Source organism: Rana temporaria, chromosome 5, assembly GCF_905171775.1.
Source record: "Rana temporaria chromosome 5, aRanTem1.1, whole genome shotgun sequence".
NCBI lineage: Eukaryota > Metazoa > Chordata > Amphibia > Anura > Ranidae > Rana > Rana temporaria.
In genome coordinates, this window is record NC_053493.1 from 428,004,599 (window position 1) to 428,148,342 (window position 143,744).

The 143,744-nt window shown below is 52.7% G+C and overlaps 2 protein-coding genes and 1 long non-coding RNA gene across 11 annotated transcripts in view; 2 read left to right on the forward strand and 1 right to left on the reverse strand.

Annotated features, from left to right (window-relative positions):
• Positions 1-1,677: 1,677 nt before the first annotated feature.
• On the forward strand, positions 1,678-119,962 carry LOC120941766 (arf-GAP with GTPase, ANK repeat and PH domain-containing protein 3-like). Of its 7 annotated transcripts, none has more exons than XM_040355435.1 (20): positions 1,678-2,573; positions 12,150-12,208; positions 22,984-23,071; positions 28,524-28,609; positions 28,688-28,829; positions 37,535-37,669; positions 42,593-42,720; positions 43,234-43,389; positions 52,781-52,873; positions 80,982-81,086; positions 100,536-100,653; positions 107,670-107,819; positions 107,920-108,081; positions 111,785-111,939; positions 112,055-112,145; positions 112,339-112,561; positions 115,260-115,515; positions 115,593-118,338; positions 118,521-119,633; positions 119,678-119,962. In XM_040355435.1, the coding sequence occupies exons 1-18, from the start codon at positions 1,778-1,780 to the stop codon at positions 115,728-115,730; spliced, it is 3,081 nt and encodes a 1,026-aa protein (XP_040211369.1). In that variant the 5' UTR covers positions 1,678-1,777; the 3' UTR covers positions 115,731-118,338; positions 118,521-119,633; positions 119,678-119,962. The 7 variants fall into 7 exon arrangements, with proteins under 7 accessions (XP_040211369.1, XP_040211368.1, XP_040211370.1 ...); XM_040355434.1 differs by having other exon boundaries at positions 118,521-118,685; positions 118,719-119,962; XM_040355436.1 differs by having other exon boundaries at positions 118,521-118,619; positions 118,653-119,962.
• Positions 43,404-48,167, forward strand: LOC120941767. 3 transcript variants are annotated; one of them, XR_005749591.1, is made up of 2 exons: positions 43,404-46,479; positions 46,704-48,167. It is a non-coding gene; the product is annotated as an uncharacterized LOC120941767 (long non-coding RNA). The 3 variants fall into 3 exon arrangements; XR_005749593.1 differs by having other exon boundaries at positions 46,822-48,167; XR_005749592.1 differs by having other exon boundaries at positions 46,880-48,167.
• Positions 119,963-137,841: 17,879 nt separating the features above from the next.
• The window catches only part of GBX1 (gastrulation brain homeobox 1), a 14,878-nt gene continuing 8,975 nt past the window's right edge, over positions 137,842-143,744 (reverse strand). Inside the window, exon 2 of the mRNA XM_040355440.1 lies at positions 137,842-138,710. Within this exon, the coding sequence (XP_040211374.1) occupies positions 138,196-138,710 (515 nt within the window). The 3' untranslated portion in view covers positions 137,842-138,195. The remainder of the gene's footprint in view (positions 138,711-143,744) is intronic.

Consider the following 143,744-nt stretch of genomic DNA (forward strand, 5'->3'; position numbering starts at 1 on the left):
TCTCATTAAGTCTTAGAAGAGTGAGGGGCCCCCGGGGGCCCGACGCCGAGAAACTAGGACACCGCGCTTCTCCGACTCCGCAAACTTCTCCGACAACTTTACAGCGCCCTCAGGAGGGAGAACTCTGCAAATGTTTATCCTCCCTCCACTGTACGGAGATGGCCCCCTCTGCCGGCCTTGATATTTTTACCCCCTGGTGGTGGTATATTGTGTGTGCGATGAGGTTGGAGATTTTACCCCCCCCCCCAGAAGTGGAGGAGATATTTGCCCCCCCCCCGGAGGTAGAGGAGATATTTGCCCCCCCCCCCCCGGAGGTAGAGAAGATATTTGCCACCCCCCCGGAGGTAGAGGAGATATTTGCCCCCCCCCCGGAGGTGGAGGAGATATTTGCCCCCCCCCCCGGAGGTAGAGGAGATATTTGCCACCCCCCCGGAGGTGGAGGAGATATTTGCCCCCCCCGGAGGTGGACGAGATATTTGCCCCTTCCCCTCCGAGGTGGTATATTGTGTACCCCCCCCGGAGGTTGGAGATATTACCCCCCCCCCCCGGAGTTTGGAGATATTACTTCCCCCCCCCCCGGAGGTTGGAGATATTACCCCCCCCCGGAGGTTGGAGATATTACCCCCCCCCCGGAGGTTGGAGATATTACCCCCCCCCCCCCGGAGGTTGGAGATATTACCCCCCCCCCCCCCGGAGGTTGGAGATATTACCCCCCCCCCCCCCCCCCCCGGAGGTTGGAGATATTACCCCCCCCCCGGAGGTTGGAGATATTACCCCCCCCCGGAGGTTGGAGATGTTACCCCCCCCCCCCGGAGGTTGGAGATGTTACCCCCCCGGAGGTTGGAGATATTACCCCCCCCGGAGGTTGGAGATGTTACCCCCCCCGGAGGTTGGAGATATTACCCCCCCCCCCGGAGGTGGAGGAGATATTTGCCCCCCCCGGAGGTGGACGAGATATTTGCCCCTTCCCCTCCGAGGTGGTATATTGTGTACCCCCCCCCGGAGGTTGGAGATATTACTCCCCCCCCCCGGAGGTTGGAGATATTACCCCCCCCCCCGGAGGTTGGAGATATTACCCCCCCCCCGGAGGTTGGAGATATTACCCCCCCCCCCCGGAGGTTGGAGATATTACCCCCCCCCCGTAGGTTGGAGATATTACCCCCCCCCCGGAGGTTGGAGATGTTACCCCCCCCCCGGAGGTTGGAGATGTTACCCCCCCGGAGGTTGGAGATATTACCCCCCCCCGGAGGTTGGAGATGTTACCCCCCCCCCCCGGAGGTTGGAGATGTTCCCCCCCCCCCCCCGGAGGTTGGAGATGTTACCCCCCCGGAGGTTGGAGATGTTACCCCCCCGGAGGTTGGAGATATTACCCCCCCCCCGGAGGTTGGAGATATTCCCCCCCCCCCCGGAGGTTGGAGATGTTACCCCCCCGGAGGTTGGAGATGTTACCCCCCCCGGAGGTTGGAGATGTTACCCCCCCCGGAGGTTGGAGATGTTACCCCCCCCGGAGGTTGGAGATGTTACCCCCCGGAGGTTGGAGATGTTACCCCCCCGGAGATATTTGGGCAGTCTCTGTGTTCTTGATCTTCCTGGCCTCTCCCTGTTGAACTTGTTGTTGTCCTGCGTGTCGGGACTTGCTGTAGTATGGAGGGTGAGGTGCGCCTCCCCTCCCTGTCTCCTCTCCCAGCCCTGCGTTCTCCTCCTCCGTCGTCCTCCGTCCTCTCATGGCTGTGGAGGCCAGCCTCCGGCCTGTGGTGGCCCCCGGCCCCCGGACACGATGAGAAGTGTGGAGCTCAGGCATGTGTGTTCCTTGGACAGTATGGAGCCGTCCATCCAGCCAACAAAGACTGATCAGTCCACCCATCGGGCCGTCCAGGCTGCTGTTAGTGCGGCCAAACATCAGAAACAGAGACCCAAAAGCCTGTGCTCGGTGGGGAACGGACTTACCACCAGCCCCAAGGCCGACCCGGGTCCCAGCTCTCTCGGAGGATTGTTGGACCTCCTGAAGCATCGGTCTGGGCGGAAGTGTGAGCCCCAAGGCCGTCCACCATGCAACGGGACGATGGGTTCCCCTCGGCCTTTTAGTATGAGTGTTCTGGATATAAACCGTCTGAGTGGAGCTCCGGGGGCGTCTTTCTCCAGGAGGGAGTTCAGCCGCAGCTCCGGCTTCCTACGCGGTTCGTCCATCTTCAGCAGCCAGCGATGGAACGTCTTCGGGAACAAAACACCGGAACACAAGAAGAACCTCTCCTCATCTCTGCGCAAAAGTTTCAGCTTCAGACTCCGGCGTTCGTCAGAGACCAGGAAGGAGGGCGATTCCTGCCGATCGCGCTGCCGCAGTGAAGACGACTCGTATTCCTTGCACACCGCGCCGTCACGGAAGGATCTCCGGGTCCCCGACGCTCCGGCCAATGAGAGCAAGGAAAACAGAACCAGTTTTTGGAGGTTACTCACCAGCCCGTTCCGTAAGAAGGAGTACGCCACCAATGATGGCCGACACCGAGGTGATGGGGGCAGGGCGGCCGAGCCGGTGCTGGTGGCACTATCCTGCACTGATAACCAAGGCCTTCTGGGTAAGTTCTGGCTCCGTGGGTGTTGTATGTCTTGTGTGACTGTCTTCTATGACATGGAAGATCCGATTGTCCATCCCCCTCTACCGGCCCCCATCCTGGGTTCCCGGGGGTCTTGTGTGACCGTCTTCTATGACGTGGAAGATCCGATTGTCCATCCCCCTCTACCGGCCCCCATCCTGGGTTCCCGGGGGTCTTGTGTGACCGTCTTCTATGACATGGAAGATCCGATTGTCCATCCCCCATCCTGGGTTCCCAGGGGTCTTGTGTGACCGTCTTCTATAACATGGAAGATCCGATTGTCCATCCCCCATCCTGGGTTCCCGGGGGTCTTGTGTGACCGTCTTCTAGAACATGGAAGATCCGATTGTCCATCCCCCTCTACCTGCCCCCATTAGGGGTTCCCGGGGGTCTTGTGTGACCGTCTTCTACAACATGGAAGATCTTGGCGATTGTCCATCCCCCATCCTGGGTTCCCGGGGGTCTTGTGTGACCGTCTTCTATGACGTGGAAGATCCGATTGTCCATCCCCCTCTACCGGCCCCCATCCTGGGTTCCCGGGGGTCTTGTGTGACCGTCTTCTATAACATGGAAGATCCGATTGTCCATCCCCCATCCTGGGTTCCTGGGGGTCTTGTGTGACAGTCTTCTATAACATGGAAGATCCGATTGTCCATCCCCCATCCTGGGTTCCCGGGGGTCTTGTGTGACCGTCTTCTAGAACATGGAAGATCCGATTGTCCATCCCCCATCCTGGGTTCCCGGGGGTCTTGTGTGACCGTCTTCTAGAACATGGAAGATCCGATTGTCCATCCCCCATCCTGGGTTCCCGGGGGTCTTGTGTGACCGTCTTCTAGAACATGGAAGATCCGATTGTCCATCCCCCATCCTGGATTCCCGGGGGTCTTGTGTGACCGTCTTCTAGAACATGGAAGATCTTGGCGATTGTCCATCCCCCATCCTGGGTTCCCGGGGGTCTTGTGTGACCGTCTTCTGTAACATGGAAGATCCGATTGTCCATCCCCCTCTACCGGCCCCCATCCTGGGTTCCCGGGGGTCTTGTGTGACCGTCTTCTAGAACATGGAAGATCTTGGCGGTTGTCCATCCCCCATCCTGGGTTCCCGGGGGTCTTGTGTGACCGTCTTCTAGAACATGGAAGATCTTGGCGATTGTCCATCCCCCATCCTGGGTTCCCGGGGGTCTTGTGTGACCGTCTTCTGTAACATGGAAGATCTTGGTGATTGTCCATGCCCCTCTACCGGTACCCGGGGTACCCTCTGTGTCGGGGGGGGCAGCATTGTATATCGGATGTTCTGGAAGGTCTTTGTATCGGAGAATGGAGTCTCTCATGGGAAGTCCAGAGATGACCGTTGTCAGTCACATTGCTTGGGTTGGTCCATGGTACGTATGTATGCGCCATGCCTGGAAGCGACACCACTACTACATTACTACTAGAGTGATTGCCACAATCTATGGGTCCCATGCTTGGTTTACATGGGAGGTCACTCTCTTCGCTTTGGGCTCATTCAGGAAACACCTTCCATGCAAAGCTATCTCTGATTGGATGAGGTGGCGATCGTGATGTCACCACTCCATCTTCACCTCATCCAATCAGAGGATGTTTGGCATTCAGAGAGAAATGCCATCACCCTCCTTGTCCGGCCCGTCGCCCTCCTTGTCCTGCCCGTCGTCCTTGTCCTGCCCGTCGTCCTTGTCCTGCCCGTCGTCCTTGTCCTGCCCGTCGTCCTTGTCCTGCCCGTCGTCCTTGTCCTGCCCGTCGCCCTCGTTGTCCGGCCCGTCGCCCTCGTTGTCCGGCCCGTCGCCCTCCTTGTCCGGCCCGTCGCCCTCCTTGTCCGGCCCGTCGTCCTTGTCCTGCCCGTCGCCCTCCTTGTCCGGCCCGTCGCCCTCCTTGTCCGGCCCGTCGCCCTCCTTGTCCGGCCCGTCGTCCTTGTCCTGCCCGTCGCCCTCCTTGTCCGGCCCGTCGTCGTCCTTGTCCGGCCCGTCGTCCTTGTCCGGCCCGTCGCCCTCCTTGTCCTGCCCGTCGTCCTCCTTGTCCTGCCCGTCGTCCTCCTTGTCCTGCCCGTCGCCCTCCTTGTCCGGCCCGTCGCCCTCCTTGTCCGGCCCGTCGCCCTCCTTGTCCTGCCCGTCGCCCTCCTTGTCCTGCCCATCGCCCTCCTTGTCCTGCCCGTCGCCCTCCTTGTCCGGCCCGTCGCCCTCCTTGTCCGGCCCGTCGCCCTCCTTGTCCTGCCCGTCGCCCTCCTTGTCCTGCCCATCGCCCTCCTTGTCCTGCCCGTCGCCCTCCTTGTCCGGCCCGTCGCCCTCCTTGTCCGGCCCGTCGCCCTCCTTGTCCTGCCCGTCGCCCTCCTTGTCCTGCCCGTCGCCCTCCTTGTCCTGCCCGTCGCCCTCCTTGTCCTGCCCGTCGCCCTCCTTGTCCTGCCCGTCGCCCTCCTTGTCCTGCCCGTCGCCCTCATTGTCTGGCCCGTCGTCCTTGTCCTGCCCGTCGTCCTCCTTGTCCTGCCCGTCGTCCTTGTCCTGCCCGTCGTCCTCCTTGTCCTGCCCGTCGTCCTCCTTGTCCTGCCCGTCGTCCTCCTTGTCCTGCCCGTCGTCCTCCTTGTCCTGCCCGTCGTCCTCCTTGTCCTGCCCGTCGTCCTCCTTGTCCTGCCCGTCGTCCTCCTTGTCCTGCCCGTCGTCCTCCTTGTCCTGCCCGTCGCCCTCCTTGTCCGGCCCGTCTTCCTCGTCCGTGTCCGGCCCGTCTTCCTCGTCCTTGTCCGGCCCGTCGCCCTCCTTGTCCGGCCCGTCGCCCTCCTCGTCCGGCCCGTCTTCCTCGTCCTTGTCCTGCCCGTCGCCCTCCTTGTCCTGCCCGTCGCCCTCCTTGTCCTGCCCGTCGCCCTCCTTGTCCTGCCCGTCGCCCTCCTTGTCCTGCCCGTCGCCCTCCTTGTCCTGCCCGTCGCCCTCCTTGTCCGGCCCGTCGCCCTCCTTGTCCGGCCCGTCGCCCTCCTTGTCCTGCCCGTCGTCCTTGTCCTGCCCGTCGCCCTCCTTGTCCTGCCCGTCGCCCTCCTTGTCCTGCCCGTCGCCGTCCTTGTCCTGCCCGTCGCCGTCCTTGTCCTGCCCGTCGCCGTCCTTGTCCTGCCCGTCGCCGTCCTTGTCCTGCCCGTCGCCGTCCTTGTCCTGCCCGTCGCCGTCCTTGTCCGGCCCGTCGCCCTCCTTGTCCGGCCCGTCGCCCTCCTTGTCCGGCCCGTCGTCCTTGTCCTGCCCGTCGCCCTCCTTGTCCGGCCCGTCGTCGTCCTTGTCCGGCCCGTCGTCCTTGTCCGGCCCGTCGCCCTCCTTGTCCTGCCCGTCGTCCTCCTTGTCCTGCCCGTCGTCCTCCTTGTCCTGCCCGTCGCCCTCCTTGTCCGGCCCGTCGCCCTCCTTGTCCGGCCCGTCGCCCTCCTTGTCCTGCCCGTCGCCCTCCTTGTCCTGCCCATCGCCCTCCTTGTCCTGCCCGTCGCCCTCCTTGTCCGGCCCGTCGCCCTCCTTGTCCGGCCCGTCGCCCTCCTTGTCCTGCCCGTCGCCCTCCTTGTCCTGCCCGTCGCCCTCCTTGTCCTGCCCGTCGCCCTCCTTGTCCTGCCCGTCGCCCTCCTTGTCCTGCCCGTCGCCCTCCTTGTCCTGCCCGTCGCCCTCATTGTCTGGCCCGTCGTCCTTGTCCTGCCCGTCGTCCTCCTTGTCCTGCCCGTCGTCCTTGTCCTGCCCGTCGTCCTCCTTGTCCTGCCCGTCGTCCTCCTTGTCCTGCCCGTCGTCCTCCTTGTCCTGCCCGTCGTCCTCCTTGTCCTGCCCGTCGTCCTCCTTGTCCTGCCCGTCGTCCTCCTTGTCCTGCCCGTCGCCCTCCTTGTCCGGCCCGTCTTCCTCGTCCGTGTCCGGCCCGTCTTCCTCGTCCTTGTCCGGCCCGTCGCCCTCCTTGTCCGGCCCGTCGCCCTCCTCGTCCGGCCCGTCTTCCTCGTCCTTGTCCTGCCCGTCGCCCTCCTTGTCCTGCCCGTCGCCCTCCTTGTCCTGCCCGTCGCCCTCCTTGTCCTGCCCGTCGCCCTCCTTGTCCTGCCCGTCGCCCTCCTTGTCCTGCCCGCCGCCCTCCTTGTCCGGCCCGTCGCCCTCCTTGTCCGGCCCGTCGCCCTCCTTGTCCTGCCCGTCGTCCTTGTCCTGCCCGTCGCCCTCCTTGTCCTGCCCGTCGCCCTCCTTGTCCTGCCCGTCGCCGTCCTTGTCCTGCCCGTCGCCGTCCTTGTCCTGCCCGTCGCCGTCCTTGTCCTGCCCGTCGCCGTCCTTGTCCTGCCCGTCGCCGTCCTTGTCCTGCCCGTCGCCGTCCTTGTCCTGCCCGTCGCCGTCCTTGTCCTGCCCGTCGCCGTCCTTGTCCTGCCCGTCGCCCTCCTTGTCCTGCCCGTCGTCCCTGTCCGGCCCATCGCCCTCCTTGTCCTGCCCGTCGTCCTTGTCCTGCCCGTCGTCCTCGTCCTGCCCGTCGTCCTCGTCCTTGTCCGGCCCGTCGCCCTCCTTGTCCTGCCCGTCGCCCTCCTTGTCCTGCCCGTCGTCCTCCTTGTCCTGCCCGTCGTCCTCCTTGTCCTGCCCGTCGTCCTCCTTGTCCTGCCCGTCGTCCTCCTTGTCCTGCCCGTCGTCCTCCTTGTCCTGCCCGTCGCCCTCCTTGTCCGGCCCATCGTTGTTGTCCTTGTCCGGCCCGTCGTCCTCGTCCGTGTCCGGCCCGTCGTCCTTGTCCTGCCCGTCGCCCTCCTCGTCCGGCCCGTCTTCCTCGTCCTTGTCCTGCCCGTCGCCCTCCTCGTCCTGCCCGTCTTCCTCGTCCTTGTCCTGCCCGTCGCCCTCCTTGTCCTGCCCGTCGTCCTTGTCCTGCCCGTCGTCCTTGTCCTGCCCGTCGCCCTCCTCGTCCGGCCCGTCTTCCTCGTCCTTGTCCGGCCCGTCTTCCTCGTCCTTGTCCGGCCCGTCTTCCTCGTCCTTGTCCGGCCCGTCTTCCTCGTCCTTGTCCGGCCCGTCTTCCTCGTCCTTGTCCTGCCCGTCGTCCTTGTCCGGCCCGTCGCCCTCCTTGTCCTGCCCGTCGTCCTTGTCCTGCCCGTCGCCCTCCTCGTCCGGCCCGTCTTCCTCGTCCTTGTCCTGCCCGTCGCCCTCCTTGTCCGGCCCGTCGCCCTCCTTGTCCGGCCCGTCGCCCTCCTTGTCCGGCCCGTCGCCCTCCTTGTCCGGCCCGTCGCCCTCCTTGTCCGGCCCGTCGCCCTCCTTGTCCGGCCCGTCGCCCTCCTTGTCCGGCCCGTCGCCCTCCTTGTCCGGCCCGTCGCCCTCCTTGTCCGGCCCGTCGCCCTCCTTGTCCGGCCCGTCGCCCTCCTTGTCCGGCCCGTCGCCCTCCTTGTCCGGCCCGTCGCCCTCCTCGTCCGGCCCGTCTTCCTCGTCCTTGTCCTGCCCGTCGCCCTCCTTGTCCGGCCCGTCGCCCTCCTTGTCCGGCCCGTCTTCCTCGTCCTTGTCCGGCCCGTCTTCCTCGTCCTTGTCCGGCCCGTCTTCCTCGTCCTTGTCCGGCCCGTCTTCCTCGTCCTTGTCCGGCCCGTCTTCCTCGTCCTTGTCCGGCCCGTCTTCCTCGTCCTTGTCCGGCCCGTCTTCCTCGTCCTTGTCCGGCCCGTCTTCCTCGTCCTTGTCCGGCCCGTCTTCCTCGTCCTTGTCCGGCCCGTCTTCCTCGTCCTTGTCCGGCCCGTCTTCCTCGTCCTTGTCCGGCCCGTCGTCCTTGTCCGGCCCGTCGTCCTTGTCCTGCCCGTCGTCCTTGTCCTGCCCGTCGCCCTCCTCGTCCGGCCCGTCTTCCTCGTCCTTGTCCTGCCCGTCGCCCTCCTCGTCCGGCCCGTCGCCCTCCTTGTCCGGCCCGTCGCCCTCCTTGTCCGGCCCGTCGCCCTCCTTGTCCGGCCCGTCGCCCTCCTTGTCCGGCCCGTCGCCCTCCTTGTCCGGCCCGTCGCCCTCCTTGTCCGGCCCGTCGCCCTCCTTGTCCGGCCCGTCGCCCTCCTTGTCCGGCCCGTCGCCCTCCTTGTCCGGCCCGTCGCCCTCCTTGTCCGGCCCCTCGCCCTCCTTGTCCGACCCGTCGCCCTCCTCGTCCGGCCCGTCTTCCTCGTCCTTGTCCTGCCCGTCGCCCTCCTTGTCCGGCCCGTCGCCCTCCTTGTCCGGCTCGTCTTCCTCGTCCTTGTCCGGCCCGTCTTCCTCGTCCTTGTCCGGCCCGTCTTCCTCGTCCTTGTCCGGCCCGTCTTCCTCGTCCTTGTCCGGCCCGTCTTCCTCGTCCTTGTCCGGCCCGTCTTCCTCGTCCTTGTCCGGCCCGTCTTCCTCGTCCTTGTCCGGCCCGTCTTCCTCGTCCTTGTCCGGCCCGTCTTCCTCGTCCTTGTCCGGCCCGTCTTCCTCGTCCTTGTCCGGCCCGTCTTCCTCGTCCTTGTCCGGCCCGTCTTCCTCGTCCTTGTCCTGCCCGTCGTCCTTGTCCTGCCCGTCGTCCTTGTCCTGCCCGTCGCCCTCCTCGTCCGGCCCGTCTTCCTCGTCCTTGTCCTGCCCGTCGCCCTCCTTGTCCGGCCCGTCGCCCTCCTTGTCCGGCCCGTCGCCCTCCTTGTCCGGCCCGTCGCCCTCCTTGTCCGGCCCGTCGCCCTCCTTGTCCGGCCCGTCGCCCTCCTTGTCCGGCCCCTCGCCCTCCTCGTCCGACCCGTCGCCCTCCTCGTCCGGCCCGTCTTCCTCGTCCTTGTCCTGCCCGTCGCCCTCCTTGTCCGGCCCGTCGCCCTCCTTGTCCGGCCCGTCTTCCTCGTCCTTGTCCGGCCCGTCTTCCTCGTCCTTGTCCGGCCCGTCTTCCTCGTCCTTGTCCGGCCCGTCTTCCTCGTCCTTGTCCGGCCCGTCTTCCTCGTCCTTGTCGGGCCCGTCTTCCTCGTCCTTGTCGGGCCCGTCTTCCTCGTCCTTGTCGGGCCCGTCTTCCTCGTCCTTGTCGGGCCCGTCTTCCTCGTCCTTGTCGGGCCCGTCTTCCTCGTCCTTGTCGGGCCCGTCTTCCTCGTCCTTGTCGGGCCCGTCTTCCTCGTCCTTGTCCGGCCCATCTTTGACCTAAACTCGGCCACCTAGAGGCTGGGAGACGGCAGTACAGAGGACCTACCTTCTTACTCTCCTTCATTCTTACCCCAAATAACAGGGAAGGAAAAGGCAGAAATGGGAGGAAAGAAATTGTGGACAGCCGCACTCCAATAAAAGGTAAAAAGGTGGTGCCTTTCATTCTGGTAAAAAATACTACAAAAGCAAGAAAAAAAGAGCAAACAGCGGGGTAATAGAGCTGACGCGTTTCACATTGATAACAATGCTTAGTCATAGCCTAAGAGCTGTTTGCTGTTTTTTTTACCTTTTATTGGAGTGCGGCTGTCCACAATGTCTTTCCTCCCATTCATGCTCTGTGCATTGCCGGCACCCCCTGGATTTTGGGCTATTTTATTCACCACTGAGGTCCATCATCTGGAGCGGCGGTTCCTTCTTTCTAAAGGCAGCAACTGTGTTTCGGGGGTCCAGGAACTCCCCTTCATCAGATCACTTCACGAAGGTCGGACCCCCTCAGGGATTGGACAGATGTCCTATCCGTGTTCCCACCAGCCTCACACTTTGTGGCCTCGGGAGACCATTGTTCCTGGTGACCCCTTTGTCTTTGGGGGGCTCCCCTCTGTAGAGATTTTTCCTTTTTGGACAAGTTGAGTCCGGGACCTCGCTTCCCCCCCCCCCCCCCCCCCCCTCATTTCTCTAATTACTGACCCCACCATCTGAAATCCCGACTCATCAGACCCGGCAACGTTTTTCCAATCTCCTATTGTCCAATGTCGGTGATCCTGTGCCAATTGTAGCCTCAGTTTCATGTTCTTAGCTGACAGAAGTGGCACCCGGGGGGGTCTTCTGCTGCTGTAGCCCATCTGCTGTAAGGTTGGATGTGTTGTGCGTTTAGAGATGGTATTCTCTGCATACCTTGGGTGTAAGGAGTGGTGATTTGAGTTCCTATCTGGAACCAGTCTGCCCATTCTCCTCTGACCTCAACCAGACATTTCCCTCCACACAACTGCCGCTCACTGGATATTTTCCCCTCCATTCTCTGTAATCCAGAGAGACGGTTGTGTGTGAAAATCCCAGAAATACTCAGACCGGCCCGTCTGCCACCAACAACCAAGTCACGAGATCCCCTTTCTCCCCCATTCACAACGTCTAGATACATAAATGTATTGGGGTTCTGCCCTGTGATTGGCTGATTAGCAACAGAACGGGTGAGGTTCCGGCTGTCGCATGACCCGGCTCTCTCCCAGCCTGTCTGCAGGGAAACATAAGTAGGAGGAGCTTCTCTGCTGCCGCTCACATGATCAGCTTTTGGAATACAGAGAAAATCTTATAAATCGTCCTACAAATATATATTTGAAATCGAATCTTTATTATTATTTTGTGTTAATCACAAGGTGTGGGCGGAGTTCAAAGGCTGTGTCACGCCCCCTCCAGCCTTTGTCTTAGAATAAGAGAGGTGAAGCCTCCATCAATCTACATGTAACATCCCACCCCCATTGTGTTCGGTATGCATGGAGGAGGAGGGAGGGAGTGGCCTGTCATTGTGGTGTACGCCCAAATGTGTGACGCTATAGTCACATGGGCTCCTGAGATGTGATTGGGAACAAAGAAACCCACTGAGCATGTGCAGAGCTCCCCCCCCCCACCACTGCAAAATCCCCAACTGGACAGGAGGGGGAGATGGAGAGCAGTGAGATCATCCAGAAGTGGAATGTCATAGTGATACATCGTTATATGGGGAGGGGAGGGGGGATTAGTGACACTTTATTACAATTGTACCCCCAGATCTTCTTATCGGGGTGTGAGGAATGTGATGAGGGGGGTTGTATGATGAGAGGACATTGGCTGCCATGTACAGAGTGGGAGGTTCCCGTGTGTAGGGAGTGGGAGGTTCCCGTGGGTAGGGAGTGGGAGGTTCCCGTGGGTAGGGAGTGGGAGGTTCCCGTGGGTAGGGAGTGGGAGGTTCCCGTGGGTAGGGAGTGGGAGGTTCCCGTGGGTAGGGAGTGGGAGGTTCCCGTGGGTAGGGAGTGGGAGGTTCCCGTGGGTAGGGAGTGGGAGGTTCCCGTGGGTAGGGAGTGGGAGGTTCCCGTGGGTAGGGAGTGGGAGGTTCCCGTGGGTAGGGAGTGGGAGGTTCCCGTGGGTAGGGAGTGGGAGGTTCCCGTGGGTAGGGAGTGGGAGGTTCCCGTGTGTAGGGAGTGGGAGGTTCCCGTGTGTGGGAGTGGGAGGTTCCCGTGTGTAGGGAGATTCCCGTGTGTGGGAGTGGGAGGTTCCCGTGTGTGGGAGTGGGAGGTTCCTGTGTGTGGGAGGTTCCCGTGGGTAGGAGGGAGTGGGAGGTTCCCGTGGGTAGGGAGTGGGAGGTTCACGTGTGTAGGGAGTGGGAGGTTCCCATAAGAGGAAGTGGGAGGTTCACGTGTGTAGGGAGTGGGAGGTTCCCATAAGAGGAAGTGGGAGGTTCTCGTAAGAGGAAGTGGGAGGTTCCTGTATATACGGAGTGACCAATGAATGGGAAATGTTTTGTCTTTCAGATTCCTTTGTGAACAGTCAGGAATGGACTCTGAGCCGCTCCGTCCCCGAACTCAAAGTGGTAAGTGATTGGATGATGGGGCGGACAATGAAGGGGGTGATTGGATGATGGGGGTGGGGGCGTGGTTTATATTGTTCTGTATATAAGGAAGGGGTGATAGAAATATTGGTGGATTTCTGTTCCCATCGGGTGACGATCGTCATTTACCAAATGTAACAAAAATATCCAGAAAAACACATTTCATAAAAGTTATAATTTGATTTTTATTTAATGAGTGGAATAAGTATGTGAACCCCTCACAGAACATGACTTGGTGATTGGTACAGAATACCTTGTTGGCGATCAGAGGTCAGACGTTTCTTGGAGTTGGCCTCCAGGTTCTCAGATCTCAAGAGGGGTTTTCTCCTCTCCAAGTCATGAAGGTTTCCAGGCTGACGTTTGGTCACTCGAACCTTCGGCTCCCTCCACATATTTTCTATGGTATTAAGGTCTGGAGACCGGCTAGGCCACTCCAGGACCTTAATGTGCTTCTTCTTGAGCCCCTCCTTTGTTGCCTTGGCCGTGTGTTTTGGGTCTTTGTCATGCTGGAAGACCCGTCCATGACCCATCTTTAGTCCTTCCCGGTGTAGTGTGTTACCGATTGTTTTCTTGATGACGATGGTCCCAGCTGAGATCGGTGACAAGATTCTCCCGTGTAGTTCTGGGCGGATTCCTCGCCGTTCTCATGATCATTGAACCTCCACGAGGGGAGATCTTGTATGGAGCCCCAGACTGAGTAGGGTTGTCACCTCATCCCTTTAAATCCGAACGCCTCTTTTTCTTCATTAATGTTTGGTTAATTCAATATCCTCACCTCTTTGGGGACCAAAGAATTGAAGTGGGGGGAGAATTTAGCCAGGAAGTACACAGGTCCTGAGGCTGATTGAGGTGGAGTTTAAACTCACTTGGTGCCTCATCTGCATTAAATCCTCAGAACCCGTGTAATTCATATGTGATCGGGTTTATAGGAATGAGGTGGTGACCCCAAGATCAAGGAGAGTGATCGTTATTTTGTGTTTCTTCCATTTGTGAATAATCCAGCAGCTGTTGTCTCCTCCCACCGGCTGTTGTCTCCTCCCACCAGCTGTTGTCTCCTCCCACCAAGCTGCTTGGCGAGGGTCTTGTAGCCCATTCCAGCCTTGTGTAGATCTCCGATCTTCTCCCCGTCATCCTCCGACAGATCTTTGGTCTTCCCATGGGGGAGAGATCGGAATCTGATTGGTTGCTTCTGTGGACAGGAGTCTTCTATAGAAGTGGAAAGGAGAGAGTGCGGCGCTCAGAAGATAGAAGTGTACAGATCACCTCCGTGTTACACACATAATATGGAAACCATGTGAGGATCTGATGCAATCATTGACCCCAAATAATGAATCCAGAGAATAAAAAACCAATATTCTATAAATAAATACAAAGTGAGGCGCCAAAGATGGAAATAAACCCAAAAAGTTCTGGAGAACAAATGAAAAGTCCAAAATGTATCCACTGTGATAGAAGTGACTCTGTATAGAATTGTCTGCAGGCGATCCACCATGGAGATCCAAGGCTCACCAGACAGGATGGACCCAGCGGGGCCTGAAGGATGGGAGGAGCTTGTTGGTGTGACACACCCAGGGGGAGGTACAGCAATGAGACCAGGTGACCATTTATGGACATCAATGGGTTTAACCCCTTCCAAACCGGGGGGCCTATTCCGGCACTTCTCTCCTACTAGAAAATTACTCAGAACCCCCAAACCCTAGACGTTCTTTTAGCAGACACCCTAGGGAATAAAATGGCGGTCATTGCAACTTTTTATCTCGCACGGTATTTGTGCAATCATTTTTCCATAGCCTTTTTTGGGGGGGGGGGGGGGGGGGGTTCATGAATTAAAAAATAACAAAACCGTAAAGCCCAATTTCTTTGTATAATGTGAAAGATGAAGTCACGCCGAGTAAATACCTAACATGTAACGCTTTAAAACACTCATGGAATGGCGCCAAACTTCAGTACTTAACCACTTAAGCCCCGGACCAATATGCTGGCTAAAGACCCAAGGGGTCTTTACAGTTCGGGACTGCGTCGCTTTAACTGACAATTGCGCGGTGGTGCGACGTGGCTCCCAAACAAAATTGGCGTCCTTTTTTCCCCACAAATAGAGCTTTCTTTTGGTGGTATTTGATCACCTCTGCGGTTTTTAGTTTTTGCTCTATAAACAAAAATAGAGCGACAATTGTGAAAAAAATGCAATATTTTTTACTTTTTGCTGTAATAAATATCCCCCAAAAACATATATAAAAATAATGTTTTTCCTCAGTTTAGGCCGATACGTATTCCTCTACCTATTTTTGGTAAATATTTCGCAATAATCGTTTATCGGTTGGTTTGCGCAAAATTGATAGCGTTTACAAAATAGGGGATAGTTTTTTTGCATTTTTATTTTTTTTACTACTAATGGCGGCGATCAGCGATTTTTTTCGTGACTGCGACATTATGGCGGACACTTCGGACAATTTTGACACATTTTTGGGACCATTGTCATTTTCACAGCAAAAAATGCATTTAAATTGCATTCTTTATTGTGAAAATGACAGTTGCAGTTTGGGAGTTAACCACAGGGGGCGCTGTAGGGGGTTAGGGTTCACCTAGTGTGTGTTTACAACTGTAGGGGGGTGTGGCTGTAGGACTGACATCATCGATCGAGTCTCCCCTATAAAAGGGATCACACGATCGATGCGCCGCCACAGTGAAGCACGGGGAAGCTGTGTTTACATACGGCTCTCCCCGTTCTTCAGCTCCGGGGAGCGATCGCGACGGAGCGGCTATAAACGAATAGCCGCGCCGTCGTCCCGGATTGCTCCCCGAGGGGATCCCACCGCCGCATGTACCGGGGGGGGGGTCCCGATCGGACCCCCCACCCACGTCTAGCAGAGGACGTACATGTACGTTGATGTGCCTGTCTGTGCCATTCTGCCGACGTAAATGTACATGAGGTTGGGAAGTGGTTAAACATCTCCATAGGTTACCAGTTTAGAGTTACAGAGGAGGTCTAGGGCTAGAATTGTTGCTGGCGCTCTAACGCACGCGGCGATACCTCACATGTGTGGTCTGAAAGGCGTTTACATATGTGGGCGGGACTTGCGTGTTCACTTCTGAGCGTGAGCTCCGGGGACAGGGGGCGTTTACATTTTTTTTTTATTATTTTATTTTTACACTTTTTTTTTTTCTCTTTTTTTTTAATCACTTTTATTCGTATTACAAGGAATAGTAACCATCCCTTGTAATAGGAATCAGTGTGACAGGTCCTCTTTATGGAGAGAGGCGGGGTCAATAAGACCTCCCCCTCCCCCCACATCTCTCCTCCAGGCTGGAAAGCATGAGATTGGGGGGGAAAAATCACAGATTTCATGCTTTCAGGTGCGATCGCTCCTCCGACGATCATAGAGATGGACCATCTGGCCACCAGCCATCTCTATGCCTCCCATCCGGCACCGGCAGATCATTACTCCGGAGCCCGGAGAAGCACCGGATGGCGGCAGGAGAGGGGGGAGGGGACGTACCCTCCCACCGCCTATAAGAAGGATCAAGCGGCGGAATGTATGGCAACGACCGCCATTTTATTCTCCAGGGTGTTAGAGTAAAATATATAATGTTTGGGGGTTCTACTTGGAGGGAAGGAGACGGCCGTGACATTGTAATGCCAATGGCCACCACAAGCTGGCGCCAGATGACAGAAGGAAGCTGCGCCCGCCGGTAATTCTGCAGCCCTGAGCTTCCCCAGGTCACAATTGCGATCGGGCGCCCGGGTTTTGCCGAGGCCTGATATACAGAGTCACTTCTATCACAGGGGATACATTTTTTTCATTTGTTCTCCAGAACTTTCTGGGTTTATTTCCATCTTTGTATTTATTTCTATTGGGTATTTATTCTCTGGATTGGATTGGTGGATTTTCATTATTATAGATCCTCACTTTGCAGGGTTTTCATATTCTGTGTGTGTAATACAGAGGAGATCTTCTTTATATTCCGTATATCTGTTGTGCCGGCACAGGAAGTGAGATCTCCACAGTGGGACAGGAAGTGAGATCTCCACAGTGGGACAGGAAGTGAAATCTCCACAGTGGGACAGGAAGTGAGATCTCCACAGTGGGACAGGAAGTGAGATCTCCACAATGGGACAGGAAGTGAGATCTCCACAATGGGACAGGAAGTGAAGGGAAATCTCCACAATGGGACAGGAAGTGAAGGGAAATCTCCACAATGGGACAGGAAGTGAGATCTCCACAATGGGACAGGAAGTGAAGGGAAATCTCCACAATGGGACAGGAAGGGAAATCTCCACAATGGGACAGGAAGTGAGATCTCCACAATGGGACAGGAAGTGAAATCTCTGCAATGGGACAGGAAGTGAAGGGAAATCTCCACAATGGGACAGGAAGTGAAGGGAAATCTCCACAATGGGACAGGAAGTGAAGGGAAATCTCCACAATGGGACAGGAAGTTAAATCTCCACAATGGGACAGGAAGTGAAATCTCCACAATGGGACAGGAAGTGAAGGGAAATCTCCACAATGGGACAGGAAGTGAAATCTCCACAATGGGACAGGAAGTGAAATCTCCACAATGGGACAGGAAGGGAAATCTCCACAATGGGACAGGAAGTGAAGGGAAATCTCCACAATGGGACAGGAAGTGAAATCTCCACAATGGGACAGGAAGTGAAATCTCCACAATGGGACAGGAAGTGAAATCTCCACAATGGGACAGGAAGTGAAATCTCCACAATGGGACAGGAAGTGAAATCTCCACAATGGGACAGGAAGTGAAATCTCCACAATGGGACAGGAAGTGAAATCTCCACAATGGGACAGGAAGTGAGATCTCCGCAATGGGACAGGAAGTGAGATCTCCGCAATGGGACAGGAAGTGAAATCTCTGCAATGGGACAGGAAGTGAGATCTCCGCAATGGGACAGGAAGTGAAATCTCTGCAATGGGACAGGAAGTGAAATCTCCACAATGGGACAGGAAGTGAAATCTCTGCAATGGGACAGGAAGTGAAATCTCTGCAATGGGACAGGAAGTGAAATCTCTGCAATGGGACAGGAAGTGAAATCTCCACAATGGGACAGGAAGTGAAATCTCCACAATGGGACAGGAAGTGAAATCTCCACAATGGGACAGGAAGTGAAATCTCCACAATGGGACAGGAAGTGAAATCTCCACAATGGGACAGGAAGTGAAATCTCCACAATGGGACAGGAAGTGAAATCTCCACAATGGGACAGGAAGTGAAGGGAAATCTCCACAATGGGACAGGAAGTGAGATCTCCACAATGGGACAGGAAGTGAAATCTCCACAATGGGACAGAAAGTGAAGGGAAATCTCCACAATGGAACAGGAAGAAAAATCTCCACAATGGGACAGGAAGGGAAATCTCCACAATGGGACAGGAAGTGAAATCTCCACAATGGGGACAGGAAGTGAAATCTCCACAATGGGGACAGGAAGTGAAATCTCCACAATGGGACAGGAAGGGAAATCTCCACAATGGGACAGGAAGGGAAATCTCCACAATGGGACAGGAAGTGAAATCTCCACAATGGGACAGGAAGTGAAATCTCCACAGTGGGACAGGAAGTGAGATCTCCACAATGGAACAGGAAGGGAAATCTCCACAATGGGACAGGAAGGGAAATCTCCACAATGGGACAGGAAGGGAAATCTCCACAGTGGGACAGGAAGGGAAATCTCCACAGTGGGACAGGAAGTGAAATCTCCACAATGGGACAGGAAGTGAAATCTCCACAATGGGACAGGAAGTGAAATCTCCACAATGGGACAGGAAGTGAAGTGAAATCTCCACAATGGGGCAGGAAGTGAGATCTCCACAATGGGACAGGAAGTGAAATCTCCACAATGGGACAGGAAGTGAAATCTCCACAATGGGACAGGAAGTGAAATCTCCACAATGGGACAGGAAGTGAAATCTCCACAATGGGACAGGAAGGGAAATCTCCACAATGGGACAGGAAGGGAAATCTCCACAATGGGACAGGAAGGGAAATCTCCACAATGGGACAGGAAGGGAAATCTCCACAATGGGACAGGAAGGGAAATCTCCACAATGGGACAGGAAGTGAAATCTCCACAATGGGACAGGAAGTGAAATCTCCACAATGGGACAGGAAGGGAAATCTCCACAATGGGACAGGAAGGGAAATCTCCACAATGGGACAGGAAGTGAAATCTCCACAATGGGACAGGAAGGGAAATCTCCACAATGGGACAGGAAGGGAAATCTCCACAATGGGACAGGAAGGGAAATCTCCACAATGGGACAGGAAGTGAAATCTCCACAATGGGACAGGAAGTGAAATCTCCACAATGGGACAGGAAGTGAAATCTCCACAATGGGACAGGAAGGGAAATCTCCACAATGGGACAGGAAGGGAAATCTCCACAATGGGACAGGAAGTGAAATCTCCACAATGGGACAGGAAGGGAAATCTCCACAGTGGGACAGGAAGTGAGATCTCCACAATGGAACAGGAAGTGAGATCTCCACAATGGGACAGGAAGTGAAGGGAAATCTCCACAATGGGACAGGAAGTGAGATCTCCACAGTGGGACAGGAAGTGAAGGGAAATCTCCACAGTGGGACAGGAAGTGAGATCTCCACAATGGGACAGGAAGGGAAATCTCCACAATGGGACAGGAAGTGAAATCTCCACAATGGGACAGGAAGTGAAATCTCCACAATGGGACAGGAAGTGAAATCTCCACAATGGGACAGGAAGTGAAATCTCCACAATGGGGACAGGAAGTGAAATCTCCACAATGGGACAGGAAGTGAGATCTCCACAATGGGACAGGAAGTGAGATCTCCACAATGGGACAGGAAGTGAGATCTCCACAATGGGACAGGAAGTGAAATCTCCACAATGGGACAGGAAGTGGAGGGAAATCTCCACAATGGGACAGGGATGAGGGGTTGGGACTCTCCATTAGTCCTTCCAAAATGATAAAGACAAGTTTTGCCCAGAGTTCCACTTTAAGACCCAGGAAGGAGTTCAGCAGCTGACCTCATTACCACACCCGCCCTCCCCCTCCACGAGATTGCCCCTCCCACCTCTGTACTGACATCATTCTGCACCTTGCTGTGCGGTTTTCTGCGTTTCGTCACGTGGCAAAGTAGCTTCTGGGACATTTTTTGCGTGTTGCAGGTTTCACGTTTTCCCGCGCTTGTCACTTTTTTGTGTATGGGGGTCCGTTATCCATTAATATCCCCAAAAGTGTTACTAGTTCACCTGGCGCCTCTTACCGTCTTCTTATGAAGGAGTGTGCAGGAGCGGAGCGATCGCAGGGAGCAGGAATCTCGCCATACAATCTCCTATATAGTGAAGAGGCCCGCCTGATTGGCTGCGGAGCGGCTGGAAAGATAGAAGTGCCCTCCTATTCTATGGTTTTTAATCGGAGATTGTACAATCATATTGTATGGTGAGACACTTCTCCATAGGCTGCTATGTGATCGCTCCGCTCCTGCACACTCTGCCAAATGTGCCACCAAAACAAGAAGACGGTGAGGAGTGCCAGGCCAACTTGCCGTTCCACCCAGAGTATATATATATATATACACACGTCATGACCTGAGGGCGGCATTCACACCGATCGTTTCGTTCCTAGGCGGAAAGTCGCAGAAAAACGCCTCCAATCTGGTGACGAAACGCTCAGATGGGAGGCGGGGCCAATGAAATGATTGGGATTTTACTTGTTGGTTGTTTTGGAACATTTGAGATGAGCGTCTTCATACCGGTCCTGCGGCTACCATAACCCCGCCCCCACCCTGTGTCCTTTTTTTTTTCTGCGACGTTTCGGCGTCGGATAAAAGTGATCCCAGCGGCTCATTTGTCATGCGGCCCCCCCTCCCCCGGTCATTTCCGAGCTCCCCAGAACGGATCGGATCCTTCCTGGGCGCGATTTTGGTGCGTCTCGGGATTCATTCCGGATGCCTTTTCTCTTTTCCTGATTTTTCGTTTTTTCACTGTACTGCCTTCTGGTGCGTTTTTGATGCGTTTTACTGCCTTCTGGTACAAGTCCCCAGTGCCGGAAAAATGCCGCACACCACCATGAAAAACGCATGGATAGTCGCTTTTATGCTTTTCAGTACTGGGACGCATCAAAAATGCACTGACCTCGGTACAGTGAAAAGAAATCTGGACTTTATTCGGAAACGCATCAAACGCATTGGGGCCGGCTCACGCCACATCCAGTGCAGTGCGGTTTTTTTTCCTCTGCATCGGAAACGCGTTGGGGGCGGCTCACGCCACATCCAGTGCAGTGCGGTTTTTTTCCTCTGCATCGGAAACGCGTTGGGGGCGGCTCACGCCACATCCAGTGCAGTGCGTTTATTTTCCTCTGCATCGAAAACGCATTGGGGGCGGCTCACGCCACATCCAGTGCAGTGCGTTTATTTTCCTCTGCATCGGAAACGCATTGGGGGCCGGCTCACGCCACATCCAGTGCAGTGCGGTTTTTTTCCTCTGCATCGGAAACGCGTTGGGGGCGGCTCACGCCACATCCAGTGCAGTGCGGTTTTTTTCCTCTGCATCGGAAACGCGTTGGGGGCGGCTCACGCCACATCCAGTGCAGTGCGTTTATTTTCCTCTGCATCGAAAACGCATTGGGGGCGGCTCACGCCACATCCAGTGCAGTGCGTTTATTTTTGGAAAGTCGGTTTTATGGTTTTTAATTCCATCGCTCTCTCCAGTTCCAGAAATGAAAGTACAATCTGATGCGTTTTTTCCTTCACTGGAACGCATGAAACGCGCATGCAGAGCAGTGGGTGGTATAGTAATGAGGTGGGTGTGGTCCAGACCGGTAAGCACGCCCCTTTTCTGTGATGAAGTAAGGCAGTGCATCATGGGATATGACCTACAGGAAGTGATGTTACCACTTACTGACCACCAACGTTACATTGACCCCTCCCCCAGGCACCGCGATGTACACGTATGTTGTGGTTCTCATGGGCACGCCCCCTGGGGCACGCAGAGGCGTGATCTACAATTGCTGCATCTGTGGCACAATCACATGACCCCCTAGTAACCACAATCTATTCATAACAGCATTGATTTCTACTGTGTGTGATCTGTGATTGGTCACCAGTGATCACATGGTACCTGGGGCCAATCGGCACCTTGTACCATGTGATAGCTGTGGGCCAATCGGTAGCCTGTACCATGTGATAGCTGTGATCCAATTGCAGCACCCTGTACCATGTGATAGCTCTGATCCAATCACAGCTCCCTGTACCATGTAATAGCTGTGGGCCAATCATGGCACCATGTAATAGCTGTGAGCCAATCATGGCACCCTGCAGCATGTGAGACAGTGACAGCACCCTGCACCATGTAATAGCTGTGAGCCAATCATGGCACCCTGCAGCATGTGAGACAGTGACAGCACCCTGCACCATGTAATAGCTGTGAGCCAATCATGGCACCCTGCAGCATGTGAGACAGTGACAGCACCATGTGATATCTGTGAGACAATCATGGCACCATGTAATAGCTGTGAGACAATCATGGCACCCTGCAGCATGTGAGACAGTGACGGCACCCTGCAGCATGTGAGACAGTGACAGCACCCTGCACCATGTAATAGCTGTGAGCCAATCATGGCACCCTGCAGCATGTGAGACAGTGACGGCACCATGTGATATCTGTGAGACAATCATGGCACCATGTAATAGCTGTGAGACAATCATGGCACCCTGCAGCATGTGAGACAGTGACGGCACCCTGCAGCATGTGAGACAGTGACAGCACCCTGCACCATGTGATAGCTGTGAGACAATCATGGCACCATGTAATAGCTGTGAGCTAATCATGGCACCCTGCAGCATGTGAGACAGTGACAGCACCCTGCACCATGTGATATCTGTGAGACAATCATGGCACCATGTAATAGCTGTGAGCCAATCATGGCACCCGGCAGCATGTGAGACAGTGACGGCACCCTGCAGCATGTGAGACAGTGACAGCACCATGTGATAGCTGTGAGACAATCATGGCACCATGTAATAGCTGTGAGCTAATCATGGCACCCTGCAGCATGTGAGACAGTGACAGCACCCTGCACCATGTGATAGCTGTGAGACAATCATGGCACCATGTGATAGCTGTGAGACAATCATGGCACCATGTAATAGCTGTGAGACAGTGACGGCACCCTGCAGCATGTGAGACAGTGACAGCACCCTGCAGCATGTGATGGCTGTGGGTCAATCATGGCACCATGTAATAGCTGTGAGCTAATCATGGCACCCTGCAGCATGTGAGACAGTGACAGCACCCTGCAGCATGTGAGACAGTGACAGCACCCTGCACCATGTGATATCTGTGAGACAATCATGGCACCATGTAATAGCTGTGAGCCAATCATGGCACCCGGCAGCATGTGAGACGGTGACGGCACCCTGCAGAATGTGAGACAGTGACAGCGCCCTGCACCATGTGATGGCTGTGAGACAATCATGGCACCATGTGATAGCTGTGAGACAATCATGGCACCATGTAATTGCTGTGAGCCAATCATGGCACCCTGCAGCATGTGAGACAGTGACGGCACCCTGCACCATGTGATAGCTGTGGGTCAATCACGGCATTACAATTAGTAAACAACGAGTCGTGAATAAGAAGCCTGTAATGACAGTTGAGACGATTTGTGTTGGTGACGATCACTCTCACAGTGTATATATCCCGATCACCCCAGAGTGGTGACCAAGTGCCGTTTCTTTAGGAAGTTGTGTTGTGTTGCAGGGAATTGTGGGGAATCTCTCCAGCGGGAAATCTGCATTGGTTCACCGATACCTGACCGGAACGTATGTCCAGGAAGAGTCTCCAGAAGGTCAGTGACTCCTCCCTCTGCATGGCGGGGGAGGAGGAAGAATAATGTGTTTTATGTCGATATCATCTGATGATAACCCCTCCTACTCCCAGCATGCCTCAGTGTTTTGTGTCCTTGGGGGACGGACATCTGTCTCCTTTTCCTTCATGTTCCCGACATCTCTGGATAGCAGCCAATCACCAGCCTGGCTATGGAGGGGTGTGCCTGCACCCCATGTGACGGGTCATGAAGTTCTCCTCCCCCCCCCCCCCCCGCAGTATTTAGGGACACGTCACTACAGGGGGCCATTCACAAACCGATGCATGACCCGTGCATGCGCAGTGGGCAGCCAGCAGTGTGTGGCAATTTCCCACGCAGAACACCTCACGCCCATCCCAGAGAGGAATGTTCTTGGTATGTAATCGCCATTGTACGTGAACCTGAAGTCGCCTTCCCTGCGCGTTTCGTTGCACCTGGGACTTCATCAGGAGTAGATTACATTGCGAGTGTGAATTTTTTATGAGGATTTTAATAAACGGTATTACACCTACTTCAGTGCGAGACGTGAGGTTCCCACCCTAGGAGGTTCTCCCTGGAAGGATCCCTTGCCTTTATGTAGATGGCTCTGGTCCAGCATTTGGCCTTTAGCAACATCAATGCCCAGTTCTCGCCAGTTCTTATCTGGAGACCTTCCTCCAGACTGACCTTCCACTCTGTGAGATCAGGACCTTCCTCCAGGCTGACCTTCCACTCGGTGGGATCGGGACCTTCCTCCAGACTGACCTTCCACTCGGCGGGATCGGGACCTTCCTCCAGACTGACCTTCCACTCCCTGAGATCAGGACCTTCCTCCAGACTGACCTTCAACTCGGTGGGATCGGGACCTTCCTCCAGGCTGACCTTCCACTCGGTGGGATCGGGACCTTCCTCCAGACTGACCTTCCACTCGGCGGGATCGGGACCTTCCTCCAGACTGACCTTCCACTCCCTGAGATCAGGACCTTCCTCCAGACTGACCTTCAACTCGGTGGGATCGGGACCTTCCTCCAGACTGACCTTCCACTCGGCGGGATCGGGACCTTCCTCCAGACTGACCTTCCGCTGTGGGATCAGGACCTTCCTCCAGACTGACCTTCCACTCGCTGGGATCGGGACCTTCCTCCAGACTGACCTTCCACTCGCTGGGATCGGGACCTTCCTCCAGACTGACCTTCCACTCGCTGGGATCGGGACCTTCCTCCAGACTGACCTTCCACTCAGTGGGATCAGGACCTTGCTCCAGACTGACCTTCCGCTGTGGGATCAGGACCTTCCTCCAGACTGACCTTCCACTCGCTGGGATCGGGACCTTCCTCCAGACTGACCTTCCACTTTGTGAGATCAGGACCTTCCTCCAGACTGACCTTCCACTCTGTGAGATCAGGACCTTCCTCCAGACTGACCTTCCACTCGGTGGGATCGGGACCTTCCTCCAGACTGACCTTCTACTCAGTGGGATCAGGACCTTCCTCCAGACTGACCTTCCACTCGGTGGGATCAGGACCTTCCTCCAGACTGACCTTCCACTCGGTGAGATCAGGACCTTGCTTCAGACTGACCTTCCACTCGGTGAGATCAGGACCTTCCTCCAGACTGACCTTCCACTCGGTGAGATCGGGACCTTCCTCCAGACTGACCTTCCACTCCCTGAGATGGGGACCTTCCTCCAGACTGACCTTCACTCGGTGGGATCTGGACCTTCCTCCAGACTGACCTTCACTCGGTGAGATCAGGACCTTCCTCCAGACTGACCTTCCACTCAGTGGGATCAGGACCTTCCTCCAGACTGACCTTCCACTCGGTGGGATCGGGACCTTCCTCCAGACTGACCTTCCACTTGGTGAGATCAGGACCTTCCTCCAGACTGACCTTCCACTCCCTGAGATCAGGACCTTCCTCCAGACTGACCTTCCACTCGGTGGGATCGGGACCTTCCTCCAGACTGACCTTCCACTCGGTGAGATCGGGACCTTCCTCCAGACTGACCTTCCACTCGGTGAGATCAGGACCTTCCTCCAGACTGACCTTCCACTCGGCGGGATCGGGACCTTCCTCCAGACTGACCTTCCGCTGTGGGATCAGGACCTTCCTCCAGACTGACCTTCCACTCGCTGGGATCGGGACCTTCCTCCAGACTGACCTTCCACTCGCTGGGATCGGGACCTTCCTCCAGACTGACCTTCCACTCGCTGGGATCGGGACCTTCCTCCAGACTGACCTTCCACTCAGTGGGATCAGGACCTTCCTCCAGACTGACCTTCCGCTGTGGGATCAGGACCTTCCTCCAGACTGACCTTCCACTCGCTGGGATCGGGACCTTCCTCCAGACTGACCTTCCACTCGCTGGGATCGGGACCTTCCTCCAGACTGACCTTCCACTCGCTGGGATCGGGACCTTCCTCCAGACTGACCTTCCACTCGGTGAGATCAGGACCTTCCTCCAGACTGACCTTCCACTCGGTGGGATCAGGACCTTCCTCCAGACTGACCTTCCACTCGGTGAGATCAGGACCTTCCTCCAGACTGACCTTCCACTCGGTGAGATCAGGACCTTCCTCCAGACTGACCTTCCACTCGGTGAGATCAGGACCTTCCTCCAGACTGACCTTCCACTCGGCGGGATCTGGACCTTCTCTCCAGACTGACCTTCCACTCCCTGAGATCAGGACCTTCCTCCAGACTGACCTTCCACTCGGTGAGATCAGGACCTTCCTCCAGACTGACCTTCCACTCGGTGAGATCAGGACCTTCCTCCAGACTGACCTTCCACTCGGTGAGATCAGGACCTTCCTCCAGACTGACCTTCCACTCGGTGAGATCAGGACCTTCCTCCAGACTGACCTTCCACTCGGTGAGATCAGGACCTTCCTCCAGACTGACCTTCCACTCGTGAGATCAGGACCTTCCTCCAGACTGACCTTCCACTCCGTGAGATCAGGACCTTCCTCCAGACTGACCTTCCACTCGGTGAGATCAGGACCTTCCTCCAGACTGACCTTCCACTCGGTGAGATCGGGACCTTCCTCCAGACTGACCTTCCACTCCCTGAGATCAGGACCTTCCTCCAGACTGACCTTCCACTCGGTGAGATCGGGACCTTCCTCCAGACTGACCTTCCACCCGGTGGGATCTGGACCTTCTTCCAGACTGACCTTCCACTCGGTGGGATCGGGACCTTCCTCCAGACTGACCTTCCACTCGGTGGGATTTGGACCTTCCTCCAGACTGACCTTCCACTCGGTGGGATCAGGACCTTCCTCCAGACTGACTTTCCACTCCCTGAGATCAGGACCTTCCTCCAGACTGACCTTCCACTCGGTGAGATCAGGACCTTCCTCCAGACTGACCTTCCACTCGGTGGGATCAGGACCTTCCTCCAGACTGACCTTCCACTCGGTGGGATCGTGACCTTCCTCCAGACTGACCTTCCACTCGGTGAGATCAGGACCTTCCTCCAGACTGACCTTCCACTCGGTGGGATCAGGACCTTCCTCCAGACTGACCTTCCACTCGGTGGGATCGGGACCTTCCTCCAGACTGACCTTCCACTCGGTGAGATCGGGACCTTCCTCCAGACTGACCTTCACTCGGTGGGATCTGGACCTTCCTCCAGACTGACCTTCCACTCGGTGGGATCGGGACCTTCCTCCAGACTGACCTTCCACTCGGTGGGATCTGGACCTTCCTCCAGACTGACCTTCACTCGGTGAGATCAGGACCTTCCTCCAGACTGACCTTCCACTCGGTGGGATCGGGACCTTCCTCCAGACTGACCTTCCACTCGGTGGGATCGGGACCTTCCTCCAGACTGACCTTCCACTCGGTGGGATCAGGACCTTCCTCCAGACTGACCTTCCACTCGGTGGGATCAGGACCTTCCTCCAGACTGACCTTCCACTCGGTGGGATCGGGACCTTCCTCCAGACTGACCTTCCACTCGGTGAGATCGGGACCTTCCTCCAGACTGACCTTCCACTCGGTGGGATCAGGACCTTCCTCCAGACTGACCTTCCACTCGGTGGGATCGGGACCTTCCTCCAGACTGACCTTCCACTTGGTGAGATCAGGACCTTCCTCCAGACTGACCTTCCACTCGGCGGGATCGGGACCTTCCTCCAGACTGACCTTCCACTGTACCCCGCCCTCTATATACTCCTCTGTACACCGTCCTCTATATACTCCTCTCTGTACACCGTCCTCTATATACTCCTCTCTGTACACCGTCCTCTATATACTCCTCTCTGTACACCCTCCTCTATATACTCCTCTCTGTACACCGTCCTCTATATACTCCTCTCCTTGTATGTTGTCCTATGTGTCCATGTACTATGTCTCCTCGTGTTGTATGTTGTCCCGCGTCTCCTCCTTGCGTTGTCCCGCGTCTCCTCCTTGCGTTGTCCCGCGTCTCCTTCTTGCGTTGTCTCGCGTCTCCTCCTTGCGTTGTCCCCGTCTCCTCCTCGCGCCGTCCCGCGTCTCCTCCTCGCGCCGTCCCGCGTCTCCTCCTCGCGCCGTCCCGCGTCTCCTCCTCGCGCCGTCCCGCGTCTCCTCCTCGCGCCGTCCCGCGTCTCCTCCTCGCGTCGTCCCGCGTCTCCTCCTCGCGTCGTCCCGCGTCTCCTCCTCGCGTCGTCCCGCGTCTCCTCCTCGCGTCGTCCCGCGTCTCCTCCTCGCGTCGTCCCGCGTCTCCTCCTTGCGTCGTCCTCCTTGCGTCGTATGTCGTCCCGCGTCTCCTCCTCGCGTCGTCCCGCGTCTCCTCCTCGCGTCGTATGTTGTCTCCTCCTCGCGTCGTATGTTGTCTCCTCCTCGCGTCGTATGTTGTCTCCTCCTCGCGTCGTATGTTGTCTCCTCCTCGCGTCGTATGTTGTCTCCTCCTCGCGTCGTATGTTGTCTCCTCCTCGCGTCGTATGTTGTCTCCTCCTCGCGTCGTATGTTGTCTCCTCCTCGCGTCGTATGTTGTCTCCTCCTCGCGTCGTATGTTGTCTCCTCCTCGCGTCGTATGTTGTCTCCTCCTCGCGTCGTCCCGCATCTCCTCCTCGTGTTGTATGTTGTCTCTTCCTCGCGTCGTATGTCGTCCCGCGTCTCCTCCTCGCGTCGTATGTTGTCTCCTCCTCGCGTCGTATGTTGTCTCCTCCTCGCGTCGTATGTTGTCTCCTCCTCGCGTCGTATGTTGTCTCCTCCTCGCGTCGTATGTTGTCTCCTCCTCGCGTCGTATGTTGTCTCCTCCTCGCGTCGTATGTTGTCTCCTCCTCGCGTCGTATGTTGTCTCTTCCTCGCGTCGTATGTTGTCACGTGTCTCCTCCTCGTGTTGTATGTTGTCTCCTCCTCGTGTTGTATGTTGTCTCCTCCTCGCGCCGTCCTGCGTCGTATCGTGTCTCCTCCTCGTGTTGTATGTTCCTCCCGTTGTACACGGTCAGTATATCTTGGTTGTCCCCCATAGGTGGTCGGTTTAAGAAGGAGATTGTGGTGGACGGACAGAGTTATCTTCTGCTGATCAGAGATGAGGGGGGGCCCCCGGAGATGCAGGTATGGCGGTTCTTGTATGTATTGTTGGTGTGTGTGGCCCCCGGACTCTTCTCACCGGATCTCTCCTTCTCTTCTCAGTTTGCTGCCTGGGTGGACGCCGTCGTGTTTGTCTTCAGCCTGGAAGATGAGATCAGTTTCCAGACCGTCTTCAATTATTACGCCCGTCTGTCCAGTTGTCGCAACACCGCCGATGTTCCTATGGTGCTTGTAGGGACACAAGGTACTATGGTCATTCAGGGCCCCAGTGGTGCTTGTAGGGACACAAGGTACTGTGGTCATTCAGGGCCCCAGTGGTGCTTGTAGGGACACAAGGTACTATGGTCATTCAGGGCCCCAGTGGTGTCTGTAGGGACACAAGGTACTATGGTCATTCAGGGCCCCAGTGGTATATGTAGGGACACAAGGTACTATGGTCATTCAGGGCCCCAGTGGTGATTGTAGGGACACAAGGTACTATGGTCATTCAGGGCCCCAGTGGTGCTTGTAGGGACACAAGGTACTATGGTCATTCAGGGCCCCAGTGGTGTCTGTAGGGACACAAGGTACTATGGTCATTCAGGGCCCCAGTGGTATATGTAGGGACACAAGGTACTATGGTCATTCAGGGCCCCAGTGGTGCTTGTAGGGACACAAGGTACTGTGGTCATTCAGGGCCCCAGTGGTGCTTGTAGGGACACAAGGTACTATGGTCATTCAGGGCCCCAGTGGTATCTGTAGGGACACAAGGTACTATGGTCATTCAGGGCCCCAGTGGTATCTGTAGGGACACAAGGTACTATAGTCATTCAGGGCCCCAGTGGTGCTTGTAGGGACACAAGGTACTATGGTCATTCAGGGCCCCAGTGGTGCTTGTAGGGACACAAGGTACTATGGTCATTCAGGGCCCCAGTGGTGCTTGTAGGGACACAAGGTACTATGGTCATTCAGGGCCCCAGTGGTGCTTGTAGGGACACAAGGTACTATGGTCATTCAGGGCCCCAGTGGTATCTGTAGGGACACAAGGTACTATGATCATTCAGGGCCCCAGTGGTATCTGTAGGGACACAAGGTACTATGGTCATTCAGGGCCCCAGTGGTGCTTGTAGGGACACAAGGTACTATGGTCATTCAGGGCCCCAGTGGTATCTGTAGGGACACAAGGTACTATGGTCATTCAGGGCCCCAGTGGTGCTTGTAGGGACACAAGGTACTATGGTCATTCAGGGCCCCAGTGGTATCTGTAGGGACACAAGGTACTATGGTCATTCAGGGCCCCAGTGGTATCTGTAGGGACACAAGGTACTATGGTCATTCAGGGCCCCAGTGGTATCTGTAGGGACACAGGGTACTATGGTCATTCAGGGCCCCAGTGGTATCTGTAGGGACACAAGGTACTATGGTCATTCAGGGCCCCAGTGGTATCTGTAGGGACACAGGGTACTATGGTCATTCAGGGCCCCAGTGGTATCTGTAGGGACACAAGGTACTATGGTCATTCAGGGCCCCAGTGGTATCTGTAGGGACACAAGGTACTATAGTCATTCAGGGCCCCAGTGGTGGTATCTGTAGGGACACAAGGTACTATGGTCATTCAGGGCCCCAGTGGTGCTTGTTGGGACACAAGGTACTATGGTCATTCAGGGCCCCAGTGGTGCTTGTAGGGACACAAGGTACTATGGTCATTCAGGGCCCCAGTGGTGCTTGTAGGGACACAAGGTACTATGGTCATTCAGGGCCCCAGTGGTGCTTGTTGGGACACAAGGTACTATGGTCATTCAGGGCCCCAGTGGTATCTGTAGGGACACAAGGTACTATGGTCATTCAGGGCCCCAGTGGTGGTATCTGTAGGGACACAAGGTACTATGGTCATTCAGGGCCCCAGTGGTATCTGTAGGGACACAAGGTACTATGGTCATTCAGGGCCCCAGTGGTATCTGTAGGGACACAAGGTACTATGGTCATTCAGGGCCCCAGTGGTGGTATCTGTAGGGACACAAGGTACTATGGTCATTCAGGGCCCCAGTGGTATCTGTAGGGACACAAGGTCCTTATTTACCAGGACTGTGGCACAATGATCTGCACCCGGAGATTTTCTTTTTCGTACATCACGGGACACCGAGCCATAGTAACTATGTGGGTTATGGGCCACCTTCAGGTGAATGGACACTGGCGCACCCAAGACAAAAAGTCCCCTCCCCTATATAACCCCTCCCATACCAGGAGTACCTCCGTTTTTTCGCCAGTGTCTAAGGTGTTGGGTAAAGAAATGTTTTGAAGAGCTGCACTGAAGGATCCTTCAGGATCAAGCAAACTATGCTACCGGATCCATCCAAAGTGCCATTGAGGCCAAAGGCGATGGTACCCGGGCCTTGGAGAAAGAACAACAAGGTTTTTCCTGTAATGTTCCTCTTAGGAGGGCTGGACCCCGGAATCCAGTGCTTTGGTTATGCACCAGATACCAACGTTTTTCTGGCAGGGTGCGATACCGGTCCAGGGGAGTGGAAATCCTATTAAAATGGTCCCGACCCTGAAGGTCTGTGACACGGCCCGTCATGATGGGTGAAGATTGGGTCTGGCTGTTTTTATCAGCAGAATCCTGCGGCGGGAGAGGCAAGTGAAGATTCCTCACTTATGGATTTCTTCTCTAGGTAATGTGTCATGCCTGATACTAGAGGGTGTGTAAGCAACATGCCTGTGCCATGCTCTTCGCTGTGACCCATTCCCTTCCTATTTAAGACTTTTAAGAATTTTGGAGTGGGGACACTAGTTCTGAGGGCCTGGAGGGGGGGCATTGGATTCCCTTAATTTGCACAGATTTCCTCTCACTTCCTGTTTGGCTATGGGGGCAGGAAGTGAAGGGAAATTTATGCAATGGGACAGGGATGGTAAAAAATAAACTGACGGGCCGCATTGGAGGGGACAACTAGGGGAACATTGGCTGCGCTGCTTTCAATCAACCAATGAATGAGCCAAGAAGCCAGCGCGTTCCCGGCACGGGACTTTCGAAGGGGTCAGGTAAGTAAACGGGGGGGCTGGGGGGCCACTAATCCTTGGATGTTTTTTCACCTTAATGCATTGAATGAAAAAAACATGAAAGTTTACAACCCCTTTAATCGCATTTTCTTCCTATAGTGGAAGGAAGTGCGGTAGGTCTCCCTCCCCCGTCCTGGGCCCTCAAGCTTCAGAGCAGCAGTGGCCAGAGAAGGATGAGTTGCCCTCAGGTCAGAGCAGCAGTGGCCAGAGAAGGATGAGTTACCCCTCAGTTCAGAGCAGCAGTGGCCAGAGAAGGATGAGTTACCCTCAATTCAGAGCAGCAGTGGCCAGAGAAGGATGAGTTGCCCTCAGTTCAGAGCAGCAGTGGCCAGAGAAGGATGAGTTACCCCTCAGTTCAGAGCAGCAGTGGCCAGAGAAGGATGAGTTACCCTCAGTTCAGAGCAGCAGTGGCCAGAGAAGGATGAGTTACCCCTCAGTTCAGAGCAGCAGTGGCCAGAGAAGGATGAGTTACCCTCAGTTCAGAGCAGCAGTGGCCAGAGAAGGATGAGTTGCCCTCAGGGAATCGGGAAGAGGGACAAGACTGATAATTCCTCTTCTGAGGAGTCAATGAACCCTTTTCAGCCTCGCAATCCCTTACCGCGATGGTGCATTCTGCGTTTACGTGGCCCTTAACCGAGTCGGCTGGAAGGCCCGTCTCTTCCTTGGGCTCTTTGAAGGCCCCGCAGGCTCTGCATACCTTTCCCGTCCATCCTTTGTTGGAACAGCTTGTCTATGAGGATTGGGATCATCCAGATAAACCTTTTCTTCCTCCTAAAATATTCTCTGTACTTTATCCCATGGAAGTGAAATTCACCAAGAAGTGGAGTGTGCCGGCAGGTGAAGTGGCCATCTTCTGTCTATGTTCAGGGATCCAACGCGTAAGAGGCTGGAGTCTTTACTGAAAGCCTCTCTCCCTATGGCGGGTGCTGTAGCCCAGCCGGCAGTGGCAGCGATCAAGTGAAGCAGGTTCTCAGGGTTGTTCCTGTCCAGCAACCCCGAAACTTAGCCGAGCTGCCAAGGACATTATGTTTCGCGGGTTGACGATATTAAAGATTCTATTCATCAGGCCTCGCACCTTACGCTCCTGTTGGTGCATATGCGCAGAATCCTGTGGTTGAAAAATTGGTCAGCCGAGGCGCCATACAAGCAACTTTTGGCCGGTTTCCCGTTTCACGGGGAATGATTGTTCTGGGATGATTTGGACAAATACATCCAACGGATTTCAAAAGGGGAAAAGTACTTTTTGTACTGGTTAGGAGGAGGAGTCCTTCTTTTTAGACGTGCTTCCTCTCCAGGGACATCGGCCTCTAGGCAGTCACAACGGCCTCCGCCATCAGGTTCAAGAGGGAAAGCTCAAGCCCAGGGACACAAGAAGTCCTGGGGACGGAAACCTACTAAACAGAGATCCAAGGCCTCCTTATGAAGGGTGCCCCCGCTCGATCGTGTTGGGGGGCTTCTGCAGTTCTCAGGAGCTTGGCGGGAAGAGATCCAGGACAGATGGGTCATCTCCACAGTGTCTCTAAGTTACAAACTAGACATTGCGAGAGTTTCCACCGCCTCGTTTTCTGAGATCAAGCGTTCCCAAAAATCCAGTAAAAAGAAGGTCTCTGTTTCTGGCACTAGACCGGTTGGTGTCTCAAGGAGTGATCGTAGAGATTCCCATGGGGGAGCACGGATTAGGGTTTTATTCAAATCTCTTCATGGTGCCAAAGTCCAATGGGAATGTCAGACCCGTCCTAGATCTCAAGGGTCTAAAGCGATTCCTAAATATCCGCTCTTTTCACATGGAATCAATCCGGTCGGTGGTCTCCACCCTACAGGGGGGAGAACTTCTAACATCAAAGATGCATATCTGCCTGTGCTCCTTTCCCCGCTCACCAGAAATTTCTGCAGCACCATTATCGGTGTGTAGCCTTGCCCTTCGCTCTAGCTACTGCCCCCCAGGTGTTTACAAAGGTTCTGGCCAGGCTAAGGGCTCCGGGTATAACACCTAGATGATCTGCTGCTGATGGATCAGTCAGTCGCCCCCCTGAACCAGAGCGTGGTCGGCACAGTCAAGTATCTGGAATTCTCAATCTAGAGAAATCATCCCTGCGACCAGTGAAAAGGCTGGAGTACTTGGGTCTGGTCATAGATACAGACCAGGGGAAAGTATTTTTGGCCCAGACAAAGATCAGCGCTTTAACCACTTAAGACCCAGACCATTATGCGGGTTAAGGACCTGGCCAGTTTTTGTGATTTGGCACTGCGTCATTTAACAATTGCGCGGTCGTGCGACGTGGCTCCAAAACAAAATTGGCGTCCTTTTTTTCCCACAAATCGAGCTTTCTTTTGATGGTATTTGATCATCTCTGCGGTTTTTATTTTTTGCGCTATAAACAAAAATAGAGCGACAATTTTGAAAAAAAATGCAATATTTTTTGCTGTAATAAATATCCCCCCAAAAATATATAAAAAAACTTTTTTTCCTCAGTTTAGTCCGATACGTATTCTTCTACATATTTTTGGTAAAAAAAAATCGCAATAAGCGTTTATCGATTGGTCTGTGCAAAATTTATAGCGTTTACAAAATAGGGAATAGTTTTATTGCTTTTTTATTAATAATTTTTTTTTTTACTACTACTAATGGCGGCCATCAGCGTTTTTTTTTTTTTTTGTGACTGCGACATTACGGCGGACACTTCGGACAATTTTGACACATTTTTGGGACAATTGTCATTTTCACAGCAAAAAATGCTATAAAAATGCATTGTTTACTGTGAAAATTACAATTGCAGTTTGGGAGTTACCCACAAGGGGGCGCTGAAGGGGTTATGTGTGACCTCATTTGTGTTTCTAACTGTAGGGGGTGCAGGGCTGGACGTGTGACGTCATTGATTGCCTTTCCCTATATCAGGGAACAGACGATCAATGACGGCGCCGCAGTGAAGAACAGGGAAGGTGTGTTTACACTCACCTCTCCCCATTCTTCAGCTCCAGGGACCGATCGCGGGACTCCGGCGGCGATCGGGTCCTGCGGCGCTTCGGACCAGGTCACGGGCGCCGCGCCCGCGACTGGGCACTTAAAGAGGACGTACAGGTTCGTGCTTGTGCCCAGCCGTGCCATTCTGCCGACGTATCTGTGCAGGAGGCGGTCCTTAAGTGGTTAAGAGAACTGATCCAGATGATCAAGACAAGAGAAATCCCTCCATTCCCCTTTGTATGAGGTTCATTGAAAGCCGTTCCCTATGCCCAATTTCATTAGAGACTGTTATCCTCTCCGCTTGGAACAAAAAAAATCCAAGCTCTGGACTTGCCAATGTGTCTGACCTCAAGGGTGCATCAGAGTCTCAGTTGGTGGTTGGTGACCAGGAGTCTGCAAAGGGGAAATCCTTCATACCAGCTGCCTGGAAGGTGGTATCAACAGATACCAGCCTTTCGGGTTGGGGGACAGTCCTGGGAAAGACGACTGTCCAGGGGAGGTGGTCCGAATCCGAGAAGACCTTGCCCATCAACATCCTGGAAATTCGGACGGTACACCTGGCTCTGAGGGCCTGGACGTTCAGTTTTTCAGGATTGTCCTGTCGGCATTCAATCCGACAATGCCACAGCTGTGGTCTGTATCAATCACCAAGGGGGCACAGGGGTCACGCAGCCCAGAGAGAGGTGAACCATATCCTGGCTTGGGCAGAGAGGCATGTACCTTGTATATCTGCAGTCTTCATTCCAGGAATAGAGAATTGGCAGGCGGACTTCTTGAGTCGCCAGCAGTTGTCCCCGGGGGAAAGGTCTCTTCACCCCGACATCTTCCAAAGATACGGACGTAGATCTGTTGGTGTCCAGGTTCAACAAAAAGGTGTCAAGGACAAGGGATCCACTCGCATGCGTTGGTAATCCCTTTTCACTGATTTATGCGTTTCCCCCAGTTCAGCCGCTACCACAGTTTCTTTGCAGGATCAAGGCGGAAGGAAAGCCGGTGGTTCTTGTAGCCCCGGCATGGCCCAGAATATCCTGGTACGCAGAGATGGTAAAGATGGCAGTAGGGGACCCATGGACCCTTCCATCTCGCCCAGACCTGCTCTCGCAGGGACCAGTGTTCCACCCTTCCTTACAAACTGAAAATTTTACCAGTTTGGCTATTAAAAGCCACGTTCTAAAGAATCGGGGGCTTTCTGGGTCGGTGGTGTCTACCCTGATTAATGCAAGGAAGCCGGCCTCCAGAATCATATATTATGGTGCGAATCCAAGGGTTGGCATCCTTGATAGAATGTCATAGGTAGGATTCTTGCCTTCTTACAATTGGTAGTAGAAATGAAGCTGGCCTTGAGTACTATCAGTGGTCAGGTCTCGGCCTTGTCGGTATTATTTCAATGACAGCTGGCGGTGCATTCTTTGGTCCGGGCCTTCGTTAAGTCAGCCTGTGTCCTTGGGACTTGAATTTGGTTCTGTCGGCATTGCAAAAGCAACTCTTTGAGCCTTTACGCCATATTCTTCTAGTCCTCTGCTAGAAGGGTGTTATATCCTCTGCTAGAAGGGTATCCCAATTGGCTGATCTTTCTTGTAAAGAGCCATATTTGATTATTCACAAGGACAAGGTGGTGTTGCGTCCTCAGCCAACCTTTCTACCTAAGGTAGTCTCAGGTTTTCATTTAAACCAAGATGTTCTCCCTTCTTTTTTTCCAGAACCTCATTTACATTACATTCCTTAGACTTTAACTGCTCTCAGTACATCCATCTGAATGTGACTGCTCAGATTCTGCCAGAAGGCCCCAGGAAGGGGCAGGCAGCATCGAAATATACTTCTTTCCAAGTGGATTCGGCAAGTTATTGTTCAGGCTTATGGTTTGAAAGGGAGGGTTCCACCTTTTCAAATTAGAGCGCACTCTACCAGAGCAGTTGATGCTTCATGGGAAGTGCATTACCAGGCCTCCATGGCTCAGATCTGCAAGGCCGCAAATTGGTCTTCAGTCCATTCATTCACTAGATTCTATCAGGTGGATGTAAGAAGGCATGATGATGTCGTCTTTGGGCGCAGTGTGTTGCAGTTAGCAGTATAGGTCCTCACGTCTGATGGCGGCCTGTTTATTTGGTGTCTCCCTCCCCTCAGATGGCATTGCTTTGGGACATCCCACATAGTTATTACTATGGCTCTGTGTCCCGTGATGTACAAAAGAAAATATAACCACTTACCTGTACAATCCTTTTCTTGGTGTACATCACGGGACACAGAGGTCCCCCCCTCCTCTTCTTGGGATACTTATTGCTTTGCTACAAAACTGAGGTACCCCCTGTATGGGAGAGGTTATATAGAGGGGGACTTCCTGTCTTGGGTGTGCCAGTGTCCAATCACCTGAAGGTGGCCCATATACCCACATAGTTATTACTATGGCTCTGTGTTCCGTGAGGGTTATAAGTGGTTATAAAAAAACTATTTTTCACTGTTGTCACACAGTAGATGGTGGAGGTCAGTGTTGGGCCGGAGGTCAGTGTTGGGCCGGAGGTCAGTGTTGGGCCGGAGGTCAGTGTTGGGCCGGAGGTCGGTGACCATCCTGGGTGTATGGGGGGGGGGGAAGGGTGACCATCCTGGGTGTATGGGGGGGGGGGGGAAGGGTGACCATCCTGGGTGTATGGGGGGGGAAGGGTGACCATCTTTGGTGTATGGGGGGAAAGGGTGACCATCTTTGGTGTATGGGGGGAAAGGGTGACCATCTTTGGTGTATGGGGGGGAAGGGTGACCATCTTTGGTGTATGGGGGGAAAGGGTGACCATCTTTGGTGTATGGGGGGAAAGGGTGACCATCTTTGGTGTATGGGGGGGAAGGGTGACCATCCTGGGTGTATGGGGGGGAAGGGTGACCATCCTGGGTGTATGGGGGGAAGGGTGACCGTCTTTGGTGCTGGTAGTTATGTGACGTTATATCTGTTGTTTTTCCAGATGCCATCAGTGCAACCAACCCGCGAGTGATTGATGACACCCGAGCCCGGAAACTGTCCAATGACCTGAAGCGCTGCACTTACTATGAGACCTGTGCTACGTATGGCCTGAATGTGGAGCGCGTCTTCCAGGATGGTAGGTTCAGCCGTGGTTCTGGTGCGCCTCTCACCACACTAATCCCCCTCACCCCCCGTCTTTCCTCTCCTTCCCTTCATTACATTCGTTCTCCTTCATTGATGAGCTCAGAAGGCCACACACTGGCGGGTTATACTTCCTATGGGAAGATTGGACACCAGCTACAGTAAGGAAAAACGTATTTATTTAGCTGCTAATTTTGTGACAAACAATCGGTCTCTAATTTTATTGGTCGGTTTATTATAACAGTGCGAGAATAACAACAAAAATATCCAGAAAAACACATTTCATGACTTGGTGATTGGTGGAGAATCCCTTGTTGGTGATCAGAGGTCAGACGTTTCTTGGAGTTGGCCTCCAGGTTCTCGCACATCTCAGGAGGGATTTTCTCCTCTCCAAGTTATTAAGGTTTCCAGGATGATGTTTGGTCACTCGAACCTTCAGCTCCCTCCACATATTTTCTATGGGATTAAGGTCTGGAGACTGGCTAGACCACTCCAGGACTTTAATGTGCTTCTTCTTGAGCCACTCCTCTTTTGCCTTGGCCGTGTGTTTTGGGTCATTGTCATGCTGGAAGACCCGTCCATGACCCATCTTCAATGTCCTGGCTGAGGGAAGGAGGTTCACACCCAAGATTTGATGGTACATGGCCCCGCCCATCGTCCCTTTTAATGGGATGAAGTTGTCCTGTCCCCTTAGCAAGAAAACACCCCCAAAGCACGTTTCCCCCTCCATGTATGACGGTGGGGGATGGTGTTCTTGAGGTCATGGGCTCCTCCTCCTCCAAACACAGCGAGTGGAGTTGATGCCAAAGATCTCGATTTTGGTCTCCTCTGACCACAACATTTCCCCCCCCAGTTCTCCTCAGAATCCTTCAGATCTTCATTATCAGACATCAGACGGGCTGTACATGTGATTTCCTGATCAGGGGGACCTTGCGGGGGCTGCAGGATTTCAGTCCTTCCCGGTGTAGTGTGTTACCGATTGTTTCCTTGGTGACGATGGTCCCAGCTGAGATCAGTGACAAGATTCTCCCGTGTAGTTCTGGGCGGATTCCTCGCCGTTCTCATGATCATTGAACCTCCACGAGGGGAGATCTTGTATGGAGCCCCAGACTGAGTAGGGTTGTCACCTCATCCCTTTAAATCCGAACGCCTCTTTTTCTTCATTAATGTTTGGTTAATTCAATATCCTCACCTCTTTGGGGACCAAAGAATTGAAGTGGGGGGAGAATGTAGCCATGAAGTACACAGGTTCTGAGGCTGATTAAGGTGGAGATTAAACTCACTTGGTGTCTTATCTGCATTAAATCCTCAGAACCCGAGTAATTCATGTGTGTTTGGGTTTAAAGGAATGAGGTGGCGACCCCAAGACCGAGGGAGCGTGACCGTTATTTTGTGTTTCTTCCATTTGTGATAATCCACCAACTGTTGTCTCCTCTCACCAAGTTTCCAGATGTGACATAGAAGGGAGCCTCAGAACACTTTCCAGGTCCAGTCATGTGCCATTTTGGCTTTCCACCAGGAGTTGCCACATTCTAAATTCCCAGATTTACCCCAGAAGGGGTTAACACTGAGGAAATGACGTCATGCACTGGGTGGAATGTGACACGCACTCTCCTTCCCCCACCATTAAGGAAACGCCTTCTTGCTTCTACTACCCACCTACATTGTCTTGAGTGAAGTCCTAGATGGATAACCCCTCGCTGGAGGGCAGGGAAAGTCCTTTTCATTACTCCATTGCCTTTGATTCCAGGTCTGGCTCCCGGTGCGCCTGCAAACCTTGGACTTCCCAGTCTCTCGAACCCTCAGACACGTCTTCTTCAGCATGAGGGTACTTTTGAAAGTGGGGGGATGTCTGATGGCCTCTGCAGACTCTTGGACAGCATGTGTTTCAGATTCCTTGGTGCAGGTGGTGGTATCCGGGCTAACGACCCCTCCCAGCCCCCCCCTGACTTCATAATTTCCAACCTGTGTCCTTGCACAGATCCCCGTGCAACCCCTAGAGGGTCTTCTGGAACGGGGTCATTGGCTCAGTTAAACTAAAAAAAAAAACAAGCAAAAAGCTGCATGGGCTCCAAAAAGTAGTACCCAGTATCTGGCACTAGACTCCAATCAGTACTAGAGCCTCCACACAGCAAGCCCACACCTTACCTCAGTGCAACAAGAGGGGGGCTTCTAGGAATGTATGACCCCCAATCAAGACAATCAATGGCGCTCTATATAAACTCCAAGACAGTCAGCTTTGCTCCAGCAGCATGACGGCCATCCCCACCACTATGTCTGTACTCTGGGATTAGAAGCTCCGCCTCTCAAATTCATACTTAAGAGAAGAAAAAGAAACTCTCACCATAGGTAAGATAAGTATGGAGGGGTGTATTATGGTATGTGCACTTACAAGAAGGTGCTTCCAATCCAATAAAGGTTCTCTATGCCAAGATCAAAGATGGATGTGGCAGTTCCTGCATGTGCAGTGGCGTGCGTTTTGCGGCTTCCCTCTGCGCGTTTCGTCACAAATGACTTTATCAGGGGAACGTTGCTCAATTCCCCAGTCCCTGTGGTATTCCCATTCACAGGTCCCACATCAAAAGAGGGTGTCTGCCCAAACTTGGATCTCATGGCCCCAAATGTTGTTATTCAGGCGCAGAACTTCGGCATGGAATCTAGCTGGTCTCTCATTGCCTTTTGTTTAGCAGGGAAACTTTCAGACATCTGTGAACACTTTAAAGACACGTACCTGTATGTCCCTATTTTTCCAGCACATCATCAGTTTCGTCACTTTGCTTTGGGTCATCTGCACTTCCAGTTTGTGGCCCTGTTATTCGGCCTATCTTCTGAGCCTTGGGTGTTCACCATGACGCTTGTATCTTCTGAGCCTTGGGTGTTCACCATGACGCTTGTATCTTCTGAGCCTTGGGTGTTCACCATGAGGCATGTATCTTCTGAGCCTTGGGTGTTCACCATGACACTTGTATCTTCTGAGCCTTGGGTGTTCACCATGACGCTTGTATCTTCTGAGCCTTGGGTGTTCACCATGACGCTTGTATCTTCTGAGCCTTGGGTGTTCACCATGACGCTTGTATCTTCTGAGCCTTGGGTGTTCACCATGGCGCTTGTATCTTCTGAGCCTTGGTGTTCACCATGACGCTTGTATCTTCTGAGCCTTGGGTGTTCACCATGACGCTTGTATCTTCTGAGCCTTGGGTGTTCACCATGACCCTTGTATCTTCTGAGCCTTGGGTGTTCACCATGGCGCTTGTATCTTCTGAGCCTTGGGTGTTCACCATGACCCTTGTATCTTCTGAGCCTTGGGTGTTCACCATGGCGCTTGTATCTTCTGAGCCTTGGGTGTTTACCATGACGCTTGTATCTTCTGAGCCTTGGGTGTTCACCATGACGCTTGTATCTTCTGAGCCTTGGGTGTTCACCATGACGCGTGTATCTTCTGAGCCTTGGGTGTTTACCATGACGCTTGTATCTTCTGAGCCTTGGGTGTTCACCATGACGCTTGTATCTTCTGTGCCTTGGGTGTTCACCATGACGCTTGTATCTTCTGAGCCTTGGGTGTTCACCATGACACTTGTATCTTCTGAGCCTTGGGTGTTCACCATGACGCTTGTGTCTTCTGAGCCTTGGGTGTTCACCATGACGCTTGTATCTTCTGTGCCTTGGGTGTTCACCATGACGCTTGTATCTTCTGTGCCTTGGGTGTTCACCATGAGGCTTATCTTCTGAGCCTTGGGTGTTTACCATGACGCTTGTATCTTCAGATCTTTGGTCTTGTAGCCCATTCCAGCCATGTTCAGGTCTCCAATCTTCTCCCTGACACCCTCTGACAGATCTTTGGTCTTGTAGCCCATTCCAGCCTTGTGCAGATCTCCGATCTTCTCCCCGACGTCCTCTGACAGATCTTTGGTCTTGTAGCCCAAGTAGTTCTGGGCGGATCCCTCACTTTTCTCATGCCCATCCTCACCCCATAAGAAGAAATCTTCCATGGAGCTCCAGACCGAGGAGGACGATAGATGTTTTTTTTGTATTTCTTCCATTTACAACAGTTGTCTCCTCTCACCAAGATTCTTGCTGATGGTCTTGTAGCCCATTCCAGCCTTGTGCAGATCTCCGATCTTCTCCCCGACGTCCTCTGACAGATCTTTGGTCTTGTAGCCCAATCCAGCCTTGTGCAGATCTCCGATCTTCTCCCTGACGTCCTCTGACAGATCTTTGGCCTTGTAGCCCATTCCAGCCTTGTGCAGGTCTCCAATAAAATTTGTAAAATTCACATGAAAATTTATCTCACAAACTTAAAACAAAGACGCTGCACACCTGAATGCTTGGATAGAAAACTAAATCATTGTATACAAATAACGGTGCACTGTCTCTTTAAATGATACAATACGTCCCGTGCAATAATCCAATAGTGAATGTGCCGACACTCAACATGCAAATGTGAAACACGACAATCTTGTGAATCGTGGACTACAATCCTTTATGGTGCCCACTATCTACTTACCGGAACATTAGACCCACCAAAATGAAGAGGTCCAAAGCGCTCAGAGATAAAATTCACCAGATCAGTCCCCACAGAAATGGGCCTGCTTCTGGGAGTGTAATGGTTAATTGCTGCCGATTAAGGAGATCCAAACCTGGGTCATATTCTTATGGTAAGCCCCACAAAAATAAGAGGAATCCATAGTGCATTATCCTCAAACAGAGTGCTATAAAGGTACCAAATTTCTGCCCCTACGTGTTTCGTCCATGTAGACGTCTTCCGTGGAAATGGCATTGCATGTTTTGTTTTGGCACATTCACTGTTGTATTATTGCACTGGATGTATTTTATCATTTAATGACACAGCGCCCGGTTATTTGTATTCATTTATTCTTTAACTACCTCTTGACTCTTTAATTGTCTTTTCATTTTTCAGTGGCTCAGAAGGTGGTCGCCCTTCGTAAGAAGCAGCAACTTTCCATTGGTCCTTGTAAATCTCTCCCCAATTCCCCAAGCCACTCCTCCGTGTCGGCTGCCACCATTCCATCCATGCACATTAACCAGGTAAGAGGACGAGCCGGCGTCCATCGTTATGAACGATCATTCAGGAAGCAATTAAATCAAATTTCTTTGTGATAATAATTTGAAGTGACTCATAAAATCGAGGTGTAAGCAGCTTTCCTTGTCCCCTGCCCCCCCCCCCCCTCCCGGCGGCCTGTGCGGCAGAGGCCCCACCCCTTGTCTGCTTCTTCCCTTCCCACCTTTTATGTTTTGGTTTGCTTTTTATTATTTCATGTAAATAAAGTTTTTACTGATCATGCAAATACAGCTATGCAGTGTGTACCCCCCCACCAGAATCCTGCCATGAATGGGAGTGTTCTGGTCTGTACTGGTCCTTGTGTTCAGGGAATGGGTTGTATGGCGGTGAGGGTGGCAGGCCGGTTGTTCCTTCTTTGTACATATTCCGGTCATCCGGGCGGAGCACTGGGCGTGGCCTATACTTTGCTGCAGAATGTTCTTCTATTGTGTTTTGTTCTCCAATAACCCGATCCAACGTATCCATTTTATTCTATGTAGGCCACCAATGGTGCCGGAACATTCAGTGACTACTCCTCCTCCGTTCCCTCTACTCCCAGTATAAGCCAACGTGAACTGCGTATCGAGACCATCGCAGCCTCCAGTACACCAACCCCAATACGCAAGCAAAGCAAGCGCCGTTCCAACATCTTTACAGTAAGTACCTTGTATGAGAATCACCCAGCTTTCCTTCTAGGATTGGGGGGAGGGTGTAACCAGGGGCCACAGTGACGCGTCGATAGGATGAGGGGAGGGTGTAACTAAGGGCCACATTGATAATCTAGAGCAAAGACACCACATCAGAGAGTAACAGACCTCTACAGTAGTCTGGAGAGAGACCACACCGGAGAGTAAACATCTACACCAGAGAGAGACATCTACACCGGTGAGCAAGACCACACTGCCGGAGAGTAACCGACATCTAGTCTGGAGAGAGAGACCACACCGGAGAGTAAGACATCTACACCGGAGAGACACCACACCGGAGATTAACCGATATCTACACTGGAGAGAGAGAACACACCGTAGAGTAACCGACATCTAGTCTGGAGAGACACCACACCGGAGAGTAAGACATTGAACCGGAGAGAAACACCACACCGGACACAGCAAGGTACCACACATCTACACCAGGGAGGAGAGAAAACACAGTGGAGAATAATGAACTTCCGGACCAGAGAAAGAAGTAGCACTGGGGAGTGACGCAATTCTAGACCAGAGAGAAGAACCACCCCAGAGAGTAACGGACCTCGGAGATCACCACACATCTAGGCTGAAGAGAGGAATCGCACCAAAGGGTAACCTAAATCCAGACCAAAGAAGAAGTAACCACTCGAAGGAGTAACAGAAATCTAGACTCAAGAGAGAAGAACCACCCCAGAGGGTAAGGCCCATCTAGATCGGAGAGAGAGAGGAACCACACTAGAGAGTAACAAGTGTAGACCAGAGAGAGAGAAAACACAACCAGACCGAAGAGAGAGGAGCTACCCCAGAGTGTGAAGACTATGGAGATGTCCTACTGGAGAGTAACAGACATCTATACGCTAGAGAATAACCACACCAGAGAGGCTAATACTTATCTAGACTGGAGAGGAGAACCGTACTGGAGAGTAATGTACATCTATACCGGAGAGCAATACATATCCAACCCAGAGAGGGAAAACACGCAGAAAAGTCACATAAATCTGAGCCATGTATATTAGAACAAGGAGCCGCGCTAGACTAGCGACAAAGGATAAATAGAATGAAACAAGCAGAAGGCAGGCGCTCAATGTGGGATACACACATAAATAGATTGGAAAAAGACAGAAAAGGCTGCGCCTATGAACACAAAATAAATAATCGAAGAATCGCTCCTTTTTATGGCACCACAGTGACTCCACACACAGAAAAAAGTGCCCAACCACCGTAGTGTAGCCCTGCTTGCCGAATAGCAAGCATAAAGGGCGTTTGGCTATAACCCAGCCACTGCCTTTAGCTTCCAATGCTGACCACTGGAACGCACATGAAGCAGACTGGATGGCAGTGATATGCTCAAAAGGAAAGAAAGCCGACCATAGCGTGATACAGTCTCATGGATTTATTACAAAATATAATATTGCACTTGCATGCAAGTAGATAAAAGATTGCATGTATAAATGCCGGCCGGCAAATAACGAGCCCTTCCAGACGCGTTTCGTCACAAGTGATGTTAATAATTGTGAACCTTTCCCCATTCGGTAAGCGTGTCTACACTACGGTGGTTGGGCACTTTTTTCTTTGTGTGGAGTCACTGTGGTGCCATATAAAAAGATAAACAATTATTTATTAAATTACACTTATTTATTTTGTGTTCATAAATCTGAGCCAAGCAAATGAACCACACTAAAGAGTGACACGTTTCTAGTCCAAAGAGCTGAACCACACCGGAGAGAAACACACATCCAGAACAGAGAGAGGAACCACATCGGAGAGGAACCACATCGAAGAGGAACACACATCCAGAACAGAGAGAGGAACCACACTGGAGAGAAACACACTTCCAGAACAGAGAGAGGAACCACACCGGAGAGAAACACACATCCAGAACAGAGAGAGGAACCACATCGAAGAAGAACCACATCGAAGAGGAACACACATCCAGAACAGAGAGAGGAACCACACCGGAGAGGAACACACATCCAGAACAGAGAGAGGAACCACACCGGAGAGGAACACACATCCAGAACAGAGATAGGAACCACACCAGAGAGAAACACATCCAGAACAGAGAGAGGAACCACACCGGAGAGAAACACACATCCAGAACAGAGAGAGGAACCACACCGGAGAGAAACACACATCCAGAACAGAAAGAGGAACCACACCGGAGAGAAACACATCCAGAACAGAGAGAGGAACCACACCGGAGAGTAACACACATCCAGAACAAAATGAAACGCACTGAAGAGCAATATAAATCCAGACACTGGAGAGTAACGTATGTCTAATCCAGAGAGAAACCACGCCAGGGAGTATCATAAATGTAGACTGAATCGAGAAACCGCACCTCATAACACACATGGAGACTGGGGAGAAAGAGACACCACCCTGGAAAAACGGTTGTAGAACGGAGAGAAGAACCTAATCAGAAACCTGGACCCAAGAGGAGGAGCTAAATCGGAGAATCTCGTATATCTAGACCTGAAAGATGAACCAAATGAAGAATACACATCTAGATAGAAGGACCACTTTGAATAGCATAAAACTCCTTCTAGAAAACGCACTCAGAGACATGCATTGCACACTCATTACCAAAGCTGAGATGGTTGTCCCACAGGAGTGTGACCCGAGAGCCATGGATAGGACAGTGTAGGTCCCGTTGTAGTTGGGTTGTGTTGGTGTGACCCGAGAGCCATGGATAGGACAGTGTAGGTCCCGTTGTAGTCGGGTTGTGTTGGTGTGACCCGAGAGCCATGGATAGGACAGTGTAGGTCCCGTTGTAGTCGGGTTGTGTTGGTGTGACCCAAGAGCCGTGGATAGGACAGTGTAGGTCCCGTTGTAGTCGGGTTGTGTTTGTGGAAGTTTAGAGCCATGGATAGGACAGTGTAGGTCCCGTTGTAGTCGGGTTGTGTTGGTGTGACCCGAGAGCCATGGATAGGACAGTGTAGGTCCCGTTGTAGACGGGTTGTGTTGGTGTGACCCGAGAGCCGTGGATAGGACAGTGTAGGTCCCGTTGTAGTCGGGTTGTGTTGGTGTGACCCGAGAGCCATGGATAGGACAGTGTAGGTCCCTTTGTAGACATACTCTGTTGGTGTGACCCGAGAGCCATGTAGGTCCCGTTGAAGACGGGTTGTGTTGGTGTGAGTTGAGAGCCATGGATAGGACAGTGTAGGTCTAGTTGTAGACGGGTTGTGTTGTTGTGACCCGAGAGCCATGGATAGGACAGTGTAGGTCTAGTTGTAGACGGGTTGTGTTGTTGTGACCCGAGAGCCATGGATAGGACAGTGTAGGTCCCGTTGTAGACGGGTTGTGTTGGTGTGAGTTGAGAGCCATGGATAGGACAGTGTAGGTCTAGTTGTAGACGGGTTGTGTTGGGGGAAGTTTAGAGCCATGGATAGGACAGTGTAGGTCCCGTGTAGACGGGTTGTGTTGGTGTGAGTTGAGAGCCATGGATAGGACAGTGTAGGTCCCGTTGTAGACGGGTTGTGTTGGGGGAAGTTTAGAGCCATGGATAGGACAGTGTAGGTCCCGTTGTAGTCGGGTTGTGGTGGTGTGACCCGAGAGCCATGGATAGGACAGTGTAGGTCCCGTTGTAGTCGGGTTGTGTTGGTGTGACCCGAGAGCCGTGGATAGGACAGTGTAGGTCCCGTTGTAGTCGGGTTGTGTTGGTGTGACCCGTGAGCCATGGATAGGACAGTGTAGGTCCCGTTGTAGTTGGGTTGTGTTGGTGTAAGTTGAGAGCCATGGATAGGACAGTGTAGGTCCCGTGTAGACGGGTTGTGTTGGTGTAAGTTGAGAGCCATGGATAGGACAGTGTAGGTCCCGTTGTAGACGGGTTGTGTTGGTGTAAGTTGAGAGCCATGGATAGGACAGTGTAGGTCCCGTTGTAGTCTGGTTGTGTTGGTGTGAGTTGAGAGCCATGGATAGGACCGTGTAGGTCCCGTTGTAGACGGGTTGTGTTGGTGTGACCCGAGAGCCATGGATAGGACAGTGTAGGTCCTGTTGTAGACGGGTTGTGTTGGTGTGACTTGAGAGCCGTGGATAGGACAGTGTAGGTCCCGTTGTAGACGGGTTGTGTTGGTGTGACCCGAGAGCCGTGGATAGGACAGTGTAGGTCCCGTTGTAGTCGGGTTGTGTTGGTGTGACCCGAGAGCCATGGATAGGACAGTGTAGGTCCTGTTGTAGACGGGTTGTGTTGGGGGAAGTTGAGCCATGGATAGGACAGTGTAGGTCCCGTTGTAGTTGGGTTGTGTTGGTGTGACCCGAGAGCCATGGATAGGACAGTGTAGGTCCCGTTGTAGTCGGGTTGTGTTGGTGTGACCCGAGAGCCATGGATAGGACAGTGTAGGTCCCGTTGTAGTCGGGTTGTGTTGGGGGAAGTTGAGAGCCGTGGATAGGACAGTGTAGGTCCCGTTGTAGACGGGTTGTGTTGGTGTGACCCGAGAGCCATGGATAGGACAGTGTAGGTCCCGTTGTAGACGGGTTGTGTTGGTGTGACCTGAGAGCCATGGATAGGACAGTGTGGGTCCCGTTGTAGACGGGTTGTGTTGGGGGAAGTTGAGAGCCATGGATAGGACAGTGTAGGTCCCGTTGTAGACGGGTTGTGTTGGGGGAAGTTTAGAGCCCTTTTTCTGTATTTGTCTTCATCAGAACTTACGTTTCTTTTCTTTTGTTTGTTTTTTTATTGTGGTGTTTTGTGGTGGTGTGCACTTTGTACCATCCAAGCAATGCTGATAAACAGTTGGTATCAGAAAGCCTGCTGTGTATTTGTTTCTTTTTTTTTATCTTTGTTCTGTGTTCAATAACGGAGGGAAGGGCTGCCCACCGGTCCTTCTTCCTTTATTGGCCTCATGATTCCCCTTCATACACTGAGCTAGGACTCTCCTGCCAGGCTCCGCACATCATCAGGAGGGCGGACATCACTCATTTTAAGAAATCCAGCACTGCCTCTAAGAACCAGCCTGGCGTGGAAACCCATAACAGCCGGCAAAACTCTTCCTCCTCTTTTTATGGGTGCTCCACCTTCAGATGACCTAAATAGAATGCAGAGTCTCGGCTTCAGTGAAGGGTTTTATCAGCCAGGCGAGCTGCATGATTGTCTGCCTGAGGACATACGCAGCAGAGACGTGTTATTAGAGTCAGGGAAAAAGTCGCATAATATCAAACGATTGGCATAGTCAGAGGGAAGGTTGGCTCCATGTGTCCCACCTTTACCAGTTCCATTTCCTATTCACTAATGATTTCAATTGGAGCCTAGTCCCCTATTCCGTCAGACGTATTCGGGTTGGGACCAGTACCAATGTTTTGGCACCATTTACCAGAGAATTGGCTAAAATGAGTTGAAGGGACAATTGGAGCACAGTGAAATGGGGGAAGGGTGGGGGAATATGTGGTGAGAACTGGACTAAACCATAACTGATGTCCAAGGAGGGATGGTAATGAGAGCAGAAGATGAGGGGTAGGAAGGCCATGCTAAGACAAATGTCTACAAAACTGATGGGATTGGAGGACGGGTAACATTGGCTGGGATGGGATTGGAGGACGGGTAACATTGGCTGGGATGGGATTGGAGGAAGGGTAACATTGGCTGGGATGGGATTGGAGGACGGGTAACATTGGCTGGGATGGGATTGGAGGAAGGGTAACATTGGCTGGGATGGGATTGGAGGACAGGTAACATTGGCTGTGATGGGATTGGAGGACGGGTAACATTGGCTGGGATGGGATTGGAGGAAGGGTAACATTGGCTGGGATGGGATTGGAGGACGGGTAACATTGGCTGGGATGGGATTGGAGGAAGGGTAACATTGGCTGGGATGGGATTGGAGGAAGGGTAACATTGGCTGGGATGGGATTGGAGGAAGGGTAACATTGGCTGGGATGGGATTGGAGGACGGGTAACATTGGCTGGGATGGGATTGGAGGAAGGGTAACATTGGCTGGGATGGGATTGGAGGAAGGGTAACATTGGCTGGGATGGGATTGGAGGAAGGGTAACATTGGCTGGGATGGGATTGGAGGAAGGGTAACATTGGCTGGGATGGGATTGGAGGAAGGGTAACATTGGCTGGGATGGGATTGGAGGACGGGTAACATTGGCTGGGATGGGATTGGAGGAAGGGTAACATTGGCTGGGATGGGATGCGGGTGGAATGGGGAGAAGAGTTGAAATGAAATGTTGATATTTGTAGGAAGAACTGCATTTTAGGTGATTTGATGGTGGAGATCCCGTGTAGATGTCCCACTCCAGACTGTCCCGGAACATCTCCATGTGTCCTGGAAGAGTTTCTGCCAAATTGTATCTTTAGAGGGGTCTTCCATAGTCGTCCCAATCAGAGCGATCCTCGTATCAGCCCAGACGGGTCGCCCTCCACAATTCTCAATACTCCCACGAGACAAGTGTACCTGTCCAGTCTCCTCACTCTTTTCTCTTCTCTTCTTTCTTTCTTTCTCTCCCCTCTAATTTCTCTCTCCTCTTCCCCTCCCCTTTCCCCCCATCATCTCCCCTCCCCTCCCCTTCCCTTCCCATCATCTCCCCTCCCCTCCCCTCCCTTCCCATCCCATCTTCTCCCCTCCCTTCCCATCTTCTCCCCTTCCTTCCCTTCCCATCTTCTCCCCTTCCTTCCCTTCCCTTCCCATCTTCTCCCCTTCCTTCCCTTCCCATCTTCTCCCCTTCCTTCCCTTCCCATCTTCTCCCCTCTAATTTCCCCCTCCTCTTCCCTTCCCTCTTCTCCCCTCACCTTCCCTCACCCTCCCTCTTCTCCCCTTCCCTCTTTTCTTCTTTTTCATTCTTTCTCACCTCCTTTCCTTCCTCTCGTCCCTCATTTCCTCTTCTCCCTCTCCTCTCCCCCTTTTCTATTCTTTTCCTTTCCTCTACATTCCCTTTGTCTTTTCTTCCTCCCCCTCTCTTCTCTCTCTCTCTCCTTTTTGCCCCTGATATGGGTGTCTCCCGGGTTGGGCTCTTGCAGTGCTGTGATGGATGTTCAGCTCAGTGTTGTGGTTTCCCTCCATCCACCCGCCATCTTCCATCTTCATGGGTTGAATGTTGGTGTCATGGCCATCCCTGTATATATTGATAAGACGATGTCGGCCTGTCATTGGTCACGGTGATGTGTCAATGTGAGAGTCTCCTCTCTCGTCCCTTTTCTGTACTGGAACCTTTCACCTTTTCTAGACTGGGACGTTTCAGAGGCTTCCGCTGGCTCCTCTGCCACCTCCTCAGAGTCGTGTGTCTGTCCTGCGCAAGTATCTGACTGCTCACTCAACCAACTGCCCCTGAGTGGTGGCCTTACACCCCATCTTCCTCCCTCCTGTGGGGTAGAGACTGAACGGAACTATACGGGACATCCCCTCCTCCTCCTCTTCTTCCTCCTCCGTGCCTGGGCAGGCGCCGCTGAGTGCTGGAGACCCTCCGCCCTGCAGCCTGCACGGAGCCACCATACCACCACCACCACCTCCTCCGCCTCCTCCTCTTCCCATAGCCTTGGAAAAGACATGGAGACTTGGATGTGGGGGATCCACGTGGGAACCCCCACCCCCACCCCATCTTCTTGACATGCTGCTGTTTCTTCTTCCTGTCTGAATGTAATCCTTGTGCTGTGTATCTCCATGGAAGCACTTTTCTGGAGCCAGCGTTTCTTGCGGATTGTACTTTTCCTGCACCTGCCGCCTGTACATAGAGAGATCGATCGCAGACTCACCGGCCATCTATAATGCTGTTTTGTACTAGATTTCTTCTCTTCATTCTTGAATTCTGTTCTGGTGACAGTCTGTATTCAATAAACGGATTGGAATGGATCTGTCTGCCTGTGTCTGTCCCCTTCATGCATGTGACATTCCATGCTTCTCTCCGAGCAGGATTCCCGCTGCCGCACAGGATAGGGGGGAAAACGCAGGGCCAGTGTGGGTGGGGTGCTGGTGCTCGGCCTGCACCGCCGCCTGTGTGTGTGCCGCCCCCCCCCCCCCCCAGTGTGTGCCGTCCTTCTCCCCCGAGTGTGTGCCGTCCTACTCCTTCTCCCCCGTGTATGTGCCGTCCTTCTCCTTCCTCTCCCCCAATGCGTGTCCCGTCCTTCTTCTCCCCCAGTGTGTAAGTCGTCCTTCCTCTCCCTCCAAGTGTGTGCCGTCCTTCTCCTTCCTCTCCCCCAATGTGTGTCCCGTCCTTCTCCCCCAGTGTGCAAGTCGTCCTTCTTCCTCTCTCCCGAGTATTTGCCATCTTTCTCCTTCCTCTCCCCCGAGTGTGTGCCGTCCTACTCCTTCTCCCCCGAGTGTGTGCCGTCCCACTCCTTCTCCCCCTAGTGTGTGCCGTCCTACTCCTTCTCCCCCGAGTGTGTGCCGTCCTACTCCTTCTCCCCCGAGTGTGTGCCGTCCTACTCCTTCTCCCCCGAGTGTGTGCCGTCCTACTCCTTCTCCCCCGAGTGTGTGCCGTCCTACTCCTTCTCCCCCGAGTGTGTGCCGTCCTACTCCTTCTCCCCCGAGTGTGTGCCGTCCTACTCCTTCTCCCCCGAGTGTGTGCCGTCCTACTCCTTCTCCGCCGAGTGTGTGCCGTCCTACTCCTTCCTCTGTGTGCAAGTCGTCCTTCCTCTCTCCCGAGTATTTTCCATCTTTCTCTTTCCTCTCCCCCCGAGTGTGTGTCGTCCTACTCCTTCCTCCCCCCGTGCGTGTGTCGTCCTACTCCTTCCTCCCCCCGTGCGTGTGTCGTCCTACTCCTTCCTCCCCCCGTGCGTGTGTCGTCTTACTCCTTCCTCCCCCCGTGCGTGTGTCGTCCTACTCCTTCTCCCCCCCCCCCCCGTGCGTGTGTCGTCCTACTCCTTCTCCCCCCCCCCCCCGTGCGTGTGTCGTCCTACTCCTTCCTCCCCCCGTGCGTGTGTCGTCCTACTCCTTCCTCCCCCCGTGCGTGTGTCGTCCTACTCCTTCCTCCCCCCGTGCGTGTGTCGTCCTACTCCTTCCTCCCCCCGTGCGTGTGTCCTCCTACTCCTTCTTCCCCCCCGTGCGTGTGTCGTCCTACTCCTTCCTCCCCCCGTGCGTGTGTCCTCCTAATCTTTCTTTCCCCGTGTGTGGGCCGTCCTACTCCTTCGTCCCCCCGATTGTGTGATGTCCTAATCTTTCTTCCCCGTGCGTGGGCCATCCTACTCCTCCCTCTGCCCCGTACGTGTGTGCATTTCCCCCAATCCCTCCCCACTTCCTGTCCTGTGTGTGTATCCCTCCCCACTTCCTGTCCTGTGTGTGTGTATCCCCCCAATCCCTCCCCACTTCCTGTCCTGTGTGTGTGTATCCCCCCAATCCCTCCCCACTTCCTGTTTGGCGTGGGTGTGCGCACAGCTCCCTCCTGTACCATTGTAATGTGTGGCTGTATCTTGTTCTCTTCCAGTCTCGGAGGGGCGCAGAGGTGGACAGAGAGAAGAGAGCCCCGGACTGTAAATCTGAGAGTGTTGGCAGTGGAAGAGCCATTCCTATCAAACAGGTGGGGTTCCCCCTGAGCGGAGCGTGTGTGCGTGTGTTTGAGGGGTGTAGAGAGGGCAGGTAGCTCCTTGTAACGTTGCGGCGTCAGCCGGAATCCCGCCTGTGTCACCACACAATCGATGCTCTGTGTTTGTTGGCTGTCATGTTGCTTTGTACATCTGCTTTACCTGTGTGAGAATACTGCTCATGATCTGTGTGGGGGAAGGGAGGGGGCGGGGAGGATGGATTGTGGGGGAAGGGGCGGGAGGTCTCCATCTATGAACCTATTGATGGGAATTGTCTGTAGCAACCAACCAGATTCTTACTTGCAGAAAGAAGGCGGGGCCATTGTGCTGAAGGCTGCAGTCAGTACAGCTTACACCCAGAACTGAACTGGGCTTTTGGAATGCTGGCTGCATAACTCTGGGTACACGGTCATATCCGGCATTCACCAGCAATGGACCAAAACTTAACCGGTCCCAATATATTCCATAGTCCATCACTTCCTCCTGGTGACTCCACAGGAAGTGACATCAGCAGATGTTCTGGACCCTCCTCACATTTCCTGTCTTGGTGACACACTAGGAGAGTCTGGATGTGACGGGGGTCCCCAAAAAGGAAGTGAGGGGGAAATCATTTCTACACATACCCCCACGGTGCTTCTTACCCTTCCCCTGCGGTGACCTGTGTGTAGATTCCCTACAGAGGCCTCCTCTAATATAAACAAATCCTTCATTGTGATGTCATCGCTGTATATGGACCTCGGCTTCCCTTGACGGCCTTCGGGGAGGCGGCCATGTTGTCTGTGTTGAGGATGGAGCCGATCGAATCGGAAGACCACAAGTAAGAAGGTAAGGTGAGGGAGGAGCTCCCAGCCAGGCGGCCAATCCCAACTTCAGACTCGCAGTGTGCCTTATTGATGGACATGTCTGTGCTACCCAGTGTTACCCAATCAGCTTCTTCTGGTCCTTCTCCATAACTGAGAATCTGGTTGCTTGTTATGGAACAAGTTTCTCCCCTTGGATTTATATTCTTGAAAGGTTCCGTAGATTGGAATTCTGGGTAATGGGTTCCTGACACAGATTGGCTGAACCCGTCACCGATCTGTCCAAATACAGGCCACTGGAGCTGGCCAGAGTGTGACCCCCTCCCCTGCTACCCTGTGAGCCTTCCCATTGGTCCATGAGGCCACCCATAACATGAAGGGACCAATAGGAAGGATCAAAGGCTGGACTGGACAGAGCCAAGCTCCACCTTTACAAGATAGCCTAAGGCATTGATGGTGAACCTTGGCGCCCCAGATGTTTAGGAACTACATTTCCCATGATGCCCAACTACACTGCAAAGTGCATGAGCATCATGGGAAATGTAGTTCCAAAACATCGGGGCTGCCAAGGTTCTCCATCACTGACCTAAAGTGTTCTTCATGGGTGAGGTCTTCAATGCGAGTGGTTGTATCTCACCATACTGCTGCCCACTAAATGGCGGGACTCTCCCGGTCATGTCGAGGGTCATCCTGGTCCATAGAAATAACATGACTTCCCCAATAACTTCCAGTATCCATTGCTAGGGTCACGTGACACCAATGACATCACTGCTGTCCAGATGTGAATAATGACGTCACTGCATTGTTTGTTGGGCATGAGTGAGAGAAAAGGTCATTCAGATACGAGTGATGACGTCACCGCTTCCCAGATACGAGTGATGACGTCACCGCTTCCCAGATACGAGTGATGACGTGACCGCTTCTCAGATACCAGTGATGACGTGACCGCTTCCCAGATACGAGTGATGACGTGACCGCTTCTCAGATACGAGTGATGACGTGACCGCTTCTCAGATACGAGTGATGACGTGACCGCTTCTCAGATACGAGTGATGACGTGACCGCTTCTCAGATACGAGTGATGACGTGACCGCTTCTCAGATACGAGTGATGACGTGACCGCTTCTCAGATACGAGTGATGACGTGACCGCTTCTCAGATACGAGTGATGACGTGACCGCTTCTCAGATACGAGTGATGACGTGACCGCTTCTCAGATACGAGTGATGACGTGACCGCTTCTCAGATACGAGTGATGACGTGACCGCTTCTCAGATACGAGTGATGACGTGACCGCTTCTCAGATACGAGTGATGACGTGACCGCTTCTCAGATACGAGTGATGACGTGACCGCTTCTCAGATACGAGTGATGACGTGACCGCTTCTCAGATACGAGTGATGACGTGACCGCTTCTCAGATACGAGTGATGACGTGACCGCTTCTCAGATACGAGTGATGACGTGACCGCTTCTCAGATACGAGTGATGACGTGACCGCTTCTCAGATACGAGTGATGACGTGACCGCTTCTCAGATACGAGTGATGACGTGACCGCTTCTCAGATACGAGTGATGACGTGACCGCTTCTCAGACACGAGTGATGACGTGACCGCTTCTCAGACACGAGTGATGACGTGACCGCTTCTCAGACACGAGTGATGACGTGACCGCTTCTCAGATACGAGTGATGACGTGACCGCTTCTCAGATACGAGTGATGACGTGACCGCTTCCCAGATATGAGTGATGACGTCACTGCTCATGACGATCTTCAGTGTATTGTGATTGGTGTAGTAAGATGGCCGTCACCTTCCTGATGAGATGAGAAAGGAATTCCAGTGATGGGAGCCATATTGTATTGATCCCGTTCATAATGTATGCGGGGAGTCAGTTTATCCGGCTCCGCCCTTCTATATAATATGAGGGGGTGTGGAGACCAAAGATTACCTGACCTCTGCCTGATCTCTGCACTCATCACCAGCTCATACAGGGAGAGGCGCGGGTGATGGGACACCATAAGTATGTATACCATCCAGCCCCGAACCTGAGAGAGAACCGCAATCCTTGCCAGAGTTGGCTTAGCTCAGGGAAGGAATAGATGACACTGGCCCCTCCCCCTCCCTCAGACACACCCATCCAATATTTCTCTGATTGGAGAAGGGAAAGGAAGCTTTCCTCCTCTTAATGAAGTCGGCAAAACAGACCACTTTCAGTAGGAGTCACCACCACAGCCTCCCATAGATTGTCCAAGAGGGTCCCACCCTGCAGCCCCTGGATAATCGTCTTCTATAAATGAGAATTGGGATGTCTTCCCGATGTGCCGAGCACCCAACACAGAACCCCCCTCACCAGGAGTCACCACCACGGCCTCCCATAGATTGTCCAAGAGGGTCCCACCCTGCAGCCCCTGGATAATCGTCTTCTATACATGAGAATTGGGATGTCTTCCCGATGTGCAGAGCACCCAACACAGAACCCCCCTCACCAGGAGACACCACCACGGCCTCCCATAGATTGTCCAAGAGGGTCCCACCCTGCAGCCCCTGGATAATCGTCTTCTATACATGAGAATTGGGATGTCTTCCCGATGTGCAGAGCACCCAACACAGAACCCCCCTCACCAGGAGACACCACAACGGCCTCCCATAGATTGTCCAAGAGGGTCTCACCCTGCAGCCCCTGGATAACCTTCTTCTATACATGAGAATTGGGATGTCTTCCCGATGTGCCGAGCACTGAGCCCCCCTCACCAGGAGACACCACCACGGCCTCCCATAGATTGTCCAAGAGGGTCCCACCCTGCAGCCCCTGGATAATCGTCTTCTATACATGAGAATTGGGATGTCTTCCCGATGTGCCGAGCGCTGAACCCCCCTCACCAGGAGACACCACCACGGCCTCCCATAGATTGTCCAAGAGGGTCCCACCCTGCAGCCCCTGGATAATCGTCTTCTATACATAAGAATTGGGATGTCTTCCCGATGTGCCGAGCGCTGAACCCCCCTCAGCAGGAGACACCGCCCTGGTCTGCCTCCCTCTAAGAACAGACAAATGAGACCACCAAACCTCCACAGCTGGAGGCCGATCTTCACAGTGCAAATGTACGGCCAACCCATTTCCAGGATGTCTGAGATGCCATTAAAGTGGAGTTCCACCCTGCAATTATTATTTTTACCAAAACATTTGGAGAAAAAACAATTTTACTAACCAGAAATATCGGTTGCTATGCTGAAGTCCGTAATCTGCCTCTTCTTCCTCTGAGGCGGGTCTTCTTCCTCGGTCCTCCTGCGGGGTCTTCCTGTGAATGGGGCGTGTTGTATTCCGGGGACTGTGTGTATCCCAGAGAGCAGCCAGCCCATTCGCCAAGCGCTGCGCGACTCGAGCATGCGCAGTAGGAAACGGGCAGTGAAGCCGCAAGGCTCCACTGCCTGTTTCCCTTAGTGAGGATGGCGGCGTGGGGACCTGCTGCGATCGGACTCGGGGGGGGGGTCGACTTTGGGCGCCTAGGACAGGTAAGTGTCCTTATTAAAAAATCAGCAGCTACGGTGTTTGTAGCTACTGACTTTAAAAAAAAAATGGCGGGTGGAACCCCGCTATAAGTCGGCACAGACCAAAATCCTCCATCTTGATAAAGAAGGTCCTCCCAGTACTGAAAATGTGGCCCCTGAGCGCACAGTCATGGTTAAAAAGAAAATTTTCTTCTCTAAAAGGGAACTCGATCATTGCGTACACAGCCCCCTCCCCCATTCCTACCCCACCATACAGTCAGTGCAAGCTTTCTTCCACTTAGAGCTTACACAGGCCAGCTACCATGTGACCGTGTCGGGCCAATCAACCAGTGGCAGCATTGTCCCATGCGGCTGAATGAAGGTGACGGGGAGAGAAGGGAAGGTCAATACGTAACCCGTCTGTATAGTAATATATAGAGAGAGTATATCTCTCATACCCCCCACCCAGCCCATAGACACTATATACCCCTCATACCCCCACCCAGCCCGTAGACACTATATACCCCCCACCCAGCCCGTAGACACTATATACCCCTCACCCAGCCCATAGACACTATATACCCCTCATACCCCCCACCCAGCCCGTAGACACTATATACCCCTCATACTCCCCACCCAGCCCGTAGACACTATATACTCCCCACCCAGCCCGTAGACACTATATACCCCCCACCCAGCCCGTAGACACTATATACCCCCACCCAGCCCGTAGACACTATATACCCCCACCCAGCCCGTAGACACTATATACCCCTCATACCCCCCACCCAGCCTGTAGACACTATATACCCCTCATACCCCCCACCCAGCCCGTAGACACTATATACCCCCCACCCAGCCCGTAGACACTATATACCCCTCATACTCCCCACCCAGCCCGTAGACACTATATACTCCCCACCCAGCCCGTAGACACTATATACTCCCCACCCAGCCCGTAGACACTATATACCCCCCACCCAGCCCGTAGACACTATATACCCCCACCCAGCCCGTAGACACTATATACCCCTCATACCCCCCACCCAGCCTGTAGACACTATATACCCCTCATACCCCCACCCAGCCCGTAGACACTATATACCCCTCATACCCCCCACCCAGCCCCTAGACACTATATACCCCCCACCCAGCCTGTAGACACTATATACCCCTCATACCCCCCACCCAGCCCGTAGACACTATATACGCCTCATACCCCCCACCAGCCCGTAGACACTATATACCCCTCATACCCCCCACCCAGCCCATAGACACTATATACCCCCCACCCAGCCCATAACTCATCAACCTTATATATCCAAATACCACCAAGAGCCCATAAACACTATATACCCCTCTAGCCTATAGACATATATTTACCCCACTATTCCAACCCATCAATTTTATATATTCCTCTCATACCCTCCCACCAGCCCGTAGACTTATTTACCCTTCATAGCCCATAAGCCATCAACTTTATATACCCCACCAGCCCATAGACACTATATACCCCACCAGCCCATAGACACTATATACCCCTCATAGCCCACCAGACCATTAACCATATGTATTCCGCGTACCCCCACCAGCCCATCACTCATCACAATTTATCTCTCATACCCCACCCAGCCCATAGACACTATATAACCCTGTAACGGTCACCACCGTCTACGACCTTCCATCAACCCACGACAGCTTATCTGACACTCCAACCATCCATCAGACATCCCATTTCCCAGAATAACGAGACTTGCTCTGTTACTGGTTTCAAAATCTATGAACACTTTTAATGGTTAGCTCTCAGGTTTATATACAGTTTTCAAGGCATGTTCAGTGATCACAGGAACAATTAAACTCTCCACCCACACCTCACACCCTGGGGGGGCTTCAATACACCTTCAGATGGCTAATTGCTAAACATTCCAGACATTTCGGCACCAGTCTATAATTATCATGACCTAATCACTGCACCTGAGAAGTCACATTCCTTCATTAACAGAATTCAAACAAAACGCCATCACACAATGATTTCCCCTCTATCCACATCTTTAGACAGACGGTCTGTCTCCGACAGAAAGGTATTCACACCTATGAGCTTCAATAGGCTTTACACAGTGTTATCACACAATGAAAGGCCTTTCAAGAGCCAGCCTCAATTAGCATGTCAACAGTCTACACAGAGAGAGGAGTCATGGAATAAACCAACACTTTGCAATATCTCCTGCAATATGAACTATCAGTAATGTCCCCTGTCCTGTAATTTAGGATATCATTTCTCAGTCACCCTATGGCCCTATCGGACATAAGGTGACCCTAGACATAAGAGTTATTAATGACGCCGGTACAGGAGTACCCCTCATCCTTCCAAAGTCTCTGTTTGTCCCGGGTCATTCCGTTACAACCCCTCATACCCCCTACCCAGCCCATAGACACTATATACCCCTCATACCCCCCACCCAGCCCGTAGACACTATATACCCCTCATACCCCCCACCCAGCCCGTAGACACTATATAACCCTCATACCCCCCACCCAGCCCATACACTATATACCCCTCACCCAGCCCATAGACACTATATACCCCTCATACCCCCCCACCCAGCCCATACACTATATACCCCTCATACCCCCTACCCAGCCCATAGATACTATATACCCCCCACCCAGCCCGTAGACACTATATACCCCTCATACCCCCACCCAGCCCGTAGACACTATATACCCCTCATACCCCCCACCCAGCCCATAGACACTATATACCCCCCACCCAGCCCGTAGACACTATATACCCCTCATACCCCCCACCCAGCCCATAACTCATCAACCTTATATATCCAAATACCACCAAGAGCCCATAAACACTATATACCCCTCTAGCCTATAGACATATATTTACCCCACTATCCCAACCCATCAATTTTATATATTCCTCTCATACCCTCCCACCAGCCCGTAGACTTATTTACCCTTCATAGCCCATAAGCCATCAACTTTATATACCCCACCAGCCCATAGACACTATATACCCCACCAGCCCATAGACACTATATACCCCTCATACCCCACCAGACCATTAACCATATGTATTCCTCGTACCCCCATCAGCCCAATAAACCCCTCATACCCACACCAGCCCATCACTCATCACATTTTATCTCTCATACCTCTACCAGCCTGACCACTCAAATCTTTTTATATCCATCATACCCACACTGGCCCAGCCCATCAACCTTATTTATCCCTCATACCTCTACTAGCCCAGTCCACTAACCTTTTACCCCCCCCCCCCCATAGCTCCACCAGCCTGGTCCATCAACCCTATATACCTTTTATTCTCCGCCCAGCCCATTACCTCTCTGTACCCATCATCCTCCCACCAGCTTGGCCTATCAACCCTATGTAGCCATCATGCCCATGAAGCCTATATGCCCCTTACACCACTACCTGTCTGACCCATCAACTTTCTGTAGCCCTTATACCTCTACCATCCCATCAGCCCTATATACCCCTCATACACTCAGCAGCCCTGCCCATCAATCCTATGTACCAGCCTGGCCTATCCACCCTGTGTACCCGTCATACTCCTCAGCTCCACCCATCCCCATACCCCTCCTACTCCACTAGCCCAGCCCATTAGGCCTATGTACCCTTTATAACCCCCCCCCCCTTCCTGTATACCCTTATACCTTCATCAGCCAGGCCCCTCAACCACATATGTCCTCATACCCCCCACAATCCTGGTCCATTAATCCTAAATGCCCTCTTCCCTCCACCAACCTGGCCTATCAACCCTGTGTACCCATCATACTCCTCAGCCCCACCCATACCCCTCCTACTCCACTAGCCCAGCCCATTAGGCCTATGTACCCTTTATAACCCCCCCCCTTCCTGTATACCCTTATACCTTCATCAGCCAGGCCCCTCAACCCCATATGTCCTCATACCCCCACAATCCTGGTCCATTAATCCTAAATGCCCTCTTCCCTCCACCAACCTGGCCGATCAACCCTGTGTACCCATCATACTCCTCAGCTCCACCCATCCCCATACCCCTCCTACTCCACTAGCCCAGCCCATTAGGCCTATGTACCCTTTATACCCCCCCCCCCCCCTGTATACCCTTATACCTTCATCAGCCAGGCCCCTCAACCCCATATGTCCTCATACCCCCACAATCCTGGTCCATTAATCCTAAATGCCCTCTTCCCTCCACCAACCTGGCCTGAGAGTCAGGTGTGAGGGGCGTATATGACGGTTTGTTAACGTGTATAAAGGTAGTTTGCTCCCCCCCCCCCCCCCCCCACACACACACAACCCTCCCCACCCCACTGACTACATTGTCTGAATCATACGGTATGTGCACTTGGCTGAAGAGCTTACATTTTATTTGGGGTAATGGTGTAGTATGAGAACAGAGGTATGTGTTCTTATAGGACCTTTTACCCCCCGATCTTCTGCCCGGTGAGGATGGACTCCCCTGTCATCCTCTCTTCTCTGACCTGAAACAAGCATGCAGCCAGTGACGTCAGAGCTGGAAGAAGGGATAATATTTCTGGCCTAGAAGCCCAATGAGAAAGAATTGTGACAGATGATTGGTGCTCGGGTGGGTGAAGGTGGCAGAGGACAAGCTTGGCATCTAATTTGTGTGTAAATTGCACTGCAGGGTGGATGAAGCCGCCGGGACTCGGCCACAGCGGATTCCTCGGCTTCAGTAGAATGTGTTGGGTGGATCCTCGGTGCTCTCTGAACACCAAGTCCCTCCCCCTTCCCAGGATGTCCCCAACCTCCATCCAACCATCAAATCCCACCAAGACCTCGGAGTGTGTACAATGGTGGGGTCCCTCGGAGGGAGTGTGTACAATGGTGGGGCCCCTCGGAGGGAGTGTGTACAATGGTGGGGTCCCTCGGAGGGAGTGTGTACAATGGTGGGGTCCCTCGGAGGGAGTGTGTACAATGGTGGGGTCCCTCGGAGGGAGTGTGTACAATGGTGGGGCCCCTCAGTAGTGTGTACAATGGTGGGGCCCCTCGGAGGGAGTGTGTAGAATGGTGGGGTCCCTCGGAGGTAGTGTGTACAATGGTGGGGCCCCTCGGAGGGAGTGTGTACAATGGTGGGGTCCCTCGGAGGGAGTGTGTACAATGGTGGGGTCCCTCGGAGGGAGTGTGTACAATGGTGGGGCCCCTCGGAGGGAGTGTGTAGAATGGTGGGGCCCCTCGGAGGGAGTGTGTAGAATGGTGGGGTCCCTCGGAGGGAGTGTGTAGAATGGTGGGGCCCCTCGGAGGGAGTGTGTAGAATGGTGGGGTCCCTCGGAGGGAGTGTGTACAATGGTGGGGTCCCTCGGAGGTAGTGTGTACAATGGTGGGGCCCCTCGGAGGGAGTGTGTAGAATGGTGGGGTCCCTCGGAGGGAGTGTGTAGAATGGTGGGGTCCCTCGGAGGGAGTGTGTAGAATGGTGTGGTCCCTCGGAGGGAGTGTGTAGAATGGTGGGGCCCCTCGGAGGGAGTGTGTAGAATGGTGGGGTCCCTCGGAGGGAGTGTGTAGAATGGTGGGGCCCCTCGGAGGGAATGTGTACAATGGTGGGGTCCCTCGGAGGTAGTGTGTACAATGGTGGGGCCCCTCGGAGGGAGTGTGTAGAATGGTGGGGTCCCTCGGAGGGAGTGTGTACAATGGTGGGGTCCCTCGGAGGGAGTGTGTAGAATGGTGGGGCCCCTCGGAGGGAGTGTGTAGAATGGTGGGGCCCCTCGGAGGGAGTGTGTAGAATGGTGGGGCCCCTCGGAGGGAGTGTGTACAATGGTGGGGTCCCTCGAAGGGAGTGTGTAGAATGGTGGGGCCCCTCGGAGGGAGTGTGTACAATGGTGGGGTCCCTCAGTAGTGTGTACAATGGTGGGGTCCCTCGAAGGGAGTGTGTAGAATGGTGGGGTCCCTCGGAGGGAGTGTGTAGAATGGTGGGGCCCCTCGGAGGGAGTGTGTAGAATGGTGGGGCCCCTCGGAGGGAGTGTGTAGAATGGTGGGGCCCCTCGGAGGCAGTGTGTAGAATGGTGGGGCCCCTCGGAGGGAGTGTGTACAATGGTGGGGTCCCTCAGTAGTGTGTACAATGGTGGGGTCCCTCAGAGGGAGTGTGTACACTGGTGGGGCCCCTCGGAGGGAGTGTGTAGAATGGAGGGGTCCCTCGGAGGGAGTGTGTAGAATGGTGGGGCCCCTCGGAGGGAGTGTGTAGAATGGTGGGGTCCCTCGGAGGGAGTGTGTACACTGGTGGGGTCCCTCGGAGGGAGTGTGTACACTGGTGGGGCCCCTCGGAGGGAGTGTGTACAATGTTGGGTCCATTTGGAGGGAGTGTGTAGAATGGTGGGGTCCCTCGGAGGGAGTGTGTACAATGGTGGGGTCTCTCGGAGGGAGTGTGTAGAATGGAGGGGCCCCTCGGAGGGAGTGTGTACAATGGTGGGGTCCCTCGGAGGGAGTGTGTACACTGGTGGGGTCCCTCGGAGGGAGTGTGTAGAATGGTGGGGTCCCTCGGAGGGAGTGTGTACAATGGTGGGGCCCCTCGGAGGGAGTGTGTAGAATGGTGGGGTCCCTCGGAGGGAGTGTGTACAATGGTGGGGTCCCTCGGAGGGAGTGTGTACAATGGTGGGGTCCCTCGGAGGGAGTGTGTAGAATGGTGGGGTCCCTCGGAGGGAGTGTGTAGAATGGAGGGGCCCCTCGGAGGAAGTGTGTACACTGGTGGGGCCCCTCGGAGGGAGTGTGTAGAATGGAGGGGCCCCTCGGAGGGAGTGTGTACAATGGTGGGGCCCCTTGGAGGGAGTGTGTACAATGGTGGGGTCCCTCAGTAGTGTGTACAATGGTGGGGCCCCTCAGTAGTGTGTACAATGGTGGGGCCCCTCAGTAGTGTGTACACTGGTGGGGCCCCTCGGAGGGAGTGTGTACAATGGTGGGGCCCCTCAGTAGTGTGTACAATGGTGGGGCCCCTCAGTAGTGTGTACAATGGTGGGGCCCCTCAGTAGTGTGTACACTGGTGGGGCCCCTCGGAGGGAGTGTGTACACTGGTGGGGCCCCTCGGTGGGAGTGTGTACAATGGTGGGGTCCCTCGGAGGGAGTGTGTACAATGGTGGGGTCCCTCGGTGGGAGTGTGTACAATGGTGGGGTCCCTCGGAGGGAGTGTGTACACTGGTGGGGCCCCTCGGAGGGAGTGTGTACAATGGTGGGGCCCCTCGGAGGGAGTGTGTACAATGGTGGGGTCCCTCGGAGGGAGTGTGTAGAATGGTGGGGCCCCTCGGAGGGAGTGTGTAGAATGGTGGGGTCCCTCGGAGGGAGTGTGTACAATGTTGGGTCCATTTGGAGGGAGTGTGTAGAATGGTGGGGTCTCTCGGAGGGAGTGTGTAGAATGGAGGGGCCCCTCGGAGGGAGTGTGTACAATGGTGGGGTCCCTCGGAGGGAGTGTGTACACTGGTGGGGTCCCTCGGAGGGAGTGTGTAGAATGGTGGGGTCCCTCGGAGGGAGTGTGTACAATGGTGGGGCCCCTCGGAGGGAGTGTGTAGAATGGAGGGGTCCCTCGGAGGGAGTGTGTACAATGGTGGGGTCCCTCGGAGGGAGTGTGTACAATGGTGGGGTCCCTCGGAGGGAGTGTGTAGAATGGTGGGGTCCCTCGGAGGGAGTGTGTAGAATGGAGGGGCCCCTCGGAGGAAGTGTGTACACTGGTGGGGCCCCTCGGAGGCAGTGTGTAGAATGGTGGGGCCCCTCGGAGGGAGTGTGTACAATGGTGGGGTCCCTCAGTAGTGTGTACAATGGTGGGGTCCCTCAGAGGGAGTGTGTACACTGGTGGGGCCCCTCGGAGGGAGTGTGTAGAATGGAGGGGTCCCTCGGAGGGAGTGTGTAGAATGGTGGGGCCCCTCGGAGGGAGTGTGTAGAATGGTGGGGTCCCTCGGAGGGAGTGTGTTCACTGGTGGGGCCCCTCGGAGGGAGTGTGTACAATGTTGGGTCCATTTGGAGGGAGTGTGTAGAATGGTGGGGTCCCTCGGAGGGAGTGTGTACAATGGTGGGGTCTCTCGGAGGGAGTGTGTAGAATGGAGGGGCCCCTCGGAGGGAGTGTGTACAATGGTGGGGTCCCTCGGAGGGAGTGTGTACACTGGTGGGGTCCCTCGGAGGGAGTGTGTAGAATGGTGGGGTCCCTCGGAGGGAGTGTGTACAATGGTGGGGCCCCTCGGAGGGAGTGTGTAGAATGGTGGGGTCCCTCGGAGGGAGTGTGTACAATGGTGGGGTCCCTCGGAGGGAGTGTGTACAATGGTGGGGTCCCTCGGAGGGAGTGTGTAGAATGGTGGGGTCCCTCGGAGGGAGTGTGTAGAATGGAGGGGCCCCTCGGAGGAAGTGTGTACACTGGTGGGGCCCCTCGGAGGGAGTGTGTAGAATGGAGGGGCCCCTCGGAGGGAGTGTGTACAATGGTGGGGCCCCTTGGAGGGAGTGTGTACAATGGTGGGGTCCCTCAGTAGTGTGTACAATGGTGGGGCCCCTCAGTAGTGTGTACAATGGTGGGGCCCCTCAGTAGTGTGTACACTGGTGGGGCCCCTCGGAGGGAGTGTGTACAATGGTGGGGCCCCTCAGTAGTGTGTACAATGGTGGGGCCCCTCAGTAGTGTGTACAATGGTGGGGCCCCTCAGTAGTGTGTACACTGGTGGGGCCCCTCGGAGGGAGTGTGTACACTGGTGGGGCCCCTCGGTGGGAGTGTGTACAATGGTGGGGTCCCTCGGAGGGAGTGTGTACAATGGTGGGGTCCCTCGGTGGGAGTGTGTACAATGGTGGGGTCCCTCGGAGGGAGTGTGTACACTGGTGGGGCCCCTCGGAGGGAGTGTGTACAATGGTGGGGCCCCTCGGAGGGAGTGTGTACAATGGTGGGGTCCCTCGGAGGGAGTGTGTAGAATGGTGGGGTCCCTCGGAGGGAGTGTGTAGAATGGTGGGGCCCCTCGGAGGGAATGTGTACAATGGTGGGGTCCCTCGGAGGTAGTGTGTACAATGGTGGGGCCCCTCGGAGGGAGTGTGTAGAATGGTGGGGTCCCTCGGAGGGAGTGTGTACAATGGTGGGGTCCCTCGGAGGGAGTGTGTAGAATGGTGGGGCCCCTCGGAGGGAGTGTGTAGAATGGTGGGGCCCCTCGGAGGGAGTGTGTACAATGGTGGGGTCCCTCGGAGGGAGTGTGTACAATGGTGGGGTCCCTCGGAGGGAGTGTGTACAATGTTGGGGTCCCTCGAAGGGAGTGTGTAGAATGGTGGGGCCCCTCGGAGGGAGTGTGTACACTGGTGGGGCCCCTCGGAGGGAGTGTGTAGAATGGAGGGGTCCCTCGGAGGGAGTGTGTAGAATGGTGGGGTCCCTCGGAGGGAGTGTGTACACTGGTGGGGCCCCTCGGAGGGAGTGTGTAGAATGGTGGGGTCCCTCGGAGGGAGTGTGTACAATGGTGGGGTCCCTCGGAGGGAGTGTGTACAATGGTGGGGTCTCTCGGAGGGAGTGTGTAGAATGGAGGGGCCCCTCGGAGGGAGTGTGTACAATGGTGGGGTCCCTCGGAGGGAGTGTGTACACTGGTGGGGTCCCTCGGAGGGAGTGTGTAGAATGGTGGGGTCCCTCGGAGGGAGTGTGTACAATGGTGGGGCCCCTCGGAGGGAGTGTGTAGAATGGAGGGGTCCCTCGGAGGGAGTGTGTACAATGGTGGGGTCCCTCGGAGGGAGTGTGTACAATGGTGGGGTCCCTCGGAGGGAGTGTGTAGAATGGTGGGGTCCCTCGGAGGGAGTGTGTAGAATGGAGGGGCCCCTCGGAGGAAGTGTGTACACTGGTGGGGCCCCTCGGAGGGAGTGTGTAGAATGGAGGGGCCCCTCGGAGGGAGTGTGTACAATGGTGGGGCCCCTTGGAGGGAGTGTGTACAATGGTGGGGTCCCTCGGTGGGAGTGTGTACAATGGTGGGGTCCCTCGGAGGGAGTGTGTACAATGGTGGGGTCCCTCGGTGGGAGTGTGTACAATGGTGGGGTCCCTCGGAGGGAGTGTGTACACTGGTGGGGCCCCTCGGAGGGAGTGTGTACAATGGTGGGGTCCCTCGGAGGGAGTGTGTACAATGGTGGGGCCCCTCAGTAGTGTGTACAATGGTGGGGCCCCTCAGTAGTGTGTACACTGGTGGGGCCCCTCGGAGGGAGTGTGTACACTGGTGGGGCCCCTCGGAGGGAGTGTGTACAATGGTGGGGTCCCTCGGAGGGAGTGTGTACAATGGTGGGGTCCCTCGGAGGGAGTGTGTAGAATGGTGGGGCCCCTCAGTAGTGTGTACAATGGTGGGGCCCCTCAGTAGTGTGTACACTGGTGGGGCCCCTCGGAGGGAGTGTGTACACTGGTGGGGTCCCTCGGAGGGAGTGTGTACAATGGTGGGGTCCCTCGGAGGGAGTGTGTAGAATGGTGGGGCCCCTCGGAGGGAGTGTGTACAATGGTGGGGTCCCTCGGAGGGAGTGTGTGGAATGGTGGGGTCCCTCGGAGGGAGTGTGTAGAATGGTGGGGTCCCTCGGAGGGAGTGTGTACAATGGTGGGGCCCCTCGGAGGGAGTGTGTACAATGGTGGGGTCCCTCGGAGGGAGTGTGTAGAATGGTGGGGCCCCTCGGAGGGAGTGTGTACAATGGTGGGGCCCCTCGGAGGGAGTGTGTACAATGGTGGGGCCCCTCAGTAGTGTGTACACTGGTGGGGCCCCTCGGAGGGAGTGTGTACAATGGTGGGGCCCCTCAGTAGTGTGTACAATGGTGGGGCCCCTCAGTGGTGTGTACAATGGTGGGGCCCCTCAGTGGTGTGTACACTGGTGGGGCCCCTCGGAGGGAGTGTGTACAATGGTGGGGCCCCTCAGTAGTGTGTACAATGGTGGGGCCCCTCAGTGGTGTGTACAATGGTGGGGCCCCTCAGTAGTGTGTACACTGGTTGGGTTTATCCAGAAGGTGATCTGTCCACAAGGACCTTGTACAGGTAAGACGTCCCGGACCCCCCGTGAACCCCAAAATAAAGACGAGTGTTCAGTGTGGCCCTAGAATAGAGGTGAGAGCGGTGATGTACATCGGGGGCAGAACAAGAATCTGTCTGCTGATAGAGCTCAGTGATCACATGATGGGGGCGGAGACATCCCTCTGAATACACGCCCATCATTCACCTGCCCCAGGTGTGACGGAGACCACCTGAGATGATTGGAGGAGTGAAACACCAATCACAGAGGAACAGGAAGTCGCAAGATGTACCGAGACAACTGTTATCCCCGTAGCTGGACTCCTCCCCTCTGTCTCTACACTCCTCCCCTCTGTCTCTACACTCCTCCCCTCAGTCTCTACACTCCTCCCCTCTGTCTCTACACTCCTCCCCTCTGTCTCTTCACTCCTCCCCTCTGTCTCTTCACTCCTCCCCTCTGTCTCTACACTCCTCCCCTCTGTCTCTACACTCCTCCCCTCTGTCTACACTCCTCCCCTCTGTCTCTACACTCCTCCCCTCTGTCTCTACACTCCTCCCCTCTGTCTCTTCACTCCTCCCCTCTGTCTCTTCACTCCTCCCCTCTGTCTCTACACTCCTCCCCTCTGTCTCTTCACTCCTCCCCTCTGTCTCTTCACTCCTCCCCTCTGTCTCTTCACTCCTCCCCTCTGTCTCTACACTCCTCCCCTCTGTCTCTACACTCCTCCCCTCTGTCTACACTCCTCCCCTCTGTCTCTACACTCCTCCCCTCTGTCTCTACACTCCTCCCCTCTGTCTCTACACTCCTCCCCTCTGTCTCTACACTCCTCCCCTCTGTCTCTACACTCCTCCCCTCTGTCTCTACACTCCTCCCCTCTGTCTCTACACTCCTCCCCTCTGTCTCTACACTCCTCCCCTCTGTCTCTACACTCCTCCCCTCTGTCTCTACACTCCTCCCCTCTGTCTCTACACTCCTCCCCTCTGTCTCTACACTCCTCCCCTCTGTCTCTACACTCCTCCCCTCTGTCTCTACACTCCTCCCCTCTGTCTCTACACTCCTCCCCTCTGCCTCTACACTCCCCCCCTCTGTCTCTACACTCCTCCCCTCTGTCTCTACACTCCTCCCCTCTGTCTCTACACTCCTCCCCTCTTCCTCTACACTCCTCCCCTCTTCCTCTACACTCCTCCCCTCTTCCTCTACACTCCTCCCCTCTTCCTCTACACTCCCCCCCTTTGTCTCTTCACTCCTCCCCTCTACGCTCCTCCCCTCTGTCTCTACACTCCTCCCCACTGTCTCTACACTCCTCCCCTCTGTCTCTACACTCCTCCCCTCTGTCTCTACACTCCTCCCCTCTGTCTCTACACTCCTCCCCTCTGTCTCTACACTCCTCCCCTCTGTCTCTACACTCCTCCCCTCTGTCTCTACACTCCTCCCCTCTGTCTCTACACTCCTCCCCTCTGTCTCTACACTCCTCCCCTCTGTCTCTACACTCCTCCCCTCTGTCTCTACACTCCTCCCCTCTGCCTCTACACTCCCCCCCTCTGTCTCTACACTCCTCCCCTCTGTCTCTACACTCCTCCCCTCTGTCTCTTCACTCCTCCCCTCTTCCTCTACACTCCTCCCCTCTTCCTCTACACTCCTCCCCTCTTCCTCTACACTCCTCCCCTCTTCCTCTACACTCCCCCCCTTTGTCTCTTCACTCCTCCCCTCTACGCTCCTCCCCTCTGTCTCTACACTCCTCCCCACAGTCTCTACACTCCTCCCCTCTGTCTCTACACTCCTCCCCTCTGTCTCTACACTCCTCCCCTCTGTCTCTACACTCCTCCCCTCTGTCTCTACACTCCTCCCCTCTGTCTCTACACTCCTCCCCTCTGTCTCTACACTCCTCCCCTCTGCCTCTACACTCCCCCCCTCTGTCTCTACACTCCTCCCCTCTGTCTCTACACTCCTCCCCTCTGTCTCTACACTCCTCCCCTCTGTCTCTACGCTCCTCCCCTCTGTCTCTACGCTCCTCTCCTCTGTCTCTACACTCCTCCCCTCTGTCTCTACGCTCCTCCCCTCTGTCTCTACGCTCCTCCCCTCTGTCTCTACGCTCCTCCCCTCTGTCTCTACGCTCCTCCCCTCTGTCTCTACGCTCCTCCCCTCTGTCTCTACGCTCCTCCCCTCTGTCTCTACACTCCTCCCCTCTGTCTCTACACTCCTCCCCTCTGTCTCTACGCTCCTCCCCTCTGTCTCTACGCTCCTCTCCTCTGTCTCTACGCTCCTCCCCTCTGTCTCTACGCTCCTCCCCTCTGTCTCTACGCTCCTCCCCTCTGTCTCTACGCTCCTCCCCTCTGTCTCTACGCTCCTCCCCTCTGTCTCTACGCTCCTCCCCTCTGTCTCTACGCTCCTCCCCTCTGTCTACACTCCTCCCCTCTGTCTCTACACTCCTCCCCTCTGTCTCTACACTCCTCCCCTCTGTCTCTACACTCCTCCCCCTCATCTCTGCGCTCCTCTCCCCTCTGTCTCTACACTCCTCCCCTCTGTCTCTACACTCCTCCCCTCTGTCTCTACACTCCTCCCCCTCATCTCTGCGCTCCTCTCCCCTCTGTCTCTACACTCCTCCCCTTTCTCTCTACACTCCTCCCCTCTGTCTCTACACTCCTCCCCTCTGTCTCTACACTCCTCCCCTCTGTCTCTACACTCCTCCCCTCTGTCTCTACACTCCTCCCCTTTGTCTCTACACTCCTCCCCTCTGTCTCTGCACTCCTCCCCTCTGTCTCTTCACTCCTCCCCTCTGTCTCTGCGCTCCTCTCCCCTCTGTCTCTGCACTCCTCCCCTCTGTCTCTTCACTCCTCCCCTCTGTCTCTGCGCTCCTCTCCCCTCTGTCTCTGCGCTCCTCTCCCCTCTGTCTCTGCGCTCCTCCCCTCTGTCTCTGCGCTCCTCCCCTCTGTCTCTGCGCTCCTCTCCCGTCTGTCTCTGATTTCCCTCACCCCTCTGTCTCTGCGCTCTTCTCCCCCCCCCCTCTCTCTCTCTCTGCGCTCTTCTCCCCCCCTCTCTCTCTCTCTGCGCTCTTCTCCCCCCACCTTTTTCTTTATAGGACTAAAGCAGTCTGCTTGATGGCCACTAGATGGCGATTCAACCTCATGAAACAAACGTGCAGCAACCCGACTCCGAGTCACATGATGTGCGGAAAGAAGAAACCCAGCCGATGATCTCCTCTAATGTTCCTGCAACCGCCTGCTCTCCTCTCCCCTCTGTCTCTGCACTCCTCTCCCCTCTGTCTCTGCTCTCCTCTCCCCTCTGTCTCTGCTGTCTCTCCTCTCCCCTCTCTCTTCTCTTCTGTCTCTGCACTCCTCTCCCCTCTGTCTCTACACTCCTCTCCCCTCTCTCTTCTCTTCTGTCTCTGCTCTCCTCTCCCCTCTGTCTCTGCTCTCCTCTCCCCTCTCTCTTCTCTTCTGTCTCTGCTCTCCTCTCCCCTCTGTCTCTGCTCTCCTCTCCCCTCTGTCTCTGCTCTCCTCTCCCCTCTGTCTCTGCGCTCCTCTCCCCTCTGTCTCTGCGCTCCTCTCCCCTCTGTCTCTGCTCTCCTCTCCCCTCTGTCTCTGCACTCCTCTCCCCTCTGTCTCTGCTCTCCTCTCCCCTCTGTCTCTGCTCTCCTCTCCCCTCTGTCTCTGCTCTCCTCTCCCCTCTGTCTCTGCTCTCCTCTCCCCTCTGTCTCTGCACTCCTCTCCCCTCTGTCTCTGCTCTCCTCTCCCCTCTGTCTCTGCTCTCCTCTCCCCTCTCTCTTCTGTCTCTACACTCCTCTCCCCTCTGTCTCTTCTGTCTCTACACTCCTCTCCCCTCTGTCTTCTGTCTCTGCGCTCCTCTCCCCTCTGTCTCTGCTCTCCTCTCCCCTCTCTCTTCTCTTCTGTCTCTGCTCTCCTCTCCCCTCTGTCTCTGCTCTCCTCTCCCCTCTCTCTTCTCTTCTGTCTCTGCGCTCCTCTCCCCTCTGTCTCTGCGCTCCTCTCCCCTCTGTCTCTGCTCTCCTCTCCCCTCTGTCTCTGCTCTCCTCTCCCCTCTGTCTCTGCTCTTCTCTCCCCTCTGTCTCTGCTCTTCTCTCCCCTCTGTCTCTGCTCTCCTCTCCCCTCTCTCTCTGCACTCCTCTCCCCTCTGTCTCTGCTCTCCTCTCCCCTCTGTCTCTGCTCTCCTCTCCCCTCTGTCTCTGCGCTCCTCTCCCCTCTGTCTCTGCTCTCCTCTCCCCTCTGTCTCTGCGCTCCTCTCCCCTCTGTCTCTGCGCTCCTCTCCCCTCTGTCTCTGCTCTCCTCTCCCCTCTGTCTCTGCACTCCTCTCCCCTCTGTCTCTGCTCTCCTCTCCCCTCTGTCTCTGCACTCCTCTCCCCTCTGTCTCTGCTCTCCTCTCCCCTCTGTCTCTGCACTCCTCTCCCCTCTGTCTCTGCTCTCCTCTCCCCTCTGTCTCTGCACTCCTCTCCCCTCTGTCTCTGCTCTCCTCTCCCCTCTGTCTCTGCACTCCTCTCCCCTCTGTCTCTGCTCTCCTCTCCCCTCTGTCTTCTCTTCTGTCTCTACACTCCTCTCCCCTCTCTTCTCTTCTGTCTCTGCTCTCCTCTCCCCTCTGTCTTCTCTTCTGTCTCTACACTCCTCTCCCCTCTCTTCTCTTCTGTCTCTGCTCTCCTCTCCCCTCTGTCTTCTCTTCTGTCTCTACACTCCTCTCCCCTCTCTTCTCTTCTGTCTCTACACTCCTCTCCCCTCTCTTCTCTTCTGTCTCTGCTCTCCTCTCCCCTCTGTCTTCTCTTCTGTCTCTACACTCCTCTCCCCTCTCTTCTCTTCTGTCTCTACACTCCTCTCCCCTCTCTTCTCTTCTGTCTCTACACTCCTCTCCCCTCTCTCTTCTGTCTCTACACTCCTCTCCCCTCTCTCTAATGTCTCTACACTCCTCTCCCCTCTCTCTTCTGTCTCTGCACTCCTCTCCCCTCTCTCTTCTGTCTCTGCACTCCTCTCCCCTCTCTCTTCTGTCTCTGCACTCCTCTCCCCTCTCTCTTCTGTCTCTGCACTCCTCTCCCCTCTCTCTTCTGTCTCTGCACTCCTCTCCCCTCTCTCTTCTGTCTCTGCACTCCTCTCCCCTCTCTCTTCTGTCTCTACACTCCTCTCCCCTCTCTCTTCTGTCTCTGCACTCCTCTCCCCTCTCTCTTCTGTCTCTACACTCCTCTCCCCTCTCTCTTCTGTCTCTGCACTCCTCTCCCCTCTCTCTTCTGTCTCTACACTCCTCTCCCCTCTCTCTTCTGTCTCTGCACTCCTCTCTCTTCTCTCTTCTGTCTCTTAAAGTATTTGATTGGCGGCTGATTCTGTGAGAAAGAAACGATCGGTCTCTATCATTTTATTGGTCGGATTATTATATAACGGAGAGAAAAACAACAAAAATATCCAGAAAAACACATTTCATAAAAGTTATAATTTGCATTTAATGAGTGGAATAAGTAAGTGAACCCCTCACAGAACGTGACTTGTGATTGGTGGAGAATCCCTTGTTGGGGGTCACAGAGGTCAGACGTTTCTTGGAGTTGGGGAGGTTCCTTAGTAGTTGGGGGAGGTTCCTTGTCGGGGGTCACAGAGGTCAGACGTTTCTTGGAGTTGGGGGAGGTTCCTAAGTAGTTGGGGGAGGTTCCTTGTCGGGGGTCACAGAGGTCAGACGTTTCTTGGAGTTGGGGGAGGTTCCTTAGTAGTTGGGGGAGGTTCCTTGTCGGGGGTCACAGAGGTCAGACGTTTCTTGGAGTTGGGGGAGGTTCCTTAGTAGTTGGGGGAGGTTCCTTGTCGGGGGTCACAGAGGTCAGACGTTTCTTGGAGTTGGCCTCCAGGTTCTCACGCATCTCAGGAGGGATTTTCTCCTCTCCAAGTCATGAAGGTTTCCAGGCTGACATTTGGTCACTCGAACCTTCAGCTCCTCCACATATTTTCTATAGGATTAAGGTCTGGAGACTGGCTAGGCCACTCCAGGACCTTCATGTGCTGCTTCTTTAGCCCCTCCTTTGTTGCCTTGGCCGTGTGTTTTGGGTCCTTCTCATGCTGGAAGACCCGTCCCCCACCCATCTTCATTGTTCTGTCTGAGGGAAGGAGGTTCTTACCCAAGATTTGATGGTACATGGCCCCGCCCATCGTCCCCTTAGCAGAAACCCCCCCAAAGCATGTTTCCCCCTCCATGTATGACGGCGGGGGATGGTGTTCTCCATGGATGACGGTGAGGGATGGGGTTCTTGGGGTCATAGTCAGCATTCCTCCTCCTCCAAACACGTTGAGTTGATACCAAAGATCTTGATTTTGGTCTCCTCTGACCACAACCCCTCCCCCAGTTCTCCTCGGAATCATTCAGATGTTGATTATCGGACATCAGACGGGCTGTCATGTGATTTCCTGATCAGGGGGACCTTGCGGGGGCTGCAGGATTTCAGTCCCTCCCGGTGTAGTGTGTTACCAATTGTTTCCTTGGTGACGATGGTCCCAGCTGAGATCAGTGACAAGATCCTCCGGTGTAGTTCTGGGCGGATTCCTCACCGTTCTCCTGAGTAGAGTTGTCACCTCATGCCTTTAAACCCGATCACCTCCAATTCTTCATTTATGTTTGGTTACTTTCAATATCCTCACCTCTTTGGGGACCAAAGAATTGAAGTGGGGGGAGAATGTAGCCATGAAGTACACAGGTTCTGAGGCTGATTAAGGTGGAGATTAAACTCACTTGGTGCCTCATCTGCATTAAATCCTCAGAACCTGTGTAATTCATATGTGTTCGGGTTTATAGGAATGAGGTGGCGACCCTGAGACCGAGGGGAGTGACCGTTATTTTGTGATAATCCACCAACTGTTGTCTCCTCCCACCAGATGTTGTCTCCTCCCACCAAGCTGCTTGGCGATGGTCTTGTAGCCCATTCCAGCCTTGTGTAGATCTCCAATCTTCTCCCCGACAGATCTTTGGTCTTCCCCATGGTGGAGAGATTGGAATCTGATCGATTCTGTGGACAGGAGTCTTCTATACAGGTAACAAGCTGAGATTAGGAGAGTGCTCCCTATAAGAGAGAGAGTGCTCCTCATCTCAGCTCATTACCTGTATAGAAGACACCTGGGAGCCAGAAATCGGGGTTCACTTACTTATTTCACTCAATAAAATGCAAATCAAATTATAACTTTTATGAAATGTGATTTTCTGGATCTTGTTGTTGTTTTTCTCTCCCTGTTATAATAAACCGACCAATAAAATCAGCAGCCAATCAAATACCTTTTCTCCTCACTGTAGAGCCTCTTCATCCCTCTGTATCTGATCTCCTCCCCCGCAGGTTCCTCCCTCTGTGTGTCTGATCTCCTCTCCCCCACAGGTTCCTCCCTCTGTGTGTCTGATCTCCTCTCCCTCGCAGGTTCCTCCCTCTGTGTATCTGATCTCCTCTCCCTCGCAGGTTCCTCCCTCTGTGTATCTGATTTCCTCTCCCCCGCAGGTTCCTCAATCTGTGTATCTGATCTCCTCTCCTCCACAGGTTCCTCACTCTGTGTATCTGATCTCCTCTCCCTCGCAGGTTCCTCCCTCTGTGTGTCTGATCTCCTCTCCCCCGCAGGTTCCTCCCTCTGTGTATCTGATCTCCTCTCCCTCGCAGGTTCCTTCCTCTGTGTATCTGATCTCCTCTCCCCCACAGGTTCCTCACTCTGTGTATCTGATCTCCTCTCCCCCACAGGTTCCTCCCTCTGTGTATCTGATCTCCTCTCCCCCACAGGTTCCTCCCTCTGTGTATCTGATCTCCTCTCCCCCACAGGTTCCTCCCTCTGTGTATCTGATCTCCTCTCCCCCACAGGTTCCTCACTCTGTGTATCTGATCTCTCCCTCGCAGGTTCCTTCCTCTGTGTGTCTGATCTCTCCCCCGCAGATTCCTCCCTCTGTGTATCTGATCTCCTCTCCCCCGCAGGTTCCTCACTCTGTGTATCTGATCTCCTCTCCCTCGCAGGTTCCTCCCTCTGTGTCACTGATCTCCTCTCCCCCGCAGATTCCTCCCTCTGTGTATCTGATCTCTCCCCCGCAGGTTCCTCCATCTGTGTATCTGATCTCTCCTCCGCAGGTTCCTCCCTCTGTGTCTCTGATCTCCTCTCCCCCGCAGGTTCCTCACTCTGTGTCTCTGATCTCCTCTCCCCCGCAGGTTCCTCACTCTGTGTCTGATCTTCTCTCCCCTGCAGGTTCATCCCTCTGTGTGTCTGATCTTCTCTCCCCCGCAGGTTCCTCACTCTGTGTATCTGATCTCCTCTCCCCGCAGGTTCCTCCCTCTGTGTGTCTGATCTCCTCCCTCGCAGGTTCCTCACTCTGTGTATGTGATTTCCTCTCCCCCGCAGGTTCCTCACTCTGTGTATCTGATCTCCTCTCCCCCACAGGTTCCTCCCTCTGTGTGTCTGATCTCCTCCCTCGCAGGTTCCTCACTCTGTGTATCTGATCTCCTCTCCCCCGCAGGTTCCTCACTCTGTGTATCTGATCTCCTCTCCCTCGCAGGTTCCTCCCTCTGTGTGTCTGATCTCCTCTCCCCCGCAGGTTCCTCCCTCTGTGTATCTGATCTCCTCTCCCTCGCAGGTTCCTTCCTCTGTGTATCTGATCTCCTCTCCCCCACAGGTTCCTCCCTCTGTGTATCTGATCTCCTCTCCCCCACAGGTTCCTCCCTCTGTGTATCTGATCTCCTCTCCCCCACAGGTTCCTCCCTCTGTGTATCTGATCTCCTCTCCCCCACAGGTTCCTCACTCTGTGTATCTGATCTCTCCCTCGCAGGTTCCTTCCTCTGTGTGTCTGATCTCTCCCCCGCAGATTCCTCCCTCTGTGTATCTGATCTCCTCTCCCCCGCAGGTTCCTCCCACTGTGTATCTGATCTCCTCTCCCCCGCAGGTTCCTCACTCTGTGTATCTGATCTCCTCTCCCTCGCAGGTTCCTCCCTCTGTGTCACTGATCTCCTCTCCCCCGCAGATTCCTCCCTCTGTGTATCTGATCTCTCCCCCGCAGGTTCCTCCATCTGTGTATCTGATCTCTCCGCAGGTTCCTCCCTCTGTGTCTCTGATCTCCTCTCCCCCGCAGGTTCCTCACTCTGTGTCTCTGATCTCCTCTCCCCCGCAGGTTCCTCACTCTGTGTCTGATCTTCTCTCCCCTGCAGGTTCATCCCTCTGTGTGTCTGATCTTCTCTCCCCCGCAGGTTCCTCACTCTGTGTATCTGATCTCCTCTCCCCGCAGGTTCCTCCCTCTGTGTGTCTGATCTCCTCCCTCGCAGGTTCCTCACTCTGTGTATGTGATTTCCTCTCCCCCGCAGGTTCCTCACTCTGTGTATCTGATCTCCTCTCCCCCACAGGTTCCTCCCTCTGTGTGTCTGATCTCCTCCCTCGCAGGTTCCTCACTCTGTGTATCTGATCTCCTCTCCCCCGCAGGTTCCTCACTCTGTGTATCTGATCTCCTCTCCCCCGCAGGTTCCTCCCTCTGTGTGTCTGATCTCCTCTCCCCGCAGGTTCCTCACTCTGTGTATCTGATTTCCTCTCCCCCGCAGGTTCCTCCCTCTGTGTGTCTGATCTCCTCTCCCCGCAGGTTCCTCACTCTGTGTATCTGATTTCCTCTCCCTCGCAGGTTCCTCACTCTGTGTCTGATCTCCACTCCCCCACAGATTCCTCCCTCTGTGTGTCTGATCTCCTCTCCCCCGCAGGTTCCTCACTCTGTGTGTCTGATCTCCTCTCCCCCGCAGGTTCCTCACTCTGTGTGTCTGATCTCCTCCCTCACAGGTTCCTCCCTCTGTGTATCTGATCTCCTCTCCCCCGCAGGTTCCTCACTCCCCCACAGGTTCCTCCCTCTGTGTGTCTGATCTCCTCTCCCTCGCAGGTTCCTCACTCTGTGTATCTGATCTCCTCTCCCTCGTTCCTGGTTTTCTGGGTGCCCCCCCCCCCCCCATGTTCTAATAATACTTGAGTAGCATAGGTTGGGGGAGGGTTGAGTGCATGGTGTATGATTGTAGAAAGTGATGATGAAATGTAAGTCAGGTAAGTGACTCCACCTCGTGGTAAATATGAAGGTAGGTGGATGATAGACTACTGACATCCTGCTGGTGGGAGTGCAGCAATGGAGCAACAAAGCAGACCAGAAGCTGACTGCTAATTGTTAGCTGACATCCCATTGGCTATTGAGGTGAGAAGGAAGTTACCATAACCAATGAGATTAAAGCAGAGGAGAAAATCCACAAAAACATTCAATGTAACCCAAAAATATCTATTATTCCTTGGATCCTTTTACCACTGCTGTAAAGTGAGATGGAGGAAGTGTTTCCTCTGCCATACCAGGAAATGGAGGAAGTGTTTCCTCTGCCGTAAAGGGAGAATGGAGGAAGTGTTTCCTCTGCCGTAAAGGGAGAATGGAGGAAGTGTTTCCTCTTCATAAAGTGAGATGGAGGAAGTGTCTCCTCTGCCATACCAGGAAATGTAGGAAGTGTTTCCTCTGCCGTAAAGGGAGAATGGAGGAAGTGTCTCTTCTGCTGTAAAGTGAGGTAGAGGAAGTGTCTCCTCTTCCATAAAGTGAGATGGAGGAAGTGTTTCCTCTGCCGTAAAGGGAGAATGGAGGAAGTGTCTCTTCTGCTGTAAAGTGAGGTAGAGGAAGTGTCTCCTCTTCCATAAAGTGAGATGGAGGAAGTGTCTCTGCTGTAAAGTGAGATGGAGGAAGTGTCTCCTCTTCCATAAAGTGAGATGGAGGAAGTGTCTCCTCTGCCATAAAGTGAGATGGAGGAAGTGTCTCCTCTGCCATAAAGTGAGATGGAGGAAGTGTCTCCTCTTCCATAAAGTGAGATGGAGGAAGTGTCTCCTCTTCCATAAAGTGAGATGGAGGAAGAGTCTCCTCTTCCATAAAGTGAGATGGAGGAAGTGTCTCCTCTGCCATAAAGTGAGATGGAGGAAGTGTCTCCTCTTCCATAAAGTGAGATGGAGGAAGTGTCTCCTCTTCCATAAAGTGAGATGGAGGAAGTGTCTCCTCTTCCATAAAGTGAGATGGAGGAAGTGTCTCCTCTTCCATAAAGTGAGATGAAGGAAGTGTCTCCTCTTCATAAAGTGAGATGGAGGAAGTGTCTCCTCTTCATAAAGTGAGATGAAGGAAGTGTCTCCTCTTCATAAAGTGAGATGGAGGAAGTGTCTCCTCTTCCCTAAAGTGAGGTGGAGGAAGTGTCTCCTCTGCCATAAAGTGAGATGGAGGAAGTGTTTCCTCTTCCATAAAGTGAGATGGAGGAAGTGTCTCCTCTTCCATAAAGTGAGAATGAGGAAGAGTCTCCTCTTCCATAAAGTGAGATGGAGGAAGAGTCTCCTCTGCCATAAAGTGAGATGGAGGAAGTGTCTCCTCTGCCATAAAGTGAGATGGAGGAAGTGTCTCCTCTTCCATAAAGTGAGATGGAGGAAGTGTCTCCTCTTCCATAAAGTGAGATGGAGGAAGTGTCTCCTCTTCCATAAAGTGAGATGCAGGAAGTGTCTCCTCTTCCATAAAGTGAGATGAAGGAAGTGTCTCCTCTTCCATAAAGTGAGGTGGAGGAAGTGTTTCCTCTTCCATAAAGGGAGATGGAGGAAGTGTCTCCTCTTCCATAAAGTGAGATGGAGGAAGTGTCTCCTCTTCCATAAAGTGAGATGAAGGAAGTGTCTCCTCTTCCATAAAGTGAGATGGAGGAAGTGTCTCCTCTGCCCTAAAGTGAGGTGGAGGAAGTGTCTCCTCTTCCATAAAGTGAGATGGAGGAAGTGTTTCCTCTTCCATAAAGTGAGATGGAGGAAGTGTCTCCTCTTCCATAAAGTGAGATGGAGGAAGTGTCTCCTCTTCCATAAAGTGAGATGGAGGAAGTGTCTCCTCTTCCATAAAGTGAGATGGAGGAAGTGTCTCCTCTTCCATAAAGTGAGATGGAGGAAGTGTCTCCTCTTCCATAAAGGGAGATGGAGGAAGTGTCTCCTCTTCCATAAAGGGAGATGGAGGAAGTGTCTCCTCTTCCATAAAGGGAGATGGAGGAAGTGTCTCCTCTTCCATAAAGGGAGATGGAGGAAGTGTCTCCTCTTCCATAAAGTGAGATGGAGGAAGTGTCTTCTCTGTCCTAAAGTGAGGTGGAGGAGGTGTCTCTTCTGCAGGAAAGGGAGATGGAGACGGTGTCTCTTGTGCAGGAAAGGGAGATGGAGACGGTGTCTCTTCTGCAGGAAAGGGAGGTGGAGACTGTGTCTCTTCTGCAGGAAAGGGAGATGGAGACGGTGTCTCCTCTGCAGGAAAGGGAGATGGAGACGGTGTCTCCTCTGCAGGAAAGGGAGATGGAGACGGTGTCTCTTCTGCAGGAAAGGGAGGTGGAGACGGTGTCTCTTCTGCAGGAAAGGGAGATGGAGACGGTGTCTCTTCTGCAGGAAAGGGAGGTGGAGACGGTGTCTCTTGTGCAGGAAAGGGAGATGGAGACGGTGTCTCCTCTGCAGGAAAGGGAGATGGAGACGGTGTCTCTTCTGCAGGAAAGGGAGATGGAGACGGTGTCTCTTGTGCAGGAAAGGGAGATGGAGACGGTGTCTCCTCTGCAGGAAAGGGAGATGGAGACGGTGTCTCTTCTGCAGGAAAGGGAGATGGAGACGGTGTCTCTTCTGCAGGAAAGGGAGGTGGAGACGGTGTCTCTTCTGCAGGAAAGGGAGGTGGAGACGGTGTCTCTTGTGCAGGAAAGGGAGATGGAGACGGTGTCTCTTCTGCAGGAAAGGGAGATGGAGACGGTGTCTCCTCTGCAGGAAAGGGAGGTGGAGACGGTGTGTCTTCTGCAGGAAAGGGAGATGGAGACGGTGTCTCTTGTGCAGGAAAGGGAGGTGCAGGAAGGAAGAGTCTCGGCTGCTGTAAAGTGAGATGTAGTGAATTTTCTTTCTCTCCTCCTCAGGGTGTTCTTCTGAAGAGAAGTGGGAAATCTCTGAATAAAGAATGGAAGAAGAAGTACGTGACGCTGTGTGATAACGGAGTGCTGACCTATCACCCGAGCCTGCACGTGAGTCCTGACTCCTCCCTCCTATATATCTATCATTGAATAGTCACTCACCGGACACTTTATAAGGTACACCCGTTCAGTTGCTTGGTAACACAAATTGCTAATCGGCCAATCACATGGCAGCAATGCATTTAGGCCCCTAGAGGTGGTAATTGGGGGAGAAAGGGGATCTCGTGACTTTGGACGTGGCTCATGGTTGTTGGTGTTAGACGGGCCGGTCTGAGTATTTCTGGGATTTTCACACACACTTTGTTGGTTCTTGTGACGGTATCGGTATGATATCCCCGTCAAGCATTCCCTCCTCTCCATACAAGAACATCACAGGATCCCCCACACATGAGTCCAGGCTTACTGCTAGAACAAGACAGACTTTAATGTTATAACACACAGCTTATATGTCATTTCCAAAACTGTTACAATGACAAATCTCCGCCCCCCTCACACTGGGGCTTCCATACAGATGAGTAGGCAGACACGACGGAGCCGAGTCTGAAAACACATTTTCTTTAGACAATGACATCAATGACGCTGAGCACTAGCTGTACTGAATACATCAACCAGACCGCTCGACCCCGCATATAGAGAGATAATTACCACAATGAAGCAATCAGAATAATTAACACAAGCCACATAAACCCAGCTCTCCTTCACACAACACAATAGATCAATTAACCTTTAGAAATAGTGAGGGGACATTAGCACATCAATAACCGGATGGTAATCACAATGGCAAGCAGGGAGAATTAAACTGAGACATATAGGCAAATGTATCACAGTTCTGATGAGTCTGAATTTCAACTCCGACATTCAGATGGTGGGGTCACAATATGGCGCATGGATCCAGCCTGCTTTATATCACCAGTTCAGGCTGGTGGTGGGGGATGGGATGTCACGGTTCAGGCTGGTGGTGAGGGATGGGATATGACGGTTCAGGCTGGTGGTGGGGGATGGGATGTCACGGTTCAGGCTGGTGGTGAGGGATGGGATATGACGGTTCAGGCTGGTGGTGGGGGATGGGATGTCACGGTTCAGGCTGGTGGTGGGGGATGGGATGTCACGGTTCAGGCTGGTGGTGAGGGATGGGATATGACGGTTCAGGCTGGTGGTGGGGGATGGGATATGACGGTTCAGGCTGGTGGTGGGGGATGGGATGTCACGGTTCAGGCTGGTGGTGGGGGATGGGATATGACGGTTCAGGCTGGTGGTGGGGGATGGGATGTCACGGTTCAGGCTGGTGGTGGGGGATGGGATGTCACGGTTCAGGCTGGTGGTGGGGGATGGGATGTCACGGTTCAGGCTGGTGGTGAGGGATGGGATATGACGGTTCAGGCTGGTGGTGGGGGATGGGATATGACGGTTCAGGCTGGTGGTGGGGGATGGGATGTCACGGTTCAGGCTGGTGGTGGGGGATGGGATATCACGGTTCAGGCTGGTGGTGGGGGATGGGATGTCACGGTTCAGGCTGGTGGTGGGGAATGGGATATGACGGTTCAAGCTGGTGGTGGGGGATGGGATGTCACCAGTTCAGGATGGTGGTGGGGGATGGGATGTCACGGTTCAGGCTGGTGGTGGGGAATGGGATATGACGGTTCAAGCTGGTGGTGGGGGATGGGATGTCACGGTTCAGGCTGGTGGTGGGGGATGGGATATCACGGTTCAGGCTGGTGGTAGGGGAAGGGATGTCACCAGTTCAGGATGGTGGTGTGGGGGATGGGCACACTTTGGGCCACCCATGTGACAAACCCAGGACTATGTACGCCATCAATGCTTCCTCTGTCCAGAACCAGCCCCATCTAAGACTCTTTAGCCCCCCCCCAGTCACCAGACCACACCAGTCCTGGAGTACATCAGGAGAAGCCTTTTATTTGAGACCTCACACAAATATATACACAAGGAGGACAATACAAACTGTAACCCGAAACCAAATTAACATGAGCTAATTATCTAATCCTTCAGACAGCCTATGTGACTCAGAGGCATGACCTTTAGGACAGACTTGCCTTCTTGTAGCTCAGAAGACACACAGTCTAGGTGACTCAGAGGCATGACCTTTAGGACAGACTTGCCGTCTTGTAGCTCAGAAGACACACACTCCATTAGGTAGATTCAGGTAGACTGGATTAAATTTAGGACGGCCTAGCCTAGCCTGTTTAGGCTACACCGCCATAAATTAACTAGGCTAGTAGTGATTTTCAATCTACTTACCTGCTAATCTACGGCGGCGTAGCCTCAAACGAGCGGGCGTAAGGGCGCCTAATTCAAATTGGTTGGAGGGGGGCGTGTTGTATGGAAATGAGGATTGACCTCACGTTTTTCGACGTTTTTCGCTACTGCGCATGCGCCGGGCGCCTACATTTCCCAGTGGGCATTGCGGCTAAGGACGCCATACGGGCCTATTGTTTTCGACGTGGACGTAAACTACGTAACTCCCAATTCGCGGACGACTTGCGCAAACGACGTAAAAAATTCGAACCTTGCGGCGGGAACGGAGGCCATACTTTAACATTGTTATTCCACCTCATAGGTGGAATAACTTTAGGCCGCCTAAGGCCTTATGGAAACGACGTAATTCGACTGCGGTGGCCGGGCGTACGTTCGTGAATCGGCGTACAAGCTCATTTACATAATCAACGCCGGCCGCAATGGAAGCGCCACCTAGCGGCCATCAGCAACATTGCAATCTAAGATAGGACGGCGCAAGCCATCGTATCTTAGATATGTTTAAGTGTATCTCTGTTTGAGAATACGCTTAAACATAGGTCGGCGCAGATTCCGAGTTAGGCCGGCTTATCTGTAGATCTGTAGATAAGCCGGCCTAACTCTTTCTGAATCTACCTATATGTGACTCAGAGGCATGACCTTTAGGACAGACTTGCCGTCTTGTAGCTCAGAAGACACAAATTATCACAAATAGAAACACAGAAAACCTCACAATAGCAGAGATAATTAATGCGGAGTTCCACCTAAAAATGGAACTTCCGCTTAACCCACTCCTCGCCCCCTTACATGCCACATTTGGCGTGTCATTTTTTTGGGGGGGGAGTGGGGGCTTCAGAAGAAGGGGACTTCCTGTCCCACTTCCTCCTTCCGCCGAGGGGATGGAAAGGCGATTAGCTTAATCACCTTTTCACAGCCCCTCCCTGTAGGCGAGCGCCTGTCCAATCGGACGTCGCCGCTCGCGCATGCGCAGTGGGTCCCCGGCCGTGAAGCCGAAAGCTGTCACTGCCGGGTGCCCACACTAAGAATGAAGGCGAGGGGGGCGAGGAGCGGACCCCCGGCCGGCGAGGAGCGGAGCCGTGGAGCAGGTAAGTGTCTGTTTATTAAAAGCACCAGATACACTTTTTGTAGCTGCTGACTTTTAATAAACTTAAAAAAAAGGTGGAAAACCCCTTTAACACAACAACAATGGGTGAAAGACTCTAAAGCCGCGTACACACGATCGGATATCTGATGGAATCCAATCCGATTGATTTTTTCCTCGGATATCCGATGAAGCGGACTTTCATCAGTCTTGCCTACACACCATCAGTCAAAAATCCGACCGTGTCCAAACGCGGCGATGTACAACACGACGACGAGCCAAAAAAAATGAAGTTCAATTCTTCCGAGCATGCGTCGGCTTGATTCTGAGCATGCGTGGATTTTTGACCGATGGAGTGCCATACAGACGATCGGATTTTTCTATCGTTTTTTTTTTTATCCATAGGAAAAATTTAAAACATGTTCTATTTTTTTACACCGATGGAAATAAAACCGATGGGGCCCACGCACGATCGGTTTGTCTGATGAAAACAGTCCATCGGTCGGGTTTCAGCGGACAAACAGATCGCGTGTACAGGGCTTTAGAGCCCACGCCCACATTATAACAGACAACATACAGACAGGTGGGTGGAGTTATCGGACAACATACAGACAGGTGGGTGGAGTTATCAGACAACATACAGACAGGTGGGTGGAGTTATCAGACAACATACAGACAGGTGGGTGGAGTTATCAGACAACATACAGACAGGTGGGTGGAGTTGATGACAACATACAGACAGGTGGGTGGAGTTATCAGACAACATACAGACAGGTGGGTGGAGTTGATGACAACATACAGACAGGTGGGTGGAGTTGATGACAACATACAGACAGGTGGGTGGAGTTATCAGACAACATACAGACGGGTGGGTGGAGTTATCAGACAACATACAGGCGGGTGGGTGGAGTTATCAGACAACATACAGACAGGTGGGTGGAGTTATCAGACAACATACAGACAGGTGGGTGGAGTTGATGACAACATACAGACAGGTGGGTGGAGTTGATGACAACATACAGACAGGTGGGTGGAGTTGATGACAACATACAGACAGGTGGGTGGAGTTATCAGACAACATACAGACAGGTGGGTGGAGTTATCAGACAACATACAGACAGGTGGGTGGAGTTATCAGACAACATACAGACGGGTGGGTGGAGTTATCAGACAACATACAGACAGGTGGGTGGAGTTATCAGACAACATACAGACAGGTGGGTGGAGTTATCAGACAACATACAGACAGGTGGGTGGAGTTGATGACAACATACAGACAGGTGGGTGGAGTTGATGACAACATACAGACAGGTGGGTGGAGTTGATGACAACATACAGACAGGTGGGTGGAGTTATCAGACAACATACAGACAGGTGGGTGGAGTTATCAGACAACATACAGACAGGTGGGTGGAGTTATCAGACAACATACAGACAGGTGGGTGGAGTTGATGACAACATACAGACAGGTGGGTGGAGTTATCAGACAACATACAGACAGGTGGGTGGAGTTGATGACAACATACAGACAGGTGGGTGGAGTTATCAGACAACATACAGACAGGTGGGTGGAGTTATCAGACAACATACAGACAGGTGGGTGGAGTTGATGACAACATACAGACAGGTGGGTGGAGTTATCAGACAACATACAGACAGGTGGGTGGAGTTATCAGACAACATACAGACAGGTGGGTGGAGTTGATGACAACATACAGACAGGTGGGTGGAGTTATCAGACAACATACAGACAGGTGGGTGGAGTTGATGACAACATACAGACAGGTGGGTGGAGTTATCAGACAACATACAGACAGGTGGGTGGAGTTATCAGACAACATACAGACAGGTGGGTGGAGTTGATGACAACATACAGACAGGTGGGTGGAGTTGATGACAACATACAGACAGGTGGGTGGAGTTGATGACAACATACAGACAGGTGGGTGGAGTTGATGACAACATACAGACAGGTGGGTGGAGTTGATGACAACATACAGACAGGTGGGTGGAGTTATCAGACAACATACAGACAGGTGGGTGGAGTTATCAGACAACATACAGACAGGTGGGTGGAGTTATCAGACAACATACAGACGGGTGGGTGGAGTTATCAGACAACATACAGACAGGTGGGTGGAGTTATCAGACAACATACAGACAGGTGGGTGGAGTTATCAGACAACATACAGACAGGTGGGTGGAGTTGATGACAACATACAGACAGGTGGGTGGAGTTGATGACAACATACAGACAGGTGGGTGGAGTTGATGACAACATACAGACAGGTGGGTGGAGTTATCAGACCACATACAGACAGGTGGGTGGAGTTATCAGATAACATACAGACAGGTGGGTGGAGTTATCAGACAACATACAGACAGGTGGGTGGAGTTGATGACAACATACAGACAGGTGGGTGGAGTTATCAGACAACATACAGACAGGTGGGTGGAGTTATCAGACAACATACAGACAGGTGGGTGGAGTTATCAGACAACATACAGACAGGTGGGTGGAGTTGATGACAACATACAGACAGGTGGGTGGAGTTGATGACAACATACAGACAGGTGGGTGGAGTTGATGACAACATACAGACAGGTGGGTGGAGTTGATGACAACATACAGACAGGTGGGTGGAGTTATCAGACAACATACAGACGGGTGGGTGGAGTTATCAGACAACATACAGGCGGGTGGGTGGAGTTATCAGACAACATACAGACAGGTGGGTGGAGTTATCAGACAACATACAGACAGGTGGGTGGAGTTATCAGATAACATACAGACAGGTGGGTGGAGTTATCAGACAACATACAGACAGGTGGGTGGAGTTGATGACAACATACAGACAGGTGGGTGGAGTTGATGACAACATACAGACAGGTGGGTGGAGTTATCAGACAACATACAGACAGGTGGGTGGAGTTATCAGACAACATACAGACAGGTGGGTGGAGTTATCAGACAACATACAGACAGGTGGGTGGAGTTGATGACAACATACAGACAGGTGGGTGGAGTTGATGACAACATACAGACAGGTGGGTGGAGTTGATGACAACATACAGACAGGTGGGTGGAGTTGATGACAACATACAGACAGGTGGGTGGAGTTATCAGACAACATACAGACGGGTGGGTGGAGTTATCAGACAACATACAGGCGGGTGGGTGGAGTTATCAGACAACATACAGACAGGTGGGTGGAGTTGATGACAACATACAGACAGGTGGGTGGAGTTGATGACAACATACAGACAGGTGGGTGGAGTTGATGACAACATACAGACAGGTGGGTGGAGTTGATGACAACATACAGACAGGTGGGTGGAGTTATCAGACAACATACAGACGGGTGGGTGGAGTTATCAGACAACATACAGGCGGGTGGGTGGAGTTATCAGACAACATACAGACAGGTGGGTGGAGTTATCAGACAACATACAGACAGGTGGGTGGAGTTATCAGATAACATACAGACAGGTGGGTGGAGTTATCAGACAACATACAGACAGGTGGGTGGAGTTGATGACAACATACAGACAGGTGGGTGGAGTTGATGACAACATACAGACAGGTGGGTGGAGTTATCAGACAACATACAGACAGGTGGGTGGAGTTATCAGACAACATACAGACAGGTGGGTGGAGTTATCAGACAACATACAGACAGGTGGGTGGAGTTGATGACAACATACAGACAGGTGGGTGGAGTTGATGACAACATACAGACAGGTGGGTGGAGTTGATGACAACATACAGACGGGTGGGTGGAGTTATCAGACAACATACAGGCGGGTGGGTGGAGTTATCAGACAACATACAGACAGGTGGGTGGAGTTATCAGACAACATACAGACGGGTGGGTGGAGTTATCAGACAACATACAGACAGGTGGGTGGAGTTGATGACAACATACAGACGGGTGGGTGGAGTTATCAGACAACATACAGACAGGTGGGTGGAGTTATCAGACAACATACAGACAGGTGGGTGGAGTTATCAGACAACATACAGACAGGTGGGTGGAGTTATCAGACAACATACAGACAGGTGGGTGGAGTTATCAGACAACATACAGACAGGTGGGTGGAGTTGATGACAACATACAGACAGGTGGGTGGAGTTATCAGACAACATACAGACGGGTGGGTGGAGTTATCAGACAACATACAGACGGGTGGGTGGAGTTATCAGACAACATACAGACAGGTGGGTGGAGTTATCAGACAACATACAGACAGGTGGGTGGAGTTATCAGACAACATACAGACAGGTGGGTGGAGTTGATGACAACATACAGACAGGTGGGTGGAGTTATCAGACAACATACAGACAGGTGGGTGGAGTTGATGACAACATACAGACAGGTGGGTGGAGTTATCAGACAACATACAGACAGGTGGGTGGAGTTGATGACAACATACAGACAGGTGGGTGGAGTTATCAGACAACATACAGACAGGTGGGTGGAGTTATCAGACAACATACAGACAGGTGGGTGGAGTTATCAGACAACATACAGACAGGTGGGTGGAGTTATCAGACAACATACAGACAGGTGGGTGGAGTTATCAGACAACATACAGACAGGTGGGTGGAGTTATCAGACAACATACAGACGGGTGGGTGGAGTTATCAGACAACATACAGACAGGTGGGTGGAGTTATCAGATAACATACAGACAGGTGGGTGGAGTTATCAGATAACATACAGACAGGTGGGTGGAGTTATCAGACAACATACAGGTGGGTGGAGTTATCAGACAACATACAGACAGGTGGGTGGAGTTGATGACAACATACAGACAGGTGGGTGGAGTTATCAGACAACATACAGACAGGTGGGTGGAGTTGATGACAACATACAGACAGGTGGGTGGAGTTATCAGACAACATACAGACAGGTGGGTGGAGTTGATGACAACATACAGACAGGTGGGTGGAGTTATCAGACAACATACAGACAGGTGGGTGGAGTTATCAGACAACATACAGACGGGTGGGTGGAGTTATCAGACAACATACAGACAGGTGGGTGGAGTTATCAGATAACATACAGACAGGTGGGTGGAGTTATCAGATAACATACAGACAGGTGGGTGGAGTTATCAGACAACATACAGGTGGGTGGAGTTATCAGACAACATACAGACGGGTGGGTGGAGTTATCAGACAACATACAGGCGGGTGGGTGGAGTTATCAGACAACATACAGACAGGTGGGTGGAGTTATCAGACAACATACAGACAGGTGGGTGGAGTTGATGACAACATACAGACAGGTGGGTGGAGTTATCAGACAACATACAAACAGGTGGGTGGAGTTGATGACAACATACAGACAGGTGGGTGGAGTTATCAGACAACATACAGGTGGGTGGAGTTATCAGACAACATACAGACAGGTGGGTGGAGTTATCAGACAACATACAGACAGGTGGGTGGAGTTGATGACAACATACAGACAGGTGGGTGGAGTTGATGACAACATACAGACAGGTGGGTGGAGTTGATGACAACATACAGACAGGTGGGTGGAGTTGATGACAACATACAGACAGGTGGGTGGAGTTATCAGACAACATACAGACGGGTGGGTGGAGTTATCAGACAACATACAGGCGGGTGGGTGGAGTTATCAGACAACATACAGACAGGTGGGTGGAGTTATCAGACAACATACAGACAGGTGGGTGGAGTTATCAGATAACATACAGACAGGTGGGTGGAGTTATCAGACAACATACAGACAGGTGGGTGGAGTTATCAGATAACATACAGACAGGTGGGTGGAGTTATCAGATAACATACAGACAGGTGGGTGGAGTTATCAGACAACATACAGGTGGGTGGAGTTATCAGACAACATACAGACAGGTGGGTGGAGTTGATGACAACATACAGACAGGTGGGTGGAGTTATCAGACAACATACAGACAGGTGGGTGGAGTTGATGACAACATACAGACAGGTGGGTGGAGTTATCAGACAACATACAAACAGGTGGGTGGAGTTGATGACAACATACAGACAGGTGGGTGGAGTTATCAGACAACATACAGGTGGGTGGAGTTATCAGACAACATACAGACAGGTGGGTGGAGTTATCAGACAACATACAGACAGGTGGGTGGAGTTGATGACAACATACAGACAGGTGGGTGGAGTTGATGACAACATACAGACAGGTGGGTGGAGTTGATGACAACATACAGACAGGTGGGTGGAGTTGATGACAACATACAGACAGGTGGGTGGAGTTATCAGACAACATACAGACGGGTGGGTGGAGTTATCAGACAACATACAGGCGGGTGGGTGGAGTTATCAGACAACATACAGACAGGTGGGTGGAGTTATCAGACAACATACAGACAGGTGGGTGGAGTTATCAGATAACATACAGACAGGTGGGTGGAGTTATCAGACAACATACAGACAGGTGGGTGGAGTTATCAGATAACATACAGACAGGTGGGTGGAGTTATCAGATAACATACAGACAGGTGGGTGGAGTTATCAGACAACATACAGGTGGGTGGAGTTATCAGACAACATACAGACAGGTGGGTGGAGTTGATGACAACATACAGACAGGTGGGTGGAGTTATCAGATAACATACAGACAGGTGGGTGGAGTTATCAGATAACATACAGACAGGTGGGTGGAGTTATCAGACAACATACAGGTGGGTGGAGTTATCAGACAACATACAGACGGGTGGGTGGAGTTATCAGACAACATACAGGCGGGTGGGTGGAGTTATCAGACAACATACAGACAGGTGGGTGGAGTTATCAGACAACATACAGACAGGTGGGTGGAGTTGATGACAACATACAGACAGGTGGGTGGAGTTATCAGACAACATACAAACAGGTGGGTGGAGTTGATGACAACATACAGACAGGTGGGTGGAGTTATCAGACAACATACAGGTGGGTGGAGTTATCAGACAACATACAGACAGGTGGGTGGAGTTATCAGACAACATACAGACAGGTGGGTGGAGTTGATGACAACATACAGACAGGTGGGTGGAGTTGATGACAACATACAGACAGGTGGGTGGAGTTATCAGACAACATACAGACGGGTGGGTGGAGTTATCAGACAACATACAGGCGGGTGGGTGGAGTTATCAGACAACATACAGACAGGTGGGTGGAGTTATCAGACAACATACAGACAGGTGGGTGGAGTTATCAGATAACATACAGACAGGTGGGTGGAGTTATCAGACAACATACAGACAGGTGGGTGGAGTTATCAGATAACATACAGACAGGTGGGTGGAGTTATCAGATAACATACAGACAGGTGGGTGGAGTTATCAGACAACATACAGGTGGGTGGAGTTATCAGACAACATACAGACAGGTGGGTGGAGTTGATGACAACATACAGACAGGTGGGTGGAGTTATCAGACAACATACAGACAGGTGGGTGGAGTTGATGACAACATACAGACAGGTGGGTGGAGTTATCAGACAACATACAAACAGGTGGGTGGAGTTGATGACAACATACAGACAGGTGGGTGGAGTTGATGACAACATACAGACAGGTGGGTGGAGTTATCAGACAACATACAGGTGGGTGGAGTTATCAGACAACATACAGACAGGTGGGTGGAGTTATCAGACAACATACAGACAGGTGGGTGGAGTTGATGACAACATACAGACAGGTGGGTGGAGTTGATGACAACATACAGACAGGTGGGTGGAGTTGATGACAACATACAGACAGGTGGGTGGAGTTGATGACAACATACAGACAGGTGGGTGGAGTTATCAGACAACATACAGACGGGTGGGTGGAGTTATCAGACAACATACAGGCGGGTGGGTGGAGTTATCAGACAACATACAGACAGGTGGGTGGAGTTATCAGACAACATACAGACAGGTGGGTGGAGTTATCAGATAACATACAGACAGGTGGGTGGAGTTATCAGACAACATACAGACAGGTGGGTGGAGTTGATGACAACATACAGACAGGTGGGTGGAGTTGATGACAACATACAGACAGGTGGGTGGAGTTGATGACAACATACAGACAGGTGGGTGGAGTTATCAGACAACATACAGACAGGTGGGTGGAGTTATCAGACAACATACAGACAGGTGGGTGGAGTTGATGACAACATACAGACAGGTGGGTGGAGTTGATGACAACATACAGACAGGTGGGTGGAGTTATCAGACAACATACAGACGGGTGGGTGGAGTTATCAGACAACATACAGACAGGTGGGTGGAGTTGATGACAACATACAGACGGGTGGGTGGAGTTATCAGACAACATACAGACAGGTGGGTGGAGTTATCAGACAACATACAGACAGGTGGGTGGAGTTATCAGACAACATACAGACAGGTGGGTGGAGTTATCAGACAACATACAGACAGGTGGGTGGAGTTGATGACAACATACAGACAGGTGGGTGGAGTTGATGACAACATACAGACGGGTGGGTGGAGTTATCAGACAACATACAGACGGGTGGGTGGAGTTATCAGACAACATACAGACGGGTGGGTGGAGTTATCAGACAACATACAGACAGGTGGGTGGAGTTATCAGACAACATACAGACAGGTGGGTGGAGTTATCAGACAACATACAGACAGGTGGGTGGAGTTGATGACAACATACAGACAGGTGGGTGGAGTTATCAGACAACATACAGACAGGTGGGTGGAGTTGATGACAACATACAGACAGGTGGGTGGAGTTATCAGACAACATACAGACAGGTGGGTGGAGTTATCAGACAACATACAGACAGGTGGGTGGAGTTGATGACAACATACAGACAGGTGGGTGGAGTTATCAGACAACATACAGACAGGTGGGTGGAGTTATCAGACAACATACAGACGGGTGGGTGGAGTTATCAGACAACATACAGACAGGTGGGTGGAGTTATCAGATAACATACAGACAGGTGGGTGGAGTTATCAGATAACATACAGACAGGTGGGTGGAGTTATCAGACAACATACAGGTGGGTGGAGTTATCAGACAACATACAGACAGGTGGGTGGAGTTGATGACAACATACAGACAGGTGGGTGGAGTTATCAGACAACATACAGACAGGTGGGTGGAGTTATCAGACAACATACAGACAGGTGGGTGGAGTTGATGACAACATACAGACAGGTGGGTGGAGTTATCAGACAACATACAAACAGGTGGGTGGAGTTGATGACAACATACAGACAGGTGGGTGGAGTTATCAGACAACATACAGGTGGGTGGAGTTATCAGACAACATACAGACAGGTGGGTGGAGTTATCAGACAACATACAGACAGGTGGGTGGAGTTATCAGACAACATACAGACGGGTGGGTGGAGTTATCAGACAACATACAGACAGATGGGTGGAGTTGATGACATCCGCACCTTCTATGACCCCCGACATTATGAAGCCACCACTATAATATGACGTATACAGGGTTCCCGGAGTCTGTGTGTTTTGGGGGGACTTAAATCCAAAGTAACATCACTTCAAGGGCCCCAGACATACACCTCACAGGGAGTATTGTTCCCTTAAAATCCGGGGCCCATAATCAGAAGGCAGGAGGCCGGCAGTCAGTCCTCTCCAGAAGCCTCCGTCCCGGCTGGTCTGTCACACATGGATTGAAGTTAGTAGTTCCATTCCTCCAATGCCGGTATCCACACAGTACCCCAAATAAATTGTCCCAAACAGAGCATTACTCACCCCGCCAACCTCTGCCTCTCTCAGAGAACATACCTGCCGCTGGGGAGAGGCCTGGACTGACCCTTCTCTCTGGAGTCCTTTCACCCGCTGGAGAGAAGACAGGGTGACTGGGCTCACTCCGTCATGCTGTTGGGGATCTGGGCCAACTGCCCCCCATCCCTGGGGTATACAAGTGGAGACTGAAGTCCCATCCACTTGTGGTAGGCGAAAATCCCCCGGTGCTTGCAATGCAAGGCTGACATCCTCCTGTCTCGGTGTCGCACCATTTTCTGAAGTCCGATCCACTACCCCAGGAACTCCCTCTTCTGTAAGGTGAGGGCAGAGGCCAGCAGTACTCTGCCCTGTTGCCAGCACTTCTGCTGGGAACCCCACACCATCTTCTCTGGCTGACTTTTGGGGAGAGAGGCCGACAGCCCTAGTTCCCTGGAACTCTGTAGTTGTTGCGGGTGCTGGGCAGAGGTTGGTGGCACTCTGCCCTGTTGCCAGCACTTCTGCTGGGAACCCCACACCATCTTTTCTGGCTAACTGTTGGCGAGAGAGGCCAACAGCCCTAGTTCCCTGGAACTCAGTAGTTGTTGCGGGTGCTGGGCAGAGGTTGGTGGCACTCTGCCCTGTTGCCAGCACTTCTGCTGGGTTTAGGATTGTGGAGACGGCAGGCCCAGCCACTGACACCAGATCAAACTACAGTTGTGAGGTGCCGATTGCATTCTCTTCTTGGGTCCTGATCTGTGGCTCGGGAGTGACCGCCAGCTCCTCACCCTGGGCCTCCAGAACTGTTGCAGGTGTGAGGCAGAGGTCTTGAAATCTCTGTCATGTTGCCAGTGCTTCAGCTGGGTTGTTGGGAGTGGAAACTGCAGTCCCATCCCCCGATATCAGCTCAAGCTGCAGTTGTGTGCGGAGGCCAGTAGCATTCTGCCCTGTTGGCACATTAGCTGAGGACCCCACATCACCCACTCTGGTTTACTGTTGGGGAGTGACCATCACCTTCTCACCATGTGCCCCTAGAACTGCTGCAGGTGTGGGGCAGAGGTCTTGGATCCTCTGTCTGGTGGCCAGCGCTTCAGCTGGAGGAGTCTCTAGTAATTCCACAGTTGGTGATGGGCAGAGCTCAGTGAAGTTTGGCCCTGATACCAGCTCTTCTGCTGGAGGCTCACCAGGTTGTTCTTCCTCAGCAGAACAGTCTATTAAATCCCCAATCTCTATAACTGGTGTCTGGGGATAGAGATTTACCATCTCCTGTCCGTAGAACAAAGAAGAGGTTACTGGTGCTGGGCAGAGCTCAATGATGTCTGTCCCTGGTGCCAGCTCTCCTGGGTTGGTGGCATCATTTTGGGCTGCCATCTGCTGCTGGGAAGGAACAATCTCCTCACCCTGGGCCTCAGAAACTGACACAGGTGTAGGGCAGAGGTCTTGGACCTTCTGTCCAGTTGTCAGTGCTTCAGCTGCAGAAATTTCTGGTGGCGCCATAGATGCTGCTGGCAGAAAATCCCAAGTCTCTGTCAGTATTGTGGGAGAAAGGCTGACTGTCTCTTCTCTCCGGGAGGCTGAAGCCACTGTTGGTGCTGGGCAGAGGTTAGCAGAGCTCTGCCCTGTTGTCAGCACTTCAGCTTTGGAGACGGCAATCTCCGGAGTTTCCACTGCCGATTCTCTGACATGATGCTGAACGTGTTCCAGCAGTTTTCAGATGCTGTTCTTTCCTTAGCAAATAGTCTAGATCAGGTTTAAGCTCCGAGACCCCTACAAGACCGAGCATAGCCTCTCTGTGTTCTCGCAGGTCCTCAGGGGTAGGTTCGCTGCACTCAGCGACTCTCGACCCGTCGCGGCCGCCTCGCAGCCTCTCAAGTCTTACCCCGGCTACTACTGGATGGGGAGCGGAGGAAAATCACTCCGCCAGGGAAGGCAAGGAGATCGGCAGGTGGGTGGCCAGGATTTGAGCCAAGGCAGAGGAACATGCGAGCGAAGCTGAAGAAATATTCCCTCCGCTCCGACCAGCACATGATCATCAGAAAGGGGCACAGATAATGGAAAAATACAACCCCCTATGCTAGTAGGCACGGCGGAGCTTGGGGTGTAATTCAATTATTTTTATTCTGCACTGAATGGGGTAGATTCACGTACCTTTTACGGCGGCGTATCTCTAGATACGCCGCCGTAATTTGAAATCCGCGCCCGCGTATCGTTACGCCGATTCTCAAAGGCAGATCCGCAAAAAAAATAGGCTTCCTCCGCCGACGTAACTTGAATGCGGCGGCGTAGAATTGTTGGCCGCTAGGGGCGCTTCCGTTGTTTTCGGCGTAGAATATGCAATTACCTAGATACGCCGATTCACAAACGTAGGTGCGCCCGGCGGTAGTTTTTTACGTCGTTTGCGTAAGGCTTTTTCTGCGTAAGGTTGTTCCTGCTATTAGGAGGCGCAGCCAATGTTAAGTATGGACGTCGTTCCCGCTTCGAAATTTGAATTATTTACGTTGTTTGCGTAAGTCGTTCGGACGTAATTTACGTTCACGTTGAAACCAATACGTCGTTGCGCCGTACTTGGAGCAATGCACATTGGGATATGTACACGGACGGCGCATGCGCCGTCCGTACAAAACGTCAATCACGTCAGGTCATCATACATTTACATAAAACACTCCCCCCTTCCACATTTGAATTACGCGGGCTTACGCCGGCCACATTTATGCTACGCCGCGGCAACTTACAGAGCAAGTGCTTTGTGAATACTGCACTTGCTCCTGTAAGTTACGGCGGCGTAGCGTAAATACGCCGTAAGAAGAAGCGCACGTACCTGAATCTACACCACTGTCTTTGAAATTGCCCCTGCCCCCTATTAAATCTAATCTGGGGACAAAACCAGGGACAGTCTTGGTCCGGGGACAGTGTCCTCAATCAGGGGACTGTCCCCTGAAACTGGGGATGTCTGGTCACCCTACTGTAATGCAGAGTCCTACCTGAACCTGCTGCCTGACCTCCAGGTATTCATCCACAGACACAGTCCTGGAGTATACTGAAAGTACGATCCGCAGCAGCCCCGGGAACTCTGATTCCAGATCCATATCTCCGCTGGGGTGACTGAAGGCTGCTATCCGATCTTGGAACCAGGTGGAGGTTTGGATGTATCCACAGTCAGGAAGCACGATCCCGGCCAACCAGTTGTGAGGAACCCAGGACTATGTCCGCCGTCAATGCTTCCTCTGTCCAGAATCGGCACTATCCAAGACTCTTTAGCCCCCCCCCCCCCCCCCCGTCACCAGACCACACCAGTCTTGGAGTACGTCAGGAATCGCCTCTATTTGAGATCTCATACAGAAGGACGACAATACAAACTGTAACCAGAAACCTAATTAACATGAGCTAATTATCTAATCCTTTAGCCTAGGTGACTCAGAGACGTGACCCCTCAGTTCCTAGCCTTGCCGTCTCCTAGCTCCCTAACTACAATACACATTATAAATCAACACAGAACTCCTTCACACAATTTCAGAGTTAATTAACACAAACAACAATGGGTGAAAGACTTGGAGCCCACACCAGACTCATTTACAATAAACACATTATAGTAGAGGCCATCAGCCTCTTCTATGATCCCCAACATTATGAGGCCATCACTATGATATGGCATATACAGGGTCCCAGAGTGTGTTTTGGGGAGACATTTCCCCCAAGAATGAGGGCAAAAAATAATCCGACCCGCTACTAGCAAGGGGCACCTAATAGAGAGTCTGGTGGGTGTAGTATATAGCGGGTGTAGTATATAGCGGGTGTAGTATATAGCGGGTATAGTATATAGCGGGTGTAGTATATAGCGGTGTAGTATATAGCGGGTGGTGTAGTATATAGCGGGTGTGTATATATAGTGTAGTATATAGCGGGTGTGTATATATAGTGTAGTATATAGCGGGTGTGTATATATAGTGTAGTATATAGCGGGTGTGTATATATAGTGTAGTATATAGCGGGTGTAGTATATAGCGGGTGTAGTATATATAGTGTAGTATATAGCGGGTGTAGTATATAGCGGGTGTGGTATATATAGTGTAATGTATAGCGGTGTGGTGTATATATAGTGTAGTATATAGTGGGTGTAGTGTGTATATATAGTGTAGTATATAGCGGGTGTGTATATATAGTGTAGTATATAGCGGGTGTGGTATATATAGTGTAGTATATATAGTGTAGTATATAGCGGGTGTGTATATATAGTGTAGTATATAGCGGGTGTAGTATATATAGTGTAGTATATAGCGGGTGTGGTATATATAGTGTAGTATATAGCGGGTGTGTATATATAGTGTAGTATATAGCGGGTGTGGTATATATAGTGTAGTATATAGCGGGTGTGTATATATAGTGTAGTATATAGCGGGTGTGGTATATATAGTGTAGTATATAGCGGGTGTAGTATATAGCGGGTGTGTATATATAGTGTAGTATATAGTGGGTGTAGTGTGTATATATAGTGTAGTATATAGCGGGTGTGTATATATAGTGTAGTATATAGCGGGTGTGGTATATATAGTGTAGTGTATAGCGGGTGTGGTATATATAGTGTAGTATACAGCGGGTGTAGTATACAGCGGGTGTAGTATACAGCGAGTGTAGTATATAGCGGTGTAGTATATATAGTGTAGTGTATAGCGGGTTTAGTATATATAGTGTAGTATATAGCGGGTGTGTATATATAGTGTAGTATATAGCGGGTGTGTATATATAGTGTAGTATATAGCGGGTGTGTATATATAGTGTAGTATATAGCGGGTGTGTATATATAGTGTAGTATATAGCGGGGGTGTATATATAGTGTAGTATATAGCGGGTGTAGTATATAGCGGTGTAGTATATAGCGGTGTAGTGTATATACGCAGTACGGCGGAGCGCGGTTCCTCGTCCTGTCATCTCGCAGTAATTGTCGTCTTCACATCAATTAGATTGTTTGGAGAAGGTAATTGATCGTCTGTTAATGATCTGTAATGACTCCTCCAGTGAAATGAGATTCTACTAATTACTGACCGAGAGTCTCATCTCCGCACAGAAATACCTAAAATAACCTCCTCTATAGATCTCCTCCGTACTCCTCTATAGATCTCCTCCCTACTCCTCTATAGATCTCCTCCGTACTCCTCTATAGATCTCCTCCCTACTCCTCTATAGATCTCCTCCGTACTCCTCTATAGATCTCCTCCCTACTCCTCTATAGATCTCCTCCGTACTCCTCTATAGATCTCCTCCCTACTCCTCTATAGATCTCCTCCCTACTCCTCTATAGATCTCCTCTGTACTCCTCTATAGATCTCCTCCGTACTCCTCTATAGATCTCCTCCCTACTCCTCTATAGATCTCCTCCCTACTCCTCTATAGATCTCCTCTGTACTCCTCTATAGATCTCCTCTGTACTCCTCTATAGATCTCCTCTGTACTCCTCTATAGATCTCCTCCCTACTCCTCTATAGATCTCCTCTGTACTCCTCTATAGATCTCCTCCGTACTCCTCTATAGATCTCCTCCCTACTCCTCTATAGATCTCCTCTGTACTCCTCTATAGATCTCCTCTGTACTCCTCTATAGATCTCCTCTGTACTCCTCTATAGATCTCCTCCCTACTCCTCTATAGATCTCCTCCCTACTCCTCTATAGATCTCCTCCGTACTCCTCTATAGATCTCCTCCGTACTCCTCTATAGATCTCCGTACTCCTCTATAGATCTCCTCCGTACTCCTCTATAGATCTCCGTACTCCTCTATAGATCTCCTCCGTACTCCTCTATAGATCTCCTCCCTACTCCTCTATAGATCTCCTCCCTACTCCTCTATAGATCTCCTCCGTACTCCTCTATAGATCTCCTCCGTACTCCTCTATAGATCTCCGTACTCCTCTATAGATCTCCTCCGTACTCCTCTATAGATCTCCTCCCTACTCCTCTATAGATCTCCTCCCTACTCCTCTATAGATCTCCTCTGTACTCCTCTATAGATCTCCTCTGTACTCCTCTATAGATCTCCTCTGTACTCCTCTATAGATCTCCTCCCTACTCCTCTATAGATCTCCTCCGTACTCCTCTATAGATCTCCTCCGTACTCCTCTATAGATCTCCGTACTCCTCTATAGATCTCCTCCGTACTCCTCTATAGATCTCCTCCCTACTCCTCTATAGATCTCCTCCCTACTCCTCTATAGATCTCCTCTGTACTGGGACAGGACGGTGGTGGGGAGGTGGGGAATGGGACAGGACGGTGGCGGGATGGGGTGGGGGAATGAGACAGGAGGGTGGGGGGTTGTGGGGGGATGAGACAGGAGGGTGTGGGGATGAGACAGGAGGGTGTGGGGGGGGGGGGTGTGGGGGATGTGACAGGACAGTGGGGGGATGATCTCACACTGTACCCCGAATCTTCCTCTTCCAGGATTACATGCAGAACATTCATGGCAAGAAAATCGATTTACTGAGAACCACGGTGAAGGTTCCGGGAAAGAGACTTCCGAGAGCCGGAGGACCCAACAGCCAAATCCAGGGACAAACGGGTGAGACTGCCGCCGACATCCCCAATATATCCTCCTATATACTGGACCCTGCACCCTAATATGTCCTCTCTGTCTCTCTCTCTCTCTCTGTCTCTCTCTCTCTCTGTCTCTCTCTCTCTCTGTCTCGCTCTCTGTCTCTCTTGCTCTCTCTTGCTCTCTCTCTCTGTCTCTCTCACTCTGTCTCTCTCACTCTGTCTCTCTCACTCTGTCTCTCTCACTCTGTCTCTCTCACTCTGTCTCTCTCACTCTGTCTCTCTCACTCTGTCTCTCTCACTCTGTCTCTCTCACTCTGTCTCTCTCACTCTGTCTCTCTCACTCTGTCTCTCTCACTCTGTCTCTCTCACTCTGTCTCTCTCACTCTGTCTCTCTCACTCTGTCTCTCTCACTCTGTCTCTCTCACTCTGTCTCTCTCACTCTGTCTCTCGCTCTCTGTCTCTCGCTCTCTGTCTCTCGCTCTCTGTCTCTCGCTCTGTCTCTGTCTCTCTCTCTCTCTCTCTCTGTGTCTCTCTCTCTGTCTCTTTGTCTCGCTCTCGCTCTCTGTCTCTCGCTCTCTCTCTCTGTCTCTCGCTCTCTCTCTGTCTCTCTCTGTCTCTCTCTCTCTCTCTCTCTGTCTCTCGCTCTCTCTCTGTCTCTCTCGCTCTCTCTCTGTCTCTCTCGCTCTCTCTCTGTCTCTCTCGCTCTCTCTCTGTCTCTCTCGCTCTCTCTCTGTCTCTCTCGCTCTCTCTCTCTGTCTCTCTCGCTCTCTCTCTGTCTCTCTCGCTCTCTCTCTGTCTCTCTCGCTCTCTCTCTGTCTCTCTCGCTCTCTCTCTGTCTCTCTCGCTTTTTCTCTCTGTCTCTCTCTCTCTGTCTCTCTCTCTGTCTCTCTGTCTCTGTCTCTCTCTCTCTGTCTGTCTCTCTCTCTCCTGTGATGTGATGACATTCTGGTTGGATGCATGGAGTGTGCACGGTGTGTGTCTCTTGGTCCGTATTGGGGGGGTCTCGCCCCCCCCCCGCGCTCTCTATGCAGGATGTTGGGAGCTCGTTATGTGTCTGTTCCTGTAATTACATTACACGAAGGTTTATGCAGAATTATTCTCCCAGGACTAATTGATGGCGCATGTTTAATTCATTAATCATTAGCATCAAATTCGACAATTACAGAGGCGCTGATTGTACAATCCTGAGTATAATGAGGTCCCATTACCTGACAGCGTCGCCCCCCGCTCAATCCCCCCTCCCCCCCATCACCCTCCATAACCCTTTCCTCTCCCCAGTGCTCACAGCTCAGACCCCCGGGGCCCCAGTGTCATGGAATGTCCCCTCCATGGACAGCTCAGACCCCCGGCCCTGTGTCATCAAGGGAACCCTCCATGGACAGCTCAGACCCCCGGGGCCCCTGTGTCATCGAGGGACCCCTCTATGGACAGCTCAGACCCCTGGGGCCACCGTGTCATGGAATGTCCCCTTCATAGATAGCTCAGACCCCCGGCCCGTGTCATCAAAGGACCCCTCCATGGACAGCTCAGACCACCGGCCCTGTGTCATGGAATGTGCCCTCCATGGACAGCTCAGACCACCGGCCCGTGTCATCAAAGGACCCCTCCATGGACAGCTCAGACCACCGGCCCTGTGTCATGGAATGTCCTTTCCATTGACAGATCAGACCCCCGGGGCCCCTGTGTCATCGAGGGACCCCTCTATGGACAGCTCAGACCCCCGGGGCCACCGTGTCATGGAATGTCCCCTCCATGGACAGCTCAGACCCCGGGGCCCCGTATTATGGAATGTCCTCTCCATGGACAGCTCAGATCCCAGGGGCCCCTGTGTCATCAAAGGACCCCTCCATGGACAGCTCATGGAATGTCCTTTCCATTGACAGATCAGACCCCCGGCCCTGTGTCATCAAGGGAACCCTCCATGGACAGCTCAGACCACCGGCCCGTGTCATCAAAGGACCCCTCCATGGACAGCTCAGACCCCCGGCCCTGTGTCATTGAGGGAGCCCTCAATGGACAGCTCAGACCCCCGTGTTTTGGAGGGTCCCCTCCATGGACAGCTCAGACCCCCAGGGCCCCTGTGTCATCGAGTCATGAGACCATGGCTGTCTCTCTCCGAGGATCCTACACTCTGATATCCCCATCCTAGTCTTAGACCCCCTCCCCCCCCGGGATACTACACTCTGTCCTATACCACACTGGTGGAAACCAAATAATCTGCCACCAAATTTGTTGGGGAGCCCACCCTGGACCTCCATACATATAGTGTCCCTGGTAGGAAATGAACACGGGACTCTAAAATGATGAGGTCAGACAGCCAATGCCAGCTTACTGCTCCATGATAGGCTGATCTACCCATTGGATGATGTTTGAGTCGGCAGAAGTTGAGGTGTGGCGGAGATATTGGGTGTTCTGAGCACAGTGTTTAGATTTGGGTTCATCATTTCCAGGGCTCATTATAAGGTAATCGAGAGGAAGGGTGGAGTTACCACTTGTGGGAGGCTCCATATAATGTCATTGGGAGGGGGTGGAGGTACCACTTGTGGGAGGCTCCATATAAGGTCATTGGGAGGGGGGGTGGAGTTACCACTTGTGGGAGGCTCCATATAATGTCATTGGGAGGGGGGTGGAGTAACCACTTGTAGGAGGCTCCATATAATGTCATTGGGAGGGGGGTGGAGTTATCACTTGTGGGAGGCTCCATACAAGGTCATCAGGGGAGGGGTGGATTAAACACTTGTGGGAGGCTCCATACAAGGTCATCAGGGGAGGGGTGGAGTTACCACTTGTGGGAGGCTCCATATAATGTCGTTGGGAGGGGGTGGAGTTACCACTTGTAGGAGGCTCCATATAAGGTCATTGGGAGGGGGGTGGAGTTACCACTTGTAGGAGGCTCCATATAAGGTCATCAGGGGAGGGGTGGAGTAAACGCTTGTGGGAGGCTCCATATAAGGTCATCAGGGGAGGGGTGGAGTAAACGCTTGTGGGAGGCTCCATATAAGGTCATTGGGAGGACGGGTGGAGTAAACACTTGTGGGAGGCTCCATACAAGGTCATTGGGAGAGGGGGTGGAGTTACCACTTGTGGGAGGCTCCATATAAGGTCATCAGGGGAGGGGTGGCATTAATACATGTGAGAGGCTCTTGCTACACAACTAGTGTCAATAAGTGGACTGCTGAGATTGGCATTGCATGTGAGGGAACGCTCTGTATTAAGTTGTGGGGAGTGGGGACAGCACATCATGTAATAAGCTCATTGTGAGGTCATCGGGTAGAGGGGTGGAGGTCTGGTGTTGGCACTGCATGTGAGAGGGGCTCGGAATGTGGTCACCAGGAAGGACAGCATGTTTGGCGGCTCAGTACAGTATATGAAGTCATGAGTTGTCGCAGTAGATTGGAAACTCTTTTGAGCTCACCAAACAAAGGAATACGGCATCTCCATGGGCTCCATCTGGACTGATGTGGGCCAGCACACCATGTAGGAGGCTCTGTAGGAGGTCATCATTGGAGAATGGGTTTGGCACATCATGTGGAGGCTCTATATGAGGTCATCATTGGAGAATGGGTTTGGCACATCATGTAGGAGGCTCTATATATGAGGCCATCATTAGAGAACGCATTTGGCATATCACGTAGAAGACTCTTTGAGGTCATCATTGGAAAACTAGGTTGCATATCATGTAGAAAGCTCTATATGAGGTCATCATTGGAGAATGGGTTTGGCATATCATGTGGGAGGCTTTGTATGAGGTCATCATTGGAGAATGGGTTTGGCACATCATGTAGAAGACTCTATGAGGTCATCATTGGAGAATTGGTTTGGCACATTATGTGGAGGCTCTGTATGAGGTCATCATTGGAGAATGGGTTTGGCACATCATTTAGAAGGCTCTGTATGAGGTCATCATTGGAGAATGGGCTTGGCATATCACGTAGAAGGCTCTATGAGGTCATCATTGGAGAATGGGTTTGGCACATGTGGAAGGCTCTGTATATGAGGTCATCATTGGAGAATGGGTTTGGCATATCATGTGGAAGGCTCTGCATGAGGTCATCATTGGAGAATGGGTTTGGCACATCATGTAGAAGGCTCTGTATGAGGTCATCATTAGAGAATGGGTTTGGCACATCATGGTGCTTAGATTCACGTAAAGGGACAGCTAGGGACATGCATAGCATGTGGGAGGCTCTATATATGAGGTCATCATTGGAGAATGGGTTTGGCATATGTAGAAGGCTCTATGAGGTCATCATTGGAGAATGGGTTTTGCACATCATGTAGAAGACTCTATATGAGGTCATCATTGGAGAATGGGTTTGGCACATCATGTGGGAGGCTCTATATATGAGGTCATCATTGGAGAATGGGTTTGGCACATAATGTGGAAGGCTCTTTGAGGTCATCATTGGAAAACTAGGTTGCATATCATGTAGAAGACTCTATGAGGTCATCATTGGAGAATGGGTTTGGCACATCATGTGGAAGGCTCTATATATGAGGTCACCATTAGAGAATGGGTTTGGCACATCATGGTGCTTAGATTCACGTAAAGGGACAGCTAGGGACATGCATAGCATGTGGGAGGCTCTATATGAGGTCATTGTGCTGGAGGGGGTGTCATTGTGGCACATGGGAGGCTCTATATGAGGTCACCATTAGAGAATGGGTTTGGCACATCATGTGGAAGGCTCTATATATGAGGTCATCATTGGAGAATGGGTTCGGCATATCATGTGGGAGGCTCTATATATGAGGTCATCATTGGAGAATGGGTTTGACATATGTAGAAGGCTCTGCATGAGGTCCTCATTGGAGAATGGGTTTGGCACATCATGTGGAAGGCTCTATATGAGGTCATCATCGGAGAATGAGTTTGACATATGTAGAAGGCTCTATATGAGGTCATCATTGGAGAATGGGTTTGGCATATGTAGAAGGCTCTGCATGAGGTCATCATTGGAGAATGGGTTTGGCACATCATGTAGAAGGCTCTGCATGAGGTCATCATTGGAGAATGGGTTCGGCATATCATGTGGAAGGCTCTATATGAGGTCATCATTGGAGAATGGGTTTGGCACATCATGGTGCTTAGATTCACGTAAAGGGACAGCTAGGGACATGCATAGCATGTGGGAGGCTCTATATGAGGTCATTTTGCTGGAGGGGTTTCATTGCGGCATTTGGGGGGCTCTATATGAGGTCATTTGTTGTGAAATTAGATCAGAATATGGGAGGCTTCATATGAGATCAGCATGGCATATGTAAGGCTCTGTATGATATCGGGCAGAGAGGTGGCGTTGGCATAGCATTTGGATGGTCATCATGGTGGGGGTAGGGTTCAGAACAAGATATTGGAGGCTCTGTATGATGGGTGCTGGGTCAGGATGGCATCTGAGAGGGGCTCTATATGAGGTCATCAGTTGGGGTGTTAAAACTGAATGTGGAAGACACCCCAACTGATGACCTCATACGAAGCCTCTCAGATGCCATGCTGAACCAGCACCCATCACCTCATTCGAGCCTCTAATATCCTGTTCTGAACCCTACCCCCATGATGACCACCCAACTGCTGTGCCAACACCACCTCTCTGCCTGACAACAGCATACAGAGCACCAGACATGTCCCACTGACCTCATATGAAGCCTCCCACATTCTGTTCTATGAGATCGTCATGGTGGGGTGGGTCAGCATGGCATGTGGAAAGGCTCCATATGAGGTGGTCATGTGGGGGTTGGGGTGGGTCAGCTCGCAATATGAGTGGCTTCACCTGAAGACATCGGTTGTGATTGAATAGCATGTGAAAGGCTCTGTAGGGGGCCATTATGCAGGGGTGGGTCAGCACGGCATTTGGGAGGCTCCATATGAGATTATCATGTGGGGGTGGGTCAGCACGGCATTTGGGAGGCTCCATATGAGGTCATCATGCAGGAGCGGGTCAGCACATGTGGGAGGCTCCATATGAGGTCATCATGTGGGGGTGGGCCAGCACAGCTTTTGGGAGGCTCCATATGAGGTCGTCATGTGGGGGTGGGTCAGCACAACATGTGGGAGGCTCCATATGAGGTTGTCATGCAGGAGCAGGTCAGCACATGTGGGAGGCTCCATATGAGGTCATCATGTAGGGGTTGGTCAGCTCGGAATGTGAAAGACTCAACCTGAAGACATGAGTTGTGGTGCTTGAAAAGCATCTGGGAGGCTCCATTTGAGGTCGTCATGCGGGAGCGGGTCAGCAAAGCATCTGGGAGGCTCCATTTGAGGTCGTCATGCGGGAGCGGCTCAGCACAGCATCTGGGAGGCTCCATTTGAGGTGGTCATGCGGGAGCGGGTCAGCACAGCATCTGGGAGGCTCCATTTGAGGCCGTCATGCGGGAGCGGGTCAGCACAGCATCTGGGAGGCTCCATTTGAGGTCGTCATGCGGGAGTGGGTCAGCACAGCATCTGGGAGGCTCCATTTGAGGTCGTCATGCGGGAGCGGGTCAGCACAGCATCTGGGAGGCTCCATTTGAGGTCGTCATGCGGGAGCGGGTCAGCACAGCATCTGGGAGGCTCCATTTGAGGTCGTCATGTGGGGGTGGGTCAGCACAGCATCTGGGAGGCCCCATTTGAGGTCGTCATGTGGGAGCGGGTCAGCACAGCATCTGGGAGGCTCCATTTGAGGTCGTCATGTGGGAGCGGGTCAGCACAGCATCTGGGAGGCTCCATTTGAGGTCGTCATGCGAGAGCGAGTCAGCACAGCATCTGGGAGGCTCCATTTGAGGCCATACATGGTTGGAGTGTGGAACCAGCAGATGAACGCAGAGTTGCGGAGTGTTTGTCTCTCATTCCGGATGAGTTCCAGAATCGGCACATTTTTAGGCCTTCAGCAATGGTCTGATCGAGATTGGATCTTCCGTTGCATTTTTCATGGATTGTGTGATTATGAAGGAGGAATCTCTTGTATTCTGCATGTTGTGGAATGCTTTGGACCTCATTTATTTTGGGGCGGAGGAGACACTGGTCCGCTGCTCAGCCTGAAATCGTTGTCTGATATTGTCCTGTAGGGGGCACACTTTCCACCAACTCTTTGTGCTCGGAGCGCTCTGTCAGTGGTCTCAGTCTATCGACGTTCAGTGGGAAGAGTGATGGGGTCAGTCTGACCCAGAGGTCTTATTCCGTCTGTAGCGGGGAGCAGTGGGGTGACACAGCAACAGGTGAGATGTTGGGATTTGGAGATCGGAGCTCCACCCGCCTCGCTGGTACCTTTTTACATATGAATTGATTGTCTGTTCTCACTGGGTCGTGGATTTGTAGGTTTCTCTCCAAGTGATTCCCTCAGTCCAGCTCCAAATTTTGGGGGCACAGCAAGTCCCAAACTAGATCCTCCACCTTCTCCTCATGCCAACCGCAAGAAGCACCGCAGGAAAAAGAGCAGTGGCCCACAGCGTCCAGAGGGGGCCCCTACTACGGGAGAGGGTAATATGCTGAATGCTGAGGATGGGGTCTCTGGGGTGAGGGTTCTGCATCATTGGAGCCTAGTTTGTGTTGACAAAGTAGGAAGAAGGATTACACCGTCATCGAGAACCACAGGGGGAGTGACTGCTGGGACAGGAGTAAAGGGGCATTACCATGGGGATAGTGGGGCATTACTATGGGGATATGACTGTTGGGAAGGAGGGTAGAGGGGCATTACTATGGGGGTATGACTGTTGGGAATGAGGTAGAAGGGCATTACTATGGGGTGTAACTGCTGGGATGTGGGGAAGAAGGGCATTATGGGGGTGTGACTGTTGGGAAGGGGGTAGAAGGGTATTACATGGGGGTGTGACTCTTGGGAAGGGGGTAGAAGGGCATTACTATGAGGGTGTGACTCTTGGGAAGGGGGTAGAAGGGCATTACTATGAGGGTGTGACTGCTGGAATGTGGGGAAGTAGGGCATTATGGGGTTGTGACTGTTGGGAAGGGGGTAGAAGGGTATTACATGGGGGTGTGACTCTTGGGAAGGGGGTAGAAGGGCATTACTATGAGGGTGTGACTCTTGGGAAGGGGGTAGAAGGGCATTACTATGAGGGTGTGACTGTTGGGAAGGGGGTAGAAGGGCATTACTATAAGGGTGTGACTCTTGGGAAGGGGGTAGAAGGGCATTACTATGAGGGTGTGACTCTTGGGAAGGGGGTAGAAGGGCATTACTATGAGGGTGTGACTGTTGGGAAGGGGGTAGAAGGGCATTACTATGAGGGTGTGACTGTTGGGAAGGGGGTAGAAGGGCATTACTATGAGGGTGTGACTGTTGGGAAGGGGGTAGAAGGGCATTACTATAAGGGTGTGACTCTTGGGAAGGGGGTCGAAGGGCATTACTATAAGGGTGTGACTCTTGGGAAGGGGGTCGAAGGGCATTACAGGGGGGTGTGACTGCTGGGATGGGGGGAAGAAGGGCATTACATGGGGGTGTGACTGCTGGGATGGGGGTAGAGGGGCATTACATGGGGGTGCGACTGCTGGGATGTGGGGAAGAAGGATATTATGGGTGTGTGACTGTTGGGAAAGGGGTGGAAAGGCATTACTATGAGAGTGCGACTGTTGGGATGGGGGTAGAAAGGCATTACTATGAGAGTGCGACTGTTGGGATGGGGGTAGAAAGGCATTACTATGAGAGTGCGACTGTTGGGATGGGGGTAGAAGGGCATTACTATGAGGGTGTGACTGTTGGGAAGGGGGTAGAAGGGCATTACAGGGGGGTGTGACTGCTAGGATGGGGGTAGAGGGGAATTACATGGGGGTATGACTGTTGGGACGGGGGTAGAGGGGTATTACATAGGGGTGTGACTGCTGGGATGGGGGTAGTATGGCATTACATGGGGGTTCGACTGTTGGGAGGGGGGTAGAGGGGCATTACATGGGGGTATGGCTGTTGGGACGGGGGTAGAGGGGCATTACATGGGGGTATGGCTGTTGGGACGGGGGTAGAGGGGCGTTACATGGGGGTATGGCTGTTGGGACAGGGGTAGAGGGGCATTACATGGGGGTATGGCTGTTGGGACAGGGGTAGAGGGGCATTACATGGGGGTATGGCTGTTGGGACAGGGGTAGAGGGGCATTACATGGGGGTATGACTGTTGGGACAGGGGTAGAGGGGCATTACATGGGGGTATGGCTGTTGGGACAGGGGTAGAGGGGCATTACATGGGGGTATGACTGTTGGGACAGGGGTAGGGGGCATTACATGGGGGTATGGCTGTTGGGACAGGGGTAGAGGGGCATTACATGGGGGTATGACTGTTGGGATATGGGTAGAGGGGCATTACTATGGGGATATGACTGTTGGGACGGGGGTAGAGGGGCGTTACATGGGGTATGACTGTTGGGACGGGGGTAGAGGGGCATTACATGGGGGTATGGCTGTTGGGACAGGGGTAGAGGGGCGTTACATGGGGGTATGGCTGTTGGGACGGGGGTAGAGGGGCATTACATGGGGGTATGACTGTTGGGACGGGGGTAGAGGGGCGTTACATGGGGGTATGGCTGTTGGGACAGGGGTAGAGGGGCGTTACATGGGGGTATGGCTGTTGGGACAGGGGTAGAGGGGCATTACATGGGGGTATGACTGTTGGGATGGGGGTAGAGGGGCATTACATGGGGGTATGACTGTTGGGACAGGGGTAGAGGGGCATTACATGGGGGTATGGCTGTTGGGATAGGGGTATAGGGGCATTACATGGGGGTATGACTGTTGGGACGGGGGTAGAGGGGCATTACATGGGGGTATGACTGTTGGGACGGGGGTAGAGGGGAATTACATGGGGGTATGACTGTTGGGACGGGGGTAGAGGGGCGTTACATGGGGTATGACTGTTGGGACGGGGGTAGAGGGGCATTACATGGGGGTATGGCTGTTGGGACAGGGGTAGAGGGGCGTTACATGGGGGTATGGCTGTTGGGACGGGGGTAGAGGGGCATTACATGGGGGTATGACTGTTGGGACGGGGGTAGAGGGGCGTTACATGGGGGTATGGCTGTTGGGACAGGGGTAGAGGGGCGTTACATGGGGGTATGGCTGTTGGGACAGGGGTAGAGGGGCATTACATGGGGGTATGACTGTTGGGATGGGGGTAGAGGGGCATTACATGGGGGTATGGCTGTTGGGACAGGGGTAGAGGGGCATTACATGGGGGTATGGCTGTTGGGATAGGGGTATAGGGGCATTACATGGGGGTATGACTGTTGGGACGGGGGTAGAGGGGCATTACATGGGGGGTATGACTGTTGGGACGGGGGTAGAGGGGAATTACATGGGGGTATGACTGTTGGGACGGGGGTAGAGGGGCATTACATGGGGGTATGGCTGTTGGGACAGGGGTAGGGGGGCATTACATGGGGGTTTGACTGTTGGGATAGGGGTAGAGGGGCATTACATGGGGGTATGGCTGTTGGGACAGGGGTAGGGGGGCATTACATGGGGGTATGGCTGTTGGGACGGGGGTAGAGGGGCATTACATGGGGGTATGGCTGTTGGGACGGGGGTAGAGGGGCATTACATGGGGGTATGGCTGTTAGGACAGGGGTAGAGGGGCATTACATGGGGGTGTGAATGTTGGGACGGGGGTAGAGGGGCATTACATGGGGGTGTGAATGTTGGGACGGGGGTAGAGGGGCATTACATGGGGGTATGACTGTTGGGACAGGGGTAGAGGGGCATTACATGGGGGTATGGCTGTTGGGACAGGGGTAGAGGGGCATTACATGGGGGTATGACTGTTGGGACAGGGGTAGAGGGGCATTACATGGGGGTATGGCTGTTGGGACAGGGGTAGAGGGGCATTACATGGGGGTATGACTGTTGGGACAGGGGTAGAGGGGCATTACATGGGGGTATGACTGTTGGGACGGGGGTAGAGGGGCATTACCATGGAGTTACTAGGCCGGGCTGTATGAAGTCTGTAGTAATTTGGAGTCTTGTGATGAGAGGTCCACACTGAAGATCATCTTTTTGCCGGTGATGGGGCCATTGGTCCAGTTCCATCTTTGTTACAGAATGTGAGAGTGCGGGAGCCATCATTCATGGGGGTGGGGGAGGGGGGTATCACCTGATGGAAGGGGCAGACGTACACGGGGGTGAGGAAGGGGGATGGCATTAGTGCCCCCGATGTTCTGAGCTGTAATCTGTGTCTCTCTGCTTCAGAACCAGAAGAATCGTACGGCTTTGTGATCGTCTCGTTGACCGGCCAGAGTTGGCACTTCGAAGCTTCGGTGTATGAAGATCGGGAACTTTGGGTTCAGGCCATCGAAAGCCAAATCCTGGCCAGTCTGCAGAGCTGTGAGAGCACCAAGAATAAGGTGCGGTGGTTGTGTTGCCTATCCGGTGATGTCCTGTCAATGTGGAATGCTCACTGACCTTCACTTCTCCTGGCCCTCACCCTACCCACCATCAATCCCTCTGCTCTCATTACAGACACGGCTCGGCAGTCAGAGCGACGCTCTCGCCATTCAGTCTATCCGGAGTGTGAGGGGGAACAGCTTGTGTGTAGATTGTGACACTCCCAGTGAGTACCTGCCTGTCCACCCCGTCCATCACGCCTTTTCCAATGTATGTCCTTCCTCCCCCCTCCCTAGGTTGTGTAGCCTACCAAACGTCACCGTCCATCCCGATAAGAGGAGGACGCCCAGTTATGGCTCCAGAGTTTGCCTGATTGTTCATTTATTGATTTACTTCCTGTCGTGTTTTTCATTTTTCAGATCCGGACTGGGCCAGCCTAAACCTTGGAACGTTGATGTGTATAGAGTGCTCGGGAATTCACCGCAACCTTGGGACACATCTCTCTCGCGTGCGCTCTCTCGATTTGGATGACTGGCCGGTTGAACTTACTATGGTCATGATGGCCATTGGGAATAGTCTGGCCAATTCTGTGTGGGAGAACTGTACAGAGGGGTACAGCAAGCCGACCCCGGAGAGCTCCAGGTGAGTTCTGCCATCTTCTCACTCGCTCTCCACTTTGTGACGTGTCTAGTAGTAGTCACAATCCATCCTACGCTAGAAAGTGGGCAGAATTTCCTGCACTCTTCAGAGGGGCGACATTTACCCCTTCGCCCCACTCCCCCGTGATGTACCAGTTTTGCTGGAGTTTGCCTCCCCCCACCATAAATGGCGACATTGATATTGAAAATCTGACTGATCCTGCCAAAAAAACGGTCTCTTATATTTGCATAGTGATGATATGAAGGTGTTTATTGTCACTGAGATGTTTGGCTCCTTTTTAAATCCCTCAAATGGCCCTGATGAAGAGTTCCCATCCCCCGGAATGTTTGGCCTTGGTACAGACACACACAGGAAGGGTCATTTCCTACATCTGTGGTATCTGTGTATAAATAGTCAATTGGCTCTCGCGTGGATGCATTGAACAGGCTAGATACTGAGTTATGGGGAACCGTCAAAAGACCTGCGTAACAAGGTAATGGACCTTTTTATAAAGATGTAAAAGAATATAAAAAGATACCCAAAGCCTTGAATTTACCAGTCAGTAATGTTCAGTCACTTATTAAGAAGTGGAAAATTCAGGGATCACTTGATGCCAAGCCAAGGTCAGGTAGACCAAGAAAGATCGCAGGCACAACTGCCAGAAGAATCGCTCGGGATGCAAAGAAAAGCCCCCCACAGGTAACCTCAGGAGAAACACAGGCTGCTCTGGAAAAGACTGTGTGGTTTCAAGGAACCCAATATGACGATACTTGACCAAAAGTGAGCTGCATGGTGGAGTCACCTTACTGGGCCAATGCCACAAAAAAGCCCGGTTACAATATGGCCGACAACACCTTGACACACCTCCCAGCTCCTGGCACACTGTAATCTGGAGTGACGAGACCAAAATAGAGCTTTATGGTCACAACCATTAGCACTATGTTTGGAGCAGAAGAATCCTATCCATATTGTGAAGCATGGTGGCGGCTCACTGATGATTTTTTGGGGGGAATCTTGTGAACATTGATGGAAGATGAATGCAGAATGTTATCAGAAACTACTGGCAGACAATTCTCATTCTTCTGTAGGAAAGCATGGGATGCTTTTGGACTTTACAGAACAACAATGGCCCGAAGCACAAGGGCATGCTGACCTTCCAGAAGGACAATGACCCAAAGCACAAGGCCAAGCCAACCCTCCAGCAGGACAATGACCCGAAGCACAAGGACAAGCTGACCCTCAGGGCAATGACCCGAAGAACAAGGCCAAGCTGACCCTCCAGCAGAACAATGACCCGAAGCACAAGGGCAAGCCGACCTTCCAGCAGGACAATGACCCGAAGCACAAGGCCAAGCTGACCCTCCAGCAGGACAATGACCCGAAGCACAAGGCCAAGCTGACCCTCCAGCAGGACAATGACCCGAAGCACAAGGACAAGCTGACCCTCCAGGGCAATGACCCGAAGCACAAGGCCAAGCCGACCCTCCAGCAGGACAATGACCCGAAGCACAAGGGCAAGCCGACCCTCCAGCAGGACAATGACCCGAAGCACAAGGGCAAGCTGACCTTCCAGCAGGACAATGACCCGAAGCACAAGGGCAAGCTGACCTTCCAGCAGGACAATGACCCGAAGCACAAGGGCAAGCTGGCCCTCCAGCAGGGAAATGACCCGAAGCACAAGGCCAAGCTGACCTTTCAGCAGGACAATGACCCGAAGCACAAGGCCAAGGTGACCCCCCAGCAGGACAATGACCCGAAGCACAAGGGCAAGCCGACCCTCAAGCAGGACAATGACCCGAAGCCCAAGGCCTAGCTGACCTTCCAGCAGGGCAATGACCCCAAGGCCAAGCTGACCCTCCAGCAGTACAATGACCCGAAGCACAAGGCCAAGCTGACCCTCCAGCAGGACAATGACCCGAAGCACAAGGCCAAGCTGGCGCTCCAGCAGGACAATGACCTGAAACACAAGGCCAAGCCGACCCTCCAGCAGGACAATGACCCGAAGCACAAGGCCAAGCCGACCCTCCAGCAGGACAATGACCCGAAGCCCAAGGCCAAGCTGACCCTCCAGCAGGACAATGACCCGAAGCACAAGGCCAAGCCGACCCTCCAGCAGGACAATGACCCGAAGCCCAAGGCCAAGCTGGCGCTCCAGTGGTTACAGCAGAAAAAGGTGGTGGTTCTGGAGTGGCCGTCTCCTGACCTTCATTTCATTGAGCCTCTCTGGGGAGATCTCATACAAGACCACTAAAAACATTCCTTGATCTGGAGGCATTGTGCCAAGGCCAATGGGCAGCTATACCACCTGCAAGAATTTCTCATAGACAACCATTACAGAAGACTGACAGCTATTATTAGTGCTACAGGGGGCAATACACAGTATTAGGAACTAAGGGGGTGCATACTTCTGAACAGGGGGGGGGGGGCATTTCATTGGTTTACTTGTTGCTATGTTTTTTTATGATTGGGCTGTTATCACCTCCCGTTACAGAATAGGAATCCCATAAGAAATGCAAGAAATGGGTTCTGCTGCTCACTCCCCTCATACATCCTGTATATTATCAAACCTCCATGGAGGGGGAGGGGGGACACACTTTTTAGCACACCTGTCCTTGCACCATGCACTGCCATTAATCGGTGAAGTTCCCCAGCTTGTCGTCGAGGTCCATTCATAGGTTCTTTGTGTTCTGTTGCTCTTCAGGGAAGAAAAGGAGCGGTGGATTCGTGCCAAGTATGAGCAGAAGCTTTTCCTGTGCCCCCTGCCAGTCTCTGACGTGCCCCTGGGACAGCAGCTCCTGCGAGCCGTGGTGGAGGATGATTTGCGGGTGGTGGTGACGTTGCTCGCTCACGGTACAAAGGAGGAGGTGAACGAAACGTACGGAGACGGCGATGGGCGCTCGGCGCTTCATCTCTCGGCAGCAATGGCCAACGTTGTGTGCACACAGCTTCTCATCTGGGTAAGAGGAGGGAAGAACTGGGGTTGGGTTTCCTCGCAGATATTACTTCTACTAACGCGTTTCTCTTGTCTCTTTAGTACGGTGTGGATGTGAAGTGCTGTGATGCTCGCAGTCTCACTCCGCTTTCATATGCTCGTCGCGCTGGCAGCACGGAGTGTACGGATATTCTCCTCCAGTATGGCTGCCCCAGTGACAGTTCAAGCCCTGCCCTGTAACCCCTGAGGACTCACGTGACACGACGCGGCGTTCCCGCTGGTGACCTGGCTCTGGCAGCCATTTTTTATTTTGTTTTATTATTGATTCTCAGGATTCAGGACTATACCTCCGTGTCCCTGTGCTGACCCTCCATCACATGTTCTTGCTGCTCATTGTTGTACGTGTCGGTCCTGCAGAGCAGCGTATGTAACACTAGTACAATCCTTATCTAGCGGCATTATTCAATGTATTCATGGCAGTGACTATGCACAGCCTTGTGTGCACGAGACGGTTCATAAGAAGAATCATGGAACATCAGTTATTAACAGTGTTAAGGTACAAGAAGGTACGTCCTGCTGATGGTGTTCCCGGAACGCACAACGCCGTCTGCTACTTGAAACGCGTAATGTATAGAGTGTTAGTATCTTCATCACCTTTACATTTCTGAATATATGGTTTTTCATGGTACCGATAGTTGGATCTGTTTGCTGGTCTCCCGTATCTCTATAGATATGTATATATGTATTATATGTATAAGACTGTTGGCTGGATAACACTTTGTGGGGATAAATGAAGCATTTTGTGTTTACATACATTATAGTATTCGGTATTGTATATTTACTTGACGCACGTCTTCTCTGAGCTGGAAGAAGGTGCCGAAATCTTGACTTGACTCGCAGGTTCTCTTCTGCATTAAATCTGAAGACACGTATATAGTAGTAGGCCTTTGTTAGCAGATCTCCAGGACCGGGGGGGGGGGGGGTTCCTAGGTCTGACATTTAGAAAGGTCTGTGTGAGGATCTGATACTTTCCTCGAATGTTTAATGATTGCCTCCAGAATTCTTCATTATCTCACCCATCCGTGAGCCGACCTTCAGTATTAGGGAAGTGGGTCTTGGACAGCCAGTAGGTTGGAGCTCCTGGGAACATCAAGTGAGATGGATCGGGGATAGACTTCCTGGTCTGGTGGTAGACATTGTATGACAGACCTGGATTAGAGGATAATGTAAGGCAAACTTTCTGGTCAGGAGGTAGACATTGGGTGACAGGCGTTTCGGATTAGTGTTGCATGTCGAGGGACAGATAACCTGGTCTAGAGGTAGACCTTGTCAAGGGACAACAAACCTGGTTAGGCAGTAGCCATCGAAGGCAGAACCTCCTGGACTAGAGATAGATTTGGAGTGAGAAATTTCTTGGTTTGGAGGTATACAATGCGAGACAGACCTCCCGTATTAGTGGTACATGTCGAGGGACTGATGACCTGGTCTAGAGGTAGACCTTGTCGAGGGACAACCAACCTGGTTAGGAAGTATACAATTAATGAAGAACCTCCTGGACTAGAGGTAGATGTTGAGTGACTTGGTTTGGAGGTAGACAATCCTCCTGTATTAGTGGTACATGTCGAGGGACTGATCATCTGGTCTGGAGGAAGACCTAAAAAGACAGACCACCTGGATTAGAGGAAAATGTTGTAGGACAATAATCCTGTTCAGGTGGTAGACATTGTGGGACAGACCTCCTGAACTAGGATACGTGTCAAGGGACAACCAACCTGGTTAGGAAGTAGACAATTAATGAAGAACCTCCTGGACTAGAGGTAGATGTTGAGTGACTTGGTTTGGAGGTAGACAATGTGAGACAGACCTCCCGTATTAGTGGTACATGTCGAGGGACTGATAACCTGGTCTGGAGGGAGACCTATAAAGACACCCCTGTATTAGAGGTGAATGTTCTAGGTCCGGTGGTAGACATTGTGGGACAGACCACCTGGACTAGTGGTACCGGTCAAGGGACAACCAACTTGGTCAGGAAATAGACATTGAAGGAAGAACCTCCTGGACTAGAGGTCGTTTTTGAGTGGCAACCTTCTTGGTCTGCAGGTAGATATTTAAGGACAGACTTCCTGCACTAGAGGTTCATGTTGATGGACACAATATGAAATCTGAAGCTCCTGATCAATGGCCACAAGATGAAGATGAAGAAATAAATGATCATGTTAATGGACTGCAGGCAGAAGGGGTTCTGTAGAAACGGACACAGAATGGGGGACAAATGAAGGAGAAAGCAGAAGGTAAATGAGACCTTCTCAGGGTACCGGGCTAACAACGAATTGTGCCCAACACAGGATAGCCATTGGAGCGTGGGGTGAGGTGGGGACAGAGTAGAAATGAAGATGATTCATTGGTGAATGGATAGTACATTTTTCTACAGTAATGATCCAATCTGCTGGTCAGAGAGGACAGGGTAGATTCTGTATAGAACATATCTGGGGTTATGGTCAGACTGGGGTTCTGTATATATAGTTCCTGGTATAATGGTCAGGTTGTGTAGTATTGTATATATTATATCTGGGGTAATGGTCAGATTGGGTTTCTGTATATCTGGGGTAATGGTCAGTTAGGGGTTCTGTATATCTGGGGTAATGGTCAGATTGGGTTTCTGTATATCTGGGGTAATGGTCAGTTAGGGGTTCTGTATATCTGGGGTCATGGTCAGATTGGGGTTCTGTATATCTGGGCTTATGGTCAGGTTTGGGTTCTGTATATTTGGGGTTATGGTCAGGCTGGGCTTCTGTATATCTGGGGTAATGGTCAGATTGGGGTTCTGTATATCTGGGGTTATGGTCAGGTTGGGGTTATGGTCAGGCTCGGCTTCTGTATATCTGGGGTTATGGTCAGGTTGGGGTTCTGTATATCTGGGGTAATGGTCAGGTTGGGGTTCTGTATATCTGGGGTAATGGTCAGATTGAGGGCCTGTATATCTGGGGTAATGGTCAGGCTGGGCTTCTGTAAATCTGGGGTAATGGTCAGATTGGGGTTCTGTATATCTGGGCTTATGGTCAGGTTGGGGTTCTGTATATCTGGGGTAATGGTCAGGCTGGGCTTCTGTATATCTGGGGTAATGGTCAGGTTGGGGTTCTGTATATCTGGGGTAATGGTCAGGCTGGGCTTCTGTATATCTGGGGTAATGGTCAGGTTGGGGTTCTGTATATCTGGGCTTATGGTCAGGTTGGGGTTCTGTATATCTGGGGTAATAGTCAGGCTGGGCTTCTGTATATCTGGGGTAATGGTCAGGTAAGGGTTCTGTATATCTGGGGTTATGGTTCTGTATATCAGGGGTAATGGTCAGGTTGGGGTTCTGTATATCCGGGTAATGGCCAGATTGGGGTTGCTTGGCTTGGACAGCAACCCTATCCCCACCTGTGATTGGGCAATGGCAGGGAAGTGGTACACGGCTGGGTCATCATTCTGCTCGAATGACCGCAGTGGGCAACACAACGAAGTCTTAATTGGCTATTGATGTGTTCTCCCCTCCTATGAGCCTGCTGTACAGGGTGGATATCAGGACAGGTTTAGGTGTATATATTTGATGACCTCTTTAATTGGCTGAATGGTGCTTTTTATAATTATTTAGTTATTGCAGGCCTTCTTTTAGAATGCTAGTTACCTGGCTGTGCTTGGTTTCAGTCCTTTCTGATGCACTCTGGAAATGAGGGTCAGAATGTCTTCTCTATCATGGTTTCAGGTCTACAATGGCGGATCTCATTCAAGACGGAGACATTTCAACAAGAATATTCATCGAATCTTCTCAGGACTTGTCCTGTCTGTGACCATTTTTTGGTCTTATGGTTGGTGGGACATTTGATCCTGATGATGATCTGATCTTCACAAATATCTCAAAAACTTTCTTCAAAACCAATTCAGCTCTGCCCCAAGAGATAGGCATGGACCTCCAGGTGGTTGCATTCCTAAGATCTTTCAAGGATGGTGTGGGAGTCCAGGAGGTTGTATACATAAGATCTTTCAGGGTTGGTGTGGGTGGGTGACGAGGAGGTTGTGTTCCTAAGATCTTTCAGGTATGGTGTGGGAGTCCAGGAGGTTGTATACATAAGATCTTTTAGGGTTGGTGTGGGAGTCCAGGAGGTTGTGTTCATGAGATCTTTTAGGGTTGGTGTGGAGTTCAGGAGGTTGTATACATAAGATCTTTTAGGGATGATGTCGGAGTCCAGGAGGTTGTATACATAAGATCTTTTAGGGATGATGTCGGAGTCCAGGAGGTTGTGTTCCTAAGATCCTTCACTGGTTTCCAGGACGATTGTTGGGAAATGTGAATCAGAACGTGGTATCTGAAGAGGACAAATCATGATGTGGAAGAATTTGTTTGTACATTGTGTACAGTTTATTTATATTGCTTTGTACATACGCTGAGTTGTCTTGTGTATGTGCTGTGAAATAAAACTTGACTTCCTTAATGTCGTTGTGTCCTTTGCTGGGAAAAATTTGTCATTTCGGAGCCCGAAGTCATAATTTTTGTGTAAGCAGCTTGGAGCCACGGACTGACTTCCTCCTCCATCCCGGAGTCCTTCTCCGGCACGAAGAGAGGCAATTGTAAGAAAAGGTGAGTTATGACAAAGTGAGAGGAAGGTGGAGAGTCCTAAAGAATAATTTCAGGGGAAGAGATTGAAGAGAAGGATCTCCAGGGAAATACTTCCTGTGCCTCGAGCCACACCGGAGAGACAACCGGAGATTCGGGAAGTGAAGACGTGGCTGAGGAATTGGTGTAGGAAGGACGGGTTCAGGTTCCTGGAGAACTTGGCTGACTTCTCAGTCGGTTACCGGCTCTTTAGAAAGGACGGGCTGCACCTTAATGGGGATGGTAAAGCTCTTTTGGGAAGAAAGTTGGAGGGGCTTTTAAATTAGGTGTTGGGGGGGGGGGGGGGGAGATTAAAGGTAGTGATAACTGGCAGAGGGGAATAGTTTAGTTACTAGTGATATTATATTTATAACATCTAATTCTGGGTTTAATGATTACCAAATCACCAATAAAAAACTCCAGGGCCATGTTCACAAATGTCAGGAGCCTAGTCAGTAAAATGGAGGAACTGGAGCTGCTGTTACATGAGGAGGATGTGGAATTTATGGGTGGTCCTCAAACATGACTATGTCCGCCGTCAATGCTTCCTCTGTCCAGAACCAGCAACGTTCAAGACTCTTTAGCCCCCCCCAGTCACCAGACCACACCAGTCTTGGAGTACATCAGGAATCGCCTTTTATTTGAGATCTCACACGGATATATACACAAGGAGGACAACACAAACCTAATTAACATGAGCTAATTATCTAATCCTTTAGACAGCCTAGGTGACTCGGAGACGCGACCTTTAGGACAGACTTGCCGTCTTGTAGCTCCCTAACTACAATACACATTATCATTCATCAACACAGAACTCCTTCACACAAAAGCAGAGATAATTAACACAAACAACAATGGGTGAAAGATGTGTCCTGTCACTAGGCAGAACAGGGAAATGCCTTGTTTGCATCAGCATTTCCCATTCTTCCTCTCCGTGAAACAATCGCGGGCATCCCCGTGGACATCGAGTCCGTGGGACCTGCGGTCACGGGCGCGTTCGCGGCCACAATGCCGCGTCTTAAAGCTGACGTGCCCATATGCCCAGCTGAGCCATTATGCCAATGTATATCGTCGTGCGCTGATTGGCAAGTGGTTAACCTTAAGCTATGCAGGGGGCTTTTTAGTGTCAGGGTGGCAAGGATGTGGAGCTCTCTTCCACAATCGATGGTTTCGCCAGGAACTATGGATATTTTTAAAAGACTCTTGGATGGGCATATTGGCGAAAACAATATACGGGGATATGGGAAATAATTTTTCTACACACACACACCTACTCAGGTGGAACTGGATGTTGTCTTTTATTCAACCTTAACTATGTAACTCTAACCCGCAGGCCTTCTCTTGATGGCTCTTTGGTTCCTAAAATTAAACATTCAAAATCCAGGAGAGAAAAAGGATCTGAACCCCTTTATGTACCTACTGGTGAGGCCTCCTTTAGCACCTCTACCTGTCGGTGGTCACGATGGTATCGCTGATTTTGGGCTCCTGTAGACTGGCTGATGTTGGGAAGCTTTAAACCTGAAACTCCTCTCATCCCCTAAGGAAATACAAATATAAAACAAGCGCTTAGTGACCTCTGTACAAGGCCGCAGGGATATCAATTCACCTCAAAAGTGACACTGTGAACCCTAAATCAGCCATTCTCTACGGGGTTCCTCTATAGGTGTCCAAGGGTTTCCTAAGCTGTGACTGATTGACCTCCTATGTGATGGTGCCACCAGACTTCTGGGCCCAGTGCCACCCAACAAACCCAACTGCATGATCATTGTAGGGTTTCCTTCAGACCTGAAAGCTAAATCCTCTGGGGTGAAGAAGTTGAGGAAGGCTGTCCTTAACATACAATTTCTGAATACACAGCCAGATAATACGATATGTTGGTGTCTGTCCTTCCCTCTTCAGATCGGGACCAACATTGCCAGGAACTCGGGACAGATTTTATCCTGAAACCCTGAGGACAACAGACCTTCATATTAACATAGCGTCCAAAAGTTTAATGCAGTGAAAACATCACAAGGATTGCAAGGTTTCGAGGGCGCGCAGGACCTCTTCCTCAGGCAAGTGATACAAAATCAGTGCAACACCATTAAATATATAAAGAACAGCCACCAATAGGAACATGTGGAAAATTACATCATTTTTGCATTTTTTTTATTCTTTTTTCCTGTTTTTTCTTTATATTTATTTTTCTCTTTTTTCGTTTTTGTTCTTTCTTTCCGAGATAACCTCGCTCCACATTAGTTTTGTCTTTAATTCCTCTCCTCTTCCTGGGCAGCAGCTTGCTTTCCAAGCCTCGCTGCCAGGTTTCCTCATGCCCATTGATTCGCTGAATGCGGCGCCTGTACGTCACTGGTTGCCGTGACGACGACGGCACGCACGTTGGCGTCCTCCACGATCCCCCGCGGTGTCCCGGGCGCATAGCGCGATTGGTTGGAGGCGGCCCCATTGTGTCAATGCAACGGGACAGCAGGGGTAATTGGATTTGTTTTGTTATGGTGGGGTTTATTTTATAATACCCCCACACCACCGCATCCACACGGAGCCCACACGGACCGGTGCCATTGTGGATGCACTGATTGCTCATGAGTGAGTGTTATTTGATCCACTCATTTGTTGCTGCTGACGCTGTATTATGTCACGTGGAGAGAGGGGGGGGGGTGTGTTTTATGTAATTTTCCACATGTTCCTATTGGTGGCTGTTCTTTATATATTTAATGGTGTTGCACTGATTTTGTATCACTTGCCTGACGAAGAGGTCCTGCGCCGCCTCGAAACGTTGCAATCCTTGTGATGCTTTCACTGCATTAAACTTTTGTACGATCCGCAGTGTGCTGGCGAATATGTTCGTGTAATTGTTGTTCCAGTTCCCAGCTGGTGATCGCTTCGGCACCCATTTTTGCACTTATTGGCCGTTTTTCCAGGAAGGTGTGCGATTGGAATATTGACTAAGACTTCATATTAACATGGCTGCCTCCAAAACCTGAAAAATCTCCCATCCTGGGGAGGACATGAAATTCAGCCAGCACAACATGAAGATGACAAAGACTTCATTCTATATCCCTGATCCTCAACACCTTCTGTGGTTGTCATGCTGGGCTCCTGTGGAGGCGTGATAGTCCAGTGATAGTGCATAGTGCACTGTCACTTCTCCTCTAAGCCCGGGGAATATTAGTGACTACCTGGGGAGCAATATTATATAGTCACAGTATGTATGGAATATGTACTATGTGAAGCTTGAAGCTGCGGGCTGGTTGGGCCCCCTACAGGAGGCCTGGTGGTACCCCCTTATCTGTGACCCTGACCGCAGATCAGACGGGGAGTGCCATTGAACGATCTCCAATAACAGGAAGATGAACATCGGAGAACTGAACGCAGTATTGAGGATTTGAAGGTCGCAGTTCTGATGAAAAGCAAATTGTGGAAATCCAGGTTTGCCCAGTACTATGGTAACGCGATGGCGATAAAATCTTCACTACGCCCCAACCTGAGCCGCCATCTTTGTGAAGCTCACCACTCGGCCTCTCGTCGGATTACTTTAGACGCCATTTTATAGGGCGATGCCACATTCTCATTTCATTATTTTGAAATGCATTTCCCCTCATTTTCAAGATTTGATATTCTCCGGGTTCACTTACTTTTGTCTTCCAAGAAGTCAGGAGTCTTCCTTCGGGTCCACCTTATTCCAGTGCCGTGGGGTTATTGTGATTCCCGTGGAGTATTGGGGGGAATGTAGAGTGATTTGTATAGATTTTCTTTCTTTGCCGCAGTTAAAGCAGAGTTTTTTTTTTTTTTTGTGTAAAATTTTACAAAAAAAGGAACTACGAGATTGGGACATTTACACTTCTCAATGACGGGGGCCTGTGAAGCCTAATGCCGCGTACACACGACCGTTTTTCATAACGAGAAAAATGCAATTTTTTAAAATTGGTCGTTAAAAACGATGGTGTGTGGGCTCCAGAGCATTTTTTGCGATGAGAAAAATGGGCATTCAAAATTTAGAACATGCTCTAATTTTTCTCGTTGTGAAAAATGGTCGTGTGTAGGCTTTAACGACAGATAAAAAAAACGCACGTGCTCAGAAGCAAGTTATGAGAAGGGAAATTTTGCATAATTGGCCCAAAGGGTGGCGCCATTCAAATGGAACGTCCCCTTTATAGTGCCGTCGTACGTGTTCTACGTCACCGCGCTTTGCTTGAACGTTTTTTATCACGATCGTGTGTATGCAAGGCAGGCTTGAGAGGAATCTCGTCGAGAAAAACGTTTTTTTTCCATGACATAAAAACCGTTGTGTGTATGCGGCATTACACTTTTTCATGTTTTTGGGCTTTTTTCCCTCTCTATGAAAAGAATACTTTTGTTTACAGAGCTCAGTAGTACTAGCTAAAGTTTACTCACAAAAGTTAACCAAAAGAATGACCCCTCCCCATCAGAGCAGTGACTCCTCCTTCAGAGCATTGATCCTTCCCCATCAGAGCAGTGACTCCTCCAGAGCAGTGATCACCCCTCCTCCAGAGCAGTGACCCCTCCCCTTCAGAGCAGTGACCCCTCCCTATCAGAGCAGCAGCGACTCCAGAGCATTGATCTTTTCCCCATCAGAGCAGTGACTCCTCCAGAGCAGTGACCCCTCCCCTTCAGAGCAGTGACCCCTCCCTATCAGAGCAGCAACTCCTCCAGAGCATTGATCTTTCCCCATCAGAGCAGTGACTCCTCCAGACTAGTGACCCCTCCCCTTCAGAGCAGTGATCCCTCCCCATCAGAGAAGTGACCCCTCCCCATCAAAGCAGTGACTCCTCAAGAGCATTGATCCTTCTCCATCAGATAAGTGACTCCTCCTCCCAGAACAGTGACCCCTCCCCATTAGAGCAGTGACTCCTCCAGAGCACTGACCACCCCTCCTCCAGAGCAGTGACCCCTCCCCATCGGAGCAGTGACCCCTCCCTATCAGAGCAGTGACTCCTCAAGAGCATTGATCCTTCCCCATCAGAGTAGTGACTCCTCCTCCCAGAACAGTGACTTCCCTTCAGAGCAGTGACCCCTCCCCATCAGAGCAATGAGTCCTCCAAAGTAGTGACCCATCCCCATTAGTAACTCCTCCTCCAGAGAGGTGACCCCCCCCCCAGAGCAATGCCTCCTCTACCCCCAGGGTACTGACTCCATCCCCTACAAAACAGTGTCTCCTCCTCCTCAACAATAACCCACCCACAGAAATAACTCCTCCCCTCCAAAGTAGTGACTCCTCCTCCTGAGCAATAACAGCCCCCTCTTCATTTTCAAAATCACAACTCTCCCCCTCCCCCCACCCTTTTCAGAGCAATGACTTATTTTCTTCCAGGGCACTGAATTCTCTTCCTCCTAAGCAGTAACCCCCTTCCAGAGAAGTGACTCCTCCAGCAGTGACTTCCACCCCCCCCAATCATTTTGGGGGGCCATTAAAAGTTTTAATCAGCGACAGTCTGAGAGGAAGCAGCTTTCGCTCCTGCAGTGCTCTGGGAATCCTGCATCATGGGTAAAAAAAAAACATTCTATACAAATGTAGGTGCTTACAGCATGTTGGCCCCTCCCCCCTATCTGGAGGCTGCCACGTGACTGAACAGCTGGTCCTTACACCTGGGAATGGGAAGAAGTAATTGCATCCGGCATTACCGCGGCCTGTGAAGAGAATCCAACAAGAGGACCTGTTAGTATTTCCAGTAATGGAGGTCACGTGTCCCCATGTGATACTTTATGAATCGTACCTTCAGGTATATGGATGCTGCCAAAAGCTTTGCTGGAAACGGCTCCCCAGAAAACCCCGCCCCCCACGATGTTCCAATTTTTCACTAGTGTCCTTAGGTGATGGGCCTAATCTGTCGGAAAATATTTTTCCCCATTTTTTTCTTTCTTCATCCAACATTTCTCTCCAGATCTGACTATGTATTGCCTGATGGCTCTCTAGAAGTCTCCAAATCGGTTCAACCCCACCCAACCCCCCAGCCGTGGGGCAGTTCTGTAATGTATTCTTCGAGCACCGGATCCTGCGTTATCGTTACGTGGTGCAATGAGTGAGTTTGACGCAGGGTGTTATACAGATCCAGGGTCATGGTCCATCCCTATGGCACCCAGACCTCGAAGACCCCTTTGGAGGTATGCCCACTATGACTGGCAAAGCCTGGACCCAAGAAGGGACCAATGACATGGACATGTTTTTCCTGTACATTCCGCCTCCTGGCTTTCTTGTCTTGTTGGATCATTACTGAGATTTGTAGTGCACATCGTGTGATATCCTCACCCTCCTACCAGACACACCACAGTGCTGAGCACACCAGCAGTTCTGACGGCACAGGTTATGGGGCAATCTACACTAATGCCACGTACACACGATTGGACATTCCAACAACAAAACCGTTGTCGGAAATTCCGACCACCAAGAACGCGGTGACATACAAGACGTACGACGGCCCTATTAAAGGGAAGTTCAATACCAAGTGCACCACCCTTTGTGCTCCTTCTGCTAATCTCGTGTAGCGCTCACCCCCAAAGGAGCCGCTGATTCGTTTGAGATCTACTCTCTCTGGCTCAGCTCACCCCTGTTTAATTGGCTCGAACCCACCCTTGACACATCAGAAATCTGGTAATGTGATATTGTGACCCCTGCTGGGGAGCCGGAGTCACAACAGCAGACACACCACATGCAATGACCATCTGACAATAGATTACCTGCTATGCGAAACGGCTCCTCCAGGCAAGATAATATACTCCACACAGTGAATATAATTGAACATAAGGGGTGCGTTTACTATATAGAAACTCAGAGGCAACAGACATGGGGTTCAAATGCAAACACAATAAATCAGTAATAACTCAGTCTGATTAGCAAGGGCCCTTGCAAGAATCAGTAGAATATTCCAAACCTAAGAATGGTACCACTCGTCTAAACTTAAGGTCAGTCTATGCTCGCGAGCGCCCCTAGCGGGCAGTCCTGCAGATTAGTCAATATTTGCGTGGCGGCCGGTTGGTGCATGTTAAAATTTGTAATCCACGGGTAGTAATTAAAGGAAAGAACCACACAGCAGAATGTCTAGGGTAGTAGAACGTTGTGAAGTCGATCGCCTGTCGGCATCGATCACTTCTGTGAAACACTGGAACAGTTTAACTAGGCCTCTAAGTTTCAACTATGGGCCAACGTGTGTCTATGGCCTGTGAAATAGGCTGGATGTCTATGATAGCCAAAAAAAATCAGAAACTGAGCAGGTGCTCTCTCACCCAACAGGCCGACCCGCCTGATTTCCTCCTCGGGAAGAAAGGCGCGCTGGCTAGATGTCGCTCCACGGCACACCGGATCCCGGACGAGGGTGCTCCACTGCTACGGTCGTCAGCTGGGCTGCCTCTTCAATCTCCGAGAACACCGGATGGGACTGGGGTCTTGCTTCCTTCTGGATGGCTGGTCTCCCGGTAATCTAGGCCCAGGCTTCCGGCCTAACGGCACAGCTGTCCCTGTCCGTAGCTCCGCACAGGAGAGACGGCTGGTCCCGAGAGCACGAAAAGGCGCCACTCCCTTTCCTTAAGTAACCTCCTCCGCCGGTCTGAGCGAAAACGTCACATCCTTCTGGAGGGCAAAGCATTGTGGGAAATGTAGTCCGTTTCTCCGAGGAGTCCATGGAGTCTGTGTCTCCTGCTACTAGTAGTCCCGCAATGCATAACTTCCTAACAATGTCCAACATATTCACAACCTTGAGACACTCGTCCAGCGGGGATGACCTGTCACGAAGCTCTGACAGGAGGACCCCGCTACACTCGTGTTAGTAGAAGTTTGGTGAGAGACGATTTGCGCTATTCAGCCTTGTGCTTTTCAGTCCGTTACAGCGTGACAAATGTGCGATCTCCGTTATGAACGCGAGTTTTACCAGACCAAGTGCCTCTGTCTCGTACTTGATTCAGAGCATGCGTGGAATTTTGTGCGTCGAAATTGTCTATACACGCTCAGAATTTACAAGAACGGATTTTGTTGTCGGAAAATTTGAGATCCAGTTCTTAAATTTTTGTTGCCGGAAATTCCAACAGCAAATGTCCGATGGAGCCTACACACGGTCAGAATTTCCGACGGCAAGCTCCCATCGAACATTTGTTGTCGGAAATTTTGATTGTGTGTACGAGTGTTTATGGTTATTTTTGTAATGTTTACCTATTTAGATTTGGTGATCTTTTCTTCCTTCTCACTGCTGGACATTCCTCTCTGCCTAGCGATGTTTAGAGCCTATAGGTCTCCTCTGGCTGCCATTTCCCATCACTTGCTGTCTCACCTGATACCTCTGAGACCTACACAGGTTACTGTGGGCACAACAAACCTCCTCTGTCCACATTAATTCCATGAGTGCCCCACAGGGAAAATTCTCACTTGGCAATAGTGGTGTACCCGCCCCCAAGGAGCATGTGGGACAAATAGCAGGAATTCCTCTGCAGGTGCCAAGGAAACTCCCAAGTTCCTCTCAGGTGATAGCAGTTCCCGTGTTTCCCGGAGCAAAGTCCTCCACTGACACCGCTTCAGCCCCCTCATTCAGGGTTCCCCCACAGATACATGACGTGGCCTGTCTGACTAAAGCTCCTCTGCCACTACGTCTGATCTATTCCAAAGGCGATCTGTTGGTGCTGGAATTGGCGGGTGCCAGTGGCCTTAAATGCTCTTCGGACTCGCCTCCCTCTGAGTCTATTCCTGGGATACAACCTAAATTGTCTTGTGCTCCTACATTAGCAGAAGGCCTCAGGGACTCGGGCATCGCAGGTTATTGGTTCTGGGCTGTCTCATAGTTTAGGTAGTCAAGGGATCCCTAGTTCTGGAATGTCTCTCATCGTTGGGTCCCCAGTTCTAGACTATCATAGTTGGGTAGGTGGGATCTCCAGTTCTGGGCTATCATAGTTGGGTAGGAGGGATCCCCAGTTCTGGACTATCATAGTTGGGTAGGAGGGATCCCCAGTTCTGGACTATCGTAGTTGGGTAGGAGGGTTCCCCAGTTCTGGGCTATCGTAGTTGGGTAGGAGGGATCCCCAGTTCTGGACTATCGTAGTTGGGTAGGAGGGATCCCCAGTTCTGGACTATCGTAGTTGGGTAGGAGGGTTCCCCAGTTCTGGGCTATCGTAGTTGGGTAGGAGGGATCCCCAGTTCTGCACTATCGTAGTTGGGTAGGAGGGATCCCCAGTTCTGGACTATCGTAGTTGGGTAGGAGGGATCCCCAGTTCTGGACTGTCCCATTGCCAAGTAGAGGGGGATCTGGAGTGTATTTGCTGGTGAAGCAGCGCTTGGATCTCACTGGTTCTGTTTCTGGGACGGGTTCTCTTGCCGTAGGGACTTCCGTCCCCGTGTTCTGATATAAGCGGAGTCCTCCTTTCATCCCTCCGGTCCCTTCTCTGTAGGATTTGCTCTCCGGACTTCATAGGGTGTGTGGCGGAGAAGGGGCCCCTCCTGCGGCGTCTGTTCTGGAATGAAGGGAGGAAGCAGCCGCTGGGAAACCCCTGGGGGGGTTCTTCATCTCGCTGAGAACAGATTTCCTTGATTACAAGTGCCATGAAATTCATTAGAACCTTCAGCTATGACAAGAGGCAGGAAGAGCGCGATGTGCGCCGCATTTCACCGCTAGATGAGCCACGCTCCCCCCCCCCCCACAGATCTCCTTCATTGGGGGTCACCCTGCTAGATTCTTGGGACCTCATATGTGGCCCCTGGGGGTCCCTGGATTGACTTGTATCTCATTTCTGGAATTCCTATGAATGAGTGACGGATGTGATGAGGAGATGCTGATCTATGGAATGATGAAAATAACCCTCCATTGCGGGGTCTTCAAACTACGGCCCTCCAGCTGTTCAGGAACTACAATTCCCATCATGCCCAGTCATGTCTGTGAATGTCACATTTTTACAATGCCTCATGGGAAGTGTAGTTCCACCACAGCTGGAGGGCCGTAGTTCCCTGCTCTATTGTATATAAATGGGGCCCCCAGAGGTGTCACGCTGACTCAATGACCTCCAAGGTTTGTTACCCCCCCCCAATTCACTGGCTTGTTTAGATCATTGACCCAAAGTATTGCAGCCGGGCAATTTGCATTTTGTTATGGGGTCAGTTAAAGACCCCCCTCCCTTACTCCCAAAAAAGATGGAGACTGGAGGAGGCCGAGAGCTGAGCACAGAGGGGGTGCCGGCCTCCTTAGAGGTCAGGAAAATAACCTGATGGGGTCCTGCAGTGTAGGGAACAGAGGCGGCTGGTGCTCCAAATTTTTTGGGGGCAAACAAACTGAAAAGAAAAAACATCAATTGCCCCCACTGTGTCCCCCCACCCGGCACTTACCTGTCTCGGGTCACGACGCTGTCCTCGAAGTCTTCTCCCGTCCTCTTCCTGTCCTCTGCTATGATTGGATGCCCAGGCGTCCAATCACAGCACCTGTCATTTCAGCCAATCAGGTGACCGGTAACCAGACGCGAGCACCTGATTGGCTGAGAGGCGGGTCGGTGTTGGGAAAGCGATTTATTGGCTTCCCTAACACAACACCAAGTAATCAGGGAACGCCCAGCATTGCGCCCGCTGTTTATTATTTTGGAAGCCTACTGGAGTCGACGGCTCTAATCAGGTGCTTCCAAAAACATCCCCGCTGGTGTATTTCAGATGCCCGGCACCCGACAAGGGGCCGGACACCTGAATAGGGGGCGGCGATACATGCAATGCATGAATCTATCTATGGTGAGAGAGTGACAGGAAAGAGGGGGCGGCGCTTCTGCACCCTTTATGGACGCACCGTCACCGGTAGGGAACGTCCAGAACCTGATGGGGTCCTGGAGTGTAGGGAATGCCCAGAACCTGATGGGGTCCTACAGTGTAGGGAACGTCCAGAACCTGACAGGGTCCTGGAGTGTAGGGAATGCCCAGAACCTGATGGGGGTCTTACAGTGTAGGGAACGTCCAAAACTTGACGGGGTCATGCAGTGTAGGGAACGTCCGGAACTCGATGAGGTCCTACAGTGTAGGGAACGTTCAGAACTGGATGCGGTCCTACAATTTAGGGAACGTTCGGAACCTGATGGGGGTCCTACAGTGTAGGGAACGTCCAGAACCTGATGGGGTCCTACAGTATAGGGAACGTCCAGAACCTGACAGGGTCCTGGAGTTTAGGGAATGCCCAGAACCTGATGGGAGTCCTACAGTATAGGGAATGCCCGGAACCTGATGGGGGTCCTGCAGTGTAGGGAACGTCCGGAACCCGATGAGGTCCTACAGTGTAGGGAACGTTTATGAACTGGATGCGGTCCTACAATTTAGGGAACATTTGGAACCTGATGGAGTCCTACAGTATAGGGAATGTCCGGAACCTGATGGGGTCCTGCAGTGTAGAGAACGTCCAGAACCTGATGGCGTCCTACAGTGTAGGGAACGTCTGGAACATGATAGGGGTCCTATAGTGTAGGGTATGTCTGGAACCTGATGGGGGTCCTACAGTGTAGGGAACGGCCAGAACCTGACAGGGTCCTGGAGTGTAGGGAATGCCCAGAACCTGATGGGGGTCCTGCAGTGTAGGGAACGTCCGGAACCCGATGAGGTCCTACAGTGTAGGGAATGTTCAGAACTGGATGCGGTCCTACAATTTAGGGAACGTCTGGAACATGATCGGGGTCCTACAGTGTAGGGAACGTCTGGAACCTGATGGAGTCCTACAGTATAGGGAATGTCCGGAACCTGATGGGGGGTCCTGCAGTGTAGGGAACGTCCAGAACCTGATGGGGTCCTATAGTGTAGGGTATGTCTGGAACCTGAAGGGGTCCTACAGTCCTTATCACTACTTTGCAACAAACCCATTAGAAGACTTATATGGGGCCTTCCCTTCCCCCACTCCTATGTCCCCAATGGAAGCACACCGGCCTGGTTTGCTGTTCTAATTTACAGGTGGGGTCCTAACTTCCCCCCTCCCCCATGAATGTCATTCTGGAAAGATCAGCCAATTGTAGAACCTTCAGAAGAGGATTGGATTCCAAAATCCTTCCAGTATCTATAATGGACCCTCGATGGAACCCCACAGACCTGTTGTGCTGGATGAAGTTCTTCATGATGGTGCCTGCTAGAGATTCCCTTCAGAAGACGGCGGTGACGTGACCCGGACGAAACCTGCCAATCATTGAGGACACCATTGGACCTCCGACATTTATAATGGAAAGGTGTATGAGGACAATGTGATGTAACCCATGGCAACGAGTCACCACTGAGCAGACCAAGGTAAGCGGAATGGCCGGCTGCTCTAAGTGACCAGACCGGTTTATACCGGATAAGCCCAATAAACGGTCATCAGAACTCCGCCCCAAACCGCGAAATACACAACGAGGGCAAGAAACTGATTTCTATGAGTTGTCGTTCTCCTCAACCCGTCCAACGAGAGCGCCAGACAATACCATCAACTAGAGCAGCGGAACACTAATGAGGTTCTCCCTCCTACCACAATACCATCAACTAGAGCAGCGAAACGCTGATGAGGTTCTCCCTCCTACCACAATACCATCAACTAGAGCAGCGGAACGCTGATGAGGTTCTCCCTCCTACCACAATACCATCAACTAGAGCAGCGGAATCCTGATGAGGTTCTCCCTCCTACCACAATACCATCAACTAGAGCAGCGGAACGCTGATGAGGTTCTCCCTCCTACCACAATACCATCAACTAGAGCAGCGGAATCCTGATGAGGTTCTCCCTCCCTCCTACCCCAATACCATCAACTAGAGCAGCGGAACGCTGATGAGGTTCTCCCCCCTACCACAATACCATCAACTAGAGCAGCGGAATCCTGATGAGGTTCTCCCTCCCTCCTACCCCAATACCATCAACTAGAGCAGCGGAACGCTGATGAGGTTCTCCCTCCTACCACAATACCATCAACTAGAGCAGCGGAATCCTGATGAGGTTCTCCCTCCTACCACAATACCATCAACTAGAGCAGCGGAATCCTGATGAGGTTCTCCCTCCCTCCTACCCCAATACCATCAACTAGAGCAGCGGAACGCTGATGAGGTTCTCCCCCCTACCACAATACCATCAACTAGAGCAGCGGAATCCTGATGAGGTTCTCCCTCCTACCACAATACCATCAACTAGAGCAGCGGAATCCTGATGAGGTTCTCCCTCCTACCACAATACCATCAACTAGAGCAGCGGAATCCTGATGAGGTTCTCCCTCCCTCCTACCCCAATACCATCAACTAGAGCAGCGGAACGCTGATGAGGTTCTCCCCCCTACCACAATACCATCAACTAGAGCAGCGGAACACTGATGAGGTTCTCTCTCCTACCACAATACCATCAACTAGAGCAGCGGAACACTGATGAGGTTCTCTCTCCTACCACAATACCATCAACTAGAGCAGCGGAACACTGAGGAGGTTCTCCCTCCTACCACAATATCATCAACTAGAGCAGCGGAACACTGATGAGGTTCTCCCTCCTACCACTGACTTCCTAGGGCCTGGAATCTGTTAGAGTATCAGCACGATGCCTGATTGGCTCCCCCATCCTGCAGTCATCGTGTTCAAAATTGATTGAAATCCCTCGCCTCTATATTAGCTTCCTATTTTGGTAAAACATGGAATTGGATTCATGGATGGCCTGTTACTGGTGAGATCCCCTACCAATATCTCTCCAATCACAGAACACTTCACAACTGAGAAATCTCACGGCTGGATGGAGATCTGCTGCCATACATTGGAGAATAGATATACAGGACCGTATATATGTGTGTGGGTGTAAATACTCGTGTATAAAACTGTGACCTTCAGTATAGACCTACCCTCCCCCGCTGACCCCCCCCCCCCCGCCGTGACCGGCTGAAAGATCCTCCTCCCTCTCTAACCTTACTATGACCTTCAGTATAGGCCTGACCCCCCCCCACTGACCCCACCATAACCGGCTGCCAAGACCTTCCTCCCAATCTAACCTTACTATGACCTTCAGTATAGGCCTGACCCCCCCCCCCCCCCCATGACCGGCTGCCAAGACACTCCTCCCTCTCTAACCTTTCTATGGCCTTCAGTATAGACCTACCCTCCCCCGCTGACCCCACCGTAACCGGCTGCCAAGACCCTCCTATCTCTCTAACCTTACCATGACCTTCAGTATAGACCTACCCTCCCCCACTGACCCCACCGTAACCGGCTGCCAAGACCCTCCTATCTCTCTAACCTTACCATGACCTTCAGTATAGACCTACCCTCCCCCACTGACCCTCCTCCCAATCTAACCTTACTATGACCTTCAGTATAGGCCTGACCCCCCCCCCCCATGACCGGCTGCCAAGACACTCCTCCCTCTCTAACCTTACCATGACCTTCAGTATAGACCTACCCCCCACTTACCCCACCATAACCGGCTGCCAAGACCTTCCTCCCTCTCTAACCTTACTTTGACCTTCAGTATAGGTCTACCCTCCCCCACTGAACCCACCATAACCGGCTGCCAAGACCTTCCTCCCAATCTAACCTTACTATGACCTTCAGTATAGGCCTGACCCCCCCCCCCCCCCCCATGACCGGCTGCCAAGACACTCCTCCCTCTCTAACCTTTCTATGGCCTTCAGTATAGGTCTACCCTCCCCCCACTGACCCCACCATAACCGGCTGCCAAGACCCTCCTATCTCTCTAACCTTACTATGACCTTCAGTATAGGCCTACCCTCCCCCACTGACCCCACCATGATCAGCTTCCATAACCTCCTCCCTCTCTAACCTTAACATGACCTTGAGTTCAGACCTACCCCCACTGAACCCCCCCATGACCAGCTGCCAAGACCTTCCTCCCTCTCTAACCTTACTATGACCTTCAGTATAGGCCTACCCTCCCCTAATGTCCCCACCATGACAGGTTGCTAAGACGCTCGTCCCTCTCTAACCTTACCATGACCTTCAGCATAGGCCTACCCCCCACTGACCCCACCATGACTGGTTGCCAAGACATCCTCCCTTTTTAACCTTACCATGAACTTTAGTATAGGCCTGACCCCCCCCTATGACCAGCTGCCAAGATCCTCCTCCCTCTCTAACCTTACCATGACCTTCAGTATAGGCCTACCCTCCCCCACTGACCCCACCGTAACCGGCTTCCATAACCTCCTCCCTCTCTAACCTTACCATGACCTTCAGTATAGGCCGACCGTGCCCCACTGATCCCACCATGATCAGCTTCCATAACCTCCTCCCTCTCTAACCTTAACATGACCTTCAGTATAGGCCTACTGTCCCCCACTGACCCCACCATAACCGGATGCGAAGACCTTCCTCCCTTTCTAACCTTACCATGACCTTCAGTATAGGCCTGACCCCCCCTAATGTCCCCATCGTTTTTGGCAGCCAAGACTGCCTCCCCCTCTTACCTTACCATGACCTTTAGTATAGGTCTATCTTCCCCCACTGGTCACACCATGACCTCCTACATAGTCCCCCTCCTCCCCCACTGAATTCACCTCGATATGTGGCTTATAGACTGCTCTACTGATGCTCCACCTTCTGCTCTTTCTTAGAGGTTTCTCGACTGATGCTTCACCTGCTGCCTCTCCTTAAAGACTTCACTACTGATGCCCCTCCTTAGAGGTTCTTCAACTGATGCTCAGCCTTATGCCTCTGAATATAGACTTCACTACTTATGCTCCACCCTCTGCCCCTCCTTAGAGGTTCCTCAACCGATGCTCGGCCTTATGCCTCTGCATATAGACTTCACTACTTATGCTCCACCCTCTGCCCCTCCTTAGAGGTTCCTCAACCGATGCTCGGCCTTATGCCTCTGCATATAGACTTCACTACTTATTCTCCACCCTCTGCCCCTCCTTAGAGGTTCCTCAACCAATGCTTCACCTTCTGCCCCTCCTTATAGACTTCACTACTGATGCTCCACCCTCTGCCCCTCCTTAGAGGTTCCTCAACCGATGCTTCACCTTCTGCCTCTGCATATAGACTTCACTACTTATGCTCCACCCTCTGCCCCTCCTTAGAGGTTCCTCAACCGATGCTCGGCCTTATGCCTCTGCATATAGACTTCACTACTTATGCTCCACCCTCTGCCCCTCCTTAGAGGTTCCTCAACCGATTCTTCACCTTCTGCCCCTCCTTATAGACTTCACTACTGATGCTCCACCTTCTGCCCCTCCTTATAGACTCCTCTTCTGATGCTCCACCTTCTGCCCTTCCTTATAGACTTCACTACTGATGCTCCTCCTTAGAGGTTCTTCAATTGATGCTCGGCCTTATGCCTCTGCATATAGACTTCACTACTTATGCTCCACCCTCTGTCGCTCCTTAGAGGTTCCTCAACCGATTCTTCACCTTCTGCCCCTCCTCATAGACTTCACTACTGATGCTCCACCCTCTGCCCCTCCTTAGAGGTTCTTCAACTGATGCTCGGCCTTATGCCTCTGCATATAGACTTCACTACTTATGCTCCACCCTCTGCCCCTCCTTATAGACTCCTCTTCTGATGCTCCACCCTCTGCTCCTCCTTATAGACTCCTCTTCTGATGCTCCACCCTCTGCCCCTCCTTAGATGTTCCTCAACTGATGCTCCACCTTCTGCTCTTTCTTAGAGGTTTCTCGACTGATGCTTCACCTGCTGCCTCTCCTTAAAGACTTCACTACTGATGCTCCTCCTTAGAGGTTCTTCAATTGATGCTCGGCCTTATGCCTCTGCATATAGACTTCACTACTGATGCTCCACCCTCTGCCCCTCCTTATAGACTCCTCTCCTGATGCTCCACCCTCTGCCCCTCCTTATAGACTCCTCTTCTGATGCTCCACCCTCTGCCCCTCCTTATAGACTCCTCTTCTGATGCTACACCCTCTGCCCCTCCTTACAGACTCCTCTTCTGATGCTCCACCCTCTGCCCCTCCTTATTGACTCCTCTTCTGATGCTCCACCCTCTGCCCCTTCTTATAGACTCCTCTTCTGATGCTCCACCCTCTGCCCCTCCTTATAGACTCCTCTTCTGATGCTCCACCCTCTGCCCCTCCTTATAGACTCCTCTTCTGATGCTCCACCCTCTGCCCCTCCTTATAGACTCCTCTTCTGATGCTTCACCTTCTGCCCCTCCTTATAGACTTCACTTCTGATGCTCCACCCTCTGCCCCTCCTTATAGACTCCTCTTCTGATGCTCCACCTTCTGCCCTTCCATAGACTTCACTACTGATGCTCCACCCTCTGACTTCTCTCCAATTTTTTGGGGTTCTGCTGTTGCCCCCGGATTGTGAGATTTTATCTTTGGCCACATTTTCTTCCTTCAGCTGACCCTATGACTTGTGAACACCTCATTCTTCTCTTGATCTAAGTATGGTGGGTACAACGCATCACCGCGGCCTCCCATATTTAGATCAGGTAAGCCGACCATGACGTGCACAAGGCATGCGTTCTGCCGAGCGCCACTTGGGCCCCTGGACCTTCCTGACCTACAAATGTGGATGAGCGGCAGATATCCAAAGACTGAAATAAGCTTCTCATTTCCTGCTCTATGTGAGATTGAATGAGTTCCCTGATCGAAAGTTTCGTAGAGCAGCTCCCAGACACATCACACTCCCCCCACTTTTTTGGTCTTTTTTATTTTGTTTTCTCTGAATTAAGTGTTCAGTAAAAATGGTGACATTGTTGTGTCCATAGACGTGTCATGTTCTGTACAGTTCAGGTTCGTCTTTCCTGTCCTTCGTATGATAAAGTAATGTGATTATCAGCGAAATCGGTATTGGTGGGAGGACCGTCCATCCCCGGAGGAGACACAAATGTTATAGATTGAGTATTCTAGAATGATCTTGTCAAGGTCATGACAGTCGATACGGGTCAGGCAAATTAGGCCGGTCGCGGGGCCCCTGTGAGTGCGAGGCCTAAGGCGACTGCCTAATTAGAGAGCCACCTCTGGTCGATAGTCCCAATCATCTGTGGTAGTCCTTCCTATAGTCCATTCATCACGGGCTTCCATATACCAAAAAGTTGACAAAGTTGTCCTGGAATTGTTCTCTGTCTACCATGAAATGGGTTTGCCCAGCTCCACCCACTTTTCAGTTTTTAGCTCCACCCACTTTCCTGTTTTTCTGCTCATCATTATTACGGTCTTGATCCCTCCATCTGTTGTGTCCTGATGGTGAAGCGATTAACGTGAACAGGGATGGGCACCACAATTTTCGGGTTGCGGACTGGTTCTCCTGCGCGGCTATTGACATTCCCAGCTTTGATGCGTTTCCATTTGGCTCTGCGATTCTGGAACCAGATTTTGACTTGTACCTCGCTGAGCTTCAAGGTGTGGGCGATCTGAGACCTCTCAGTCAGGGAGAGGTACTTCTTACAATGGAACTCCTTCTCCAGCTCCAGGAGCTGCTCGCTGGTGAAGGCGGTTCTGCGCCGGCGACTTTTCCCCGCTGTCCCGGCTCTGTCTTTGCCGAGGTCCTGCACACTGTTCTTCCCTTTACCTCGGGGTCTTGTTGGGCCGTTTCCATGATCCTGAAGATTTTCATCTCCACAGCTGTCTCCAGAAGTCTCGTCTTCTTCGTGGTCGCTACAGGCAGACTCCGACAACTGTCCCGCCGTCTTCTCCTCATCAGAGCTGCACAACTTCCCATCTCCTGGAACGACAGAACATGGCGGGAATTAGAAGGCTCAAAAAGCGCTCTCTGCAAAGTGACTTCACCCACCGCCCACCGTGACCACACTATGAACTGGGTGGAGCACCACGTTTCTCTACTACTCCATGTATCTATAACTTTACCAATTCTTAGATGTGATGACTGCCTTCGTTTTCCTTTTCTCCAGGCTTATTTCCTGCCAGTAACACACTTCCTCTACCTTTATGCATACCTCCCAACTTTGAACTTCTGAATGAGGGACACTTGAGGTAAGGGAAGACCTGGCAGGAGGACCTGTACGTGTGATAGGAGGGAGGACTGGAAGTGTGACCAGGCAGGGGGACCTGGAAGTGTGATCAGGCAGGGGGACCTGTACGTGTGATAGGAGGGAGGACTGGAAGTGTGACCAGGCAGGGGGACCTGGAAGTGTGATAGGAGGCAGGAGGACCTGGAAGTGTGATAGGAGGGAGGACCTGGAAGTGTGATCAGGCAGGGGGACCTGCAAGTGTGATAGGAGGGAGGACTGGAAGTGTGATAGGAGGGAGGACCTGGAAGTGTGACCAGGCAGGGGGACCTGGAAGTGTGATAGGAGGGAGGACCTGGAAGTGTGATAGGAGGGAGGACTGGAAGTGTGATAGGAGGGAGGACCTGGAAGTGTAATAAGGCAGGGGGACCTGGAAGTGTGATAGGAGGGAGGACCTGGAAGTGTGATAGGAGGGAGGACTGGAAGTGTGATAGGAGGGAGGACCTGGAATTGTGATCGGAGGGAGGACTGGAAGTGTGATAGGAGGGAGGACCTGGAAGTGTAATAAGGCAGGGGGACCTGGAAGTGTGATAGGAGGGAGGACCTGGAAGTGTGATAGGAGGGAGGACTGGAAGTGTGATAGGAGGGAGGACCTGGAAGTGTGATAGGAGGGAGGACTGGAAGTTTGATAGGAGGGAGGACCTGGAAGTGTAATAAGGCAGGGGGACCTGGAAGTGTGATAGGAGGGAGGACCTGGAAGTGTGACCAGGCAGGGGGACCTGGAAGTGTGATAGGAGGGAGGACCTGGAAGTGTGATAGGAGGGAGGACTGGAAGTGTGATAGGAGGGAGGACCTGGAAGTGTAATAAGGCAGGGGGACCTGGAAGTGTGATAGGAGGGAGGACCTGGAAGTGTGATAGGAGGGAGGACTGGAAGTGTGATAGGAGGGAGGACCTGGAAGTGTGATAGGAGGGAGGACTGGAAGTTTGATAGGAGGGAGGACCTGGACGTGTGATAGGAGGAGGACCTGGAAGTGTGATCAGGCAGGGGGACCTGGAAGTGTGATAGGAGGAGGACCTGGAAGTGTGATCAGGCAGGGGGACCTGGAAGTGTGATATGAGGGAGGACCTGGAGGTGTGATAGTATGGAGGACTGGAAGTGTGATCAGGCAGGGGGACCTGGAAGTGTGATCAGTCAGGGGGACCTGTAAGTTTGATAGGAGGGAGGACTGGAAGTATAATAAGGCAGGGGGACCTGGAAGTTTGATAAGAGGGGGGACCTGAAAGTGTGATCAGGCAGGGGGACCTGGAAGTGTGATAGGAGGGAGGACTGGAAGTGTGATAGTATGGAGGACCTGGAAGTGTGATCAGGCAGGGAGACCTGGAAGTGTGATCAGGCAGGGAGACCTGGAAGTGTGATCAGGCAGGGGGACCTGGAAGTGTGATCAGGCAGGGGGGACCTGGAAGTGTGATCAGGCAGGGGGGACCTGGAAGTGTAATAAGGCAGGGGGGACTGGAAGTTTGATAAGAGGGGGGACCTGAAAGTGTGATCAGGCAGGGGGACCTGGAAGTGTGATCAGGCAGGGGGGACCTAGAAGTGTGATCAGGCAGGGGGGACCTGGAAGTGTGATAGAAGAGGGGGACCTGGAAGTGTGATAGGAGGGGGGACCTGGAAGTGTGATCAGGCAGGGGGACCTGAAAGTGTGATCAGGCAGGGGGGACCTGAAAGTGTGATCAGGCAGGGGGGACCTGGAAGTGTGATAGAAGAGGGGGACCTGGAAGTGTGATCAGGCAGGGGGGACCTGGAAGTGTGATCAGGCAGGGGGGACCTGGAAGTGTGATCAGGCAGGAGGACCTGGAAGTGTGATCAGGCAGGGGGACCTGGAAGTGTGATCAGGCAGGGGGACCTGGAAGTGTGATTGGGCAAGTGGACCTGGGAAATGTGAAAGGAGGGGGGCGTCTGGGCAATTTGACACCTAACTACCACCTGTTAATTTTCCCAGTAGAGTGGCCCCTGGGACAGGATTGGGGTGACTGGTCAGTGTGACAGCAGAATGACCTCTGTGCACTCGATACTCAGGCGCTGGGCAAGTCCAGTGTTGGGGTTTCGGACTGGAGTCAGGAATCTGACAGTGGCAGAGAATGTACTGTTACCAGACGGCTGCAGCCTGGTGCGGGAGCAGTCCTCCTACATCACCGGGCGGATGCAGCCTGGTGCGGGAGCAGTCCTCCTACATCACCGGGCGGCTGCAGCCTGGTGCGGGAGCAGTCCTCCTACATCACCGGGCGGCTGCAGCCTGGTGCGGGAGCAGTCCTCCTACATCACCGGGCGGGCGCAGCCTGGTGCGGGGAGCAGTCCTCCTACATCACCGGAGGGGTGCAGCCTGGTGCGGGGAGCAGTCCTCCTACATCACCGGAGGGGCGCAGCCTGGTGCGGGAGCAGTCCTCCTACATCACCGAAGGGGTGCAGCCTGGTGCGGGAGCAGTCCTCCTACATCACCGGAGGGGTGCAGCCTGGTGCGGGGAGCAGTCCTCCTACATCACCGGACGGGTGCAGCCTGGTGCGGGAGCAGTTCTCCTACATCACCAGACATGCGCAGCCTGGTGCAGGAGCAGTCCTCCTACATCACCGGAGGGGCACAGCCTGGTGCAGGAGCAGTCCTCCTAGATCACCGGATGGGTGCAGCCTGGTGCGGGAGCAGTCCTCCTAGATCACCAGACGGGCGCAGCCTGGTGCGGGAGCAGTCCTCCTACATCACCGGATGGGTGCAGCCTGGTGCGGGAGCAGTCCTCCTACATCACCGGATGGGTGCAGCCTGTTGCGGGAGCAGTCCTCCTACATCACCGGAGGGGCGCAGCCTGGTGCGGGAGCAGTCCTCCTACATCACCGGAGGGGTGCAGCCTGGTGCGGGGAGCAGTCCTCCTACATCACCGGACGGGTGCAGCCTGGTGCGGGGAGCAGTCCTCCTACATCACCGGAGGGGCACAGCCTGGTGCGGGAGCAGTTCTCCTACATCACCAGACATGCGCAGCCTGGTGCAGGAGCAGTCCTCCTACATCACCGGAGGGGCACAGCCTGGTGCAGGAGCAGTCCTCCTAGATCACCGGATGGGTGCAGCCTGGTGCGGGAGCAGTCCTCCTAGATCACCAGACGGGCGCAGCCTGGTGCGGGAGCAGTCCTCCTACATCACCGGATGGGTGCAGCCTGGTGCGGGAGCAGTCCTCCTACATCACCGGATGGGTGCAGCCTGTTGCGGGAGCAGTCCTCCTACATCACCGGAGGGGCACAGCCTGGTGCGGGAGCAGTCCTCCTACATCACCGGAGGGGTGCAGCCTGGTGCGGGAGCAGTCCTCCTACATCACCGGAGGGGCACAGCCTGGTGCGGGAGCAATCCTTCTACATCACCAAGCGGGTGCAGCCTGGTGCGGGAGCAGTCCTCCTACATCACCGGAGGGGCACAGCCTGGTGCGGGAGCAATCCTTCTACATCACCAAGCGGGTGCAGCCTGGTGCGGGAGCAGTCCTCCTACATCTCCGGAGGGGTGCAGCCTGGTGCGGGAGCAGTCCTTCTACATCACCGGACGGGCGCAGCCTGGTGCGGGAGCAGTCCTCCTACATCACCGGAGGGGCACAGCCTGGTGCGGGAGCAATCCTCCTACAACACCGGACGGCTGCAGCCTGGTGCGGGGAGCAGTCCTCCTACATCACCAGAGGGGCGCAGTCTGGTGCGGGAGCAGTCCTCCTACATCACCAGACGGGCGCAGTCTGGTGCGGGAGCAGTCCTCCTACATCACCGGATGGGTGCAGCCTGGTGCGGGAGCAATCCTCCAACATCACCGGACGGCTGCAGCCTGGTGCGGGGAGCAGTCCTCCTACATCACTGGAGGGGTGCAGTCTGGTGCGGGAGCAGTCCCCCTACATCACCGGATGGGTGCAGCCTGGTGCGGGAGCAATCCTCCAACATCACCGGACGGCTGCAGCCTGGTGCGGGGAGCAGTCCTCCTACATCACCGGAGGGGCGCAGCCTGGTGCGGGAGCAGTCCTCCTACATCACCGGGCGGCTGCAGCCTGGTGCGGGAGCAGTCCTCCTACATCACCGGGCGGCTGCAGCCTGGTGCGGGGAGCAGTCCCCCTACATCACCGGACGGCTGCAGCCTGGTGCGGGAGCAGTCCCCCTACATCACCGGACGGCTGCAGCCTGGTGCGGGGAGCAGTCCTCCTACATCACCGGAGGGGCGCAGCCTGGTGCGGGAGCAGTCCTCCTACATCACCGGGCGGCTGCAGCCTGGTGCGGGAGCAGTCCCCCTACATCACCGGACGGCTGCAGCCTGGTGCGGGGAGCAGTCCTCCTACATCACCGGAGGGGCGCAGCCTGGTGCGGGAGCTTTCCTCCTACATCACCGGAGGGGCGCAGCCTGGTGCGGGAGCAGTCCTCCTACATCACCGGAGGGGCGCAGCCTGGTGCGGGAGCAGTCCTCCTACATCACCGGGCGGCTGCAGCCTGGTGCGGGAGCAGTCCTCCTACATCACCGGACGGGCGCAGCCTGGTGCGGGAGCAGTCCTCCTACATCACCGGACGGGCGCAGCCTGGTGCGGGAGCAGTCCTCCTACATCACCGGAGGGGCGCAGCCTGGTGCGGGAGCAGTCCTCCTACATCACCGGGCGGCTGCAGCCTGGTGCGGGAGCAGTCCTCCTACATCACCGGAGGGGCACAGCCTGGTGCAGGAGCAGTCCCCCTACATCACCAGACCGGAGCCCATACAGAGTTCTACCTTACATGACTGGGACGGGG

Coding starts and splice junctions, on each gene's coding strand:
- LOC120941766 (XM_040355432.1), top strand. CDS start 1,778: ATGAGAAGTGTGGAGCTCAGGCATGTGTGTTCCTTGGACAGTATGGAG. Junction 28,830..37,534: donor GGTGCTTGTAGGGACACAAG/GTACTATGGTCA, acceptor TTGTTTTTCCAG/ATGCCATCAGTGCAACCAAC. Junction 100,654..107,669: donor CCAAATCCAGGGACAAACGG/GTGAGACTGCCG, acceptor ATTGTCCTGTAG/GGGGCACACTTTCCACCAAC.